Source organism: Ursus americanus, chromosome 9 (assembly GCF_024610735.1).
Source record: "Ursus americanus isolate L20-20 chromosome 9, mUrsAme1.1.p, whole genome shotgun sequence".
Taxonomy (NCBI): domain Eukaryota; kingdom Metazoa; phylum Chordata; class Mammalia; order Carnivora; family Ursidae; genus Ursus; species Ursus americanus.
Window position 1 is genome coordinate 26,651,979 of NC_142135.1, and position 144,179 is coordinate 26,796,157.

Below are 144,179 nucleotides of genomic sequence, written 5' to 3' on the forward strand. Positions count from 1 at the left end.
TATCATTTGAGCTGTAATTACAATTAAAAAAATCATTCTTATTTAAACTTTATAATTGGAACCACTGAAAGGCTGAAGAATGCTGCTCTGGTAAGGAAAAAGAATGATTTTCTTTCTAATTTCATGTCCTTATCTTTAAAATTACACATTCATATGTTTCACTCTTTGCTTCATTAATAACATGTATTTAATTCCATTTTACTTCTTGTCTAAATATTTGGTGTGTACTCTGACTTCTTTGCACTGCATCTGTAAATTCTTGTCGTCATTAGTGCTGGTGATAGAATTTGGAATCAAGTCCATGTATTTAGGCACTTAATGGGTAAACAAAAATGTCTCTTCACTTGAAAACAGACCCTTTTCATAACCTAATGAATGCTTGTGAATTTTATGGATGTAATTGTGTCTGTTTAGTTTGACAGATGATTTATTGAAATGAGACACGTAAAAAAAAAGAAATTAACAATGTCATGCATCAGTGAAATATGATGACCTTGATTAAATGTGACAGGCATCTTAAGGAATATATGCATGGATCATAGGTCATTTCTAATGTTTTCCAAACTGCTGCGAATTTGTATGGTGCTCCATTAATTTTAACAGAAGTGATGTGGTTACAAACGTGAAATGGGAGATCTCCAAATGTGTTACACAAGTCAAGGATTGTCTAAGCTGCCACTCTATTGAATATATAGTATGCTGTTTGTGCATATTAAAATATAATAAGCAAACCTGCCCTCTTAACCAAAAATAAACTGAAGAAAAATGCCATTATTTTTACTCTGCTGATTATTATACTGTTTTCCCTTTTACACATGCATTTGTTTTTGAGATTATTATATATTTTAAAAATATATAGAGCATGAGAGACACCTACTGGTTTTGTAAACTATTGACTATTTTAAGCAGCTATTAAAATTCTGTCCAGTTGGCAGCTTTTTGAAATGCTTCAATTCATGTTTTCATTTGCCATGCATTTAAAAAAGTATTTTTAATAGACTATTTTTAGAGCAATTTTAGGTTCACAACAAAATTGAGCGGAAAATTCCTATTCCCCATATACCCGCCACACCCCTCTCCCAGTTTTCTATATACATCCCCCCACCCCAGAGCGGTACATTTGCTACAAGTGACTAACTTACATGGACACATCATTATCACACGAAGTCCATAGTTTATATATGGTTCACTCCTGATGTTGTTCATTCCATTGGGTTGACAAATTTATAATGGCATGTGTCCAGCATTAGACATACAGAAAAATTTAACTGCCGTAACAATCTTTGTGCTCTGTCCATTCCTCCCTCTGGCAACCACTGATTTTTTTACTGTCTTTACAGTTTTACCTTTTCTAGAATATCATGTAGTTGGAATCATATAGTATGTAGCCTTTTGAGATTGGCTTGATAGGTTATTTTTTAGATATAAGATGGAATGTAATACTCTACTTGGTAAATATTTACCTCACATAGTTGAGGTATAGCTTCCTCTCCTCGCCCCCTACAACCACCATGTGTTTGCAGTGTTTTAGTTATTGTTACCGTGTTCACCTCCAGGCTGACAAAAGTCTTGATGTAAGTCTTAGGTTTAAAATTTTCTACTAGATTATACCCAAATTGTCACCAGTATGAGGAGATACAACTGGATGTTTCAGAGATTAGTAATTTAAGAAACAAGATGCAAACAAGTAAAAATAAGTACTTATACCTGTAGATTAAATTTTTAAATTGTGATTATTTGAGTAATAACTTTAATTTCAGTCTACCTCAGCAGGAAGAGTAAATTAAAATCATTTGGTTTAAATTATGTTCCCTGCTCTTGGCCAATGTTATCTTTTCTCTGTACTCTTTTGCCCTTTGCTTCTCCTGTATTCGAATAAAGGTGTTCATTTCCTTTTTCAAGATTAATCTGTGTTTTCCATATTATTCATTGTCACCTACATAGTTAATAGGATTTTGCTTTATATTTACTTCAATACACTAGTAGTAACTGTCTGAAGTATTATATTGAGAAGAACTCTGTATCGGTATAATAATAATAGCTGCTTAACAAACTTCCAAATATATAATATCTCTAAAACAAGTAGAAGAGTCTTTCTAATTAACCTACAGCTCCAAACATGAGTTTTACCTCTTATTATTTATTCATAATCCATTCTAATTCATTCTAATGGATGCATCATATTAACATGCTTTCAAAGAAACTCAAGCCACCAAATGGGAAAGAACATGGACAATAGCATTTAGGAAATTTTTATGGGCCATTTCTGCAAGGGGTCATATCATTTCTTCTCATAATCCATCATTGCTAGACCTCAAACCAACAGAATTCCAAAGGAGACCTGGAAAAGTAGTACTAAGGAAAAATAGAAAAGAAGTTTGGTTACCACTCAGCTGTCACTGACAGATTAAATCTGAGCTGTGCTGGAAACTGTTGTGATGCATTAGTAGAGGACCATATGGCCTGGATTGCCTGGACAATCTGGGGTCATGTCTGTCATATTACAATAATTAAGAGTTCCAGTTGCTTTCTGAAAAGTTTCCCACATGTATAATAAAACTGTAGTGATTTTTATGTATTACATACATGCTTTATGGGAAATGTCTGTCCAAAGCCTTTCCTGAGGCTTTAAATATTCAACCCTACTCTTTTAACCCACATATTTTAGACGTGTGTCTCCTCCATTCTTTCCTTCTTTACTACCACATTTCAGTAGACTTTTGTCTTGTCCTAAGTTCAGTATTTATTTACCACCATCAGGCTATCATCCAGACTTTCTTTGTTTTATTGCCAGATATTTCATATTTGTAGATGGTAAACATTACTTCTTACTTCTTTGTAATTACTTTGTCTTTAACTTCTTTGCTAATGGAATCTCTGGCTATCAAGTGAAATACTGCTTTAAATGAACATCATGATTTCCAGTCAATCTACATAGTATTTGGCATTATTGATTTTTCCCTCTACTTTGAAATCTCCTTCTTCTTCCTATAATTGTAAACTGTTTTGACTCTGTACCTACTTTTCTATTTCCGTCTTTCTTTGCTTTTTAAATTCTGCTTTCTAATACTATTCCTTTGAATAGGTGTTTTTTAGCCATATCTCTTCTTTAGTTAGAAAGGTGTGGTTCTTCTGAGGAGCTATTGTAGAAGCAATTTAATCAGTTCTTTGGTGTTCTGCTGTTATATAGAATTTCTGCAATCTGACAACCCCTTGTGCGCAGGTCTTTGGCTTTTCTCCTTAAAAACACTGAAAGCAATGAGTAGTCGCCAGTTGATTATACAATCAGAGGCCAACATGAAGCAAATCAATAGACTTCTGAGGAAAAATAAAAATAAAAAAGCAACATGGAGAATAAGAAAAATCTCAATAAATAGGATGCTAAGATTTTAAAATGAGTATAATTAATACAACCAGGGAAATAAGGTGATATCTTATTCTAGAAACAAGAAGAATCACCTTTTTAAAAAAGAACTGACTAGGAATTTGAGTGTTGGTTGCCTAATCACCACCGATTCTTGCTGTTTTATCTACTTATGGAGAAACACATTTATTCAGCTATTTCTCCAGGTGACTAGGGAAAGACAAACCTTTTTTCTAGGAAGAGCCTTTCACTCATCTATGCTAATTATTTCATTCTATGTTTTAGCAAGGTGACTTAATTATTTGCATTCTGATTTAGTGGGGGACTTTATAATTCATGCTCCAGGGTTATATGGGTCACTTTTTTTTTGTTGTTCACTTCTATTTTGTTTTGCCAATTTGTTTTCCTCTCTTATTTTTTTCTGAATTTGAAATGGAAGTTTTTAACCTCAAAGTGGACTGGCTGCCATTTTAAAGCCATGAGGAAAACAGGCTTAAAATCATGCAGACACCAAAGGGAATAAAACAAACAAACAAACCAAAGACAGACAAAAAAGCAAAATAATGTGACAAAGAAATGGGACCTAGGGGACATAATTGAGCCAATTTCTATTACTCTAAGCTGAAAGTATCTTAGCTGATACAGAAATGAAAACTGCATTTGTTATGATAGATCCTAGATATAATGGATACAAATGAAAAGTTATCTATTGAACCAGAAGGTGGAGCATAGGAGTCCTCCCAGAACATAGCACAAATATATAAAGATTTGGGAAAGGCTTACGTAGTTAATGTTAAATTGTAAAAATATTAATTTTTGTATGATATTTTCTTATGTTGATGAGAACTAGAGAAGAGGAAGTTTTAGCACTCATGCTGCCATATTGTATATAATAGCCTTGGTCTTATTATATTAAACTATATGTTGTAAGAAGACATGTTTTGGAAACACGTTAACATAAACATATAAGTGGTCCAAAGTCCATAAAAACACAATTGGGGAAGATAAGTAAACAAACTTTAATTTCCTTGAAGCGTATTTGTCTTTTCATTTTATGCCTCATATTGAGTTGGCTATATTTATTCTCTTCTCTGAGAAAAATAGAGTTCTTTGAGTTTTGAATATAATTATCATAGATTTGAGTAAATGCCCAATTTCATCTTTGTTGGGAATTACAGGACATATTTCATTCCTAACAGTATATACCTGAATACTTGTATTTTTCTATTTAGCTTTAAAAAAAACCAGGTGTTTTTCAGTTTGATCTTTTTTTTTTCAGTTTGATCTTTATAAAAAATAAGAATAAGATATTTATAAAAAATAAAAATTCCACTATATTCCAATTTAGATATATTTATTAGGATTTTTAATTTTTTCTTCAGAAATTTTTTAGATTTGTTTCATGGATATTTTTGCTGTCTTTATTTGAAGATCAATTTCTCTTTTATTTCTCTTTCCTTCTCTCCTTATATATGTATAAAGGTTAATATACATAATGTATATATACTTAATATTTGTAATATGCTTAATACATTCATATATATAATTAATGTAATTTTAGTTATTGAATCTGAATAGAGTTGAATTTTGTAACTTCATAATTGTTTAATATTTTTCTTTATTATATAAGCCAATAATATTATTCTATCCCAAGATCAATAAATATGTTGGTAACCTCATTTTAAAAGTATTTTAAAAATAAGTGCTCTTAATTATGCTTTAGTTACTTGGAAATAAATATTTCCTACAAGTTTTTATGTTTTACTTTTCATTAAGCACAAAACTTGTTAGTTTTTGTGTTCATGTTTAAATTGAGCTATATAAAAGTTTATCTTGGGGGACTTTAATTAGTAGATGGTGCTGTATTCACTTGTGCAGTGCAATTTGTACTAGTTTAGATGTCAGTTGCGGTTTTGCAATGTATAAAAATTATTACAATTACTACTCATGAGCACACCCACACACACCCTTGCACCGCCACCACACACAGACACAAATACTCACACACTAGCATATTCTCACAGGCTCGTAGATATGTTAATGGAATTATTGAATAATTGAATAAATTAATAAAGAAATAATTTGGTGATTAGTAACCAAAATCAATTTATGTATTATACTTACTGATGTCTGAATATATAGCATTTACTTGATCAATATTGTTTTGCACAATTCAAACTTTTGTTTGATTTCCTAAAAGTAATTTATGTATGAAAAGCTCCAAATGATGCTTTTCTTATAAAATTTATTCCATTAGCCTATCATATTTTCTGCTTAACATTATTTCCATAAATATTTATTTGAGAGACCAAGAGCAAAATCCTATTTCTCTCTTACTCAGTCATATGGCTGATATTTAATTAAAAACAAAAACTGATTATAAACTAATGATTCAGAACATCCCCCTAGGGGATCAGAGAGGAAAAGCTGACATAATATGACAGATGCTTTCTTTCAACCACTAGTTACAGGAAACACATTCTAAATATGAAAGTCAGTTTATTTTCAGAAAATATATTACTGGTGTAGTAAAAACAAAATTAAACAAATAATCTTTGAAAGAGGGAGACATCAGGGTTATGAATAGTAAATCACTGATATTTGACCTGGAAAAAAAAAAATAAAGGAATAGTATGCTTCATCAGTTGTTCATTTTCTTTGACAGTGAATTACAACAGGAGAAAAATCAGACTTCTATGCAATGGATGCTGATGCATTTTTAGAAGCCAAAAGGTAAATAGCAGCCTTGGTTAGCAGAGATTCTTACTGCTTCCAGTCTACACAACATATTTCAATTAAGTATGGATACTTGTGACTTAGTAAGGTAACTGAAAAGAAAAATAGTGCCATTTAGATTTCATATCAAAATTCTTCTGTATGTAGTATTATTCACACTGAATGTGTATGTATGTCAGAAATGCAAAAATGAGAGTAAACTTAGAAAATAAGGACTTTATTACTTGCAAATATTAGAATGTTGGACTTTAGGAGGCATTACATCTTTGTAATAGTTGCATAGTAAAGATATTTGCATAGTGGACAGAAAAGTACTAGCATCTATTCTAAAATTTGGCATGCAAAATATCAAGTTACTAATTAAGGAGAAACTGATGGAGATCAATGGAAATTAAAGTATATGATATGTCAGAATGAGCCTTGAATGAATCTGTGCTTTACTGTTCAATTAGATAAAAATTAATTTCTAGAAGATGTAATTTGTAGAAAGAGAATGTATCCAACACCACTGTTTTCTTTTGTTTGTTTGTTTGTTAGTTTTTTTTGTTTTGTTTTGTTTTTTGTTTTTTTTGTTTTTTGTTTTTTACCTTCCAGCAAGAGATGGCCAAGTGCCAGGATTTGCTTGGACTGATAGGAGTTCTGTTATACATTTTCTGGGATGTATTTTAATTTTCCTGCTATAGTCATACCCTTTTCTCCTATCCTTTCTCCCTGTGGAATGCAGATTGTAGTAGAGATATAGAATTCATATTGAGGTCACAAATAATAAAATTGAGAAAAGGAAAAGAGAATCATGCAGATACAGGCCCTCATGTAGTTGATGCACAGAACTGACAGTCTTAATAAGGCTTGTCATCATCTTCCAGAGTTTCATTCTTTACTATTAGCTGCATTCCTTTGTCTTGAGATTAAGTCATACAGGCCAACCAATACAAGGCTCCTTTTTTCTTTTTTTTAATTAATGATTTTTTATTATATTATGTTAGTCACCATACAGTACATTCCCGGTTTCCGATGTAAATCTCGATGATTCATTAGTTGCGTATAACACCCAGTGCACCATGCAATACGTGCCCTCCTTACTACCTACCCATCACCGGTCTATCCCATTCCCCCACCCCCCCCCCCCTGAGGCCCTCAGTTTGTTTCTCAGAGTCCATAGTCTCTCATGTTTCATTCCCCCTTCTGAATACCCCCCTTTCTTTATCCCTTTCTTCCCCTACCGATCATCCTAGTTCTTATGTTCCATAGATGAGAGAAATCATATGATAGTTGTCTTTCTCTGCTTGACTTATTTCACTTAGCATTATCTCCCCCAGTGCCGTCCATGTTGCAGCAAATGTTGAGAATTCATTCTTTCTGATAGCTGAGTAATATTCCATTGTATATATGGACCACAACTTCTTAATCCAGTCATCTGTTGAAGGGCATCTCGGTTCCTTCCACGATTTAGCTATTGTGGACATGCTGCTATGAACATTGGGGTGTATATGGCCCTTCTCTTCACTACGTCTGTATCTTTGGGGTAAACACCCAGTAGTGCAATGGCTGGATCATAGGGTAGCTCAATTTTTAACTTTTTAAGGGACCTCCACACTGTTTTCCAGAGTGGCTGTACCAACTTGCATTCCCACCAACAATGGAGGAGGGATCCCCTTTCTCCACATCCTCTCCAACAATTGTTGTTTCTTGCCTTGTTGATTTTTGCCATTCTAACTGGCTTAAGGTGGTATCTCAGTGTGGTTTTGATTTAATTTCCCTGATGGCTAATGATTTTGAACATTTTTTCATGTGTCTGTTAGCCATTTGTATGTCATGATTGGAAAAGTGTCTGTTCATATCTTCTGGCCATTTTTTGATTTGTTTATTTGTTTCTCATGTATTGAGTTTGAGAAGTTCTTTGTAGATCTTGGATACCAGTCCTTTCTCTGTAGTGTCATTTGCAAATATATTCTCCCATCCCGTGGGCTTCCTCTTAGTTTTTTTGACTGTTTCCTTGGCTGTGCAGAAGCTTTTTATCTTGATGAAGTCCCATAAGTTCATTTTATCTTTTGTTTCTCTTGCCTTTGGAGATGTGTCATGAAAAAACGTTGCTTTGGCCGATGTCATAGAGGTTGCTGCCTATGTTCTCCTCTAGAATATTGATGGATTCCTGTCTCACATCGAGGTCTTTCATCCATTTGGAGTTTATTTTTGTGTATGGTGTGAGAGAGTGGTCAAGTTTCATTCTTTTGCATGTAGCTGTCCAATTTTCCCAGCACCATTTATTGAAGAGACTGTCTTTTTCCCACCGGATGTTTTTTCCTGCTTTATCAAATATTAGTTGCCCAAAGAGCCGAGGGTCCATTTCTGGGTTCTCTATTCTGTTCCATTGGTCTATGTGTCTGTTTTTGTGCTGTCTTTGTGATCACAGCTTTGTAGTACAGCTCGAAATCCGGCATTGTGATGCCCCCAGCTTTGTTTTTCCTTTTCAACAGTTCCTTGGAGATTCAGGGCTTTTTCTGTTTCCATACAAATTTAAGGACTATTTGTTCCAGTTCTTTGAAAAGTGTCCTCGGTATTTTGATCAGGATAGCGTTGAAAGAGTAGATTGCTCTGGGTAGCATGGACATTTTAACTATGTTAATTCTTCCGATCCATGAGCATGGAATATTTTTCCATCTTTTTATGTCTTCCTCAATGTCTTTCAAGAGTGATTTATAGTTTCTAGAATATAGGTCCTTTACGTCTCTGGTTAAGTTAATTCCAAGGTAACGTATGGTTTTTGGTGCTGTTGTAAATGGGATGGATTCCATAATTTCTCTTTCTTCAGTCTCGTTATTCATGTATAGAAATGCAACTGATTTCTGAGTATTGATTTTATATCCCGCCACATTACTGAATTGCTCTATAACTTCTAATAGTTTGGGAGTGGATTCTTTTGGGTTTTCCATATAGAGTATCATGTCATCTGCGAAGAGAGACATTTTGACTTCTTCTCTGCTGACTTGGATATCTTTGATCCCTTTTTGTTGTCTGATTGCTGTTGCAAGGACTTCTAGTACTATGTTGAATAATAGTGGCGAGAGTGGGCATCCTTGTCGAGTTCCTGATCTTAAGGGAAAGGCTTCCAGCTTTTCCCCATTGAGAATAATATTTGCTGTAGGCTCTTCATAGATGGCTTTTATGAGATTGAGAAATGTACCCTCTATTCCTACACTCTGAAGGGTTTTAATCAGGAAAGGATGCTGTATTTTGTCAAATGCTTTTTCGGCATCAATTGAGAGGATCACATGGTTCCTGAGTCTTTTCTTGTTGATCTGATGTATCACGCTGATCGATTTGCGAATGTTGAACCACGCTTGCATCCCAGGTATGAATCCCACTTGGTCATGATGGATAATCCTTTTAATGTACTGTTGGATTCTATTAGCCAGGATCTTGTTGAGGATTTTGGCATCCATATTCATTAGGGAAATCGGTCTGTAATTCTCCTTTTTGATGGGGTCTTTGCCTGGTTTGGGGATCAAGGGGATATTGGCCTCAGAGAATGAGTTTGGTAGCTTTCCTTCTGTTTCTATTTTTTGAAATAATTTTAGGAGAATAGGTATTATTTCTTCTTTGAATGTTTGGTAGAATTCCCCAGGAAAACCGTCCAGGCCTGGATTTTTGTTATTTGGAAGGTTGTTTATCACTGACTCAATCTCTTCATAATTAATTGGCCTGTTTAAGAAATCAATTTCTTCCTGTTTCAGTCTTGGTAGTTTATAGGTTTCCAGGAAGGATTCCATCTCTTCCAGATTGCTTAGTTTTTTGGCATATAGCTGTTGATAATAGTTTCTAATAATCCTTCCAATTTCATTGGTGTTGGTCATGACCTCTCCTTTTTCATTCATAATTTTAATAATTTGGGTCCTTTCTCTTTTCTCTTGGATAAGTCTTGCCAGTGGTCTGTCAATTTTATTGATTCTCTCAAAGAACCAGCTTCTAGTCCTGTTGATCTGCTCTACTGTGCTTCTGGTTTCTAATTCATTGATTTCTGCTCTCATCTTGGTCAACTGCTTCCTCGTGAGTGGATTAGGCCTGTCCCTCTGTTGCTGTTCCAGCTTCTTGAGGTGAGAATATAAAAACTGCATTTTAGATTTTTCTATTCTTTTGAGTAAGGCTTGGATGGCTTTGTATTTCCCCCATAGGACTGCCTTTGCAGTATCCCATAGGTTTTGGACCGTTATGTTTTCATTCTTGTTGGTCTCCATAAATTGTTTAAGTTGATTTTTGATTTCCTGGTTTATCGAGTCATTCCTGAGCAGGATGGTTCTTAGTCTCCAAGTGTTTGAGTTCCTTCCAAATTTTTCCTTGTGGTTGAGTTCCAATTTCAGAGCGCTGGGGTCTGAGAATATGCAGGGGATAATTTCAATCTTTTGGTATTGGTTGAGACCTGTTTTGTGTCCCAGAACATGGTCTATGCTTGAGAATGTTCCATGGGCATTAGAATAGAATGAGTATTCTTTGGTTCTGGGGTGTAGCGTTCTATGTATATCTATGAGGTCCAACTCGTTGAGTATGGCATTCAAAGCCTTTGATTCTTTGCTTAGTCTTTGCGGGGGTGTTTTGTCTATTTCTGATAGTGGAGTGTTGAGGTCCCCTACTATTAATGTATTTTTATCTATATGTCTCTTTATTCTGGTTAAGAGTTGGCTTGTGTATTTTGCGGCTCCCCTGTTGGGGGCATATATATTTATAATTGTCATATCCACTTGTTGAATACTTCCCTTAAGAATAATATAGTGCCCTTCTGTGTCTCTAATATAGTCTCTAATTTAAAATCCAATCTATCTGATATGAGAATTGCTACCCCAGCTTTCTTTTGAGGTCCATTTGCGTGAAAGATGGTACTCCATCCCCTTATTCTCAGTCTGAATGCATCTTTGGGTTCGAAATGAGCCTCTTGTAGACAGCAAATGGATGGGTCATTTCTTTTTATCCAATCTGCAACCCTGTGGCGTTTTATGGGAGCGTTTAAACCATTTACATTGACACTAAGAACTGAGAGATAGAATTTTAATGATGCCATGTTGCCAGTAAAGTCTTTGTTTGTATTGGTTGTGACTTTCTGTTCTGTATCACTCTTGGGGCCTTTTTACCTTTATAGAACCCCCCTTAATATCTCCTGTAGGGCTGGTTTTGTGGTTACGAAATTGGTTAATGACTGGCGATTCTGGAATGTCTTTATTTCTCCATCAATTCTGAATGACAGCCTTGCTGGATAAAAATCCTTGGCTGCATGTTTTTCTCTGAAAGAGCTTTAAAAATGCCCCCCAACCCTTTCTCTCATTCCAGGTCTGTGTAGACAGGTCTGACGTAATTCTGATGCCTTTGCCTTGGTACGTGAGAAATTTCTTTGCCCTGGCCACTTTCAATACTGTCCCTTGGATCTAATATTTGCGAAATGCACTATGACGTGACGTGGCGTAGGTTTGTCGTGGTTGAGCTTGGGAGGGGTCCTCTCTGCCTCTTGGACACGAATGGTTGTTTCCCTTGCTAGATTAGGGAAGTTTTCAGCTACAATTTGTTCAAATATTGCTTTTAGTCCTCCGTTTTTCTCCACCCCCTCGGGGATGCCGATGATTCTGACATTGGAACGTTTCATTGAGTCAGTAATCTCCCGTAACCTACATTCGTGGGCGTGGATTTTTTTAAGACCAGCTTCTATTTTCGTTTTTTTCTCTATTAACCCGTCCTCCAATTCACTAATACGTTCCTCTGCTTCGGTGACCCTGGCCGTCAGAGCCTCTAGTTTTGCCTGCATTTGGCTCATAGAATTTTTAATTTCTGTCAGATTCGCTCTCATTTCTGTCCTTAGGGATTCTATATTCTCAGTAACCTTTTTGTTAATAGTTTTTTCAATTCTACTCATCATTTTGACCATCGTTACTCTGAATTCCATTTCTGATAATTTGGTTACATCCACATCCATTATTTCTGTGGCAGAGGCCACAGACTCACTGTCTTTTCTTTGCTGGGGGGGAGGGGGGCTTCTCCTTCTTGTCATTCTGATGAGGAGAGGTTGCGGGGTTGTCCAGAGCCCAAATTATTGACTGGGTCCCAGGCCGTGCCCCTTGTTTTATAGGGTACTTAGGGATGTGGGCTTCTTCTTTAAATATTTTATTTATTTATTTATGTGGCAGCCAACCAGCGAGAGAGGGAACAGAAGCAGGGGAGTGGGAGAGGAAGAAGCAGGCTCCCAGTGGAGGAGCCCGATGAGGGGCTCCTTTCCGGCACGCCGGGATCACGCCCAAGCCGAAGACAGGCACTCAATGACTGTGACACCCAGGTGCCCTGGTTGTGGGCTTCTTGATTTTTCAGCCTGCCTTCTGTGTTCTGGGGGAGGGGCCTGCCGCGCCGATACTCAGGCAACCCTGTTTGGGAAGAAGAGTCTCAGTGTCCCCTGCGAGGGGGGATGGGGATGGGCACGCTGTGAGCCGGTATTTCCAGGCTTTTGTTCTCTGGCGGCTTTCCCTGGCGGTCTGCTGTGCCTCCTCTGAGAGTCAGAGCAGCAGGGGCCGAATCTCAGCCTCTGTCTCAGAACAGAGGGATTGCGGCCCGTTCTCTACTAATGTTCTGGCCACTTTAACTCTGTTACTGTTGGTGCTGCTCAACCCTGCAGCGTCCCGGGATGTGCGCCCCACACCCGGCGTCCCAGCCCTCACTTCCAGGGCGGGCGCGTCTCTGTCCTTTGTGTTTCTAACGACGCCAGCCGCCCCGCGCGCGCTCCGGAAGCTCCCGGTCTCAGTCTGGATCCAGTGAGCGCACCGGGATTCCGGGGTTCCGCGAGATGCCTGGTGGTGCGCGCTCCCGGCTCACGGTCTCAGTCTGCTGTTTTGCGGGTGCTGTCAGCGAGCCTGCCCGCTCCCCCGTGCAGGTGGCTACCGCTTCCCGGCGCCCGAACGCAGCGGCTCCCTCCCCCTTCCGTTTATCTTCCGATATCTGTGCGTGGTTTCAGGGCTCCCCACTTCGTACCTCAATACTCAGCACTGGAGATGTTCATTTGTAGAGATCCAGATTCATCTTCCTGCACCTCAGGCTGGTTCTGTGGTTGTTTAGGCTGGTCTGGTACCTATCCAGCTCGACTCGGGGGACCGGCTGAAAAAGGTGTCTCCTACTCCTCCGCCATCTTAACTCCTCCCCCAAGGCTTATTTTTTCTTATGACTCAGTTCCACTAGTTGTAAGTGGATAGTATAAATGCAGAATTGTTCAGAGGGGAAACGATAGCATAAGGAGAGGTTGTAAGGAGTAATTGAAGGAGAAATTTACTAAGCAATATTAGGGGCAAAATGTCTGGGAAGCAGAAAGCCAGGCTTGGATACGATACAATAAAGAAGAAGCACCTTATACTGGAGTCTAACTGAATCCAAGTTTGTTTGCTGGACTTATAGTAGACCTAGTCACTGACATATTTAGTATGCGGCAAAGAAAGGGTTTGTTGAGAGGCAGCCAAACAAGGAAATGGGAGGAAAAGCCTCAAATCTACCTCCCTTAAGAGCAGAAGGGCATGAGAGTTAGGGTTTTTTAAAGGCAAACAAAAAAGGGTCTGGGTTTAGAGAAGACAAGCTACTGTCACTCAAAATCAGATAAAAGAAGTCACTAAGTAGGAGAAGGTTGAAGTTATTCTGTTATGCTTAAAGAGAAGGTCTGCGGTCATGACAGGTTCAGGCCAGTTTCTAGGTAAAGCCTTGAGTCCCTGTAAAACAACTAAATCAGCATTTTGTTGTCACGGTGCCAGACAAAAATGATATGTATAAAAACATGGTGGCAAGCCACATTCTGAGAACAAGCAGATTTGGGTAAAAAGTTATAGTTGTATTTTTTGGTCCCATTAATTCTTTGGTTGCCAGTTTCAGAAGTACATGCTGAATCCTCACACTTGCCACCACTCAGCACTAGCTTAACAGCACATAAAAGATGCACTGTGCAGGGTGTGTAGCTGGCTCAGTCAGTAGAGTATCGTGGGGTCAGTAGAGGGTACCTAGGTACCTAGCTGGCTCAGTCAGTAGAGTATCTCAGTCAGCTCTTAATCTTTGGGTTGTGAGTTCAAGCCCATGTTGGATACTTTTTTAAGCTTACTTAAAAAAAAATGCAGTGTGGGTGCAGATGACCCCCACACCTAGATGCCAGAAGTTTTGTCTCTACAAAGGAAAGGAAAAGCAAGTTTATTTTATCAGATTTAAAATGAAAAAAATCATTTATTTCCTGTGTTGAAGATGACATTGGGTTTGGAGATAGAGCGAATTTACTATTGTAGGTGTTAGTTTCCAACTAGATCATTCATACGTTTCTTTATACCTGCATTCAACACAAATGCATTTAGCAGGCGAGTATTTATTTGGTGGTGTGACTAATTAACAAACAACTGTGGTGCCGACAGAACAGTCTAGTTGGTCAGTGCAGAAGAGATATTTTCCAAAGATATCCAGAAACACATTAGACCAGAGCTTCTTAAACATAATTGCATACAAACCAACCAGAGGTTGGTTAAATTATAAGTCTGGAGTGGGGCCTGAGATTTTGCATTTCTAGGAAGCTCCCAGGTGGCACAGATGTTGCTGGGTTACAGAACATACTTTGTTTTTTAATTTTTTTTTTAAATCCAGTCTAGTTAACATATAATGAATGTTATATTAGTTTCAGGCGTACGATATAGTGATTGAACAGTTCTATGCATTACTCAGTGCTCATCATGTTGCAGACCATACTTTGAATAAAAAGGCTTTAGATAGCAGGAAAGAAAACAATTCCAGTAACTTGAAATTCATAATATCACTGATATTTTGACTTAATTTATAATTTTAGAAGGATAAGGTCTTGAGAAATTATATGTATTTTTATGTACATATTGGGAATTTCCTATATTTGATACTTAACTTACGATGTTCTATACTTTAACACTAAGGTCTACTTTCCTTTCAGAATTATATCTATAAAATTATCTTTTTCAATTCACTTTAGGCTGAGAAGATGGAATTAAAATTTTTTTCTTTATTCTGGTCCTTTTCTGTGGTCTGCTAATCTATAACTTATTTATCATTCTATCTGTAAAATAATATTATACTGCTTCCTATATAGTTTAAGTTTCTTGCAATACTATTTTCAATTCTTGTGCTATTTTTCATGTAGTTTACCTTTACATACACTAAGGGCATAAAATAAATTGCTGTTTTCTCCTTAGTTAACTTTTAAAGCTATTAAAAATATAGCTTTATGGAAAAAATAATTTTATTTTGCCTCCATTTAATTCATTCAAGCACACTCTATTGCTTTGTGTTAACCCGGGTGTTCTGACAACAAATGCTTTCATTTTGTTAATGTGAAAGTTTTTTTATTTCTCCATTTTCCATAGTCTTTCTAGTTTCCATTTAAGCATCCATGTCCTTAAGAGGAATGAAATTATGTATTTTCTTTGGGTGAAGAGAAACCTAGATGTCTTCAATATGTAGCAACTTCTGATTTTGATTTTATTTGTCTGAAGGTCGGGGTAATAGCAGATGAGAGCCTTAAAGTCTAGAATAAGTACAAAAGAAGAAAATTTGGATTTTTTTTTTGAGGTAGCAAACAAATAAATAAAGAAGTAAATGTAAGACTACTTCAAAAATGGGGGAAAAACAGGAATTATTTTTAAGTCTAAAAATTGTCCTGAGTCTGGAAGCAAATTTGGAAGTGAATTCTACAGAGAATTGTTTAATAGTAACACACAATAAAATCATGTTGTAGATCCCTTAGTAAACATATTTTGAGCACCTGCTCTTGAGACTATGTGAATATTTGTACATCCGTAGAAACACAGTATGAAATTTTGCCTTGCATTAGGGCAAGCTATGCAGTTACATAAGTTCAACAGTTAAAAAGGTGGGCCTTCTGCTACATATTGTTTTAGGATTTAGCAAGGCTTGATGCTATATATCGAAATCACATAGAACTTGGGCCATATAAATGGGACAAAAACGTAAAGAAGATGCTGGAGAGCCAGGAATTCTAGTAATAATTAATCAACATGTAGAGAAACAGCAACATGTAATTAACTATTTTAAATAATTAGAGAAAATTAAAGAATCAAATATTAAGTCATAGTTAGATTCAGGAAGGAACACATACACTTGGAATATAAATTGATATTTATAAAATGAATGTACATAATACTAACACTATTTAGGAGAACTAGAAGAAATGATAAATATAGAGAAGTTACCATTTAATGAGTTCACAATATGAGTATGACAATGTACTTAACATAAATTATCTCTAATTTTCAGAAGGCACTGTGTCGTAGGTATGGGGAAAATTAAAGCAGAATTGTGTACATCAGAAAATCATAATGCAAATGTATGGTTATGGTGAATTCTATTTTGCTTCTGTTTTCAATAGGAAGTTCTAAATATATTTAGCTTCTTCGATTTGCTACCATCAAAGGGATTTTAATATAATTCCATCAATTTCAGATAAAATTTAAGAATCTATTAGAGTATCTGATTTGGCATATAACAACAATAGTACTATTAAACATAGTACTAGAAATAATTCATATTTATTGACAGCTTACTGTTTTTCAAGTAGTGGTTAGTGGTCTACTCTGTTTAAATACCATTATTTCATTTAATTCTCAACAAAACTCTGAGACCTAATGTAACTCTGTACCATTATACAATCTTTATCTTAGAAAAGGAGAGGAAAATTTGTAGGAGAGAGCAGGACACCATGAGTAACACTGGCTTATTCCCTAGAGATTAATTATATAAATTTAAACAAGAGAAAGGGATAAAAAGAAGGCGTTTTCTGTTTTACATTGTGCTTTATGGTATGACAGTCTCTGCTAGGTTGCTATTTTGTAATATGCTTACTGGAATTGGAGGAGGCCCACTAATCAGAATAATATACAAAATATATGCCAAAATAGTATTAGTAAAAGCTATACTTGGACAGCATTACTGCCCATTACCTCAGAGATTAAAGAAGTAAAACTCACCTCATGGAGAATAGATTCTATGACCAGGTCATGCCCAGGAAAATAGAATAAGAGTGAATTATCTTACAAACCTAAGTTTGAAGCAAGTGTGAGTTTTTTTTTTGGGGGGGGGATTGGACACTTGAAATGTAAGATTTCTTTGAGGATTTTTAATGTAATTGTAACCATTTCATTGAAAAAGTGGACTTGATGAGTGTAAGCAGAAAACCAGTATTCTTTCACTTCTCCCATAGGTTGTTCTCTTAATGAATTCTTTCCTGCTTCTTGTATGAAATCTTGAGTAGCTACTCTTACCCCTTTATTTTTTATTCTTCAGGTAATAGAAAAACTTTTATATCCCAGTAAAGTATCAATATAGTGGAATCTCAGTGTTTTCCATTAAAGATTCCCCATTCTAATAGTATAGGGAAGCTTCATGTTTGAAAATCTTTAGTAACAAAGGATTAAAGGGAACCTACTTATCTTACTTTCTAGTCTATATTGTATAGTCCATTTTTTTCTGCATATACTGCTTTGAGCTTTACTAGATCCAAGGAAAATGGAGTAGAGATAAGAGATAAGATCTGGGGCACCTGGGTGGCTCAGTCAGCTAAGCATCGACTCTTGGGGAAAGAAAAAGAAAGATCTTACTTGGTTTACGTTTAACACAGCTAAAATCTGGATTTGATTACCTCTGATGTGGAGGATGTTCAGTTTTGGGGGTAATTTCTTTATGGGGTAATTTTGTATGCCATAAAGATTTCCTACCTGACTCCTACATCTTCATTTTCCTACAACAACTGATACCCTCTCAAGCTGCTTGATTTGACTTCCACCTAGCTTCTGGGCTTCTACTTTTTCATCTGTTTGTTGGAGTCTACATCAACCTCCTAATAGCTCAGAATTCCAGGCTAGCTCCATTCAGCAGGGCCTGCAGTATGGTTCACTGAAACATTTAAATCCTGCCCACGATAGTTAGAAGTGCAGTTTTTTTCTATTTAGCTCTCAGGGTTTGTTTGTTTGTTTTTCTACCAGCTAAAGCCATCTTCTTATTTCTAGATTATTTTTGGAAAGTAAGCAAAAAATTTGTCCCAATTCCTGTGACACTCACAGCCCTTAGGTGCAGAACAAGGAATTTAAGTTTATTGAGAAGCCTTCACTCATTTGTTTAGAGTGAGGACAAAATATTCTCTTCTACCCCTCTTTGTGGGCTTCCTTAAAGACAATGAGCTAGGATGGAGCTGAGAAGGATTCACTCTGCTTCACAGGCAAAGGCAGATCTTGCTGAGGTTGGATGTGTATCAATAGGTCTTGGCAGTTTTCATAGTTTGGTTTCTTCTGGGTAACTTGGAATTCCTAGACCCCAAGATGTACAGAGGAAGAAAGTGATTCTGAGATAGTGCATTTTATAATCAACTAATTTCTCTCTAATTGGGAAGGGAGAGTGAAAAATGCACCCAGACTGAAAAAAGGTATAGATTGACCATTCAAGAAGTTTGTGTAAGAGAGGGCTATAGTGAAGGAGGAGGTAGCACACTTGGTTGTGATGATCAGTAAATTATGTAGTACAAGAGATAGTGATGCACATTTGGACATGGAGAAGGAAACTAGAGGGTAAAAATAGTTATAACCAACACATCCTCTGCACTTCTCTTATGTTGAGCAAGGAAGCTGACTGTAATGGTCTATTACTGTTCTTTAAATAAAATAACAAGTTGTTACTTTGGCATTTTATCATGCTATTTGTTAAAGTATTTTATTTTTTGTAAGAAAATTGGCTTGATGGATAGAGACGAGCTTTTCTTATTTAGATGTTCACTTTTGTGACAACTTTAAAATACATTTTTACCATTTTGTGTTTCTCAAGTTCAATCTCTGTGGGAAGCAATCTATTATAAGGCAGATTTGTTCAACAGGTCCTGCAGAGTTTCACAAATTCCTCCCTCCAGGGTTGTTATTTTTGGTGATATGAAATATAAAGAAAACCATTAAATAAAAGGAAGAAATAGATATAAAACATACACAAGAAAAAACAATATATGTCTTTATTTTATATATTTATAAACTAGAGGTCAACCCCAAAGAAAACTCATCTGTTGATTACCAAAATTTAGACTTAGCTTGATCAAAATTAATACTTACCAGGCATATGATGTTTTTGCATTTTAGATAACATCTCTCCATTAAACAATTAAATGGTGGTATTTCTTTCAAAAGTATTTGTATCTTTTTTATTGTTTTTAATAAGAATGATCATACCAAGTCCATAGGAGAATACAATGTGAGTATACTAAGGTCATTCCTAGACCACACTCCTATTAAGATAAAATAATTCTAAATAAACCTCAATTTCCTCACAGCCATTAGTGAAAAAAAATCAACTTTATGGGTAAACATAATATAGCCTTACATATGAAGGCAAATAACCATCAAAAACTTTCATCATATATTAGGAACAGTCTGAACTTCAAGATCTTAGGTTAAATATTTAAAAGTATACCACAATTCAGTTTAATAAATTTTTTAAGGAAAGAAATTTGCTTTGGTTCGGAGAGTAGCAGTATAATTCAGGGGTTGTGTAGAGACTGAAGTCAAAATGCCTGGGTTCAAAGCCTAACCTTGTCATTTATCAGCAATGAGACTTCACATAAATAACTTTTCCTTTTTTCCCACAGTTCAGTTTTTTTTTTTGTTGTTGTTGTTGTTTTGTTTTGTTTTGTTTTTTTCATATCCAGCCTTAGTATAAATGGTACTACCTACCTTGTGGGATTTTTGTGAGAGTTCAATTCACTAATCTATTTGAGCTTCAAACAGCATATGCCAAACAGTAGGTAGTTATAAGTGATTATTATTAATATAATTAGCATCTTCTTTGAGGAAACAAGATTACATCTTGGGAAAGATACCATTATATCATGGAGAGATACTTTGTTTCTGGTGCTTAGCACCACCCATGAATCGTATTTTTTGCCCACGTGTAGTTTTCTCTTCTGTGCACCTCTATACTAATTAAACCCTCAGCACCTTTGTAATCCTTCTTCCTGCTTCACTGAGGACATTAGTCTTTTTATCCACATTTCTTTTAGTTTTAAAGGATGGGATATCTTATTGTTGAAGAAGTCATTCACCTACACCCTGGATAACATTTCCACGTACTGTTTCCTGAGCTCTGCTCCTCAGTCATTTGCCTTGTCTATTTGCTACGTACTTCCACTGCTTTTCCCACTCACTTTCTATCTTTAACCTATATATGTATTCAGGCATCATCATTCCTAACTATACCTCTTCAAACTTTCCCTAATCCCACATCACCTTTCAACCTTGTCCAGTCTTTTATCTCCTGCTTCTAGCCTGTGTTTCTAAAGATTGTTTCATATATTGCACTCTCTTCTGGCTCATTTACAATTTTTGTATTTATCTCTGGTCTTTCTCTTGAATACTTCCGTTAATAGCAGCCACAACTTCCTCATGGCTACGTGTAAATCAGCGTTATCAGCTTTTCTTATTGTACATCACTGCCAAATTGCAAAATGTGACACACTTATTCCTGCACCCCCACTCTCTGAATCCCATGACATACTCCTGGTTCTTACACCTTTGTGCATAATAATTTGTGCATATGATGTCTCTTTTATTGGCTGTTATTGCTTTTCATATCACTTAAAGGTTGGTCTTTCTTTGGATTCTGGCACAAACACTACTTTTTATCATTCTATCCTGCAGGATAAAAGTCTTCATTCCTTTGACTTTCCCTACCAATTCCATATGTTTTTGTAATCAACATAATATTTATATAAAATAAAATGCAGAAGTTTAATGTATATTGCTCAGTGAGATTTGACAATGTAACCCAAATCAAAATATAAAATACTTTATTTTATAAAGTTACCTCTGATGCCTTTAAAATATATTATGTATTGAAATATTGAATTTGGTTTAAGTACTTTAGTTGAATAAAAATAAAAACAAAATACATGAAAATATGTGGAATTAACTGTTTACAGGGATTTTTTAAAAAAATCTTTAAATAATTATAATAGAAAAGAAAAATGGTCTCAAATCAAAACTGTAATATCCCTCATATGAAAAACAAAAAGCAAATTAAACCCAAAGCAAGCAGAAGGAAGAAAATATAAAGAAATAAATAAAGAATAATAAAGAAAATAATAAAGAACATAAAGAAATAATAAAGAGTAAACCTTTAGCTGCAGTGGTAAGAGGAGGGAGAGAGGGAGAAATTATCAATATTAGGACTAAAGGCAGAACATCAATATGGATTCTATAGATATCAAGAGGACTATGAGAGAGTATTATATGACTTCATGCCAATAAATATGCTATCTTAGATAAAATGAATAAATTCCTTGAAAGACAAGCTACTGGAGGTTACTCAAGGAAAAAAAATAGGTAACTGAATAACTTTGTATGTAGTAAGGTATTGAAAATTTTAATTGAAAAAATCTTCACGTAAATACATGTGCACACAGATGCACACCCACAAACATGGACACACACAAACTGTTAAACTCAGTTGGCTTCACTGATGAAATCTCACATTAAAAAAAGAAATAATATAAATTCTACCCAAACTTTCCAGAAAGTAGAAGAGAAACATTACCCAATTCGTTGTATGCAGTATTACCCTTTTCCTTTCTAGTCTTCAGACTTTGTAATTTCTAATAATATATCTTCAAGTTCACTGATTATTTCGCTATTTCTAATCTGATGCTGAATCCTTCAACAGCATTTTTATTTCAGTTAGTAAATTTTTCAGCTCTAGGATTTCCTTTTAAAAAGTAGTGTTTAAATTTCTGTTGAGATTCTCTACTTTTTTTTTCACTGATAGTATATTATCCTTCAAGTCTTTGAAAGGATTTTCATTTACTATGTAAACTTAAGTTAGCTTCTTTAAAGTCATCATCTGTTTAATCCAACATCTAACCCACTGTGAATCAATTTCTACTGACAGATCTTTTCTGGAGTTTGGGTCGTACTCTTCTGTGTCATTGCATGTCTAGCAATATTTGGTGGAAAACTGGACATTATAAACAATATGTTGTAGCAACTCTATATTCTGTCATGTTCTGTCAATTATTATCTTTTATTTCTAGTCTGTGAATAACTTGTATGGCTTCAAACTGCAAACTGTATCTCCCCCGTGGTATGCAACTGCTGGTATCTCTGATTTAATATTACAGCTTCCTACTGCTACATTTTTTTTTTTTTTCTAAATCTGTCCCTTGGATGTTTCCCTTATGCTTGAAGTAATTGCTGCTCAGCTGAAGATCTAGACAGAGATGGGACTTACCCTCTCTGTGATTTCTTTGCTTCTGAGATTGTCCCCTTATTTTCAGATGCTCTCCTTCCTTCGGAATCTGCACTCCATACTCCAAAGCCATTTAGCGTCACATTTCTGCCACCTGAGCTGTGAACCTTTGAGGATACAGTCAATTAAGGGAATCAACAATCTGACAGACTGGTTCTAACTTTCAAGAATAAAACTCTCTTTGGTCTCTGTCTTTTTTTTTTTTTTTTTTAACGGAGGAGACAGGGATGCCCCTCATGCATGCATAATTTAACTTTCAATCAGATATTTTTAGAAGATTTTCTAATTTGGTTTTCACTATTTCTGGGATTCTCTCACAGACAGGAGTTCTGCATAACCAACCTCTCCTACCGCTTTCCAAACCCTCATTCTGACCCGTTATACCTTTAGTAGGTAAGGCTGTAGCTTTTCCTACTATTTTTGTTTTCCTTAGAGTTTAAATGGTGCCCTCAAGCCAGTATATCATGAATTCTCAATAAATACTTCATGTAGTTGTACTTGTTTTTAACAATTAAACAATTATCCAGCTTTTGTGTGCTGGGCACTGTCCAATGTCTAACTTTCCCCCTCCCCCAGGTTTTTATATTTGTGTTTGCAGGGAGATCACATTATCATTTATCTCTTTTGGCATTACCACAATTCTTTTACTACCAAGCCATGTTTTCATATCTTGTCAAGGCATATTGACATGAAGTAATTCACATATTTAAAGTTCACTTCTTAATGAGTTGTGTAATATACCCAGAAAAATTATCACCATAATCAAGCTAATTAACATAAAAATCACCTCAAATTTTCTCTGTGTTCTTTTTAAATATCCTAACTCCTCAGGTCCTGCTTTGTTCCCTATCCCAGACAACCACTGCTCTGATTTCAGTCACTAGAGGTTAGTTTGTATTTTCTGGAATTCTATAAAAACCTAATCATTCAGTATGTACTTTTACTTATCTAGCATATTACTCAGCATACTTATTTTGTGGTATGTCCATGTGGCAATATGTATCACTAGTTTACTCCTTTCTATTGCAGACTGGCTTTCCATTTTATGCATATACCATTATTTATCCATTTACCTGTTGATTGATTCTTGGTTTGTTTCCACTTTGGGGTTGGGTTATTACGGATAAATCTTCTATGAGTTATGCACACGTAGTTATGGGGTTTTTTAATATTTGTTTATTTTTGCTTAATGAACATATGCTTTTGTTTATCTTGCGTAAATACTTAGGAGTGGAATGGCTAGATCATGTGGTATGTTTACTACTTAAGAATCACCAAATTGTTTTTCAAAGTGATTGTGCCATTTTGAAATCTTTGGTGCAGTGTCTAAGAGTACCAGTTTCTCCACATCCTCGCCCTTACTCCTTTTATTTGTCTTGGTTAATTGGTGGTGATAGCTTCATAGCAGTAGATACATCAAATTTTATTAAAATGTACATATTAAGAGTAATTTCAATATTATAATAATTAGTAAAATATGATGACTGCTCTTTTTTTCTATTAACAATGTTCTTTCGCTTTTCATATATCATTATGCACTTATTAAATTTCTTCAATGTGTTCATTTTTTTCCCCAGCCTGAATTTCAGTATTTGTTATAGCCTACAGCAGGTTTTAAAATGTTAACCTTATTTGGTCTGTACTGTATTTGATTTTTTTTTTTACAATAAGATTGCATGTATATGGGGACAAAAGAGAACATTTCAGAATGGCACAAGCCTTTAATCTCTAATTTGAATCTCCTGTGCTGTGCCACACTGCTGATTAATGAATCCAGGTATAGTGAGATTTTGATTTTTTTTTTGGCTTTGTGGCATCTGAACAGAGCCTAGGGGTTGCTGAAACTCAGATAGTTTGCTTCCAGCCTCTACTAGCATTTTGTGCAGCTACTCAGCAGGTTGCCTGAATGACAAACAGCATATCCTGCAATCCCCACAGGCAGCCAGACAACAAAAATGATGAACAGCTTCTGATGCTCCCTACTTGGCTTTTAAATGCAAAGTGTAGCCACTTGAACATCTATCTTAGCAACCAGTTGGAGAGTGTGGCACTGTCCATAGTAGACAATGGGACTCTTATTCCGAGTGCCCAAGAAACATAGTACACTACCTGAGATGCAGAATTTGGAAGCAGTGGAGCTAGTCTAGACATCTGGCAGGTGAATTGCAAGTGTCAATTTAGATGCTGTCTCACTTATGTGGGCTATTTCTCTTCATTTGCAACTGATGTACTTTTTTTTTTTTTTTAAAGATTGTATTTATTTATTTGACAGAAAAAGAGGCAGCCAGAGAGGGAACACAAGCAGGGGGGAGTGGGAGAGGGAGAAACAGGCTTCCCGCTGAGCAGGGAGCCCAACATGGGGCTCAATACCAGGGCCCTGGGGTCATGACCTGAGCTGAAGGCAGACACTTAATGACTGAGCCACCCAGGTGCCCTGCAACTGATGTACTTTTAGGGGCATCCAAACTGCAGCATGAGATTCTAGCCAATGTAGGTGTATTCTAAAAATTAGAGCTTCACCATTGTTTTTAAATATTACATATTATAGCCCTTATAATTATTACAAGAAATACCAATATTACATTTGCTAGTAAAAGATAAGAATGGACTGTAAGAGTCTTTAAATATAAATTGCATCTCACACATTACAATAGCTGTAAAAATGGCTTTAAACCTTTTATAACCTATTATAAAACAAAAAAAAAATTCTCATCAGTGGTGATTCTCAAGGTATTCAAGAGACTATTAACAAAAAGTGTAAAAGAACAATTGTGTGAATCTAGTTCAAGCTTAATAAGTGATGTAAAATTACATTGACGGTGACAAACACGTTCATTAAAAATTTGAGAAAGTTTTATTTGGGCATTTATACAAATTTCATTTTAATAGCTATTCTAACACCTTACATTTATTGTAGCTATATAGTATGGGTAGAATTTAATTATGTTACTTATCAAGTTCCATATAGATTCCCCTCATTCTCTGTAATTTATTACAGTGTGCAGTACCTATCACATCATTTCATATAAATGCAATGTTGTAACATTGGGAGAGTACTACCTGAGCAAATGTAATAGCAAATAATATCTAGTGATTGCCCATTGCTTCCAATCACCTGTGTAAAGATGATAATCTTCTGAATGTTCTCCCAGCAGGTGTTGCTCACTAAAAAATTAGGACCCTGACCAAAAAGTTACGTTCATTGCTAGTAGTTTATAAGAATTACAAGGTTGTTATCTATCTAGAAAAATAGGGGGGTGATAGGAAGTTTTGAGTTACTTTCCTCTAGTCTGAAATTGTGGGAAGTTCAATCAAATTAATTTTTACCATTTTTCCCCTAAGCCTTGGAAACATATTACAGCCATATGCGAAGGTAGATTTCTAAAACAGCACAAAGGAAGGAATTTTCAGGCATTAATCTTTTTTCCTCACTAAAAAGTTATACATTCAACTTGCATAATAAAAAAGAGCACGGTTACATATATGTGGATGGGCTACTGTATTCCTAATCTTTTAGTTCCATATTCCTTCCCCATTCCTGTAAGGGGTTGATTCCATCCCTCCAGTTTCTCAAACCAAGATACTTGGTATCATAGTGACTCATCTCTTTCTTTTACACTTACTATACAACTTACCAGAAAATGCCAATGGCTCCACCTTTGGGATATATCCAAAATCATACTTGTCTACTCCACCACTAACATCCAGGTCTCATACATGGTTATCTTTCTCTTGGATTACCGCAATTTACTGAAATAATTTCCTACCAGATCTTCCTAGTTCTTTTCCTTGTTTCCTTACAGTCCATTCTTTAAAAATAAACAACCAAAAAACCTAAGATGATTATCTGTAAATTTAAGTCATATCATATCATATCATATATCATATCATATCGTATATCATTCCCTGCTCAAAATCCCAGTGTCTTCCATTTCACTTAGAAGAATAGCAAATGTCAACTCCTAATAATCATCTTTAAGACCCAGGAATGATATGCCTCTGTAGTCATTGTTCTTTAGAAAAACAGAATGAATAGGATATATAGAGAGAGATGTTTATTTTTTATTTATTTATTTTTTAAGATTTTATTAATTTATTTGACAGAGACAGTGAAAGAGGGAACACAAGCGGGGGGAGTGGGAGACGGAGAAGCAGGCTTCCTGCTGAGCAGGGAGCCCGATGCGGGGTTCGATCCCAGGACCCTGGGATCATGACCTGAGCTGAAGGCATATGCTTAATGACTGAGCCACCCAAGCACCCCTAGAGAGATGTTTATTATAAGGAATTGGCTCATGCAGTTTTGGAACCTCAGAAGTCCCATGATCTGCTGTTGCCTGGAGACCCAGGAAAGCTGGTGGTGTAATTTGGTTAGAATCTGAAAGCCTGAGAACCAGGCTAGCTGATGTAGGTTTCAGTCCAGAATGAATGCCTGAGAACCAAGAGCACTGAAGGCAAGAGAAGATTACTATCCCAACTCACACAATCAGGCAGGAATGGCAGAATTCTTCCTTCCTCTGTCTTTTGGTCTACTTAGGTCCTCAGTGGGTTGGATGATGCCCACATACCTGGGGAGGGCAAATCTCTTTCTTGAGTCCACCAATTCAAAAGCTAACCTCATCTGGAAACATCCTCACAGACACACCCAGAAATAATGCTTAGCCAAAAATCTGGAAACCCTATGATCCAGTCAAGTTGACAAGTAAAATTAACCATCACAATCCCCTTCCATTAACCCCAAAACGTCTTAATTAATATATCATTTTGTTTACAGTGTTTCAACTTCTGTTCTGTTGATATATCCGTGAAAATACAGATAATAACATTAGAGATTTTGCTTAATTACATTTCTTTGCCTAGAATATTCTTTTTGTAGATATCCACTTAGCTCACAACCTTATCTCTTTCAAATCTTTGTTCAAATGTCACCTTCTTACTGAGACATACTTAATAATCATAACAAGTTTCAAACATTTCAATTATTTGTCTGTCATACTAAATGATTTATTTAAAATATAATCTATTTTACAGATATATTTACTGTTTAATGTCTGTCTCTTCCACTAGGGAGTAAGTACCATGAAGAGAGGAATTTTGTTAGGTGTTTTTCTGAATCCGACGCACCTAAAAAAGCCTCTAGTAGAGAGTAGCTATATATAAGATTTTACTGAATGAATGAATAAACATATGCATGAATGATGCCTTTTAGAAAGAAAAGTGTCTTTCCAGCTCATTTAGTGATTTACCCAAATGGTCTGCAAATTAGACTTCATCTAAGAATCAGAAAAGAAATATGGAGGTAGAGTTTCTACAGTTGGTATCTGGAATAGTAGAATGTATTTTTTCCCATTAACTCAGTTTTTGCTGAAAAAAAAAACATGATTGGAAATAAAATTTTACATTTATTTTAGTCTTAAAAACAAAACATTAGAAGCATTTAGAGGAGACTGGATGATCTTGATCATGTATTCTAATTTATTTATTTATTTATTTTTAAGATTTTATTTATTTATTCAACAGAGATAGAGACAGCCAGCGAGAGAGGGAACACAAGCAGGGGGAGTGGGAGAGGAAGAAGCAGGCTCACAGCAGAGGAGCCCGATGTGGGGCTCGATCCCACAATGCCGGGATCACGCCCTGAGCTGAAGGCAGACGCTTAACCGCTGTGCCACCCAGGCGCCCCCATGTATTCTAATTTAACGCATGATTTGACTAACCCCCAGAACCCCTAGCAGAAGGGCATTAAACTATAGTAGAAAAAGCTTTCAACCATTAATTCAATTTAATTGATTTCCAATCAATGAAAGATACCTTGCTAAATATAATAGTCATTTTGAGGTTAATTATTCAAAATTATTAATTCCCTGTAAGTGAACAATATTTAGACAGAGGTAGACTTGTAAAGCTATAAATCTTATTTTACAAGAGACAGTTTTATAGATGAATTATTAGGATGAGCAATTAGATTTAATGGGACTACTTCAGTACTTCCTTCTATTCACATTCATCTGTGATACTATTACTACATTTCTCAGCAATATTAGTTCCCTGTGAAACGGGTGCTGTCAAAAGGCTCTTTAGGGGAACTGCGGATTCCTTCTGTAGCTGCTGTTTCTACAACTTTAGTCACTTTCTTGCTGTAATTCTTCAATCACAAGTAGTTGAGGACTCTTGTAAATTTGATGACTTTGTATTTTGCCTCCTTTACATAGGAGGCAAAATTAACAGCAACGTCTCAGTTCATTATTCTCCTCAAATTGTAATATAGTCACATCTCATTTGACAATGGAGCAAGTTACAACCTGAACAAATATGCATAGAGAGTTAAAACTTTTTCCTGATGGTATTAAGAATTGATGAAAGGAAGTGTCCTACATTTAATCATTTAAGATATACCTAATTAAAGGTATATATTATTTACTATCCAGCAATAAAGAGGTCTGGAGAGATTATGTAAATTAGTAATGTCTGTGCAACCAGATGATGGGGGGGAGTCAATATTTAATCTTCCTGACTCCAGTTCAAGGAATTCCTACACTCCAGATTGCATTATCTGCCATTCTTGGAAAATGAATGAGTGTGATCTAACCATGCTATCATCTCAACCTTGTCTATCCATATGAGCTTATGCTTTCATTTGTGCCCAATCGCAAGTCAGATTCATAGAAAGAAGTTAGAACTTCATTTTTAATAATTTCAAGGCTATTAATGAGTTCTAGGTTTTTAATAGATTTGAAAAACTTTATTCTTGAGATGAAGTTAAATATTTTAAGTTTAAGCAAATTAATTGAAGTGGCAGTGTTGGAACTTCTGAAATCTGCGACGAATTAAAAATCTAGGCAGAGGAGGGGTGCCTGGGTGGCTCAGTCAGTTGGGTGTGGGACTCTTGGTTTAAGCTAGGGTCTTGCTCTCAGGGTCCTTATATCCAGCTCTGCACTGGACTCTGTGTTTGGTGGCCCAGAATCTGCTTGTCCCTCTCATTCCTGCTGCTTGTGCTTTCTCTCGCTCTTTCTCTCTCAAATAAATAAATAAATAAATAAATAAATAAATAAATAAATAAATACATAAGTAAGTAAATAAATAAAATGTTAAAAATCTAGGCAGAGGAGAGAGTGTCCATAGGTAATCGCATTAGTATGTTATGAAAATAATTATTTTATAAGATGAACTGGAATTCTAGGCAATTAAACAAAAATTTGAAATAGACTCCAGAGAGGTACTGGCAAGGGGGGCTGCCACAGAATGTACCCATTCCAGCAAGCATTTCTGTCCAACAGAGCTAGAGTAGATCTGGCCAACAGAGCTGTCTAGCCCTGGAAGTCTCTTCATCCTTGTAGTTCTGAGACTCCCCTCCTCAACTCTAAGACACCCAGATGCCTGGCCCAGATTAACTCCTACTTTCCCCTGAGGTAATACAAGTAGGGACTGACTAGTGAAAGCCGCAGTGACATTAGGTAAACCAAGGAGACCAAAAATAACACACAAAATTCCTGAACTTTGTCATTAAAAACACAGTGAACAAAAGTAGGCTGGAACATGTATGCTAAATCAAAACAGAATGCCTACCTACTGTAATAAAATATTTAAATAGGGCCAACAGTCTCCTAACATGGTAGATGAATGCCCCGTATATAATTTTAAAAAAATCCTTCAGTATACCAAGAGCCAAAATAATCACAACCTGATTAGGAAAGGACAATTAACAGAAATAAAAATTAGAAGGAATCAGATGTTTGATTTATCTGACAAAAATTTTAAAGCAGTTTTTATATAAGTGCTTTGAAAATTTCCCTAAAATAAAAAAGTATTTGGAAAGATATAAAAATATGTAAAAATTGTAGAACTAAACATTAAATGACAGGAAAAAATAATTTGCTAGATGTTCTCAATAGTAGAGTATGGATGCCAGAGGAACCTGAGGGACATATCAATAGATTGATTCAACCTCAATAACAAAGAAATGTAGACTGGAAAAAACAAACAAGCAAACAAAAACAATGAACAGAGACTCAGGTACCTGTGGGAAAAGATCCATCATTTATATCATTGAAGACACAGAAGGATAGGAGAAAGATGGGCCTAATGGAGTATTCAATGAATTAATAGTTAAGTATTGCACAAATTTGGTGAAAGACACAAACCTACAGATCCAAAAGCTGAACATATTTTAAACAGTAAATACCCAAAGAATTCCAAGACACATACTAATTCTATTTTTTAAAATAAAGAACAAATAAAAAATCAATTCAGTGAGAGAGAAGTGATGTATTGCCTAAATGGAAATAGTGATTCTAATGACAACTGTTTTCTCATTGGAAGCCATAGAGGTCATAAGAAATTTTCTGTACAAAATTTTCAAGTGTTGAAAGAATAGAGCTGTCAGTTGTGAATTCTGTAAGCATCAAAACTATCCTTCAGGAATACAAAATAAATAAAAGTATTCTCAGACAAAAGAAAACCAAGTAAATTTGTCACTAGCAGACCTTCTTTTATAGATTGGCTAAAGGAAGTTATTGAAATAGAAAGGAAATGATGAAAGAATTTGAAGCATCCAGAAGGAAAAAAGAACAGAAACAGCAGAAATACATATACATACAATTAGTAGCCTTTTCCTCATAGGTTTTGTATATCTTATTTAATGATTTGAATGAAGTTACTGTACACTAGACAGTACTCATGACAATGATATTTAAAAGTGAGGACAGCAGAGGAACCTAAATGAAGCTTCTAAACTTTACCCATACCAGTAGACTGTAATAAATCAAATATAAATCAAATATAAATAAATAAATAATAAATAATAAATAAATAAATATATATATATATATATATATATATATATATATATATATATATATATATATATATGCTGAAGGCAACCAGTAAGGACAATATGAAAAGGAATATTTTAAAACACCCAAAGTGTTTAGTAACTCAGGAAGGCAAGAAAAAAAAGAACAGAAGAAATAGAGAAAAGTGAAAACAGTAAACTAACACATTTAAGAGCCAGCCTATCAAAAATTGCCCTAAATATAAAAGGTCCAAGTATCTAATCAAAGAGAGATTGGCAGAGTAGAGGAAAAAATGTGACCAAATTGCATGCTATGTACAGAAACTTACTTCAAATTCAATAACAAAGATAGATTTAAAGCAAAAGGATGGGAAAAGATATTCCGTACAAATATTAAGCAAACAAATCCAAGAGTAGGTATATTACGATCCAAAGAAGTAAACCTCAAAATTACAGACAAAAAGGGACAATGTACACTGATAAAATTATTAATTCACCATGAAGATGTAAAGATACTAATTGTATATTCACCAAGCAACAGAGACTCAAAATTTGTGAAGCAAAATCTGATGAGCTAGAAAGAGAAATATAGAAACACACAACTATAGTTGGAGACTTTAACAAATCCTTTTCTCATTTTTTTCCTAGCTCTATCAAAATTTATTAGGATTTTCATATTGGCATGGCTTTAATTTGTAAAGGGTATATTGATAACCCTCATTACAATCACAGAAAATTTCCGTGTATAGCTTAAGTATGAATTACTTTTTAAAAATAAGATTAATTGGAGAATAGCTTGTCCATTAAGTATTGTGTCCCAGAATGCACAAATCAAGATTTAGTATTACCACTTATATTCATAATTCATTGGTTTTAATTAGATAATAATTGAAAATCACTGATAGACCTTCCTGGACTTTATAAATACAAAACGATGATTGTGATAATGATAAATTTTAAGTGGTTGAGCAATACAAACCAATCAGTATAATAAAAAAGTATCTCATTTTTTATAAAGGTGAGGTTTAAGAAGCATTTATTTTTATTAACAAAAATTTAATTATACTCTTTATAATAAAAATAATTATCCTCCAACATTTGAAATCTAGAGTAGCAAATTAAACAAAAGAATACAATATTTGGCCACATACTCCAAGTGAGACAAATTCGGGGTCTTTATAAATAAGCTGTTTAAAAAAAGTAGAAAATGTGCCACTGTTATTCAGCACATAAGCATAATTTCCTCCTGAAAACTTTTAAAACAGAAAACTAGATAACATACTTTGCATGTGGATATAAAATTGTGAATTAAAATTCTTTCTTCCTAATAGGAACTTTTAAACAATTTTATTCATGTATAATTCATATACCATAACATTTACCCATTTAAAGTGTAAGTATATGTATATATATATTCACAGAGTTGTGCACCCATCACTACATTCCAATTCTAGAACATTTTATCACCCCAGGAAGAAACCCCTTACTGATTAGCAGCCAGTTTTTATTACCACCACGCATGTTCCCATCCTCTCAAAATGCTCCCAGATTTAGGTGATTATTAATCTCCTTTCTTTCTATATGTAGATTGTCTGCTCTGGACATTTTATATAAATTGAATCATACAGTATGTGGTCTTTTGTGACGCTTTTTTCATTTAGCATAATGTTTTCAAAGTTCATCCATGCTGTACCATGTATTAGTACTCTGTTCTATTTATTGCCAAATAATATCCCACTTGTGAATATATGACATTTTGTTTATCCATTTATCATGGATAGATATTTGGGTGGTTCCATTTTTCCCTATTATGGATAACACATATGGATAAATATGAATATGTAAAAGTTTTTATGTGAATATGTTTTCCTTTCTCCTGAACATATTTCTAGGAATAGACTTTATGTTTTCTATTTTGAGAAACCATCAAATTATTTTCCAAAACATTTGCACCATTTTATAATTTCGTTAGCAGTGTATGAAGGTTCACATTTCTTTTACATTCTCTCCAAAACTTTTTGTCTGTCTTTTTTGATTGGGGACATCCTGATGGGTATGAGGTGACCTCTCGTTGTGAATTTGATTTGCATTTCCCTAATGACTTTTTATATTGCTCAAATGTACTTGTCTTACTTGGTGCAGCAGCATAAGGCTATCAGCTAACTACATTACTCACAGCAGTTTCTCTCTTAAATGGACATCTGAGTAACATACATCCATGGCTTCCATAGTTCACCTATTGTATATAACAAATTCACTCCTTCGTTTTTATTTGTCAAGCAGTTCTTTCATGGCCTCTATGTGAAACTTAGAAGGAGATTAATTGTATAAACTATAACCCCCACCACTGCAGTTTGTCTCAGGGCCACAGCTGCTTCCTTTCCTTCCACTACCCATTCTAAGTTTTCTTCTCCCTCATTTTTGTCTCTATTGTTTTGTTAATTTGGGACTATGACCCAAATGTTTGTTATGATGGTGTTTGACACCTTGGTGATGGAAATCTCATGTGGAAAGGGACAGTGGCTCATGCTCATTGACATTCACAATTTGGCAGGTGCTATCGAAGTAGGATCTTACCAGTATTTTTTTCTGTGCTCCCATTGTGAAAAAAAAGAAAAAAAAGAAAAAAGAAAAAGAAATCCCATCTTTTCCCGTTTATTTGGATAAAATATCCCTATCAGCATAATCATTTTGTTTCTCCCTTGCTGGTCTCTGGAAGCCAGACATTCAAAATGCCCAGATCACAGCTGTAGTGGTAGTTCACTTGAACCTTACTGTCTTCTGAAAAGAGTGCCCCCTGCCTTGGGAGCAGATCCTCTGACTCTGTAGAGCATTAGAGTCGAAGGATTGAAAGCAGGGTTTCCCAGTGGGTCACTGGAGCTAATGGCAAATGGGGACACTATTGCTTCCACACCCTTGTTCCTGGACTATGTGTTCCCCCTCTTTTGATCTTCAATTACCACCTACATATTGATGCCATGTTATTGTACCCTATCTGCAATTAAGAAACCCACTTAATCTTGTCTGTGCCTTTTAGATGCCATGATGTTACAACGACATTCAGTTTATGTGGTAATGTTTTTGAATACAGCAATCTGCCCAGTGTTCCACTTGAATTTGGCTGATCGAGGTTATAACCTGCTCATCCCTTTAGTGAAACGGAGGGTTTGGGAAACAGACTACATGCTCAGAGTATGTAAATACAGCATGGCCTGGGGTTTAGTAAAGTAGAGAAGAAAGATGTGAAAACTGGAAAATGCTGCCAAAAACTGCTAAAGGATGTAAAGTAAAGCCATACAAATAAATAGGAATTGCATCAGTGAGATTCTTACCTATTTTAACTTCTAAATGGTCATTATCAAGTCTCATTTAGATTAGGATAAAATCTTCTCAACTTTAATATTTATTTGCCTTTTGTTTTGTCTTTTCACTTTCCACAGTCAGCTTTTTATATAGCAAATATGATTATTATGTTACTCCACTGTTAAAACCATACATTGCCTTCTGCTGCCTCCAGTCTACCTGTCAATTATATTTGCTATGCCAGGCATTCACTGTGTCAGCTGCATATGATGCAGTGTTTCACAATCTTTCTTGGTTACCTTGCCAGTGTTTCCTCCTCCAATTTCAAACTCTTTTTCCCAGCCATTCCGAAACAACTATAGATCTTTAACTCACAATCATCTACGCAGAAGTTTCATGGGGATCAGAGTCAGAAGGACTAATTCTGTTTCTTCCACCCCTAATTTCCAAGTAGTTTTTCTTGACCCTCATTTTCCTCCTCTCAGCAATGGAAATGTTTTGCCCTTGTAGGCAATGCCCTGTACCAATATCAGTTGTTTTATTTTTTAAGGTAACTTACAATATGTGCTCAAGCAAAGAACTATAATTTAAATAATGCTATTTTAAAAGGAGACTTTGAATTGTTGTCTACATTGCAAATATCTAATTCTTCATATATTGATCTAATTTGTTTCATGTGTGCATATATATTTACATGTATTCTGAGAATGTATTAACCACTACGCATCAGATATAGTCAAGTATTTTGATTTTTAAAATTCTTTTGAGGCATGCTGGCAAATCGTGGAGTCTATAAAGATGATCAGGCATTTTATTATTTTCAAATATATTGCAGGAATAAGTGAAGCAGCAACTGGATAAGTGCAAAATGTAGATTACTATGAAAGCATGACTTTCTGAATGATTGCTGTAAGAAAAGAACAGTTATGGAAGTGACTAACAATTTCTTATATAGGATCAGTTATTTAAAATGTAAGTTGGAAGAGAATTAAATTACAAGCATATTAACATACCTTAATTATTACCTATTTCACTAATTAATGCTCTTAGATTCACATATACATGACAGTATATAATAATGAATTAATCCTTAGTTCAATAGTTGAAAATTTTCTGTTCTATAGCTATAGTTCAGTCAAAAGAGGAAAGAGGCTATTTTCAATAAATGGGAACTTGCAGAATCTTTTCAGTCATACTAAGTAAATAAGTGTCTACCCTGTTCCTATTTTCCAAGCAGCATAGCAGGGAAAGATACCCTTTTATTAGAATCAAACGCTCTTGTTAGGAGCTCTGTATACTACGAGCAAATAATAAGTGAGTCCCTGTGGACTTAATTGCCAAGGGCAAATGGACGTCTTATACCCCTGAAATTCTGACAAGCTCTAAACATTTTATTATTGCAGAAGAGAGGCATTGGTAATATTACTCTCTAAATATATAATTTTTAATAAAATCAGGATTTTGGAAAATAAAGTAAGCATCTTAATTATTATACATAACTAAAAGTCTTTATATAGTGATGAAATAAAACAAGAAATATTCCAAATAATTCACAAAGTTTAGAAGCAATGTAAATTATATGAAGTCCTTGTTAGTAATATGGGTTAGGTTAATTTACATCTTTTTTTAGCATTACATCTTGAATATCAGATTGGGTAAGTGTAAAATATCAAAAAAGAGGTGACTGGTAATTTGATTATGTTTTGAAATACTACTTTACTTAAATTTTGGTTAACAGTATTGCAACTGGATGATGCCCTTGTTACATCATCAATTTTAATGGATATAGGATTTATATTATATAATAAACATACTAAGGCATTTTTGAAAAGATGCCCATCTCAAACTGCATTTGAATGCCTTCTCAGGGCATTAATCATAACAACAAATTGATGGCATTACTGTCACTCTCTTGGCAACAAATCATCAAAGAAAGGCTGAGATATAGAGAAAAAAGCTTTTATTCAAACACACAACTTCAATAATCATCAATTTTAATGGATATAGGATTTATATTATATAATAAACACACTAAGGCATTTTTGAAAAGATGCCCATCTCAAACTGCATTTGAATGCCTTCTCAGGGCATTAATCATAACAACAAATTGATGGCATTACTGTCACTCTCTTGGCAACAAATCATCAAAGAAAGGCTGAGATATAGAGAAAAAAGCTTTTATTCAAACACACAACTTCAATAATACAAGAGGGGTATACCCAATTACCAATAAGCAAATCGGTTTTTGTAGACATCAAGCTTCTCCAGTGTGAAAATTCCAATCAAAGTTATCAAATGTACATATGCACACATAGTACCATTCTCAAGTCAATTCCATAGCATTTGGAGACAGATGATCTCAAACATCACTGCTACATGAAAGCAGGAACTAAATTCCTGTCCCTCATAAGTTTGAATGTCTTTGATTTTTAGTTACACAATCTTCCATGCAAGTTCCTGAGATGCCAGAACTCAGTGAGCAATAACATTTAACCTTCAAAGTAAAATTACCATCTAATTACATTCATATTAAGAATACCGTGTGTGTATGTGTGTGTGTGTGTGTGTGTGTGTGTGTAAGAGCAGATAAACAGAATTAAGATTGGAAAGAATACAAAGTGCTCAAAATAATAAGACTAAAAAATAAGAATTTGTGAAGTTAAGTAAAAAGAGTGGTATTATCTGCATCTGCATGCAGATCTCAATGTAGATTTAGATATGCAGATTTATAGAGATCTAGAGATGTAGAATGGTCTCTTATTATTTAGCATTATGTATTTCCCTCTCTCTTTTTTTTTAAAAGAGGGCTTGCACTGAAGAAGCCATCTACCATTAATAACACTTCCTAAAGAAATGCTTAAGATTAGTGTACAGATTTTAGTCTTAGAACTCTATGTCATTTTTGATAATACAAACATTCTAATTTGAAAATCAATTTTAGCGTTCTTAACGTTTTTTTAGTGTGAATGTAATAAAGGGTTGGACTTTTTTTTTTTTCCTTATGTATGTGGTAGCATCCCTTAGGCTTTATCCGTTTTTCTTTTCCCTCTGCCCTACATCTGAGAAAGCTAATGCAAAAGACTGGGTACCAACTCCTTCGCTACCCATGGGAATGTCACACCATTTAAGCTCTTAGTTGCACAGAAACTTTCACATTGGTCCCATTCCCACACTCCATAAAAACCCAAAGCCAGTCTCCCTTTCTTACTCTCTCTCCTACAAACCATTTTCTTTTAGCAGTTTGGGAAGTCTGAACTGCTCTCCCTAAGTCTGAACTGCTCATCATGTCACTAGTAAACCTTTTCAAATTCTCTTGGGGTGTGTGTGTGTATGTGTGTGTGTGTGTGTGTGTGTGTGTGTGTGTGTGTATGATTATCAGTCTTGACATTTAAACCAAATTTTCAGGTGGGAGTCCATCCTAATTCTGAAGAGTGGATATAATAGTAAGAATATGTTCCTAATATTTTCTTAAACAGAGGAGTTATTAAAATTTATATTAATATCAGAATTTGAACTGAATATTAATTCTTGGATATAATTAAAATACTGCAATGATGTAAAAGAAAATATAATCTAAAAATGGAAAACATAACTGTACTATGTCCCTACCATATATTTAAACTTAAAGAAAACTTTGTCTAAAGAATTATAATTGAAAAATAAAAACACATTTTCATATAGTAAGACTTATTACATTAAGCAAAAAATCCTGAAATGAGTATTCAATTTTAAATGTCATTCATTTGTCAAAATGGTAAAATAAACATGTTAAGGAGCCATGCTTTGTAAAGTAATGAATTGATTTCTACAATATGACATGACACAATTTATAATATGTCAAAGGGAATTACCTGCATCACAATTCATGAGTCAAGTTTGTTTCTTTAAGTACTTTTAATGTCTTAGAGAGTGGCTGCAGTAAAATCTTACAATCTGTAATTAATGATGAGAATGTCAGTGTTGAGTCCTACCTGCAATAACTGCTTTTTGTCAGGTAATGTATTTTTTTAACATGAATACATTAACAAATACTGCAATTTTATATCACCTGAGTATTTTAAAGCAAAATTTACAATATAAAAATCAATGTAATTTTTAATAGAAAAGGAAAAAAAATTGGGTTTTTCTAGTGTTACTGAGTTAACATCATTTTTCTTAACATCTCCATGTTCATATCTAATTCTTTTCCACAAATGATTCTCTTTTTTTTTACATTATGCAACATAATGATATGTTATACTCTCTTGGTGACTTCAGTCTCTTTCATGGCTATAAATACCTGCTCTTGACACCCAAAGTCTTTTTCCTGATCTTTAGATTCATATCCAGTTACCTATTTCAATATTTCTTAAGTGTCAAAGCTTTAAAATTCATCATGTCCAAAACTGCATTTCTAATGCAACCTCCTATTGCTCAGTAAATGCAACTCTTTTCTTAAGGTCTTTAAGCCTAAATAGTCAGAATTGTGCTTGTGTAATTGTTTACCTACATGCCACATCTTATCTGCAGTCTAACATTTCCAGTTCTATCTGCAAAATATATTCAGAATATGTTAATTTTTCAACACTTACACTTTGCACACTCTGGGTCAAACCATCGTCAATGCTTACATGTATTACTGAAGTAGATTCTGAGTTAATCTACCTTTTTATAGCCTTTACTTCTTCAATTTATACTCAATAAGCACCAAAGGTGATTGTGTTATAAATTAAACCAATCATATCACTCTTTTGTTCATATCCATTCATTGGTCCCCTATTTCACCCAAGAGAAAAACGGAGACCCTGAAAACATGGACCATGTGTTCTGCAGAATCTGGCCCTTGTTATTCTCTTGAACTTCTGCTGTTAAACTTCATGCTCTCTTTCAAATATGCCAATTAAATTTCCACCTCAGGACCTTTGGACTGCATTTTCTCTGCTTTAAATGTTCTTGCTCTAAATATTTGAAAAATCTCAATTCTTCGTCTCCTCAGTTTCTCACCTTCTAGTAATTTTTATGTAAGAACCTGTTTTCAGACGTTTCCAGTCAATGACTCACTAATGCATATTTATGGATACTTCTAACTCATAACCAGTTTTCCTCATATTCCTAGATGTACAAATAGACTACATACTACAGTCTCCTTGCCTTGAAAACTCTCTATGCAACATTTTGTAGGTCCTTTAGCCTTCCTGATCAATTCAGGTGTTCAAATTATCAAGGCCTTAAGACATAAAAAGACAAGGTTCCTAAATCATCATTTAGAGGAACATTACCACTGAAATGGAAAAGTGATTTGGAATATATATGAAAAAACATACTAAACTTTCATATAATTTAGGCTGCATACCTTAGGTTTATTTGTTAGAACAATAAATGTTAATATATCACTCTACATAAAATTGCAATCTCCAACAATCCCAAAGCTTTTCTCTAATTTTTTGTCTTGACATTCAGTCGTAACATATACTATTTTTTTATTTGTTTACATCCCCATTGTACCCTGGAGTATATCTGTATAAATATTTTATACATAACCTAGTTTTAATGAGTTTGCATAAGTCTATTTCCACAGGCTTCTACATATAAGTTTACAAACACATCTTTTTGTTTTGTTTTTATTTAAATTCCAGTTAACATACAGTGTAATATTAGTTTCAGCTGTACAATTTAGTAACTAAACAACATACAATGCCCAGTGCTCATCACAAGTGATCCCTTAATCCCCATCACCTATTTAACCCATCCCCACACCCACCTCCCCTCTGGTAACCCTCAGTTTCTTCTCTATAGTTAAGACTCTGTTCTCTGCCTCTCTCTCATTGTTCCCCCTATGTTCATCTTTTTTGTTTCTTATATTACATATATGTGTGAAATCATATGGTATTTGTCTTTCTTTGACTTATTTTGCTTAGCATAATACTGTCTAGCTCCATCTATGTTGTTACAAATGGCAAGATTTAATTCTTTTTTATGGCTGAGTAATATTCCATTGTGTGTGTATGTGTGTGTGTGTATCTGTGTATCTCACATCTTCTTTATCCATTTATTAGTTAATGAACATTTGGTTGTTTCCATAATTTTGCTGGTGGTGTTAATGCTGCTATAAACATCAGGGTGTGTGTATCCCTTGTACCCCTTTGAATTATTATTTTTGTATTCTTTGGGTAAATACCTAGTAGTGCAATTGCTGGATCATAGGGTAGTTCTCTTTTTAACTTTTTGAGGAACCGCCAAAATAAAGAACAATAGACATTTTTCCAAAGAAGACATCCAAAGAGCAAGCAGACATATCAAAAGATGCTCAACATCACTCATCATCAGGGAAATGCAGATCAAAACTGCAATAAAATATCACCTCACACCTGTCAGAATGGCTAAAATCAACAACACAAGAAACAATAGCTGTTGGCGATTATGTGGAGAAAGGGGAACCTGCTTGCACTGTTGTTGGTGGGAATGCAAACTGGTGCAGTCACTCTGGAAAACACCATGGCATATATATTATTAGTGCTTCTGATTTGGTCATCACTTATAGAATCCACTCCAGAAATCTACTAGAGTTTGAGTCCAACTGTGAGGCTCTCTTCTTTGTTTTGGGGGGTACCAAATATTTCTAAAAATTCTTTCTTACGGAAGAGTTTTGTCTACTTTAGGCATTTCAAGCAATGAAATTCAAGTCTCCCTGCTTTTCTAAACCTAATCACTTGGATTTCTCATCTATAATGAAAGCCACTAAATTAATATCAAACTTTGCCATTTGTTTGAATGGATGATGAAAATTATTTCCTCTTTTTCTCTCTACTTGTTTGAATGAGATACCAGAAATGACTAGAAAATTCTGTGAAGAAACTTTTACTCTTCTTGATGCTGGCTAATTTACTATAACTCAGTGATAAAAAAAGGAAATTCTATAGAAATAATCTCTCTCTCCCTACCCAAGTAGAACACTAGCTTTGTGAAGACAGAGGATTTTGTCTGTTTTGTTAGTACCGTATCATAGCACCTAGACTTATATGTAGCAAATGGTAGATAGTCATTACATATTTATAAATTGGAAGAATGAATATTTTTCTACTTAATAGTTGGTGAATGCAACATAGTCATTGGGGTCTAGAGTTGTATTGACTGTTATCTAAACCTAAAAATTATGTACTGGGTATATGAAATAAGCAAATACCAAGCCACTCAGTCAATTTTCTCATTAAAAAAAATGGGATAATAATAAAACTAATCTCATAGTGGTTTTTTTTTTTTTTTTTGAGAATTCAATGAGGAAATTCAGGGAAAAAAAAAAGGTTCTATGTATAGATAGGACAGTTTAAGTGTATAAGATATCGTTAGTTCTTAACACTACATGTTGGAATGCTTTTATTTTGCATCAAAGGTGTTCTATCGTATGTGTCAGTTTAGCTCTGAATAAACAGGCTTAATTATTTTGCTTATGGTTATTTTCATAAGCTCACAATTAAAGGAGTCTCAGCCTTAGACATCAATTTAATATTTGAAATACACATTTTTTAAAGTTACTATTGCATTTGTTCTTTGTACCACCTGCTTAGAATCTACATTGTAAAAGAATGAACATTGGGGGCGCCGGGGTGGCTCAGTTCTTAAGCGTCTGCCTTTGGCTCAGGGCGTGATCCCAGTGTTCTGGGATCTGGGATCAAGCCCCACGTCAGGCTCCTCCGCTGGGGCTGGGAGCCTGCTTCTTCCTCTCCCACTTCCCCTGCTTGTGTTCCCTCTTTCACTGGCTGTCTCTCTCTCTGTCAAATAAATAAATAAAATCTAAAAAAAAAAAAAAAAAATGAACATTGATTTTTTTTTTTTTTTTTTTTTTAACCACGTGGTTCACTGTTAAGCCGCCTCAATAATTGTGGAAAATATTGCTACCTAAAGTCCCGGTTTCCTGACAGTATTTTTGTTTTTTGTTTGTTTTTAATTCTAAAGGGAAGATTTGCTAGGTAGTTTTCATTTTTGATAATTGACTCTGACATAATACAGTGTAACCTAGGTAGAGAAAACAAAAAGCAGAAATATGAAATATCCAAAGAATATATGATGGAAAAGGAATCACTGGAGAAAAATGGATAGGAAGTATATATTATATATTTGTGCACACTAATTTAAAATCAGTCCAATTTAGATATATATTAATTTCAAGATAGAAGTTAAAATGCATTAGCAGATTGTTCTAGAGATGTAACAGTTATTCTTGGAATATGCTCACTAGGTTTGAGTTTTCTTAGAACTTTTAATCCTTCTGGGAACCTCATGTCTGAAACAAATGAAGTGCTACCTAGAGAACATTTCTACAGAGTTTCAGGGTTTAATTATATTATTTTTTCAAAATGAAAGGGATTTGTCATCCTGGTATTATCTTTACCATTAATAAAGAAAAAACAACACAAAAACCAAACATTTCTAGTGGTCTAAATTCAATAGATTCCTAGTATTTATAGATCTCATTTTGCTTCAGAACAACTAAAAGAACATTTTGCTTTCAGCAAGCACCATGCTTAATCCATTCTTCATCTTCCATGACTTTACCTAATCAAAGAAACCAACAAAACAAAACAAAAGCCCTCAATCTATCAAAAATATCAAAGAGCAAGACTTATACAAAAAAAAGACAGCATGTTAGAAATGCCTCAATACCAAAAAAAAAAAGAAATTCCTCAATAGCAATATATATCCATATATATACACACACTAGCCACTTAATAATTTAATTTATGATGTTTTAATGCTTAGAGCAAAACATTTGGCATCAAATCTATTTTGAATAATGCTAATAATATCTGGTCGCTTTTGGGAATTCCATTCATTTTTAATCATATATCATATATCATTAATATGAGTGGTTAGTATCCATTTGCTGCTATTATTGAAAAGAAAAAATTCATTTATATAGTATTTGCTTTATTATATAAGACTGAACATTTTCAAACAGACTGATGAACTCCAAATAATGTCATAAACTGGTATAACATGAAATATATGTTATTATATTATTATTAATAAACTGCCTCCAAACTCATTTTTAACAAACAAGCATATACACACAATCATGACCTAAACATTTTTTTTTTCCAAATCTTGGTGTTTTCTTTTCCTGAACTTCCCTATACATTGCTCTCCATCTTTTTTACATACAACTGTTCAAGTAATAATAATCCTGAAGATACATTTTGGTAGTTCTCTTTTTATAAATGCTATGTATTTCTTTTTTTTAAGAATTTGTTTTTAAGTAATTTCCACACTCAACATGGGGCTCAAATTTACAACCCCAGAATCAAGAGTTGCATGCTCTACTGACTGAGCCTGTCAGGCACCCCAATAATTGGCTATGTAATTCATGACTCTTCAGTGCAATTGAATACTTCCTACTCTATGGTCTTATAATGCTTGCTGCATTTTCCACCACTGTATTGGTTTCCTAGAGCTACTATAACAAATTATCACAAGCTTGGTGGCTTAAAAAATAAGAGAAATTTATTTTCCCACAATTCTGGACTTTCACAATCTCTCCAAAGGCTCTAGAGAACCCTTCCTTACCCCTTCCGATTTCTGGTGGTTCCATGTATTGTGTAACTCCAGTCTCTACCTCTATTCCCAGATGGCCTTCTCCTCTTTTCTCTGTGTGCCTCCCATCTGTGCATCTGGTGTAAGGAAACTTGCTGGATTTAGGGCCTACATGGATAATCCATGAGGATCTCATTTCGTGATTATTAACCTAATTACATCTGCAAAGACTTTTTCTAAATAGGATCACATACATTCACAGGTTCTGGGATGATGTGAACATATCTCTTGGGGCCACAATTCAACCCACTACAACCACTATTCTTATATTATTTCATCTGAACATTTTCTTTCTCCCTCTCTTCTCCTTCTATTCCTCCCTTTCTCCTTCCCTTCCTCCCTCCCTCACTCCTTTGTTTCCTCTGTCCCTCCCTTCCTTTCTTCCTTCCTTCCTGGTACTAAAGTGAGGTGAATGAGGCAATTGCATAACAAAATTTAAGGGAACACACACACACACACACACACACACACACACAATAACAGTAATCAAGATAATGATGTTTTAGTGAAATATTTGAAAAGAACAAAAGTAATGTGTAAAACCCATGATGAAAAAAATATCAATAATTTTAATAAAGACAGGATCAGTATTATTAAATTTTGCTTTCAAGCACTCTAAAACAGTGCAGTTTTAGATATCTGTTATAGGTGTCCCTAGTTCATCCCCCGCCATCTGTGTCCATAAGGAATATTAAATTCCTCACCACAGTCTTAATTTATTGCTAAAGAAAATATGTTTTCCATCATAACACGGCATATTATACAAAGACTATATTAAGAAGGTATTGTATATAATGAATGATAAAATGAAGTGTAATAAATGAGTGAATGAGTTATCTTAAGGAAATTGTTGTCATAAGAAGTTAACTTTTATGCAATGAAGAAATTTCTTTGTAGTGTTGTTTTGTTGTTTTTATGTTTACTTTCGTTATTTCAGTCATGTTTAAAGGCAAGCCAAATTCATCTTTAGATGCAAAAAACTTCAGAATTTTTGCCCCAAAATTCTACAAAATGAAAATAAAAGCTGCCTATAAATGGAGAAAGAATTCTATGAGTCGAAAATAAGCTCTACTTGGGAGAAATCCATCAGAAATTGTATTTAATTCTTGATTTGATTTTTCTGTTCATATTTTCATAAAATACATGTCTAAATTAAAAATACAATTACCATAATTTTTGAGCACTCAAGATATATCAGGTCTTCATTAGCCTTCAATTTGAATCAATGAGAGCAGCGTCTCTCTGGAAGTGTTGTTCCTTGTATTTATACGGTCAAGCACAGAAATGTGGTGTTTACCATCTAGAGGCTTCACAAGTAATGTGTGCTGAATGGTGAGTTATATCTGGAAAGTTCAGATAAGTGCTTTTTGCGAACCTAATAATTATTTTAATATATCTAATGGGTTTCCTTCCCCATATACCTAAAAGAGTGACTCTTCTAAAACCATTTAAAATCAGTCAGGTTGAGATTGTAGATATAAAAGCAGAAGTTCACCATGTTCAGAGGCTTAATCTCAATATATTTCATTTTGTTTTCATTCCATTAATTATTAAATTACCCAATATTTATTATACTGGTGTACAGATGTACCACATAACGTGCTGTTTGATAGGACTGTGATAGAGAACATGACACATGGTGACTCTGCTCTTGTTGGGAGCACACTCCAGTAAGGGAAAGAGAAAACACGCATTTAAAGAAATAAATGCTTTAAATAAGTAAAAATTGCCATCAATGCCAAGAAATAAATAAATAAGGGGTTTTGATGAAGAAAACCAAAGGGCAAGGCCCTGAGAGTGTTTAGAAAGGGAAGGGTTCTATTTATGCTTTACATGCAGAAACATGGACAGTGACTAAAGAACCAGGCATAAGAAGATATGAAGGGCAGATCTTCCTGTATGATAACTATAAGGGTTCTGAGAGGAGAAGAGTTTAGCAGTTTCTAGGATAACAGTATAATGGCGGTATAGTGACCTAGGTAAACTGTAGGAACACACAGATCACATATATAGGCTAGGACCAGATGAGACTGGACTGCATAGGACATATTAAATGTTTCTTTTCTTAAGATTTTATTGATTTATTTGAGAGAGAGAGTGAGAGAGAGAGTGCAAAAGCGGGAGGAAGGGGCAGAGGGAGAGGGAGAAGCAGACTCCCTGTTGAGCAGAGAGCCTGACGTGGGGCTTGATCCCAGAACCCTGAGATCATGACCTGAGCCAAAGGCAAATGCTTAACTGACTGAGCCACCCAGGTACCCCGTAAACAGAATAATTAAGAAGAGGATACGATTGTAAAACTTAGTAAAGGTGTTTCAATAGGGTCAGCCTGAGCTCTATATTTTTACAAACCACATCTCTATAAATAAATGCTATGGTTATGAGAAAAATTATGGGGAATATTGTAGGTTTGAGAGATTAATCTTCTGTTTCCAAGGGGAAACTGACATGTAAAGGAAGCAAAATGAAAATGGCCACTTTTCCATTTTGTAGAAACATAAATGAGAGTAAAAACCCTGACAATGAAATATATCAATTACTTGGCTTAAAAATATGTAGCATATTTAAAAAGACTTGTTACCAAACAAGTAAAAATCAAACATCTGAATTTATTATATTGAAGAAAATGTCTTCTCTCATTTTTTGAAATAACATGTAGTTTATTACATCTTTCTATAAAATAGTGAAGGTACAGTCATGCAAATATCTCATAAGTATCAAGTCAGTGATAATGTTACATAAATCAGTGAAGGATGAAAATTTCCCATGGTGATATAATTTAAGATATTTTGTTTTCTGGGGAGCCTGGGTGGCTTTGCCATTAAGCGTCTGCCTTCAGCTCAGGTCATGACCCCAGGGCATGTGGGATCAAGCCCCACATCAGGCTCCCTGCTGTGCAGGAAGCCTGCTTCTCCCTCTCCCACTCCTCCTGCTTGAGCTCCTTTCTTGCTGTCTCTCTCTCTGTGTCAAATAAATAAATAAAATATTTAAAACAAAAAAAAAAAAGATACTTTATTTTCCTAAAACACAGGAACTGTTCCTTCCAGAAAGGCTATGTGAATAAAATGGAAGAGTAGTCAGTCAAGTAGCAGTGTATGTGGCTCAAATAGTGTGTCAGTGATTTTAAATATATCCTAGTATATATCCTTAATATAGTTAATTTTGAATAGGTACAGTGATTTCCTAGTTGTTAAATGCCCAAATACTCAAACTTTAATCTTCTCACCGCAAACATACGATAAATATTTGCTGAGGACGCTGACAGATATTGCTGCAGATGCAATATATATAGGCAACTAATATAATTACCATCTCTCCCTAGAAAGAACTTACATTTAATGGATTAGATAAGGAAACAGTCAATTATGACGGAATGTGACAAATTCTAATACAGCAGTAAAGCAGAAATGTTAGGATTAGAGTCTAACCTGGTTTAGACGAGATAGCATTTTTCTGAAGGATGTGACATACAATGTGATTTCCAAAGGAATGGTACCAAAAGCCAGGATAACATGATATATCAGCAGAACTCATTTATCTGTATGCGTGTATATGTGTATGTGCTCACACACTGTCAATAAATTTCCAGACATTAAGCAATTAAGCAAGTAAACAAAACCCTACAATATAATTGAGAAAAAGAAAACAGAAACTCAATTCTGAGAGACCAGCCCATCTAAAGCAAACCCCTTCTTAGGTTTTGGCTTCTTATAGTACCATAGTTTCTTTCATACTACCAATATTTCATATTAAATTGCAGATTCATTTGTGTACTTTTTTTCTGACTTCCTCCAGTGCCCCAAGCAAAATACAGTCTCTATGAGGAATGGTTCACACACGAAAAAAGTAATAATTACTTTAAAAATTCAAAATAATATTTATTATGTATTTATAAATTATTTATAAATAGTTATAAAGTATAATATAAATGGATGAAACATGAATTATGAGAAAGAAAAAAGGAAGCATATATAGAAAGGATGATCAGAAGAGACATTTATAAAGAAGTGACATTCAAGTGAAGACAAAATCAGATTCACAGTGGTGCTTGGAGAAACTTTTCCAGGTGTTTTTCATTGGAGGAAAACATTAAGATAAATGCACTGTTAATATTCTGTGTGTTAGTTCTTTCTAGAATCATACTGTTCTAAACAACTATGATTGTCAAGTGCAGTGAGTCATCTAGCTAACCTCAAATAAAGGAGTAGAGGAACAAATAAGAACATAAAAGAAACTCTCCCAGGATTTCAAATCAAGATTTATCCATTCCCTAGAGGACAAGGACCTAGTCAATTTTAGTTGCTGAGGTCAGTTTCTCCTTTCTCAGAGTATGCATGCTTTTTCTTTTCCTGCTGTGTCTTGGGATCCTCAAAGTCTCTCTCATTTCTCTTCCTTTCTTCACTGACTTCTTGTTCTCTTGGAGGAATTTTGCTTGCACGTAGCTTAACATGAACCCTGGCTCCAAGTAAATACAACATATATTCAAGTGGCCACTACCATGGGATTATACCAATAGACAGTCTTCAGAGAAGATGCAATAGGTGGCTTGTTCATGGACTAGCTGCCTTATTTAGGTTTGATTAACCCTATTAAAACAAGTGGTGGCCTAAGGAATATGTGCATACAGAATACAAGGCTGCACCTTCTTTTGTCTTTGCATGAGGCCAGTTAATTCAAAGTAGTAAATGGCATTTCATTAAATGCCAAATAACTTTAAAATTTCCAAATTTAGAAAAATTCTATAAATTTAGAATTATTTATTGAGCTCTTGCTATGTAACACATATTGTCCTAAGTTTTGGAGATGCATCAAGTGAAATAAATCCCCTGTTCTAGTAAGAGAAGAAAGGAAATTAGTAAAAAGTAAAATAAAATAAAGTCAATTTTATAGTATGCTAGAGAAGAGTAAAGAGAATAAAAGCAAAGAGATTGCTAGGGGCGTTGGCTTTGCAATTTTAAATTAACTGACTTTCCTTAGAAAGTGGCATTTGCTAAAGACTTGGAATGATCCCATTCAGGGGAAAATGTTCAGGCAAAGAGAGGTCAGTGAAAAACCCCTGGGGCAGGAACATGCCTGCTTTTTTGAGAAGCAAAGTGGAGGCAGCTAGCTTGACCATAGTGATCAAGAGAGAAATGGAAAGATGAGGTCAGAAGGGTTGTTGATATGCATGAGAAATTGTATCCACGTTTCAGATAATAATAAAATGAAGATCCCTACAAAGCCTTTAAGTCTCACTTTTGCTCTTGATCTTATTTCTTCCAACAGCCTTCACATTTAGTTTCTCTCAATAATTCTCACTCACTTTGATGCTGTAATTGCTTTTTTTACCTCCTGCATCTCTGTAGTATGTGTGTGTTTGAATGTAGCCATTGACCAAAACAAGGAAATTAAATAAATATTCCTTTGACCAACTTGCTTCCTTTAATATCAGACGCCATTGCCCGGCCATTCCAGGAACCATTTATTTTTAAATACATAGAATTGATGAGCTCAAGTTTGGGCCAAGTTGATATCAAAGGCTTTTCCTTTAAGAAAGGGTTAATATTTCATTGTCATTCTATCTTTAATTCAGGTCAATTATGGGCTTCAGAATCAATTTCTTAATTATTTACCATTATTACCACTGTTTAAATTATTCATGATTGTATTCAATAGTCCTAATTCTTCTCTAGTATTCCTACCATTATATTTCAGTGCCTATTGAACATATCCATAAAGGTGTCCTAGATGCTTTAGTGATCTAACACATCCAAAATCTAAATCCTGTTCTTTTCCTTGAAGTGCAATTTAAGCTATGCCCTTCTATCTATCCATGAATGTCTTAGTCAGGAACCCAGCCACTCAGCAAGCCCATGTATTTGGACCTAGACAGCTTGAAAACATCTTTGTATCTTGTCTTACTTCACTCTCTATATCTTGAACACCACAGTCTTCTCTATTTTTTCACATTTCTTTCTCTTCTCATGCTTCCTACTTCCATTATGCAATTCCAAGTGTTTATCATTTCTTATCTGAACTTGAATAGTAAATTTAAAAACAAGTTTCTCTCTGCTCCGTAATCTTCCATCTGTGCAATGAGTTGCAAATATTACTTCCAAAGTAATATTCCTCATTGAAGACAAAGTTCTGATTATGTTTCTTCTCTACTCAAACATCTTAAAGTGTTCCCATTGATCACAGAAGAAGAATCAATATAATTGCTTCCAATCTGACCTCATCTGACTCAATTTCATCTCAGCAGCTCTTTTCCCTGGAAAATATCTAACGCCCCTCTTGAGGCTAAGCTTTGGAGCCACCTTTAACACCTATCTGCTTTTCATTCTTCTTTCTACTCTTTCCTTCCGGAATCACATTCTCTACCTACTCTGCAAAATGCATTCTATCTTGTATTCTTATTTGTGATTAGTTTGTGCTTTTACTAAATTTTAATTTTCTTTAGGAAAGTTACTATATCTTGTCCATTTTTACACTTTTATCACATATTTCATAGATTAGTCATTTAACAAAATGTTTTTATGTTACATTTCTGAATCATTTCTATTTTCTTTTATTAAATGGCTTGTTTTCTTTCACTTTATTTTAGTATTTCAGAGGAAAAAACTTTATCCAGATTATATAAAAAAAAAAAAAGTCAAAGATAAAATGCCTACCTGGTATGGAAATAACACTGAAGTCTTTAAACAGATGCCAGTATGCTAACATAGATCATTGCGTAATGCATATGAGTACAGGTGAAGATAAAGAAGTAATATAATGAAGACTGTAGTGTTATAATTAGAAACAAGGTTTGAATGTCTATATATTTGCCTGATTTCAAGATTCAGATACCATCTAAAGAAAGAAATCAACATAATATGCCACTTATTAAAAAAAAAGAGGGAAAAGATTAAAGGTAAATATGTAAGCATTTATCAGAAATAGCTGTGACATTTTAACTTTGATCAGTTTTAAACAGTCTGTGGTGCTTGGAAATTGCCAAATTGGTAGCATCCAATTATAGGTGACACTACTAGCTCAATTTTTAGAGAAAAATGGCAAAGACAAATGAAATAGTGTATCAGTTTTTGCTTATTCTCTTTCTGGACTAACTTGAGACTCCAGAGACACCCTGAAAGAATGATGATGATTACTGTTTTTGAAAATAATATGAATTAGCTTCAATTATAAACATACTTAAATTGGTTTTTCCTATTAGTAGGAGTCATGTCTTTTGTTTTTTCAAGGTTTATGTATTTGAGAGAGAGAGAGCAGGGGGAGGGGCAGAGGGTGAGAGAGAGAGAATCTCAAGCAGACTCCCCGCTGAGCACAGAGCCCAGTGTGGGCTCGATCTCATGACCCTGAGATCATGACATGAGCAGAAATTAAGAATTGGATGCTTAACAGACTGAGCCACCCAGGTATCGCAGGAGTCATACATATCTTTTGATTATGCTAAATCTTTTAGGGCTAATACAGTAAATTTTGTTCTCCCAATTTTTTTTTTTCATTTTCTTGTCTTCATATGCACACTTAACTTCCAGTTACACTTGGAATATTTTTACATAGATTCATATATTCTTTCCTCTTCGATGTAGGATTCTGCCAATTTTTCATGTCATTCACTAAAGCTTGCAATGACAACATTGACATAATGCATGATAACTTTATGGCTGCAGTAAGATGTTAGTAGATTTTAGGCAAGTGTTTAGAAAGCCATCAGTGAGAGATGATGATTGTTCATAAAGAAAAGGACATACCTACTTGCTACCATATGTGCAGTGAATGGAGCAACTAGAATTCATTCTGGTGAATCTGATAAGAAATATGTGCTTATCAGTATGTATGTGAAGTATAAAGACAGAGTAGGTGTCAGAGCAGTAGATTCAAAATATGAAGGCACATCAGAATAACCTGGGAAATATTTTTAAAAAACAATGATTGCTGAGTTTCATCTTATTAGGAATCACTGGAAGTGAGGCTGTGAAATGTGCATAAAAACAACAAAAAACAATAAAGATTTCCATATTCTAAAGTCAAAAGCCAACTGACTCCTATTTTAGAATTATGATTCTAAGAGTATTCAGACCCAGTAGGAACAATAGAACTATAGAAGAAAGGTTTATTCTTGGGGCGCCTGGGTGGCTCAGTCAATTAAGCAGCTGCCTTCTTCTCAGGTCATGACCCCAGAGCCCTGGGATCGAGCCCCGCGCCCAACTCTTCTTTCAGTCATCAGCGAGTCTGCTTCTCCCTCTCCGTGATCTCTCTTGCTTTCTCTCTCTCAAAGAAATAAATAAAATCTTTAAAAAAATAAAAGAAAAAGAAAGTTTACTCTTTAATAAGCTCACATGAAAATTTAAGAAGAAAATGCAGTCCTAATATTACTACTGATATTTCAGTTTCAGGGTGCTTACTTATATTATGCCAAGTATTTTGCGTACGTACTTCATTCTCTCACACAAGAATTGTCATGATTAGGAAGTCAAAACTGATGGAGTTTAAATACTCAGTCCATGGCATGTTTTTGACATGAGCAAAATTCTTGCTAACTTTCAGAATAATGCTTGACTTCCAAAGATATATTTTTGATTCTTAATGGCTGGATAAGTCTCAAAGATCCTAGAACAGAGAGGAGGCTATCTCATCCTATCCTCCATATCATGAGGAGCTTCTAAGTAACATGAAGAGAGAATCTCATGAGAAAATCTTTTTATCCCCTCCCATTGGTACTTTGTGTGTTTGTATTTCATACATGAGCACTTGAAGAAGACAGCAGCTGCCATAAAGCCTGAGTCACTTTCTTAATTCTGTCTGGCCTTTCTCTTGCTCCTAGTTAGGCATGATTGGAGGTGGTGTTTGTGACTAGGATGATATTTGTCAGTCAATTTAATTTTTCTTTTGGTACTAGAAATATATCACATCTGTGATTGCCACTAATTAGAGTATCCAGAGCCTGAAAAGACTTCTAATTACCATGATAAATTTAAATTAAAAGAGAGTGGATTAACTATGTTATTAAAATAAAGAAATTTAGAAGTATCTTTTTCTGGATACTTTTTTTTTTCATTATAAAAAACAACAGAAGGAAAGCTCACACACACATACTATTTTTTTCACAAAGTAATAAGGAATGTATATCTATTTATCCTTCTATTTTATATCCTTTGTGGAGTTTAAACAAACATATATATACACATTATATATGCACATATTTCTGTACATACTATATGAACATCATATTATTAGTTTAACCTACATAACATTAATGGTTTTTGTACTGCAAAAATGAGCAATTTCATATAGTTCAACAAAATGTGTATATAAAGATACTCTTCGAGCTTTTTAAAAGTATGAGGCTTGTTTCAAACATTGTAATTTTCTTTTAAATTCCTTAATGGAATAATACAGTGAGACTAATTTAAAGTAAACACTAGTTATTCTTTCTTATTAACTTGTACAAAGTAGATAGCATTTGGAACCCAATTTAGAAATAAAAGGCAAAGATAACTATTTTAAAGACTTATGTATCTCTTTTACCCTAGACCTATTTTTTTTTTTTTCTATAGTACAAAACTAGGAAACTTAAAAGAAAAGTTGTTCTTTTTTCAGGAGATGGAAATCAAGGTGCATAGACACCATACAAAGTAAAAAGAATATTTGCTTTCTGCATGAACATTTATTAGAATAATGCAATCATCTTATTAAAAAGTTGTCTTAAGTCAAAATTTTGCCCTAAAAAATTTTCAGAACAACACTGGCTGAATTTTCATTTTGAAAATGCATACTATATGAGTGGTATAGGGATTTGTACTTTAACTGAAATATACAAATTTATTTAATCAACAGTTCAGATGGACCATAATGAAGTATCTAAATACAATAAGAAAATAGTCAAATTCTATCACTTGATACTTCATAACTGTGAAGGACAAACCCTAAAATGACACCTAAATGATCCTGCTTTCTGGTGCTCATGCCTTTGTAAAATCCCTTGTCCTTGAGTGTAGGCATGAACCGTAACTTGTTTCTAAACAATAGAATATGGAAAACATTATGGAAGATTGCTCCCATGATTATGTCATTTTTCAAGAAGATTCCATTTCACTAGCAGATTCAAGCTAAAAACTTTCTCCTCTGCTGGTTCTGAAGAAGTAAGCTGCCATGGTGTGAAAGGACCTCTAGAGGGGACCACAATGTGAGGAACTGCAGGAAGCATTTAGTTGCTCAGAGCAAGCCCTGGACAATAGCCAGGAGGGAGTAGCAACCTCGTTCTACAACTATAATTCTGCTAATAGCCTGAATACACATAGAGAAGGAGCCATCTCTGGTCAAGTCTCCATGAGAGAACTCAGTTCTGGCCAACACATTCCTTGTCACTTTGCACAGGACCCACCTAAGCTGTACCCAGACTACTGATCCATAGAAATTGTAAGATAATAAATGTTACTTGATTTAAGATGCTAAGATTGTGGTAATGTGCTACATAACAATAAAAACCTAATAAACATACTTACATAAGAAAACAAAAATAACATCAGTGTTAGACTTAGAAATCATTTTATATAAGATTTCAGGGAAAGAATTTTGGCAAAATATATTCCTACATAATATTTAAAAAATAAATTTGTCTTTTCACTTACTGATCATTGTTAAGTGTTTTGAGTATATCCTATAGATAACTTTTCTAAGTTACTAAATAAAATACATATATACTTTTAATATAATTCATTTAATTTCAGAATTCTTGCATTCTTCTGGTTACTTTCTGTTGAGTAAAATTTTGTCATGTTAATATAATATTATAAAATGTTAGATGGCCACTCAACTATAAAGAATTTTATACTTCGACCTACCTTCCATATAATTCATTAATTTTAATAATTTCTGGTGGAGGGACATTTAGTTCACACATGATTAGAGGTGCTACACAGTGATATCCACTGCTTTTGGCATCTTTCACTCAAGTGATTCTACTGCTCACCTGCCTCTGTTCTTACAATATCTAGTCTGTGAAGTTATGGCTTGTCAAATGTTAGACTACTCCCTCAATTTATGTAAGTTTATTTTGGTATCTTATTATTATTATTATTGTTATTATTATTATTTACTCCTTAAAGTATGACACCCATAATTAACCTCAGTCCCTCAGATAAATCTCCATATATCTAATTCTCATTGGTGACCTGGGTGTAACATGGTTACATGAATTAGAAACCCATGCCAGGGTTTTGAATTACATCTACAAACATCCCTGAGTTAAGAAATCCTCCAAGTTCAAGGCACTCTGGAGTCTGCTTTGCCCAAATGACACAAAATTCATCTAGCATGTATCATAAAATCAAATAACAGCCTAACAAATACATGTTTAGTGCTAACTCTGACAAAACAGTTTTATTGTCATCATTATTATCATCATAAAAATCAGCAGTATAAAAAAAGAAAATAGGGGCGCCTGGGTGGCACAGCGGTTAAGCGTCTGCCTTCGGCTCAGGGCGTGATCCCGGCGTTGTGGGATCGAGCCCCACATCAGGCTCCTCCGCTATGAGCCTGCTTCTTCCTCTCCCACTCCCCCTGCTTGTGTTCCCTCTCTCGCTGGCTGTCTCTATCTCTGTCAAATAAATAAATAAAATCTTTAAAAAAAAAAAAAAGAAAATAGATAAGTCTAAAGAGAACAAATCTTAAAACTCCACCATTCATATCACCACTGTATCTCTTTACTTGAATCAACCATTCTAAATTATACTTATTTATAATAAAAAATATACAGCATTTCATTGTTTAAATTTTTGACTAATTATAAATTTTAATTTAAAATATAGGGATATATAGTATATGCATTTTGAAACGTTAGTAAAAGTACATGTCTGTTAATAATTTGTATAATTTTCTGTATATTTTGCAAATGTATTACATATATATGCTCATATATGTGACTTTTATTATAGTTGTTTTTAATAATGTCCAAAATAATAAAATTCAGTTTACCATAGACTTGTAAACATATTTATCATATGATTCTCACAATAATTTTGTGAGGTAGGCAAGAGAGATGATTTTATCTTTATGATACAGCAAAGAAACAAGGACTCCAAAAAACCAACAAGTATCTTCCCACAGAATTTAGGTATCATTAAAAATGCTGAAACTGGGGTTCAGTTAGAGTGTCCCAAGGCAATGTATAATGCTGTTTCTAAATTCTATGGAAACTGAAACTTAGTAAAATTAAAAATAACCTTAAAATGACTAGAAATGAGGGAACATCTTAAACTGATTTGTCAGGAGCATGGGAATTTTGCCTCCTGTCACTGTATTCTTGCAGTTATAATCCCAGGAATCCTGACATTTCTGGAAAATGATTTTGAGATTACCCTGGTGTATCTAGTGACCATTTTAAATAAAAAAGATTTTTAATCATCATTCATTCCTTCAACGGATATTTCTTGGCTGCCTATCAGGTGTAAGACATAATATTTTTATTTGACCTAGGGAATGTATCTTTATATTTTCTCATAGGTTATTTTGTAGTTTTGAATCCCAAAATCTGGCAAAACTTGTCTTATCCTGTTTTAAAACCTACCTTTTCTTTCATATTTATTTATTTTTCCAAATACATCTGACCCTGTTCAGTTCAGCACAATGACTTGCAGGATGGCTCCTTTCTGGTTAATTTGGACTGATTTAACGACATTGATAAACTGATAGCATGTTTTTTATGCTGATTAGCAGGCATTCTGGTAGAATAAATATTTTCAATCTGTGTTATGAATGACTGACATATTATGATTTTAATATATCCCCAAATTCTAACTAGTCTTTAGAATCAGAGCTAGTTACCTGTGCCTGGTTGCAGGGTACTAATCCAACATGAACTGTGTGTGCCCTGATCTTGGGTCTTTCAGTCTTTGGCCTGACTCTAGCTTCTGTAAACCCAGAATTTCATTTAAATGACAGACAATGTAATTCATTTAATATCAGCAAAAATTTATTCCTTGACCGCTTTGCTTCTTGAATGTTTTAACTTTAGCAAAATGGGATTGTGGTTTGGAAAAAAAAAATATTACGTAAGAAATTCCCATTGGATAAACAGCTTTCTGAAAGTGAGAGAATTATTTTGGGAAGTTCCGTTATGTCCTCTAGTCTAACCTTACTATTTTTACTGTACTGCGAAAATAGCTTTCTCTAGTAGATAGAACAAGTTCATGCAAGTCCCACAGAATGTGCAATAAGCCCCTATCCATGAATTATTTATGAAGAAATCCAGCCCTCCATGCTTTTTACTCTAAGACTTTCATTCTCTTTCAGCCCTAGCTTGCTTAAGATATTTTTTATTCCTGTCTTTGAAAAATGTTGCTAAAATCAAATGAAACACAAGAAAACAGTTAAATTATTTATATTTTTGTATGATCATCAATCTTTGGAACTTTCATGACAAGTAAATCTGTAGCATAAGGTATTAAACCAAGCATATATGAGATGTAAGTCACCTTTGAAAAGCTAATGAGAAAAGAGAAATATTTTGATCTAGATATTTGTATTATAAATTTCTCTGACATGATCGAAATCAACTTTTGTCTTTTTTCTACTTCATCAGGAATGATGTAAGGAAATAACCTCCAAATAACAGATAAGATGGAATATATTTCAAAAGTCCTATAAATATGAGTTGTGTCATCTCATTAATATTGAACTTAAAGACAGAGGCTGTTTACTATGTCCAATTTAAGCTTAATCTTTAGCTCATTATTCCTATAGAATTTCCAATATCCAAAGATATTAGGAGATGTCTATTTTTTAATTTAGCTATTTACTATTTTGAAGCATATAAAAACATCAGCTAAAATAATTTAATAGTGTATAAAGCAGACTCTGAATCTAAAGATTTCTCTGTGCAAAGAAAATTTGAAGCATGGTTTTTTATTCTAGTAGTGGGTCCTAAAGGTGTTTCCTATTATTTTAAGAAAATAAATTTTCAAATTTATTATAAACACAATTTCTAAAATTAGCCTCACTTAAGAATTATATTTCACTTTCCCACTAGATTCCATTCATTTCTCATCAAAATCCAAAAAGAGATTTTCAGTGGCAAGTTCAAAATTCTAAATAAAAGTATAATAGACATCAACCAAAAGGAACTTTGAAAATTTCCCTGCCCTGAACTCTTAGAACAAAATGATTTAAAATTTCCTGTAGATAATTTTTTGGATTGCAAAAAAGAGATTTTATGTATTCAGGTTTCCATATGTATTACTCATGTTTTTTTTTGTTTTAACTAGGAAAATGAATGATGATAGATGTCATCAGTATTTGAAAGAACAGCTTTTTTGGGATGAAAGACATTCACATCCCCAAATTGTAAGGAAAGGATAGTTTATTGTAAGGTTATTATTTATTTTTATTATTTATTTTACTATTTATTTTAAGGTTTTATTTGTTTATATATGTTATTTATTTCTATATTTTATTTTTATGTAAGGTTATTATTTAATTTATACTATAAGAATGTCATAATATCATGTATGAGCCATAATAAAATCAAGAATTTCTCAGAAGTTCAGGATGAACTATAGCGCTAAATTCCTATAGTAGGGCGTAGCTTGGGATCAAGAGATGTTTTAGGATCCAGGAAGCAATAGTCGACAGGCTATCCTCCTTCCTCATAAAGAGTTGATTGTTCCTACTTCATGACAAAACACAATATTCTCTGAATCTTCCTGTCTCCACTGACCCAGTAAAAAATCAGCTACGTTTATGTCTGGTACCCACAAATATACCCACATTCTAATTAAATATGCATTCACACTTTACAAGGATATAGCTTTATGTAACCTCACAAAGTCAACACACCTGTGGAATCAGCACCCAGACCAAGAAATGGGCTGTTTCTCCTCTGTATATATTTTGGATTATGCTTACTCAAACTGGGTGTCTTTGCCTACATTCTAACACATTTGGTACTTACTACTTTATGAGCTCTGCCTATTTCAAAATTTCCTTTGAGTTTCTATTCCTGGCACTAACTACTTGACCATATCTGTAGGTCATTAGTGAATTTCTGGTAGAGAAAACTTGATGGTCACAGTGATTCATCAGCAACCTTCTTATGCAGGGTTATTATAAATTATTTTTTTCATTAGAAATTCCAGCCATTGCCAAGATCCATGCTAGATGCTAGAATTACACTTAATTTACTCACAAAGCATGCAGTGTAGTTTCAGATATTCCTTAAAATATAATAACATAAATGTTCAATTACTTACTATTCTTAGAAGTGCTATAAAGGAGCACAAAGTTGCAAGTGAATTTAAACTGGAGTATTTAATATACTCTGGGAAGCCAAGAAAATACTATAAAAGGAAAATAACACTGAAGCAGAGACCTGAAGGGTCAATAGATTTCAGCTACATACATCTCTGCATGTGTCTGTGTTTATATGTCTGTGGGTCTTTGGGCATGTTTGGGGGTTGTGAGAGTGGGGATATGATCAGAGATTATTCAATTATGCACCCCCCCAAAAAAGAAATCTGTTGTAGCCAAAACATATAAAGTAAGAGATTACGTAGTGGTAAAATATGAGGGCTACAAATGAGGAAAGGGTAGATGAAGCAGGTGTAAAACCTGCTTTAAGGACTTGGGACTATGTGATCTGAGAGTGCATTAGATTCTGCAATCACAGAATCTAATCAGGATAGTGAAATGTTCCTTTGTCACTTTTTTGAAATACTCGATCAGAATTTCAATCTCTATTATATTTGGAAATAATTATATACGTGTGTATCTATTTGACCATTACGTGTAATCTTTTATAGATTTTAAATTGCATGAAGGACATTTGCACTTTGCTTAGTGTTGGATATTCCAGAATTTGGGAAAGAGAAAATATTCAGTGAGTTCCTGGAAAAAAGTGAAAATGATAATGATATTCTTCTGACTAGATGCTAGTGAAGTAATTAACAAGTAGGTTTTTTACCCAGAATCACTAACTAGCATGGGTAGACATCTGGTTAGAGGCCAGGCTTGGAATCATGTTTACAATTTTTTTGCAGAATGAGACTGAGAAATTGCCAATTCTTTATGAAAGTAAGGGGTGATTTTAATAGATTTTGAATAATAGATCACCTCCAACACACACACACACACACACACACACACACACACACACACACACGCATATATATTTCAAGGAAGGAGAAATGGTATAATTTAGAATAAACCCAAATTATTTACAACAATTAACAAGGCCTTACGTAAAGGATTGCAGAATCTAGTGCCCCATGAGCTGAGTTTGGCATGAGGATACTTTTGGTTTGGGGTTGTTTTTTTGGTTTTGGTTTTGGTTTTGGCTTTTGGGGGATGGGTAGTGTTTGAATCTTTCAGCTAGCTCCATATTTGTTGTTGTTTTTCATTGACTTTAAATGCCTAATTTAGGCAGAGTATGAATTCTTCAGTTTACAAGAAAAATATTCCTATCGTCTTCTGGAAATTTTATGCATTTAGTTCCCTACCTAGTATGAGGAGGTATTTAAATAAACTCCTACTATAAGACCTAAGTCCTGTCATAAAATTCTTCCAATTAATTTTACAACATTCTTCCTCTCACTCTTACTCTAATTAAGCTACGCTTGACTCCTTTCTCTTCCTTGTCATCTTCAAGTGTTTTCCTACCCGCAGAGTCTTCAGACCTGTTTTACCTCTGCATGGAGACAGTTTTCCTTGGCTCTTCTCAAGGATGATTCATTTTTTTAAAGATTTTATTTATGTATTTGACAGAGAGAGAGTGTGTGCAACAAGCAGGGGGAGCAGCAGACAGAGGGAGAGGGAGAAACAGGCTTCTCACCAAGCAGAGAGCCCAACTCTGGGCTCAATCCCAAACCCTGGGATCATGACCTGAGCCGAAGGCAGACGCTTAACTGAGCCACGCAGGTGCTCCTAGGATAATTCATTTTCATTCTTTAAGTCTCTGAGGAAATATAGCTCTCTGCCACAACTAGTCAAATGTATCGATCTGTTTATTTCCTGTGGAGTACTTTTCCCAATGTATGCTTATCAAGTTTAATAATTTGTTCACTTGTGTATTATATTCTTTCTCTTATGAGAATGCAGTCTGGTTATAGTCAGAGCTTTACTTTGCTTACTTCACAGATTAGATCATTTCTGGTCATAGTGGGTACTCAAATAATTCAATTATTTAATAAATAAAAGAATGTCAGATTTGAACTGTAGCACAGGAAAAGAAGAAAAATTAAGTCAACTATGTTTTGTGAATGATTACATATGGCTAGTAAAAGAGAGACATGTCTATTATTTTTTCTGCCAACATACCTCAAACCTCATTTGCCATGGCATAGACTGTATTTCCTAGAGAGATGTTTATTTCTGCACGAATCAACTGGATCCAGAATAAAGATCACATAGAAAAGAAGTCATAGGTATCCTCTCTACATGTCAGAGAAGATTGCAATACAAGAGACCGGTAGTGTGGCAGGTACTGAGATTGTTGTGTCCAATGTAAACAAAATACCTTTACCAGTGAGGGGTTGTGACTCACAGGATAAACTATGATGGACACCTTAAACCACAGAGCATTCTTTGAGGAATGACTATACTGCCTCACTGGCCATAATTAGCCTGTTAGTCTAGGGCTAAACTATTATACGATCATGATTATCACTCTTTGTGTTTTGCTTAAGGTTAATTAATGAGATAAAAAAGTAACCTAGTATGAATTGAGCTGTGTTGTATGTACATCATTGTAAGAAGTCCTGTGAAGTATAAAAGCATCATGAATTAGAGCCCTTATCCTTAAAGGAACTTGTCTATCTTTATTGATATAATCTATATAAAATGAAACCCTAGTAGTATACATATATATAGGCATCTACATTTCAGAAAATGAATTTTGTGGAAGTTTAGAAGGCACTGTGATATCTAGCTGTGAAAATTAAAACATGGATAATTTTTTAAAGTTGGCATTTAAATGAGCTAAGACATGTAAAGTACTTTGAATAGTTCTGGGACATGCATGCTTTGTCCCAGTTAGCTCCTATGATATTTACCGTTAGCAGTGGACCATGCTGAGTACTTTGTATAGGTTAGCTCATTTGATTTCCCTTCCCCCTATTAAAAAACTAACTGTATTATTATCATCATTTTCAGAGATGATTAAATGGTATTCTGGATATTTAGAAAAGTAGAAGCAGCATTGGACATCAATGGGCTTTGACTCAAGTTACCCAAACTCATTACCACAAAACATTTCTGACAGGACAGTATATAACAAATCAGTTCATTCTTCTTCTTCTTCTTCTTCTTCTTTTTTTTTTTTTTTAAGATTTTATTTATTTATTTATTTGACAGAGAGAAAGAAAGCCAGCGTAAGAGGGAACACAAGCAGGGGGAGTAGGAGAAGAAGCAGCAGGCTTCCCAGTGGAGCAGGGATCCTGATGCGGGGCTCAATCCCAGGACCCTGGGATCACGCCCTGAGCCGAAGGCAGACGCTTAACGACTGAGCCACCCAGGCGCCTCTCAAATCAGTTCATTCTTAAATTGAGTTTTAAATTAAGGAGAACAAAGAAGTTCAAGCTTTCCAAGAAAATAGACTGATAAAAAAATCAAGCAAAATAAACATTGTAAAGTCTGTATAGGAGACATTGAATAGTTTGTTTTTATTAGAGTATGTGGTTTATGTTGAATAAAAATAGAGAATAAAACTAGGAAATGAAGCTGTGGCCAACTTGTGAAAGTCTTGGAGTCAAAGCAAGGAATTATAATGAATGCCTTTGTATATTTTGTATATAGAACTCTTTAAACATGATTTTTGTTTTAAACTTCATTTTTGTTGTCAATCCTATTTGAAAAAGGGGTATTTAGGTATTTTATTATTTGGTGATTTTATCAATATTGCTAAGTTAGAATTTGTGAAGTGTCTGCAAAACTACCTTACTTGCAAGCTAACAAGTCAGCCTGTTATAGTTTCACATACATATGCCAACAGAAAAATATAAGAACCCTGGGTCAGAAAAACAATTTTTATGCAGAGTAAAGGAGCAGCCAATCACTACCTTGTGTTGGTTTTCAACACTCAGAGCACACAGAGCATCATCCGGAGGGCCATATATTTAACTGCACATGTAGTGGGTTGCACCACAAGGAAAGAATGCCAAAATAAGGAGACTCTGTGCTCTCATGGGGCTGCTGACATATCTGTATGCCCCACACTTTAGAGAGAAAGATTATTTGTTACCCTGAAATGTCAACAGGTTTTCTCCAGGGGATAGGTGCAAGGTATCTCTGGGTTTATGGCCCAAGAGTGTAAGCAAATGTGCCTATGAAGGTATTTGTAGTCAAACTATTAAGTTACTATACAAAAAGTAGAAAGAAGTAACCTTGAACAACTTTGTCAAAGGAAATATTTCTCCTTAGTCATTTCCTAAATCCTAAAATTTTTAATAGAGTCATTATGTGTATGTGTTGCTCAATCTTCAAAGTCCTTGAATGAGGGTACGCATGGAGCTTATAGTGTGAATTAAATCATACTTCTGTATCTATATTATAGGTTACTATAATTCTAAAAATATAAACATTTTATTATTTTATGACAGTGTAGTACAATGAGATCTTAAGGAAAGCATATACTCTACCTCTGAGCTACTGGTCTTTTTATCTTGGGTTCCCATAATTAGACTGAGGATTCTTTTTCTTTTTTTTTTTTCTCTTCTTTTTTACATATATATATATACATATATATGTATATATATATATGTATATATATATATTTGAAAGAATATATATTTGAGAGAATATATGTATATGTTTGAAAGAAAATTTTCTTTTCACTTGGAATCTATTATAAAATTATATTTATATATATAATTATATATAATATATATAATATATAATATATATAATATATAATATATACTATTATAATGTACTATTATATAATTTTAAAATTAACTTTCATTTCCAAGAATGAAAGCCTATGTCACTTTGACTAACCATCTGGCAGATAACAATGAGGACTTTTGATTCAATATTAAAAAAAAATATTGAAAGCATCATTAACAGATATTTGAAAAAGAGCAAGGACAAGATAAATGATAGAAATAAACATTTACTTTGAAATGAATTAAAACCATGATTTGAGGGAATTTTCTCTTAGAGAAACTTGTCAATTCTAAGAGTGGTGACTTATAATCATGGAATATCTTTTGAGTCTTTTGAAGTGAGAGAGATGAAACTTGGAGTTCAAAATCCACCAAGTATGTTGAAGCTAGTGCCTTCCCCTACATACTTTCAAATGACTATAGCCTTGTAAAATGTAACAATAGCCCAGCTCTAAAGGAACTAAAATCTTTTCAATGATCTCAATCCTCATAATAACTTAAGATGATCTGCTAATAGTCCTTAGTCTCCAGAAAACATAAATACATTCCACATGAAGCTATTATCCAAGACCTGTGAGAGTCTCCATACTTTCATCATATAATATTCATACCTCAACTAAAAATAACTGTTTTTTCTAAGATATGAGAAAACCAAAGAAACAACTAAAATTGAAATAGAGTGTCCTGATAACTGAAGTATGAGAAATTAATATTACTCTAACAGTGCTTAATATGTTCCAACCAATAAAACAGATGATTTTTCAGTAAACTTGAAACTATAAAAAAGAACAGGACTTTTTGGTTTATAGTTTCACATATAAGGAACTTGGAAGTCACCATTCCATTCTAACAAGTAAAAAGCTAAACAGATTAAAAAATAAACAGTTCTTCTCAGATCCATATGAGAGGGGAGGACACAGGCCAGACTGCTGCCCCCAAGATTGGAGAGACAGAGGGGAATATAGGAAGTCACAGTTATCTGCACAGAATTTCATTAGCAGAAATCACCATGGGAACCAGTGCCTTGAACGGTAGCGCTCGGTTTGGACAATATTGAGAGTTATAGCTCCAGGGGTGCCCAGTTGAATGGGGGAATCCCCACAATATTGTGAGCTTTACCTTCAGTGGTTCTACTAGGATCCCACAATAAACATTGGGGAAAAAGCCCTTAGGGCTTCCAGCCAGGGGAGGAAAAAAGAAACCGTTTTGAAATATAGCAAAACATTCAGTTCTTAATAAGACCTACCCTCAGGGGAAACCAGTTACTAGAGCCAAACAGCTGGGGTATTATCAGAATCTAACTGATCTGGGGAAGGGATTTACCCAACTGCAGCCCACTCTAGGCACCCATAGATTAAAAGTAAATAAATAGAGAAAAATATACCCTGCTAACATTAATCAAAAGAAGAAAGAAGGAGTAGCTATACGAATTTCAGAAAGAGCGGACTTCAAAGTAAGCAAATTCATCAGGGATAAAATAAGCACACTAATGGGATCAATTTTCCAAGAAATAATATTTTTTCTCAATGGGTAAGTGCCCATCAACAGAGCATCAAACTACATGAGGCACTGATAGAACTGCAAGGAAAAATAGATGAATTCACTATCATAGTTGGAGACTTTAGCACTCCTTTCTCAGAAAAGGGACAGATTCAACAAGCAGAAAATCAGTCTTCTGTGGTTTGAGGCTTGGGTTGGGAAGTAGAGCTTTTCCATTTGGTGAGGTAAATGTTGAGTCTTGCTTTCTCAGAAGTTCTCATTTCTTGGCCCTAACATTCATCATGTTCTTAAAAGCTCTGAGTTCCAAGTGGCCTGTTCTTGTCTGGTGTGTGTGGTTTCTGACTATGTGTCTGCGGTCTCTGGCAGCTAGGGACACCTTGTCCACACTGTGACCAGGTCTATAGAGTGCTCAGTCTTATTTATGGTACATTTGTAACTCAATATGGGTTTTCAATTTGTACAGACTAGTTAGAATATTCCATTAAAATTGTGAAACATGAAAAAATGTTTTGATTTGCATTTCTCTGATGACATATATTGTAGAGCATCTTCTCCTATGCTTCTTTGCCATCTGCATATCTTCTTTGGTGAGGTGATCTCTATAAGGGGGAAGCTATGTACATGTGGGAGCAGGAGGTAAATGGGAAATCTCTGTGCCTCCCTCTCAATTATGTTGCAAACTAAAATTGCTCTTAAAAAATGAAGTTTTTTAAAAGAACATTCCAAACCAAATAAAACAAGTGAAAAAATAAAAATCAAATGGATGACTTTTTAAAAAGATTTTATATATTCATTTGAGAGAGAGAGAGTGAGCATAAATGGGGGGCAGGGAGACTCCCCACTGATCAGAGAGCCTGACAGGGGGCTCAGTCCCAAGACCTGGAGCTCACAACCTGAGCTGAAGGCAGAGGCTTAACTATATGAGCCACCCAGGAGCCCTTCAAATGGATGATTTTTAAAGTAGATTTACCACAACTAAAGAAAAGCTTGAGAAGTAAAAGAATAAAATGGAGTATAGAGGGACAAGATGCAAAATGTTAAAAAAAAAAAGAAAAAAGGACATAAATAGCTGTAATGTGTATTAGTTTGCTAGGGCTGCTACAATAAAACTCCTCAGACTGGGTTTCTTTCTTTTTTTTTTTTTTTAATGTTTTTTTATTATATTATGTTAGTGACCGTACAGTACATCCCTGGTTTCTGATGTAAAGTTCGATGATTCATTAGTTGCGTATAACACCCAGTGCACCATGCAATACATGCCCTCCTTACTACCCATCTGTTCCATTCCCCCACCCCTCCTCCCCTCTGAAGCCCTCAGTTTGTTTCTCAGAGTCCATAGTCTCTCATGCCTCATTCCCCCTTCTGATTACCCCCCCTTTCTTTATCCCTTTCTTCCCCTACCGATCTTCCTAGTTCTTATGTTCCATAGATGAGAGAAACCATATGATAATTATCTTTCTCTGCTTGACTTATTTCACTTAGCATGATCTCCTCCAGTGCCGTCCATGTTGCAGCAAATGTTGAAAACTCGTTCTTTCTGATAGCTGAGTAATAGTCCATTGTATATATGGACCACAACTTCTTTTTTTTTTTTTTTTAAGATTTTATTTATTTATTTGACAGAGATAGAAACAGCCAGCGAGAGAGGGAACACAAGCAGGGGGAGTGGGAGAGGAAGAAGCAGGCCCATAGCAGAGGAGCCTGATGTGGGGCTCGATCCCACAACCTGGGATCACGCCCTGAGCCGAAGGCAGATGCTTAACCGCTGTGCCACCCAGGCGCCCCTGGACCACAACTTCTTAATCCAGTCATCTGTTGAAGGTCATCTCGGTTCCTTCCACGATTTAGCTTTTGTGGACAATGCTGCTATGAACATTGGGGTGCATATGGCCCTTCTCTTCACTACGTCTGTATCTTTGGGGTAAATACTCAGTAGTGCAATGGCTGGGTCATAGGGTAGCTCAATTTTTAACTTTTTAAGGGACCTCCACACTGTTTTCCAGAGTGGCTGTACCAACTTGCATTCCCACCAACAATGGAGGAGGGATCCCCTTTCTCCACATCCTCTCCAGCAATTGTTGTTTCTTGCCTTGTCAATTTTTGCCATTCTAACTGGTGTAAGGTGGTATCTCAGTGTGGTTTTGATTTGAATTTCCCTGATGGCTAATGATTTTGAACATTTTTTCATGTGTCTGTTAGCCATTTGTATGTCATGTTTGGAAAAGTGTCTGTTCATATCTTCTGCCCATTTTTTGATTTGTTTGTTTCTCGTGTATTGAGTTTGAGAAGTTCTTTGTAGATCTTGGATACCAGTCTTTTATCTGTAGTGTCATTTGCAAATATCTTCTCCCATTCCATGGGCTGCCTCTTAGTTTTTTTGACTGTTTCCTTGGCTGTGCAGAAGCTTTTTATCTTGATGAAGTCCCACAAGTTCATTTTATCTTTTGTTTCTCTTGCCTTTGGAGATGTGTCATGAAAAACGTTGCTTTGGCCGATGTCGTAGAGGGTGCTGTCTATGTTCTCCTCTAGGATTTTGATGGATTCCGGTCTCACATCGAGGTCTTTCATCCATTTGGAGTTTATCTTTGTGTATGGTGTGAGAGAGTGGTCACGTTTCATTCTTTTGCATGTAGCTGTCCAATTTTCCCAGCACCATTTATTGAAGAGACTGTCTTTTTTCCACCGGATGTTTTTTCCTTCTTTGTCAAAGATTAGTTGCCCAAAGAGCCGAGGGTCCATTTCTGGGTTCTCTATTCTGTTCCATTGGTCTATGTGTCTGTTTTTGTGCCAGTACCGTGCTGTCTTTGTGATCACAGCTTTGTGGTACAGCTCAAAATCCGGCATTGTGATGCCCCCAGCTTTGTTTTTCCTTTTCAGCAGTTCCTTGGCGATTCGGGGCTTTTTCTGGTTCCATACAAATTTAAGGACTGTTTGTTCCAGTTCTTTGAAAAATGTCATCGGTATTTTGATCGGGATAGCATTGAAAGTGTAGATTGTTCTGGGTAGCATGGACATTTTAACTATGTTAATTCTTCTGATCCATGAGCATGGGATATTTTTCCATCTTTTTGTGTCTTCCTCAATGTCTTTCAAGAGTGATTTATAGTATCTAGAGTATAGATCCTTTACATCTCTGGTTAAGTTAATTCCAAGGTAACGTATGGTTTTTGGTGCTATTGTAAATGGGATGGATGCCCTAATTTCTCTTTCTTCAGTCTCATTATTCGTGTATAGAAATGCAACTGATTTCTGAGTATTGATTTTGTATATATAGAACACTACACCCCAGAACCAAAGAATACTCATTCTATTCTAATGCCCGTGGAACATTCTCAAGAATAGACCATGTTCTGGGACACAAAACAGGTCTCAACTGATACCAAAAAACTGAAATTATTCCCTGCATATTCTCGGACCACAACACTTTGAAATTCGTACTCAACCACAAGGAAAAATTTGGAAGAAACTCAAACACTTGGAGACTAAAAACCATCCTGCTCAGGAATGATTTGATAAACCAGGAAATCAAAAATCAATTTAAACAGTTTATGGAGACCAACGAGAATGAAAACACAATGGTCCAAAACCTATGGGATACTGCAAAGGCAGTCCTAAGGGGGAAATACATAGCCACCCAAGCCTCACTCAAAAGAATAGAAAAATCTAAAATGCAGTTTTTATATTCTCACCTCAAGAAGCTGGAACAGCAACAGAGGGACAGGCCTAATCCACGCACGAGGAAGCAGTTGACCAAGATTAGAGCAGAAATCAATGAATTAGAAACCAGGAGTACAGTAGAGCAGATCAACAGAACTCGAAGCTGGTTCTTTGAGAGAATCAATAAAATTGACAGACCACTGGCAAGACTTATCCAAAAGAAAAGAGAAAGGACTGAGATTAATAAAATTATGAATGAAAAAGGAGAGGTCACAACCAACACCAATGAAATTGGAAGGATTATTAGAAGCTTTTATCAACAGCTTTATGCCAATAAATTAAGCAATCTGGAAGAGATGGAGGCTTTCCTGGAAACCTATAAATTACCAAGACTGAAACAGGAAGAAATTGATTTTTTTAAACAGGCCAATTAATTATGAAGAGATTGAGTCAGTGATAAACAACCTTCCAAAAAACAAAACTGCTGGCCTGGGGAATTCTACCAAACATTGAAAGAAGAAATAATACCTATTCTCCTAAAGCTATTTCAAAAAATAGAAACAGAAGAAAAGCTACCAAACTCATTCTATGAGGCCAATATTACCTTGATCCCCAAACCAGGCAAAGACCCCATCAAAAAGGAGAATTACAGACCGATTTCCCTAATGAATATGGACGCCAAAATCCTCAACAAGATCCTGGCTAATAGAATCCAACAGTACATTAAAAGGATTATCCATCATGACCAAGTGGGATTCATCCCTGGGATGCAAGGGTGGTTCAACATTCGCAAATCGATCAGGGTCTTAGATTTTATTCAGACTGGGTTTCTTAAACAACAGAAATGCATTTCTCACAGTTCTGGAGCCTGGAATTTGAGATCAAGACAGCAGCAGGTTTGGTTTTTCCTGAGGCCTCTCTTTGGCTGGCAGATGGCCACCTTCTCCCTGTGTCCTCATATAGCCTCTCGTCTGGTGTCTCTTCCTCTTCTTATAAGGCCAGCAGTCATATTGGATAGGGGCACACTTATGACCTGATTTAACTATATTTACTTCTTTAAAGGCCCTATCCCAATAGAGTCATATTACAGATTAAGGCTTCAACATAGGAATTGGGGGGGGTGCACAATCATTTCATAACAATATGAAAAGGTCAAGCATATATATAAGTAGAATTTGAGGAAATAAAAGAAACAAAATGGCAGAAAAAATGTTGAAAGATATGGTAGCTAACAACTTTTCCAAACTGAAAACAAGGAATTAAGTAGCAGTTCCAAGAAACATTAAAATACCCAAGCAACGTAAGTCAGGGAAATTCCTCCTAGGTATATCAAATTGAAATGTCTGAAAATGAAATCAAACGGAACATTTAAAAATCATCCAGAGGACAAAAACACATATATTATCTTCACATGACTAGAAATGATAGTGATAGCATTCTTTTCTATAGAAAAAATAGACACCAGGAGAAAGAGAATGGTAATATAAATATGCTAAAGCAAAATAAGAGCTCTAGGCCTAGTAAAAATATCTTTCAAGAATTAAGTATAATGTATATATCTTTCAAGAATTAAGTATAATGTATATATAATATATATATAATGTGACAAACAGAATTTGAGGGGCTGTATTATACAGAGACTTACCCAGACAGAAATTTATCAGACATTTATCAAGAGTAAATACTAGAGGGATGCCTGGGTGGCTCAGTCAGTTAAGCATCTGCCTTCTGCCCAGGTTGTGATCCCAAGGTCCTGGGATTGAGTCCCGCATCCGGCTCCTTGCTCAGCGGGGAGGCTGCTTCTCCCTCTCCCTCTGCCTGTTGCTCCCCCTGCTTGTGCTCTCTCTGTCAAACAAACAAATAAATAATCTTTTAAAAAAAGAGTAAATATGTGGATACAAAATGAGGATTGACTGGATTAAAAAATACGATGTCCGAACGGTTTTGAAGAAACAGTAAAAATGCATGTAGCATGTGAGATCTTACCAGTTACATGGATTTAAAATATTCTAATGTTGTTGTATTATCTGGACAATTATAAAAGTAACAATTTGTATTAGACTTTTAAAATCAAGGCTGCATATTTAAATTTATAGTTATCATTTAAAGAATAATAAATGAATATATTCAAATCCTAATAGGAGGAATACAGATCAATAAAATAATCAGTTAATAGTGAAAAATAGTCAACTAAAAAAAAAAAAAAACCAAACACTAAAGTGTGGGATAATTTAAATTCAAAGAAAAATAATAGAAGAAATATTTAAACCAATATATCAGATCTTACATTCAATGAAAATGAATTAAATATATTAAAGAATGACATTTGCAGTCTGTAAAAAAATTTCTATCTAAATCCTCCTTAAAGAAAATATAAATTTAAATATAATGACAGTTATTTTGAAAGTAAAAGGAAGGGAAAATAAATGCCATGCATATAGATACAAAAGTAGGGTTTTGGAGATTCAAGGATACCTGCCACAGAATTAGCAGGAATCTAAGATATTGTGGTAGGTTTACATCCAAGGTAAAAAAAAAAAAAAAAAAAAAAAAAAATGCATTTTTTTGTAACAGAATTTGCAAAAGCTGCTAAGAGGACAAATAGATGTCAAATTAACCACTCTGTTTAACAGTAACAAGGTTATTAGCAAGCTGAAGGATAGGTGCTTTGGTGGATTATTATATGTCTACATAAGTGTCTACTGGCAAATTAGAGCATTATACTCACTGTCTTAATGTTAGTGTCACCAAACTGATTTCCCACTGGACCCTAAGAAAGACCTTGGTGAAAGTAAAAATCAACACATAAAAACAGACCCAAATGAAAAGCAAGAATGGATTTGAAGAAGAAACAGAAAGTCAACTAGTCATTATTGGGAGAGAGGATAGCAAAATCCGGAAATTCAAAGGAGACATATTTTGAGAGGAGAAAGTCTTAATTGTCATGGTTATCATTAAAGAATGTGACAAATCCCTTCATAGCCACTGTGGTACAGTGAACTGGGATTGCTTACAATTTGACACACCATTCTATATTTGAGTTGTCTCATAGAACCACATGTTAAAATATGGGACTAATTTGGGCTTACATATACTGCATTATATTTTAAAATGCCAACACATTCATCTAAATACTCTTTGTCTTAGAAAAAATAAAGTATTTTTAAAAATTATAAGAAAATATGTAAGCATTAATAATGATATATATGCAATATGTACACATATATATGTACATATGCATATGTAAATATATCTATGTAATGTGTGTATGTGTACATATTAAATAACATATATATAAGCATGTTTTCATATATAGGCATAAGAGTGGATGTGTCTTTGTATATATATATTATACATATATAATTATATATATATATACAGACATATAATTCTGAAAGAAAGAAAACTTGTAAAAGGATGAAAATAATATATTTTCACCTACAATAATATTTTGAAGATAAACTCATCATGCCAAGACAAATATTATAAATATATTGATCAGATAATCATTATCTATTTCTTTCCAGTTTTTTAGAATCAGTAGAAATGCATACCATTTAGTTTATTGTTAGAAAATCTGATAATTTCTAATCTATAGTGCATAAAATTTTATACAAAAAGCTCTTGATTTCACATTGCTTACTCATTTCTGTTTGTTCATTTGTTTTACATCACAGGTTTTTTCATCCTCTTTTTGTTGCTTTTGGCTCTGAGTTATTGCTTGGTAGAGCTTACCACCTACCCAGGCGCCCTGTGAAGAAAGCCTGTATCTTACAGCTCTTCTATTTTAGCTAAAATTTTTCTCTTTAAATCTCTTCCAATTGCATCTTTAATGCATTCAGCAAAATGCGATTGATTATTTTGACAGTTTATTTTGTTGTACTTGTAGAAAGTTACCTATTTCTGAGAATTCCAACTTCCAGTTGTATTTCTATTTAATGATTTGATGTATAGCATCTCTCTTTGACCCATGGCTAAAACATACTTTTACACTAATTCTCGTTGAGCTTTTCATATATCAAGGGTGGCCTTAAGAGATTTTCTTACCTATGTGTCTCTAATCACAGAAGCTAAGGGAAGGGCTTCCATTAAAATAATTTATTTCAGGCAATAATCTCAATGAAAATGATTAGTGAAACTGGGGGACGTGGAATGGCTGAAGCAAAAGCAAATGCTAGGTTGTACCGTTAATCTGGTGAACATGAGGGGCAATTGAAGCTAATGCTCTTTAGGACTACCTGAAGACCATGCTACATGTAATTCAGAATTATCTGCCTGATGCACAGAAGGGAATATTTGCTACTGACTTTCATCTCCCATTGATCAATAGTTGCTCTCAGGGTTTTAATACGCTTGCATTTCCAGATTTGATAAAAGTGGATCCTTGAAATCATATACATGTGATTCATGCAGTGGCAGTGGCAAATATATTACTTACAGAAAGCTAGATATAATGTGCAGTTGAAGCAAGGGTCAGTCAGACTACCCTCACTGCCAAGAGGCTGGGCCAAAATGGGGGCTCTAAAATGTGAGATGGGTTATTAATTATCTGCTCTTTTTTCCACTCAGATATACTCTTTTCCCTACATTAAATTCAGCGTATTAAAAAGTCTTCAAGGTGGATATTTGGTGGCAATCTATAGAAATATGCTTAATACAGGACATTTAACAGTTAAAACTACATTTTACTGTGGTATTTACCCTGCTATCTATCCATATTGACATTGATATTTAGTGTACCATTCATTCTAGATATCCTCAACTTTATTAGCACTAGGTTTCTTTCCTGATGGGGTTCTCTAAAACTTTATTTCAAAAAAAGACAAACCATTGAATTGCTTTACCTTTATCACACTGTCCTCACAGTAACTGCCCATTCATGGTTATTACTGGACATGAATCATTAAGAGATATCCCTTTGTATCCTCTTGTTTCCGGAATACTCTTTCCGTCACCATAGTGTAGCAGCAGGATGGTAATAAAAGTCAATTAACTCCACCAATATAGCAACATCTTTCTTTACTTGTTAGTTCACAATCATGAGAAGCTCCAAAAGGTATCATAGCTTCAGATTAAGTGGAAAAATTACTGGTAACCATCAAGAAGGACTCCTAAACCCCAGAAAGCAGGTTTTTTTCGATTCATCATAGCCCAATATTGTGGGAATGAGAGCACAAATTCCTGTGTTTCATTGGAAATAATACAGAGTGTGCCAATTCTATGCTTACCTCTTGGTTCCTGGACCTATAGCTTCTACATTTTGGGGACTCTGAACCAAATATTAGTCCCCATTTCAGTACATATAACATAAGTTTGAAAAGAGTAACTAAACTCTCATATTATCATCATTATGCTAGCACCATACCAAAAGACCATACCAATATTTTATCACACTGGTAGCTTATTGACGTAGGATATCTCTCTCTCTCTCTCTCTCTCTCTCAGATCTCTCTCTGTCTACCTACTTATCTATTGATATTCATATTCTACATATATCTTGTTATATCTATAATAATATATATACATACATGTATAATGTGATATATAATTCTAGATGGCATATATCATTTATGTTATATGTATTATACATTATGTAGTAAATATATATATGTAGTAAAATGTGTGTGTGTGTGTGTGTGTGTGTGTGTGTGTGTGTGTGTGTGTGTGTTTGGAGCTACATTTGCTGCTTTATTTATGGTTCTCTGCAGAACTGAGAAACTGAGTTATCAGGTACATCTAACAAACCAGAATATGCTCTTTTGTGAGTTAGTGGTTACCCATTTTATCACTTCCATTTGTGATTAAAATTTATATTGGTTCTTAGTTTTGAAAGGCTATTATGTAAAATCCCATATCAGTAAATCAGACCTTAGTTAGGATTGCTGTAGTTGTGGTGGTAGTGGTACTCTGGACAGAGGGGGCAAAATAATTTCTGGAATAGAAAATAACTTCCAGAAAGATGAATCTCTGACCTTTCCAGGATGGCTGTGTTCCAAAATAATTTTGTGGTACTGAGGGTTGGCTTTATTAAAGAACAGCACCACATTGAGTGTTTAACTGCTGGCAGTTTGGCAATCAAAAGTGGCAAGAGCTAGACCAGCATTAGTGAAAAGGACAACATGCAGTGAATTCGGTGTAGCTGCTATTCCTACCTCTATGTCCTCTCTGTTTGTGTAATTTTGATTTAATTGTTGGATTAACCAAGGATAGAGACTAGCTAACATCTACAGGCCAAGTCTTTCTGTCTACCTGGTAATTGAGTGGTTCTTCTGAATTTATTATTCTCTGTTGCCATTGAAGTTAGATGTGCATGCTTTCTACCAATTAAATAGATCCATCTGTATACCTCTTTTACAAACATCCTTGTTCCTCATCAATTAATCTTTGTCTTTTCAGCTTCCAACAAACATGCCATGTCATTTGACACTAACTTCAAGTCTGTGTATGTCTATACTTCAAGCAACTTCTCTCTGCATGCAAAGTAAGTGACTAAGAGTGTTACTTAAAGACTTGGGGAAGGTTTTCCTTTCACCACTCTCCTAGGTTACCCTTAAATGTAGTTGTGGTGTGAATGTAGTCTGTTTTTGTGAGTACAAACATATGGAACCAATCTATCTATGAGCCAACTCAAGATTTTTGTTTTCCTTTTCTGGTTGCTTATATGGAATTTTAAATGAGTAAATAGATGTAGGCTGAGAAATGTTGGGGTCCCTGAGATTAGTGATTTGGGGACTCTGGTATACACATTAATGCAATTTATTTGTGCCTATAAAAAATCTCAGGACAAAGCAGATATAATATCTTCATTATAAAAGAGATTGCTGCTAAGCCTACTTGACCTTATGTGTGGGTAGTTCACATTTTGTATTCCACTGCCATCAAAAGTTTGAGGACTTTGTTTCTTGTGCTTTTAATGTCATATCTAAGAATCCACTGCTAAATCACAAAAGCACAGCAACAAATTTGGAGGACTTAATACTCAAATTTTAATCAATATAATACATTGCATCAATAGAATGAATGATAAAAGCCACATGTTCATCTCAATCAATACAGAAAAAGTATTTACAAAAGCAGCACTGTCATGATAAACACACCGAATAAACTGGAATAGAAGGTAATTTCCTCAGTCTGATAAAAAGAAGTTAAGAAAAATCCCTCAACTAGCATCATGTGCAATGTTGAAAAACTGAAAGTCTTCCCTCTAAGTTCAAGAACCTTTCAGTTTTTCAACATTGAGCATGGTGCTAGTTGAGGGATTTTCTTAACTGTAGAGAACAAACTGAGGGTTGCTGGAGGGGAGGTGGGTGGGGGGACAGGGTAATTGGGTGATGGGCATTAAGGAGGGCACTTGATGTAATGAGCACTGGTGTTATATGCAACTGATGAATCACTAAATTCCACCCTGAAATTAATAATACATTCTATGTTAACTAACTTGAATTTAAATAAACAAAACAAAACAAAATAAAAAAAAACAAGACAAAAGGGGAACCTACCAGGCTCAGTCAGAAAAGGATACAACTCTTGATCTTGGGGTCATGAGATTTAGCTCCACATTGGGCATAGAGATTACTTAAAAAAAAAAAAAAAAAAAAAAAGAAGAACAAGACAAAAGCCAAAGTAGCTATATTAATTATAGAAAAAGAAGACTTCAGAATTAGGAAGTTTACTAGGGATAAAGAGAATTGCATAATGATAAGTTTTAATTTTTCAACAAGGTGAGAAAACCCTAAACATTTATGCATCTTACAAGAGAGTATCAGTATACATGGGATAGAAACCGATCGAATAATGAGACAAAATAGTTAAATGCACTATTATCCAATACTATAATATATATTATATTATATTATTATTATAGCATTTGAGAGTTTACTACTTTATATCACTCTAATTAAGTAATAACATAATATTATCCTTAATTCATTAAAATAATCATTTGAGTTACATATTATTGATATCCTCACTTTACAGGTAATTAAAGAAAGCCAATGAGAACTTAAGTTGTAGGTCCCTGTCAGGTAGCTAGTAAGCCAGGCAAGACATGTTAGCCTCAGTCTGCTATGGAAGAAATTATCTAGAAAAATAATACAATTAAAAGACTGCTGGCCTGAATCAGTGGCTCTCTAGTTATAGTGAGGGCTTGTTCAATAACTTTACAAGAAATCAGAGTAACTTGAGGAGTAGGTGTTATACATATGTTAAATCCAAACACATCCCTTACGTTTTTGAACATGGACAAGTTTTGGGACATGGCATGAGTTCTGTTATGCAATTCATGAAAAAGTGTTCATTTGAGCATGTGTGCATGTGGGGATTCATTCAGTTGACTGTTAAAGGCTCCAGTAGCATGCATAAATATGCAGTAGGTAATGGGAATACAGAGCTAAGGTGGAAGGTCAGCACTGGAAATAATGTTTTGAATTTTCCCCCACCTGTTACTAAATTTATGGAAGAAATTAACTTTTTCAGAAGAGAAAAATAAAATAAAAGTAGAGGGCTATGGTCAGCATCTTGTAGGAAAACAACATTTAAGAAGGGAAGGAAAGTATGTGTAAATAATGTGGTGAAAGAAGAGGGGATGGCCTGTAAGGTTTAGAATTGGAAGCCATGGAAAGACAGACTTTGAGGATGAATTAAAACGGGACCTACAGTAAAAGCTGCAGAGGCAGAGAATGCAAGAACAGGAAATGACTGTCAGCTGGGCTTTTAGCACTCCCAGTTGTCCAGAGTTAAGGAGAGAATGCAAGGTGAGTCCTGTGAGAAAGTTTAAACAATATAAGCTACTATTTTGAGAAAACAGACTGTGAAAGGAAAGAAAATTCAGCGGCTGAAAGGAGGAGCAGATTAGAGCAACTTCAGCCTATTTACTTTGTAATGGAAGGTTGGTGATTGTTATATAACTCATTCTAGTTCCCCTGTCTTAATTTATGTAAACATTATCGAAATGGGGAGAGAAAACTTCATATTCAGCACAATACTGGCAATATGAAAAGACTACAAATTAGCCACAGCTGAATGTTAAAGAAATATTTAATTCAGCTGACCTTTGAGAAAAAAACAAAGGAATCATAACTCCCTTTTTATCCCTGCCAAATGGAATGCTGGAGCTTTTATGATACTTATAAGAGTCTCTTCTACCAGAAACAATGACACTGTTTAAGTGACTGAAGCTATTGAATGAATTCCTAAGGCTTTCTTATGTAGGCACATCAAGGGGAAGCATGTAAAATTACATTATAGTAATACAGAATTGTAATCTTCGTAGAACCAAAGGAAAAGAAAATGTTTATATTACAAATTGGTTCCACCTCTTTGAGCCTTAAGAACTGGTTTAAAGTGCCTTATTTACAAACATTTCAAATTTGTATTCTTAATCTTTTATGAATTCAGTGACTAGAAAAGTCATTAAAGTCATTATATTTAGATTCTGATGTTTGTTGTCACATTACAGTTTGTACTTTCTAAACATACCAGCATTACTTATTTCTGCTTGCTTATTGATATCACAGTTTTAAATAATATTTACTTCTGAAGGTATTGTTAAATATATCTGTGCATTGCTAGACACAGAACATACTAAAGTGTCCAGGAAGAGTAGAATATTGTTTTTTCTATTAAGAAAAACTCCAAATATTTCTGGTATTTATCTAAAAGAATTAAAGCAGGATCTCAAAGAGTTTACCATCCCATGTTCATTGCAGCACTGTTCACAATAGCCAAGATGTAGAAATAACCTAAATGTCCATCAGCGGATGACTGGATTAAACGTGTGTGTGTGTGTGTGTGTGTGTGTGTGTGTGTGTATGAATAATATTCAGCCTTAAAAGAAGGAAATTTCACCATATGTGAAATTATGTCCTTGAGGCCATTATGCTAGGTGAGATAAGCTAGTCCCAGAAGGACAAACAGTATGATTCCATTTATATGACATATGTAAAACAGTCACATTTATAGAAACAGAGAGTAGGATAGTGGTTGCTAGGAGCTGGGGTGAGGGAAAAATGATAGTCGCTAATCAGCAGGTATAAAATTTTAATCATGCAAGATGAGTAAGTTCTAGAGATGCTGTACAACACTGTGTTTACAGATAACAATAGTATATTGGACACTTCCAAATCTGTTAAGACAGTAATCTTTTGATAAGGGTTCACACTACAATACAAATTTTAAAAAATAGGAAGTTCCCAGGGGTATGAGGAAAATATTTCAAAACAAAATTTCAATTTCCAATATCTCCTTATGATAGGCAAATTATTTTCAGCCTTGCCCAGAAAATCATTTTGTCTCCAACAAAATCATTAACTCATCCTCTCTGTTTTACCATACCTTACATACAATGTTACTTTAAAAAAGTAAGATTATTACTTTATTGTCCTATACATCACAGAGGCATTTGTTTTAATATATCATCTCAATTAAATTACCCTGAGAAGATCCCAGGTATGGCACTTCTATTATCCTCATTTCTTCTCATCTTCTTTCAGTACTTTCATAATTTTATGCATATAATTAATGCCCCGATAATCTTGGTGATAAAATAAAAGAAAGAAAAATCCTAATGCCATATTTGTTGTTTATGGTACCACCTTGTTTTCAGGTGTTCTGGTTCTTAAAACCTTGATCATTAAGGTATATTATTATTAGACAGTTAATAAATATATTCTATCTAATTGTCTTACTTCCTATAACATCAAATATTTTTTTCACTATTGATATTAACAGTGAGATATGGATATTAATGTGTATTTATTTTAATATGATAAAATTTATTATATGTTAAAAGATGAAACTTTAGGAGAATAAGAACTATAAAATCAGCATTCTCTTCCAGAAAATTAAAAAATAATTATCAAACAAAATATAATCACCATGGCATATATTTTTTTTATTATTGTTAAATCCCATTAATGGTATCTCTTCATTTACAAATTTGCTTTGATTTAATTTTATTTGACAGATATCAATTTATCTGTTTATTTGACAAACATTTATTATGTGTAAGATAAAGTACTAGTTACTGTGGAAGACAAAATCAATTCAAGGAAAGATGTTTTCTTCTGTCTAGTAAAAAATATAATATTTTTACATAAGTAAGTTTTAAAGAATACGTAATTTACTAAAGAGATGTTCAGAATACAGTCAATGAAGAGTCAGAGGAATATAAAACTTTATCTGCCCAAAGGAGCTCTCGACAGTGTAACCAGTGAACTCCACATTGCTAAGTCCCCAGTCAATATCTGTTTCTCTTCTTCATGAACTAAACAGCATCTGGCATCTTCAAGGACTTCTGTTGCTGTATGCTCTCTTCATTCTTTTCCTAATATGCTGACCCCTCCTTCTCAATCTCCTTTGCTGTTTCTTCTTCATCTTCACAAACTCTGCATTATAGTTTCCTAAGCCTCTGTCATAGAATGTCTTTTGTGCGCTATCTCATGTCCTTAAGACTATGCATGTCTGGAGCATCCCAAAGTTATAACTCCAGGCAGGACCTCTTGCCTGAACTCTAGTTCTGTATATTCAACTATCTTTAATTATTTCCCCTTGTATATCTAAAGGCATCTCAGGTGTAGCATGTATGGAACTGCTCTCATGATTTTATCCTGCTCCCCACACTGGTTCCTCTCTCAGTATATGAAATCCGATTAGTAAACGTTAACTCCCTTCCTCTAGTTGCTCAGAACCATAACCTCAGAAACATCTTTGACCTTTCTAGCTCATTGTTCCCTAACCATATTCAATTCTGTTGGCATGCATTCAAAATATGTTAAAAAAAATTATACTGTCCTTTCACCATGTTTATTGTTCTACCTTAATCTAAGCCACCATCAATTCTCAGTGAAATTACTGCAATGGCCTTTTTTTATGAAAATAATACAAAATATTTTAGCCAGTGAATGAGATAAGAAAATAAGTGTATAAAGATGAAAGAAAAACAATAAATAAAATGGTTTTCATTTAAGCTGACAGGTCCATGTTGTATTCAATCTTAAGGAATTTGCTAAACCTCTTTTCTTCCCAAAACAAAACAAAAATCTAGAGCTAATAAGCAAGATTAGTAGGTTACAGCATATCCTGTTAGGGTGCACAAGCAATCGTATTTTTGTATTCTTGCAAGAAACAATCCATCACTTAAGAAAGCAATTCAATTTGCAAAAACATCAATAATTATAATACACTTGAAAATAAATTGAAAAAATGAAGACTTATAACATTGCAAATTACAACACATTGCTGAGAGATATTAAAGAAGATGCAAAAACTTCGGGAATATACCATGTGCATGGATTGGAGGTCTCAATAATTTTAAGGTAGCAATTCTTTCTAAATATATGTAGAGATTTAATGAAATTACTATCAAAATCCTAGCAGCCTTTTTTTGTAGAAACTGACAAGCTGATTTTAAAATTCAAAGAACCTAGAATAATCAAAAATAGTCTTGAAAAGAACTTATAATATCTGGCTTCAAAAATTGCAATAAAGATAAGTAAGACATTATGGTATTAGGATAGATATATAAAACAAAGGGAAGATTAATAGTCTAGAAGTATTTTTGATATAAGCCCATGAAAAGATGCTCAATATCATTAGTCATTAGGAAAATGCAAAATAAAAGCACAATCAGATATACCTGTGTATTCACTAGAATGGCTAACATTAAAAATAATGACAAAACAGGTATTAGAGAGGATGACTAGAAATTGGAGCTCTCATACATTGCTCCTGGAAAGGTAAAATAATACAGACATTACAGCAAACATGTGATAAATCTTATCTCCATGATAAGAAAAAAATTAAAAATCACTTATTTATGGGGGGGGGGAGTAGGAGAGCAGTGCACCGTTACTCTCATTCCTGAGGATATACTAACTTCTCAGTTGTCTATCATACTGTAATCTGTATGGACCTTTAACATGTTGATATTCCACAGAGCATCAGATGATTTTACTGTATCAATAATAGCATGCTAATCAGAACTGGTTAACCAGAAGTGACAATTTTGCTGCATGTCCTAGTAAGACCCATGTTTACAAGGAGATTATTATAAACTCTGCAAAAGAGGTCTTCCCTAGTTGTAAAAATTTTAGGAGTTCAATGATCTAAGTCATACTGAAATATTTCTTCTAAGATGGAAAAGAAAACAAACAAGGTATTTCACTCTACATGCCCTTACTACTAAGACAGACACCCAGTGGTGTCTTTTCCTGATAAGGCACCTCTTTGCACATCCTCTTCACCTTTAGTTTAGCTCTAATTATTAATGCTGTTTCTTCCCTCAATCACTATCTATTTCTTATGAAAAATGATCATTTAAATAAAGTTTAAAAAATCACTTTTTTCCCCATACAAGAACACAGAAATCTTGAGGAAAAATAAACAGTGTAAACTGTAACCTCTTGGGGTGCCTGGGTGGCTCAGTTGGTTAAGCCTCTGACTTTGGCTCAGGTCATGATCCCAGGGTCCTAGGATAGAGCCCCATCTCAGCCGGGAGCCTGCTTCTCCCCTCCCTCCTGCTTATGCACGTGCTCTCTCTCTCTCTCTCTCAAATAAATAAAATCCTAAACAAATAAAAATTAAAAAATAAATTGTATTGTAAATTTTGAATTCCCAAATTTCACAATCTCAGAAGTCTACATTTGAAACAATAATAGGAACTCAATGAATACCTAGCCTAATAGCTAACTTCTTACTACATATAGCTATTATAACATTGGATAGTGTTGTATATAATGTGGCTATTACACCAGCTAACTCTTTATTATTATGTGCTCATTTACTTGGTTTCTACACTCCATCCAATGAATATCATGAGTGGAACCATTAGAGCCATGTCACTTTATTAAGTACGTACGTCATTCAGTTTAAAAATGCATAACTTTCAAAAAATAATACTCTTATTATTCCTCTTTTTATATTTTAAGACATTTTAAGACATTACAAAAAGAGTAATTTTTAAGAGGTTCTCACATGAACTTTCCACATTATTCTATTCCCCTCTTGTGGCTCTTACAAAGTCTGAGCGTCTCAAATATCTATGTTCCTCTGACTTTATGCATTTTGGAAATATATGTCCCTAGAATACATGAGTCCATGCCCACTTTTCCAGCAGGGTCGACTTTTACTGAGAGTTTGGGGAAAATACATTATTTTAATATTTAAAATCCACATATATTATTTAAGGTAATTACATCAATGTTAAAATGTGCAACTTCAAATATATTTTGCACTTACCAATATTACTTTGAGCTACAGCCCCAGACCCCAGAGGAATAAGTTCACTCTCCTCATTATACATCTAAAATCAAAGTTTCTTTCTTTCTTTTTTTTTTTAAGATTTTATTTATTTATTTGAAAGAGACTGTGTGTGCGCGCCTAAGAGAGCAAGAGCAGGGGTAGGGCAGAGGGAGAAGCAGGCTTCCCCCTGAGCAGGGAGCCTGGCATGGGGCTTCCCCCCAGGGTCCTGGGATCATGGCCTCAGCCAAAGGCAGACGCTTAACCTACTGAGTTACCCAGGTACCCCTAAAATCAAAGTTTCTGAAGCAAATTTTAGGTAAGCCTCTTGTAGGTATAAAAATCCAGTACTTCGTATGTTATTTCTCCTTTTTTTGGAAGAAAAAAAAAAGAGTATTATGATGTGACTCCATAGCTTATGATCTGTTTATTACCTAGACCTATATACAACATCCAATTGCTTAAAAAGTTAATTTCCATAAAGTTAATAATGCCTGTGAAGGCAACTTTTGAGGTGCCTCTTTGTATTTACCCCATGTGTCATCACCTCCCCTTGCGTGTAGGGATTAGTGTCAATCTTCTGAAGACAGAATAGAGCAAAAGTAAGGTAATATACATACATTTGTTTGTGTGTGTATGTGTGTGTGTGTATAGTGGGGTTCGAGGAAAAAAAGTGTTAAGGGGTTGGAGGGTCATGGTCATAGTAATAAAAGCTGCAAAGGTTTGTACAAAAAGCTGGAATACACAAGCTTTTATTTTCAATTTTTTTTCTTTTTGAAATATTGTTGCATATGCATTACTACATCTCTTAGGTAATTTTCAGGCATTTCCTGTTCCTTGTTCTATAAATCTTCTCTTGCCAAGGGGATCAGTTGGGATTAGAGGTTTATCCAATGGCTAAAATACAAAGCAAAAAGGCCAAGAGTAGAGTAATCTTACCTTTCAGGCAAGTACACTTGAGCAGCAGCAACTGCAGCAGCAGCAGGTGTCTCTCCTTTGTAAGCTTTCCTCCACCTGAATATGGTTCTAGTATTTAAAGGAACAGTGTTTATGTTTCAACAAAACATAGCCCTAATGAAAACTAACTACCTATCTTGTGCTCTTACAAAGAAATATTGATCCATTTTCCTGTTGTAGGAGTAGTGGCTATTTTAAACATATTGGGAGATCTGTGGATTTCCAGCTTGATGCTCTCCAAGGCATTTAAATGGTGGTTTTTGCTATAAAAGAGAATACAGTACTGTTTTTTAAACAGAACATCTATTATAAGCTCAAATAATTTGTCACTGTGACAATATTATCAGTTTTCCTTTTTAATATAAAAGCTGTTAAATACAATTATTTTAATTGTTAAAAAATATATTGATAAGCATAAGGACACTTTTGCAATCAATTAAATGTTTGAAAAAAGAATGTTCTTACACAGTAATTGAACAGCAGACAGATTTTCTATGTGAGCTTTTATAGGCACATATTAATTTTATTATGAGCTTGCCACAAATGGACTTTGTGGTACTCACTCAATTCACAAACTCTAATTATATAACCTAATAATAAAGACTAAGTAAACCCTCTATTAAATGTATGTTAATATGCTTAAAACTGCATACTATCATTTAATAATGTCAAAGGTTTAACAAAATACTATATTAAAATTCACAGCATTAAACACTTTTTCAGTTATTAAAAGCCTATTTTGTTTGATTCTGATGTGAGAAAGTCAAAATAGTGACAATCTTAGGTAAAATGTATATTAAGCTAAATCTTTACTGATTAGCTTTTCAATGTAATTCCCTGTAATCTAGGCTTTCTTAGAAACCAAGACTTCATATGAATTATGCCACAAAATTTCCCTGGATATACTGTTTCTAGACTGTGTTCAGGATTTTATTTCCATCATCCCCACTGACAAATTTCATGTTCATTCTTAATCTGTTTAGATGCCCATGATTTCCAGGGCCCACATATAAATGCTGACTAAAAATATAGAAGGATGCATTATTTTAATTCAAAGTGATATACCTCTGCTATGGAAGAATATTTATGTCCCCTGAAAATTAATGTATTTTTATTAATAAATCAAAATATTAAATACTTCATCTTCTCTCTAAAAAATAGTATCAAAATGTATTAAGCATCTTACATCTTACAATAGTTTCACATACATTATCTCCTTTAATTCTCAGAGCAACTCTTTGAGGTAGGCAGAGACACTAGCATCCTGTTTTTATAAATGAGGAAAATGTGGGCAGAGAGCTTTATTGTCTTGCTAAGGTTCGTACACCAGTGAGTTAAAAATCTAGCATTCACATATGGGTTTTCTGATTCTTTGCCTGGTGTGCTTTTTCACTGGAGCATGGACTCATTCAAATGAAATAACAGTATGTTGTTAATGTTTAAGATTAAATTATGCATAAGAACTAAAAATTAGCATAGAGGATGAGGTTGACAGTTTAAAAGTAAGTAAAATGTTTCTGATTTCTAATAAACGAAAGATGGCATACTACAAAAGAGACATTAGTGATTGATATAATACTTAATATTTATATGTATTTATCCTGTGTATGTACTTTATATATTTTCAATACTGAGAACAAATTTTAAACCTAATAGAGTATTTTCATGTTTTATCATGCTGTTGAAGATACTTTCAGTTTGCTATCCAAAACCTTTCTCATTTCCTTTGTCTAGCTTCCTTTAATACAAACTGTAAAGTGAAAAGCTCACTTTCTCAGTTTTTCTTGCTTCCCATGAATCAATCCATGAGAAGTGACTGGAAGCTGGCTAGGAGTAGTTTAGAGAACTTTAAATGTCCTTATGAAAAGAGACAACAGTAACTGAAGTAGCCCTTCCCAGTTTTTCCATGTTCCTCTCTTGAAGGTGAATGGAGTTTCTGGAGTTGTAATAGCCATCTTGCAACTGTGTGAGAAATACCAAAAGAATCATGTACATCAGCTTTGATGTTGTTAAACCGTGAAATCAACACAAGCAGTACTACCTACTATCAGACTATTTATTACATTAGAAAAATAAAATCCCATATTTGTAATATAATTACTGGGTTTTCCATGTCAATTATACCTCAATGAAACTGGGGAAAAAAAGTTGGATTTTTTCATTACTTACCAGGGAATGTATTCTTAATTGTTACAACTGTTCTTAAACTTTTCACTTGAAAAGTAATAAATATAACTTACACTCTCTGAAAGGAAAAAAATATCACGTGTGAGCTTTCATATCATTATCAAATGCAAAGATAAATATCACCGAAATTAATATTTTGGTAAATGCTCTGAGTTTTCAATTTGAATGGGGCCATAGATGTCATCTAATTTCCCCTTGTCCTTTTAACTTTGTTACCTGAAGGATCAAATCACTGGCAGATTGACATGAGCAAACATACTTTGCATAGTAACTGGGAGAAATTCATGATATCTCATTATCGCCCTTTGGCAAGCAGATGAATGTGCAAACTGTAAGCTTCTCTATCACAATCGTAATGAAGGAAGTAGAGCAATTATTTAGTGGTTAGAATATATCTTCATTATTATGACTACACCTTATTAAAATATACGTAGGAACTTACTTTTAGGGGAAAACGATGTAGGAAAACAATATTTTTCCTGAATTTTTTTCTACTTTCCAAAAGAACTCCTTCCCTGGACAATAGCCGATACTTTATAACTTGGGTTCAACTACCCACCTTATACCTGGAGATTCAAACAGGTAGATTTGTAGTTCTAAATCATATACCTAAGCACTTGGTACATGTCTTCCAACTCAACTTCTCTCAAAGCCCTATTTTATTATCATGTTTCACAAAATTATTTCTGTCCTGCTCACTACCACATCATAAGGCGCTTTTACCTTTACACCATTTAATCCAGCTCTAATCATTTTCATTATATTTCATTGTATTTTCAAAATGTCTCTTAATACCCCAATTTCCTACTCATTTCCACTGATTTTTTAGTCCATTATTTACCTAGACAACTAAAATAGTAGTACAAGAAGAAATTTCCCTACTAGCAATCTTTCCATGTTATATACTGCCGCCTCTTTTCCTGATCATACCTCTTTCTTTTCTTGTTTTGGTTGAAACATTTCAGTAACTTCTTTTTGGCAAGCAAACCCCTTACAGCCAACAAAACCATTTACAGTATGGCTGTATCTATATTGAGCTTCACATCTTATTCTTGCCCTAACCAAAACTACACTTTGCACAGGAAAAACTACATGTGCTTTGGTGAAAACACAGTTATCTTTCCTGCCTTTCTTGAGTTGTTATATTTGAGTATTCTTCTACTTGGTTCCACCTGTTATGTCCCATTCATCATGTATGACATAGGCCAAAGTGTGACACTACTGATAGAACTTCTTGATTTGATAAGATAGAAACTGCTGCATAAGATTCTGCCATAATGTCATCAGAAGAAATGCCTGAGTGAGCTTACTGCAAAGGACAGAAGGAAAGAGTTATTGTGTTATACCTGAATGCATTTTATTGTGAAGTTTCACTGTAGTGATTTCCTCTGCCCTTATAAAAATCTGAGCATATTTGTAACATGCTATTCCATATATTAATATTTTAATTATTATGTTTATCACTTCTGAGAGCATCTTTGAAGAAAGGGACAGTCTCATATACTTTAAATACTTTACACAGTGTCTGACAAAATGTAGATCCACAGTCATTGTATTAAAATGACCGAAAAAGGTCCATAAGACTAAAATTGAGATAAAATGATCGATACTGTGGTTGCTTATCTCACTAAGCAATTCTTGTTGTTTTAACTTAACTATGATTAAGCCTGTTGAGTATAAAAACACAGTATAAAAAGCATTTTAAGAGATTATTCGTGATATTTTATCTATTATGGTTCTTTTCTCTCAACACTGACTTATTTTGATAACATTATTTTTTGAACAGAAGACAATAAAAATATATAATGGAGTACTACCTGGCACTAAACTTAATGATGTGGAGGATGTGGCAATAAACAAATTACATTTCCAGACATCAATTAGGCTTCTACAGATATACCCTTAATAGAGCTTTATTGAAAATATATATTTCCCCCAAAGAATTTTTCTGCAAGGTTTAGTATGTGTCATTTTAAAAAGATGAAGACGCAAGTTTGAGAAGAGATGGACCTGACAAGAAAGATATGGGAAGAAATGATGTATTCCTCCTGATGCCTGGAAAATGAGAATTTGAACATTCCTTAGCCTTAGAAATGGAAGCCACATGTGAGTACCACACAACCCTGGATCACTGGTTTTAAATAATTTGGGTCAACTCTTGTCTTCTAGCATCTAGTAGTAGGCAGAAAAATTCTGGATACGTTATGAGTTTGGTTCCTTTGAAGGTACTTTATGTTTTGTTTGAGGGTTGTTTTGTTTTGTTTTGTTTTGCTTTGTTGAATGACTTTTATTTGGTTGTTTGGTTTTGGTTCTTTGGCTACATGCTTGGTATGTTTTTGTTTTGTTTTGTTTTTGTTTTTGCTTATTGTAGTTATTCTACACCCTATCCTGTGGTCATTGGACACTTTTCATGAACTTGACATATATTTTCCTGGTAATTTGACTCTTGGTGAACTTAATATATATAGTACTGGACTCTTTATCCTCTATAACATCATTTTCCAAACTGTCTCTTGTTGTGAGGACCAGTATTTATATGGGGATTTAATAGATTTCATGTAAAAAATACTCTGTGACCAAATACATCTTAGGAAACGGGTTATAAACATAAATGAATTTACTGTGGAATATTTGTAAATGTGTAAGAGGCCTATGTAGTTCTTGAATTTTTTTAGAAGGTATACTATGAAGAATTTTCAACCTTATTTAGCTATTACTTTTTAAAACTTTTCCTCATGAACTCTTTCAGCTTTCATATATAATTAATTTTCATGTGATTTTTTGTTGTTTAGTTGTGGTTTTTTTCCAGCTTTCATTATTAGGAGCTTTTTCACTTGGCTCCTGGGTCACTTGGACAGACGTCCATCATTGTGTTTTCATTTGAGCACTTCTTGTTTTCTGATATTACGAAAGGTTCCAGGCTCATTCTATGTGTATCCTGCCTCTGTCCTAAGATCAACCTTTTCTCCAAGGTGTCCTGGTTGCTTTTAGGGGAATGTGGTACTTAGAACCAAGATCTGAACACTAGGGGTACCTTTTGCTTCTTGAGTGTTCTTGTTTCTAGGCCCTCTTAACTGACAGCAAATATATGTTTGTATACAAATATATGTTTGTAAATATCTATAAATTTAAATGGAGGGAAATTGTATCCTTATTAAGCTAAACATAAGTTCATACTGATATTTCAATCTCAGATCCATTACCATGTGAATCACTCTAGCCTCTTCCCTTACCTCATCTATAACCTCACATTCCAAATATGAGAAACCTTGCTCCCATCATCCACTATCCATTTACTTAATTATTCACTCTAAAAATACATGTATGGGTCCAGAACTGACAATTCATATCCCCCTAAGAAACATTTATTAGTGAGAGTATGGCACTTAGGATATTTTCCTTTGCCTTTATTCTTTCATATGCCACTCATCTTCAAAGTTAGTTAGGTTATTACCTCCTCCCACACAGACACACACTTGAGTGAAGTTGTCTCCTACATTTGTCATGCAGTAATATAATTTTGCATCATTTTGCATTCCATCCTGGGATCTCCCAAAGTCCTAAAAAATTATTTATTTTAATTTGTATGTATCAGTTTTCACTATTTCTGTTGTAATTCACTATGGTGTTATAAATTTCTTAGTAATAACAAATGTATAATGTTATTATCAATTACTGCAGCATCATACAGAGTACTTTCATGACCCCATAACATTTCTTGTGCTGTATTTATCTAATCTCCCTCTTCTTAGAACTCTGACAATCATTGATCTCTTTCTGTTTCTATAGTTTTATTTTTCCAGAGTTTCATACAATTTGCTTATGTAACTTTTTCAGAGAGACTTCTTTAACCTACCTATATGCATTTAGGACTCACCCATATCTTTGTTTGAGTTGGCAGTGCATACCTTTCTCTCCTTGTATAGTACCCCTTTGTATGGATATAACAATGTTTATATATGTATTCACTTATTGAAGGATATCTTGCTTGCTTCCAGCTTGGAGTGATTATGAATAAAACAACCATAAATATTTATGTGCAGATTTGTGTAAACGTATAGTTCCAAAAGTTGGCTAAATTCCTAAGACACAGTTGTTGGATCTTTTGGTAAGATTATTTTCAGCTATGGAAAAAAACAAACTATCTTCCCAAGTGGTTGTACCATGAATGAGAGTTCCTATTGCTCTTCATCCTCACCAGCAATTGGTATTGTCTATTTGTTAGATTTTTGTTGTTGTAACAATTATGTAGTGGTATCTCATTTTTATTTTAACCTGTGTTTCTGTAGTGACAAATGGTGTTGAGCATACTTTTATATGTTTGCTTGCCACATGTAAATGTTTTCTGATGAGATGTCTGGCCACATGTTAATGCATTTTCAAATTGGTTTGTTGTCTTATAGTTGAATTTTAAGAGCTTTTTATATTTTGGATACATGTCTTTTATCAAATAAGTGTTTTGCAAATATTTTCTCTCCGTTTATAACTTGTTTTATCATTCTCTTAACTGTTTCTCACAGAGGAGAACTATTACATTTTAATGAAATCTAACTTATCAATTGTTTTCTTTCATGAATCTTTGGTGTTATATCCTAAAATTTATCACGACACCCAAAGTACATAGGTATTCTCCTATGTTTTATTCTAGACATTTTGTAGTTTTTCATTTCTGTGTCTGTGGTCCATTGTGAGTTAATTTTGATGCATATAGTAAAGTCTGTGTAGTACCATATTTTTGCATATGGGTGTCCAATTATTTTAGCACCATTTTTTTAAAAGAGTGTTCTTTCTTCATTGCTAGTTAATAGTTCAGTGCGATAGTTCTCTCATTGATGGATTGAATGAACGTAAGGCGTACAATATTCATTTAACTGGGCTTGTTAATGCTATTTTAATAAGATAATCATAATAAATGTCTCAGTGGGAAAACACTTAGAAAAAAGTCAATCATGAGTGTCTCAAGTGGTTTCATAGATTTCATATTTAGTGGAGTTTTAAAAATTACGTAGAATTCAGCAACAGTTGGCACTCAAATTAAGGAGTAGATATTAAATTTTCAACATTTCTTGGTTTGTGTTCCTTTGCTCTAAAATTTTCCTTTTGTCTCTTGCCTTTGTGATGGTTAATTTATTAGTTAGAAACTTAATGGAATATTTTTTAACTGAGGGAATTTATAGTCTCCTTTTGTAGTTGAGTACAATTAGATAGAGGTAAGGTTCTTAGTAGCAAAATTTGGAAACTAGCTGAAATCAATGAAATCAAACATTGGAGATCATATCTAAGAGATCATATCTAACACCAAAGGCACACAACATGTTTGATCCAGATCATAGCTTTTAAGAACTAATGTAAATTTCAAAAAACAAACAAGCAAACAAACAGACTGTGTATTCTTGTCAGCAATTGTTTAGAAGTCCTGTTCCTGAATTGGGATAAGATGTCATAATTCTTGCAACTTTAATGTGGAAAAATTAACTGAAAAATAGTTTTACTATTAAAAAACATATCATTGTTTATACATTTTCTGTCAATATATTGTAGTACCTCTGGTTTCCAAGTTTTCTTATTTGAACTACTGTGAGCAATTTACATAGTCTTCTGCATGGAGTCAGTGCTTTTGGAATGGCTGTGCGAGTGTCAGTCTGACCTTTGTTGTCAAACATTATTAAACACCCACATTTTATTACTTCTTACAAATTATAGATGGAGGGACAAAATATGACTTACATCATTAAACAGTTTATTACCTAAGAGTGGATTAAGACCTAAACATAAAAAAGCAAGAGTATTATGAAACTGATAGGCCAGAAGGGTGAATTCTAATTTGATTAGATGCAAAAGTCTATTTCCTTGTTTTAAAATAACCAATTTTTTTACGAGTATAAAAAAATGAACACTAAGAAAAGTAATAAGCACTAAATTTATATGCTTTCAAGATGTTGAACAGAGAAATAAGAACATAAAATAATTGAAAATCTCATCACAATGGCAAAACACAATTTGTATACCAATGAAGTATAAATGTCCACATACATATATACAAATACACATTTGCAAACATACATACTTATATTTATTGGAAATATACACATAATGTCAATTGTGTTTACATATATGCTCATACAATCATGTAAGTGCATATTGTTAATATATATATATATATATATATATATATATATATATATATATGCAAACATATGTAACACACATAAATGCATGTATGTACTTTTACCTAAATGGAATTGTAAACACACACATGCCCACACAATCATGTATATTGTTTTTCTACTAACATTGCATAAAAATTTATTTTACTGGGACTGTTCTTCCTAAAAGATTTTCTCTCTCTATGGCAGACTGCACACCCTGAAATCCTCCTGTCATTTAAATTAAGTGCATGAGTACCAAATATAACTAGATAAATAGTCAAAATCTCTATATTCTAAAATGAAGAGATGAACTTGAGAGTAAGTATGGTAGCTCCTTTGCCGTGAGAGAAAAACATAAGCTTTGAAAAGCATCTGGTTCTCCTATTATCATTACCAGTACAAGCAGACTGAGGGTGTTGGATTTAAAGAGGATGGCAAGGTGTGCAATATATGACACTGGGTAAGGAGGCCTTGGACCCATGCAGTGTGAAAAAATATCCTTCCATAAATGTCTGAAACAGTAAGGCCTATGTGCTCAAAGAAGATGTATACTATAAATTAAATCCTGTCCTGGATAGACAAAGGTCAAGGAAATTTCCTATGACATCATTGTTTAATGGAAGAAAACAGTCTCTGCTGATAATTTGAGGCGACTGGCTAGTTTTGAATTGTTGTGGATGTGAACGGGCACTGTGCATGATCCAACTAGGCATACTGTATTAATATCGATTTAAAGTAGACCCCAGATTTCTGATATGAGCAAATAGAAAATTTATTGGGAAGGATTAAAAAAAATCAGACCTTTAACTGAGACCTCCAAGAATATTTAAAAGTCAAATTTAAACAAAAATGAGCTCAAAGATAGTAAAATTTCTCTGTAAACTGAATATTGGCACTGGAACATGACTTCCCAACAATCATGGTGCCCAGGGTGAAAGTTCTAACCAATCAGAATATACTTTGATTCCTCTTTCTTCAAGGCTTCTCCATAGTCCTTCAGTATCAGTCAATTCTACCTCAAGAGACAATTTGTTAATGATATTCCTTTGAGGGTCTTTATTTATTGCCCCAAGCAGTCTCTTTGTCTGCATTTGGTAGTCTTTTAGTGCTTCACCACCATCTCTTATCTGTACAATTTTTGCAGCATTCCTCCGTTCTCTAGTTATGGGGATGGCACTCTCACTCTCTCACAGATTGTTTATTATCATGGTATTTGATTAAGAGGTACACTCAGTCTACAAAACATTAAATTCAAGTGCAAACTAAATTAATGAGAATTTATTTTCTCACATACTGAAGGTTTAAAAGTATGTCAACTTGAAACATGACAGGATTAGCAATTTAGCAGTTTAACACAACTACTAAGGACCCAGATTCTTTTCTTTCTTCCAGTCTGCTAACTCCACTGATAAATTTTGTTCTTGAAGGCTTCCTTTTCTTTAGGTCACATGCTTGCCTTTAAATCCATCATCCATATGAAACATGGTTCCACTAAAAGCAGATGACTCATGATCTACATGTAAGCTGCAAATATAGTCATCTGCATTGTTAGGTCAAATGAAATTTAAACATCCTCTTATTAAATTTAAAATAGTGAAGTATATGAATATATTAAAATTTACTGAGTATTCTCATGTTATCATTATTATTTTCATCAGTTTCTGCTATTATATAAGTCATATTGTGATGAGAATCTTTGTACTCAAACTTTTAACTGAAACTCTGACTATTTCCTTAGATCCCTTCCAGAAGGCTAATTTCTATTTCAAATTGAATGTAAATGTTTGGTTCTTGATATCATGTGAAATTATTTTTCCAGTGACATATAAATAATTTATTTTTCTACCAGGAATGTAAAATACTCTGTCTTACAGCTCTTGAGTCAGAAATGAATATTTTTGGTTACTTTAAATTATTGACAAATTCAACATATAGGTTTTAAGCTGAAATTTCATTACTGTTTAATTTATACATTGATATTAAAGAGCTTGGGGAGACATATATATATGAGATATATATATATATAAGCTAATAGTATGCATATTCATTCTATGAATATCATATACTTTCTCTGTTTTTCTTTCGTTGGCTTTTTCTTTTATCAATATTGTCTACATATGCACTTCAAAAATGAAATCTATTATATGTATTATAAACATTTTAGAGGTTTTGTTTTATGGCAGTTTTGTTTATGGCATTCAGTTTTTTATAGTTTAAGATTATTTGTATACAAACTGACTTTTTATTTTCCAATTACATGATAATGTGTTCCATGGTGATTCAGTGTGGACCATATTCTACCGCTTACTATCTGTGTGACTTAAGCAAGTCTCTTAATTTCTCTCAGTCACAGTTACCTAATTTATAAAATGGAGTGATAAATTATTTGGACACGACCATGCTTTACTTAAAATCACTCAGTAATACTATTAACCCATTTACTTAGCATTATCTTGCTAGATGGTAAAATATTGAGATATCAATTTATGTATGTTAAGTGTTCTGTTAGATTGCTATATTAATTTTACTAATATTGGTTTTTTTTTTAATTTTTTAAAGATTTAATTTATTTGAGTGAGAGAGAGAGCATGAACAGGGGGAGGGGCAGAGGGAGAGGGAGAAACAGACTGCCCACTGAGCAGGGAGTCTGACGTGGGGCTCAACCACAGGATCCCGGGATCACGACCCGAGCTGAAGGCAGATGCTTAACCGACTGACCCACCCAGGCTCCCCCTAATATTGGTATTTTAATATTTAGTTTGAAAATCTAAACAATGAATATTCATTGGAATATAAAATTAGCAGTTATTAGAATATCTTGGTGAGCACCGTTCTGGATTATTCTGTATGTTAATCTTAAATTATGTCAGTTATTGATGTGTTGTTATGTACCTTGTTCTTTTTCAAATCATGCTGTATTTTCTAGATAGAATAATAACCCCTCAGGTTGAGTTAGATTCCCCATGCTAAAAAGCCTAAGTTTAAGTTTAATATTTTTTTTAGCTTTACCTACTTTGGTGGGATAGAAAATAAGTATAACTGTTCAACTCAGCCTCTTCTCTTCCTATATTTTGAAATGAGGTTTAAAAATCAGCACCTGCTACAAAGTCTTTGTTCTTATTTGAAATGTTGAGACTGGCTACTTTCATTATTGCTAAGATTTCAAATTCCCTCTTGTATGCATGCTTAGCAAACCTCTTGTATAATTAGAAAATTGTGAAAGGTGTCAGGCCTTTCTTCTCTACTCCTTTTTTTATTTGTTTGTTTTCATCCAGAATAGGATGGGGAAAGAATATGTAGCCACCTCACCTTCTATCTCTTGTGCCCTTAACTATTTCCCCAACCAAAAGCAAGTTCTGTGTACTGGATGTTAGGGTGATTTTTCATAGTTTACTAAATAGTAAACTATAGTTTATTGTTTAGATTTTCTACCACTCCTTTACTACCTTGCTTAATTTGAATATCAACCCTCCTTCACATTATTGTTTCTTCTATGACAGGGCTTCTCTTTTTATTTTACTTGTGATGATTCCACCTCATCTTCACAAGGATAGAGGTTGTGTTCAATAACTATTTGTGAAATAGATAAATTAGTTTATTAAATAAAATGAATACTTTTGCTTAATTTTTACTAATGTGAATTTATTTGGCTGAAACTAAGGTTATGATTTTTCAAAATTAGAATCAAATCTGCATATAAATAGAATTAGTCTCTGGTAGTAATAGAGTGACTTAATCCTTGCATATTAATTAGTACATGCCTTTGACTTTTTTACTCATCAGCGGAAGCTTACATATTACCTAAATCAAATTATATCATGGATTAGAAATCTACTTGCCATAAGAATCCCATAAATTACAAGAAGTATTGGCATTCAGAAAATAGTTGTTTATGAACTACGTTAGGCAACCTGACACATGAAAGAATAATATTTTTCCCCAAAATAACGTTAACATGAAGCTTATTATTTTATAATGCATAATCCCATTGCAAGCATGCCAATTAAATCCATCTCAAAACTATTTAAAATTTTTACTTTCTACACATTCCCAAAACAGTTAATATCAATTTTAATTTTCTGTTAGGTGATTTTTATGAGTCTTTGAGATCATTTTGGAGACATTAACCTAGGCCAATATTTAATACAACTCTATAAATAGTATAATTTAAGGGCACCTGGGTGGCTCAGTCAGTTAAGCATCCGACTCTTGATTTTGGCTCAAGTCATGACCCCAGGGTCCTGGGCTTGAGCTCCATGTCAGGCTCTGCAATCAGTGGGGAGCCTACTTGAAATTCTCTCTCTTCCTCTGCCTCTCCTCCCGCTCACTTGCTCTCGCCCTCTCTCTCTCTCTCATAAATAAATCTTTAAAAAATAAATAAATAGTATAATTTAAATCATTTTATATTTATCAAATGCATAGCAATGGGGGCCTATTTCTTTTATTCACAAAAGGAAAAAAGTTGATAAGAGACTATGAAAATATTTCCTGTGAATCATAATTAGTTAATGTATTAATCAGTAGTTGTGAATCATCAATTAGGAGCAAGTAGTATATACTGAGATAAAAAGAAAGTGTATGGTCATTATCTTAAGAAACTTATGTTCTAGAGAAGATAAAAAATAATCATAATAAGGATATTTGCTGAGTATCCTGAACTAAAGAAGGGTAGTCAGGAAAGATGCCTTAATAATTAATTACTTGACAAGAGAATTAAAAAGAATTGTAGTTTTCCTGAAGGCCAAGAAAGACAAAATAATTTCAGGAAGGTACATGAGTACTGGTATATACAAAGTCAGTACAGCATATGCTGAGATATATAATAATTAAGATATTTTTTCCCAGTACCTTGTGAGTTTTTGCTTGAGTTTTTTTGTTGTTGTTAGAGATGGGAGGGCTGTTGTGCCATGTGGAGAATTCTTAGGAATTGAATCAAAAAAGAAAGACACAAGTGTTTTTATGTGATAAAAAGAAATTGAAAATTTATCCTATACGTTCATAGTCACTGAAAATATCTTTGTCAGATGTCCATTTCTTTGTGCCATAAAGATCACTCTTGTGGAAGTGTTGAGGATGAATGAGAGAGGGATTAGCATAGAGGAACCAATTTCCTGGTGGTCTGTCATATAAGTCTGAGAGCTGTATATGATTCCTAGCAAGAGATGATGAAAGTTTGCAATGTCAATGTAAGTGGGAGTGGAGAGGAAGAGACTTAAGGAAGATGATTAGAAGATAGAATAAAGATAGTGATTGATTGGATGCTTATAGTGGGTGAAGATTTCAGGAAAATTGTCAATTATCTGGCTCTTAGGTTTTTAAGGATACCCCCAAATGTCTGATGAGCCGAGCTATGTTCACGTGAAATGGGGGAGAAGGGTAGAAACAACATTTTATTTTGCCCTCTGAAACCACAGTGGGAACTATTTTAGAAAATTACGTAAGACAGATAAGTAAAAATAGTGAATATTTGTGAATACCTTTTTCCGCATATAAGTGTTTCCAAACTTTAGGACCTTCTAAAAAACTAGGATGTAGGTATTATTATTTTTATTTATTATTCTCATTTTATAATTAGAAAGGAAATGTATCATGTAGCTATTAATTTTTGACAAACTATTTCCAAACTCAGAGTAATACCAAAACAGTAGTGCAACAATATTTTATAATTATAATTCATGTATCAGAAGGGTGACATTTAGCTGATCTTGGTGGAGTTCAGCTCATCTAGTTGCCTGGGACAATGGGGAACTGAGCTGTGCCCATGTCTGTCATCTTTCTCTTGAGACAACAGGTTAGATGGGGACATGACTTCTCTAGAAGATGGCAAAGCATAATCCTCAATATATAATCACTTTTCAAAGCTCTACATGTCATGTTTGCCCTTCTCACATGTACATTGGCAGAAACAGATCACATGGCCAAATTGAGGTGTAGAAAATTATACCTCACTTACCAAAAGAGTATAAATGTAAGGGGGAGTGAATACCTGGACCTATTAGTGTAACAAATCTACCACAGGTAGGACACTCCATTTGTTAAGTTTCTAAAGTCTGTAAATAGAATTCCTGGGTGCATATCCTGGCCCTACCATGAACTCTGTGACTTAGACAAATTACTAACATATCTAGGGCTAGATCCCGTTTCACTTTATTTTATTTTTAAAAAATATTTTATTTATTTATTTATTTATTTGACAGAGAGAGAGCAAGCACAAGTAGGCAGAGCAGCAAGCAGAGGAGTGGGAGTAGCAGGCTCCTTGCTGAGCAGGAGCCCGATGCAGGGCTCGATCCCAGAACCTTGGGATCGTGACCTGAGCTGAAGGTAGATGCTTAACCAACTGAGCCACCAAGGCACCCTGGATCTCATTTCATTTTAATAAATGAAAATATCAGAACTATTTACCTCGCATTGTTAATGGATGCATATTTATGTGCTCTGTTTTTGCCACAAAATACATATTCAAAATTTTAACTACAATTAGTAATATTATTCCATAAGGGTGGAAATTGAGATTCACAGGGATTGACATATTTAATAATAAAAATTAACATTGGTATATGTATTGAAATTAGTGCTTGAATGCAGAAGTGCAAATTGACTTTTTAAAAAAGTTTTAATTAATTAATTTATTTATTTAAAACATGAGTTGGGGGAGGAACAGAAGGAGAGAGAGAAAGAATCTCAAGCAGACTCTGCACTGAGCACAAGCCTGACTCAGGGCTTGATCCCACAACCCTAAGATCATGACCTGAGCTGAAATCAGGAATCAGCCTTTAAGTCACTGAGCCACCCAGGTGCCTGCAAATTATGACTTTTAATCTCATTTGTTTTATACACCATCTTTCTATCACTATATGAAAACCATTAAGCATGATCACCATAAACAATATAAATATACTTCACAAGGTAATATATCCTTAAACTGATTTTATTTAGGCTGTATTATAAAAGGTTCAGGTCAGGGAAAAATGATATCTAATTTGAGTCTTTAATTTGCATTAAAATATAAAGTGTTTACTTTTTCTTGTTTATAAAAAATAATGTGAAGTAAGTGACACATTGGCTTTACTAAGTACAATTAATGTCCAAAACTAAACATATGCATTACCTACAGATTATTTGGATTATTGAGCAAAAGCTATAGTTACATTTTAAAATGCAAGCTCTCTAATCCTGAATGTAAAACTAGGCCACTTGTGAAGGTGGCCATGTAGCAACAAGTTTATCCTAATGACATTCTGCTACTTTAATATAAGGAATACTGGGGAAAAGCATGGAATCAACACCTTTAAGATACCCATGTATGTACTAGAAACTAACCCTTATCTGCAATTCTTGCTAGATACTTAAGATTCTTCTAAGGAATCCATATAGACAACCAGCACCTTCTTACAGAAAAACATTTTTGTAGAAACATGCCAATTTCAATTTTCTATTATGTCTGACACTATCCCATATGTTCAGAGCTCACACTTCTGAAAGAAATTTGACAAACTATTTGCTATACATAGATTTGTTCTGAGTTTTGAATAAAAATTCCTTGTCTATGGAAACTTCTAAAGAACAATTTTTCCACATGTGGCAGGTGGGTGACTTAGTAGACAAATTATCAGGATTCTGGCCTACGTTGCTTGAGCTATTTTTCCTTCAGGGATACACAAACTGTCCCTTCTTCATGGGCCTATGTGCTCCAACATTTTCTCCTAAAGTGAAAGAACAAGAAATCTATTTTATTTTTACTCCTCGTGAAACTATCCTCCTCCTCATCACACCAGAACAGTGTCACTGTTTTTGCTTCTCTATCTGAAGGTGAGTGGATTTAAACAGCAATAGCTGTGTGCCTTGAGGTTTGCTAAATTTCTTCATAATACTCAAATGATTTCAGACTAAAGTTGATTGTAGGGTACTTGGTAAATAGTACTGAGTTTTATCTGCTAATGTAGTTTTATGTACATTTCTAATATTCCCTGATGTTTCTGGTGCTATACTTATCTATGAAACAAATGATATGATGTAGGCTTTAAAGTTTTGTGCAAATATGCCAAAAACAAACATACATTTCTTTATTTTATAATTAACTAATGCATTCCATGAGGTGCAACATTGAAATAAGAGGCAATTTTTAGGCACATATTTTCTTAACCAACTTCATTTAGCTTTTCATGTGGAAATACTTTTTTGAATGATGGATCCAGAAGATCAGCCGCTGAACGTTACCTGTTGTTTGTGTATATGAAATAAAAAGACAGAGACAGACCTAGAGAGGGAGAAATAGAACAAGAGGGAGATCATGAAAATGTAAACACCATTTATGTAGCACTTAATATGTGTTAGGCACTGTTCTAAGCATGCATTTTCATTCCATTAAGACTTCTACTAATCCTTAACATAGGTACCATTATCATTGCCATTTGCCAAATGAGGAAACTAGTCACATGGAAATTAAGTGACTTGACCAAGTTGACACAGGTAGTTAATATCCAAACATTTTGTCTCTAGAGTTTGGCTCTTAACTACACTTAAGAGTTATGTTCAATGTTCCAAGATAGGGTAAAGGAGAAATAAAGAACATAGCAACCCACAAACTTAGCACAATTGGTAGCTCAGATATTTAAGAGGTAAATCACACTAATAAGCCTTTATCTTCTCTTCTAATATAATTATTAGCCTCTCCAGTCCCTGACAATAGGTTTATTTATTTATTACAAATAAGTTCATCAAATTCACCACTCAGCATGGCAACTTGGAAACATTATGAGACATACAGTAAATAACAGACTTAATGTCAACAACCTGACTGTTGTTAGGTGTGTGATTTGGGGGAAAAATTTTTTTGGAATTTAATCATGTATACATGATTTAATCATGTATATGTGTATATAGACATGTATGGTTGAGTTAAGGAACATAAATGCACTTGGTCTTTATAAAAGGAACAGTTCAATTAAAATGAAATTTAAATATAAAATGCATGCTCCATCCCAATGAAAAACAATTTAACTTGACATAAATGAGAGTGTTAGTGCATACCAATGACTGTAGTGTAAACAGCATATTCATCTGTACGTACTATATAGCTTCAGACACTCCTAAATCCTAAATTGATTTTATCACAAGGACACTATATCGCCATCTCCCTGCATCCCCTTGTTACTCCTCAACTGAAGAGGAAAACACCAAATTATTTTCCTCAATCATAAGTTTCTCCCATAAGGAGAATCCAGTGAATAATCTGAAGTTAGGAAGCTTGGGGTTTGAGTACCAACAATCCATGTGACTATGAGCAAGGCACAGTATGACTTTGAACTTCAGTTTCTTCATATGCAAAATGAGGAAATTGCAAGAATTTGTATCTGGAATAACTTAATCTTCAAGAGTTCCTAAAAATAACAATGATTTAAAGAACAGTATTTAGATTTACTAATGAATGTATAAGACATTATGGTTATTGAAATTACTTTAAGGGAAAAATGTTTCAGTATTTATAGAAATAATTTATGATTTTTCATTTCATAAAATTCCTTTTTCATTATAATTCCTTTTTTGAATAACCTAAAATTATGAAAGAGACTATCTTTGAACAGGGCAAAAAATTTAAGGCATTAGTCAATAGATGCTACTCTATGTTTCTCCAATTCCATTTAAGAAAATGGATTAGATAGGAACTGACAAATGTAGAACTATAAAAGAACAGCAAGAAGGACTTACTAAGAATGCCTTTGTGAATAGGAAAATACAAAATAAGTTGAAATAGTGAAGGAAGAGAAAAAATGGATGAGTAAAAAATAAGCATAGTGAAAATAAGTTGGATATATTTGGAAGTGTGAATAGGTTCAGGGAGTTTGTAGTCATTTTCTAGGAGTCTTTCAATGAAAGAGCATGGCATTTTCAAAGAGGAAATTTTCCAGGAACTTTACATTTGGTATTGGTGTGCCATTGAGTGCACTAACCAAGCACAAACATTATTTCAAGATTCAATCACAAAGAACCTGTTATAATTTCATTTTTATTTGAGCCTAGCTCAACATTTGTTTCTAGGCATTCTTACTTTAATTTTATTTGTTAGAAACTTATGGTGACCTTGGATTTCCTTTACTGGTAATGTTTAAATCCTTTCTAAAATTCCATTAGGCCGATGTGAAGATATGAGCCTACATTATCAGAATAAGCTTAAAAAATATTCTTTACTTGTTGCTTTACAGAATGTTATTGAGGGTATATGATTAAAATTTATAATATAAGGGTGCCTGGGTGCCTCAGTTGGTTACACATCTGCCTTCATCTCAGGTCATAATATCGAGGTCCTGGGATCAAGCCCAGCTTTGGGCTCCCTACTGGGAACCTGCTTCTTCTTCTCCTTCTCCCCCTCCTCCCTGCTCATGCTCGCTGTCTCTCTTTCTCTCCCACTCTCTCTGTCAAATAAATAAATAAAATCTTTAGAAACAAAATTTATAATACAGATATATCAGTTTTGAAAAACAAGGTTAAACAAGCTTTTAGATTATTAGTATTTTTACCAAGAATTCCTCTTACTGTGTGTGATGTTTTAGCACCATTTTGTGTACTTTCTTTTCACCTTACGGGACTTCTAATTATTTGTTATCTCTCAATCCATTTATGAATTCTTCAGGAATTCTTTTCTTCCACAAGTGTAGATTTCTGCATTTCAAACTCTTTGCTTATAATTGCTAGCTACATTTTTCTACTTGTAAAATCCTCCATTTAGTTTCAAATCAAATACTACCCTAAATCCTTACACTTGGAAATGGTGCTGCTACCAGTTTCTAATTGCTGTGGGTTATTTCTGTTTATAGATCATCATAATTGAAAACAGGCATCCTCCATTTTTTCATATGTGGTGATTCCAGATAGACCACTACCCTGATATTTTCACAAATCAACTCCAAATATTTAGAGCTGTGTGGGAAGAAAGTTTTTGTTTAAAGTTTAGAAAAGTGGAAGAAGTTTATAAGGAAAGGGGTTTACTTAACAGGATTTTGTATTGCAATGCCAAAACTAACTTAACTTTGAAATACTAGTTATCCCCAGATCTGAGTCCTCAGATCTTTGACCACCTCCAGTTTCTGAGGCTGAGTGTTAAGCAACTTGCTCACAGTCTTTCATATCCAATATTTAATGCTTCATGCTAGCCTAACTCCTAGAATTTCTATTAATTTCATATGCAAAAATACATGTTTCTGTTTCCAGATCCAAAGCTGCTTCTAAAGCACTTGAAATAAAGATTCCCTCCCTTAGAGAAACTCTGCTGCCAAGTGTTTAGAATGTTTTTTTCCCTTCTGTTTTTGTCTTATATTGCACTCTTATTTATGTAAAGGAAAACAACCAAGCACTAAGCATCTACAATACTCCCCTGTAAATACAATATGCTCAACTGATACTCAGAACTTTGTTAAGTCATACTTTTTACAAAAGGACCTAACTTTTACATCTATCTACTTTTTACTTACATAAATCCTTGGTCAGTTGCATGAATCAATTCAAATTGATTTAGAGAAATTGAATTAATATATGCTGAAACTGAAAGGTACAGGAATATGAGTGCTAGTTTGAGATTGATATCTAAAACTTAACACATATTTTTATCATTAATCTGTTATAGTATGGCAATTGTTATACCTTCGAATTCATTTTATTAAGTGATCCTAATACATATTAAGTAACTAAGAGTAATGTTTGGAAATACAGTGACTTGAACAAGTCTATGTTCTTTTTCCCTCTAACTCTGGTAGACAATTCAGTAACAAATTAACCATCACACAGTTTTGGAGCTTGAAGATCCTTGTTATATTTAAGAAATTGAGTTCTCAGTGAGATGTGCATATATGTGAATGGGTGTTTAGTAGGTGTAGGTGTTTAATGTATGTGTTTAGTAATTTGGGCATTGGGAAAACTACTAAGACTTGGAAAGACTTGGATGAAGTCCAGCCAATTCCCTGATTTTCTGAGCAGACGACAATGACATATTGGTAAATCCCTAGCTACATGTTATTATAGGAGAGTTAAGATGTTCACATCAATTGCTTTAGCACTGGAAGAGAATACTTTTTTTTTTTTTTAACATTCCTTGTTACAAACTATACTTGAAAAGAAAGAGATATAAACAGATAGGCTTCCCTAAAAGATAGAAGTCCTTTTTGTTCACGTAGTCAACATCAGGCCACTAAAGAAAATACTCATACATTATCTTTCACTATCTACCTAATGTGAAGGCCAAAACTGATGTTGAGAGATCCCATACACATGACTGGACTATCATGATTGATACATCAAACGAAGGAGGAAGATCAATCTGAATGCACGAGTAGGCTCCTATAAAGGAGAACTTAATGGAAGCAACAGTAGAAAAGTTTATGAAAGAAAAAAGATTGCAGAAAAATATCAGGGCACATAAAATAGGACATCACTGAACAAATTTGGATTTAAATAAATCTTCTCTTCTGAAAGAGGTGAAAACTAAGTTAATATTTTGGAATACCAAATGGAGAAAATATGACACACTACAGGAAAAATTAGAAATTATATTTCCAATCTGGAAATTAGAGGTAAAGTTTGGAAACTGTGTTTTCAATCTGGAAAACATAAAGTTAACAGTCATGAAGATAATTTCCAGGAAAGCCAATATTCAATAGAAATTATAACATAAATATTAACAGATAGAGGAGAAATAACAACAACAGGAATGAATAAGAAACCTTACTAAACCAAAGAGAGAATTGTTTTTCATTTTGAAACAATTTACACAAATTGTAAGTTGTAATATTGAAAGATAACAAATAATGTGCTGATGAAATTTCTAAAATTTAGATATGAAGAGAAATTTTGAAGAGATTCTAGACAGAATGAAAGGGAACATGAAGCAACATGATATTTTTTTTTTTAAAGATTTTATTTATTTATTTGACAGAGATAGAGATAGCCAGAGAGAGAGGGAACACAAGCAGGGGGAGTGGGAGAGGAAGAAGCAGGCTCATAGCAGAGGAGCCTGATGTGGGGCTCGATCCCGGAACGCCGGGATCACGCCCTGAGCCGAAGGCAGGCGCTTAACCGCTGTGCCACCCAGGCGCCCCCAACATGATATTTTTCATTTATACCACCTGAATCCAGAAAAAAATTATCAAGATTTCTGTTTCAAAATTTAAATGCTTAAGTAAAATAATGCCTTTTTGGAGATAAATATATGTGGTATGAACACAAACTTAAAATGATGTCCATCTGTAGATAAATGTATGGAAAGATATGCACCAAGATATTAATCTTACTTCTTCAGAGAATGTGATCTTAAAAGTGTACAAAAGATTATTAAAAGTAGAGGAATGTTAGAGTTTTTGACCATGTTAGAGTAATTTCTACTGGACTCACCCTAATTCTGTAAATAACTAAAACCTAAGTAAAATATATGAACTTATTACTTTCAGAGCCTCAAAAATGTACAGTTTAGGACTAGGACTTCTAAGTTACGGTAAGAAGACAAAATAAGCCCTGCAGTCATCTTGGATATTCACTTGCTGCTATTTCCTAACCATGGTGTAAGGAAGAAGCCAGACTGCACAATGGCTTCACTGGGTTTTGGAAACATAAATTTACATTCTAGAAGAATTATGTTGCTGGAATTTGTGAACCATGGATTTGGTGAAGATGGAGTTTTACTGAGGGAAAAAAAAACACAATATCTCGGAAATTTATCTTTATTTCTGCTTCTGAGTATTAAGCTGCATGCGCATGAGGTGAAAACCACAAGTAAGGAACAACTACTGGACAGTAGTAAGATGAGCAATTCTCAGAACTCCCAGAAGGCTAAGAGATATTCATGTTACTATCTGGTAATGTAGGGAGATCATATAGAATGCACAGATTTTCAATGGGGACTCAAGAGTTATAATACCTTAATAATAGCAAGGCTGGACTAGAACACGTCAATAGGCTACTCAAGACATGAATTAAAACACTTTAAAAGACTTAAAAAATATCCAGGGGCGCCTGGGTGGCTCAGTCGTTAAGCGTCTGCCTTCGGCTCAGGGCGTGATCCCCGCGTTCTGGGATCGAGCCCCACATCAGGCTCCTCTGCTGGGAAACCGCTTCTTCCTCTTTCACTCCCCCTGCTTGTGTTCCCTCTCTCACTGGCTGTCTCTATCTCTGTCAAATAAATAAATAAAATCTTTAAAAAAAAATATCCAGTCAACTCATAGATAAGTCAACTGCCAGTCACAAAAACAGCACACCACACACTAAATGAAGAAAAAAATCTGAACTTTGAAAGCCATGATATTGACAATATCCAACATGCAATCTAGCTCACTCTACATGCAAACTTACTATACAGCAATTATTATGAGTATGCTCAATGATTAAAATAAAACATGAAGATAATGGGAAGAAAATGAAAAATATAAAAGTAGACTTAATTGAATGGACCCACTAGGGATGAAAAATACAATAACTAAAATGAAAATTGTATAGAATGAAATTAAAAACAGTTTAGGCACTGTGGAAGAAAAAAATCACTGTACTTGAAGATTCAGCAGTAGAAAAATCTAAACAAATGCAAGCTCAACATATTGGAAGAAGACATTGCAAGAACTTTGGTAAGATACACACATTCCAGGAGAAGGGAGTTGAACTCCATGAAAATTCAAGGACTTCTAACATCAGTAGTCTAGAGCATGCAGGGGCATTTTTGTCCAAAAGAAAAATTATGGTATTTTGCAATTCCCATGAAGGAAGAAATAATACTTAATAAACTTGGAATAAAAACATTGGAAGAATGGACACAAGCCGCTTTAGGAAAGAGGCGTATTAATGGATCTGTTGAAATACAAAGATCTTTGTATTCCATGTTATTATCTAACAGGCAACATCTACCACTGAAGGACACTAAGCAGTTAAATAAATAATGATTCGGCCAGTTAATGTCAGCCAGACTCTGCCATCAGAACCACCAGTTCTGGCAAGGTGAACTTGTGGACAGAGTACCTATGGTATTATGGATGCAGACTATCCACTGAACCCACAGTGTAGGCCTGCACTGCCTATCTACTGTCTCTGACAAATGTACACCCTGCTAGCAACAAGAAGAATACTGAACTCCAAATATGGCACCATTTCTTTTAGAAAAAAAGAATGGCTATCTGATGGTAAGTTGACTACATTTAATTTTTTTCCAACCTCCGATGGGGAAATAATTCATTTTGACTGAAATTTCACATTTTTCAGGTATAGATTTTTATTGCCTGTTCACGTGGCTTTAGGCAGTATCACTTAGGCGCATTACAAGAGCTCATAAATCGTTTGAATCGTTAACATAGTATGCTGCGTAATGTTACATCAAACCAAAGAACACACTTTGTAGCAAAAGAAGTGCAGCAGTAGGCATATGCCCATGGGATCCATTGGCTCTGTCATATAACAAACGTTCCCAAAGCTTTGACCTGATAAAATGAAGAAATAGCTCCTTGATATCATACCTTCATAACCATTTTGAAAATGAAAGAGGGAAGAGGCACTACACCCCATGATAAATATATATTTAGATATATTCTAAATCAAAGATCAATATAGAGTGCTGTATTACCTGGAGAATGGATGCCAAGGGGAAGAATTAGGAATAACCCCACTCAATGTTAATTCTGATTATCGGCTTTGGAATACATACTTATAGTCTCTGAAACAGTAGTCTCAATAGTTTTGTTTGTTTGCTTTTACATTGGAAAACAACCCACCATGGGATACAAGCCAACATAGAATCACAACACAGTTAAGCTTCAGCTGTGTCCTGATCATTCTAAGTTCCTTTTGCCAGAAACCCATCAAGCAAAAATAGAATAGAATAGAATAGAATAGAATAGAATAGAATAGAATAGAATAGAATAGAATAGAATAGGATAGGATAGGATAGGATAGAATTCAGTTTTAACTGTAAATGACCAACTGCAGCTACCATAGCCTGATAGGTTCATGTTAACCCGTTCAGACTCCTCAGCAGATCTGGGTCACCCCACCACCAAGACACCCCTTTGAGGCAGGGGGGATTCCAGAATGGGTGATCGAGAATGGAAGTGGTGAGTGTCAGTTCTGGTTTTCAAACCAACTACAAGCAGGAATGGCTGGGGCACCTGGGTGGCGCAGTCGTTAAGCATCTGCCTTCAGCTCAGGGCGTGATCCCAGCATGCTGGGATCGAGCCCCACATCAGGCTCCTCCGCTAGGAGCCTGCTTCTTCCTCTCCCACTCCCCCTGCTTGTGTTCCCTCTCTCGCTGGCTGTCTCTCTCTGTCAAATTAATAAATAAAATCTTTGAAAAAAAGTAAAAAAAATAAAAGCAGGAATGGCGGTTGTTCATATTATCTTTTTTCTCCCTGAATATTTTCCTAGCAAAACGGTGCTACCCATGAATCACAGCTCTAACTAGGGATTCCCCTAGCCCAAAGGGAGTTGCCTTGCTGAAGTTTGCATCCTTCCCTGGGGATGCAGCTCCCTTTTCTTAGTTGGAGATGTTGGAAGGGCCATTCCAACTTCAGAACTCCCTGTGGGATTGACTTGAGGTGTCAGCTCAATTCTGTTACCCTTACTCCTTTAAAAGTGTTATTATCTAGCGCATGTTGTATTTAAATGCCTGAATGCAAATATCTGTCTTAAAGTCAGTTGTCCTGGAAATTTAACCAATTACAAATTATTTCGAGGGACTTGAATTAATTAATTAAAAATTAATTATTTTTTTATTTATTAATTTAAAATTATGTATAATTGTGGTGCCTAGCTAACTGAGTTGGTAGAGCATGAGACTCTTGATCTAGGGGTAGTGAGTTTGAAACCCATGTTGGATGTAGAGATTACATACATACATACATACACAGATAATATATATCCATAAAACAAAAAATAGAAGGAAATCCACTTAAAAAGCCACTACAGATTCACTTACACAGGAATTAAGACTTTTTATGAAACCTTTTCATTATGCAGGCATAGTATTAGAAGCTGGAAATACCAAGTTATGTAGCTATGGTGGTATTCCCTATGCATGAGAAGTACTTTTATTTTACTTTTATTTATCTGACTTCCTATAACTGTAAACTGCAATTAGATAACCTCTGTATTATTAACCTCTATATTATTCCATATATTTAAAAATGTTGTAAATGATTTTTCTTTTGTGTATTAAACCATAATATTTCTTTAACATTGTAGCTCTCTCTTCATAAACATGGTTTTCCCCACTAGAATACAATTTGTCAATCTGGAGAACTGAAGGAGTATTATGCATGTGGGGTGATTGTAAAAAGTCTGCTATGCAGACAAATATTGAGATTACCTTCTTTTTCTTCGAGGATTCAATACTTAGAGACAGATTTTACTCTTCAGAAACTTGGCTATCATGGTTAGTTTATTACCCATCCTTGTCTAATTAAAATTGTAATAGCCAACATATAAAATGTCCATAAAGATTCCGATTTGTTCTAAAATAAATGTTCGAAGGTTTTATTGTTTTTATTCCTAACAGTTCATTTTTTTCTGTTGATTATTTTTCTTAGTGAATGATTTGTCATCACAGAAAATTGTTCTATTCATGCTAATGTAGCAATTTTCTTTACCTGTTTAGTGTTCAATGTTTCTAATTTTGTTAAATTATCTTGTTATAAAACTGTACTTTGCCTTGTAATTACTTAGTTATATTCAGTAAGAGGGAAAATTGAGAGATCTATAAAAATAAGCAGGAACAAATTATAAAGGATAATTAGAAACTAGAGAACAGTGAGCCCAGAAGTGCTACTTACATTCTAGATACCACTTTTTTTTTTAAACATTTCTGATCTATTTGTCCATGAAGAACAAAATTATGGAGGAAATACTTTCAGAGGGAAACAGATTGGCTACTTTTGCCATTGTGGAAGGTTAAAAATAAACAATGGTTTTAATTGTGACATTTTAGCAATTTATATATGTTACTTTTTTTCACTTAAGAAATTAAAATGGTCTAGGGGCGCCTGGGTGGTTCATTCAGTTGAGCATCGACTCTTGATTTCAGCTCAAGTCTTGATCTCAGGGTTGTGAGATTGAGCCCGGAGTCAGGTTCTGCACTAGGTGTGGTGCCTACTTGAGATTCTCTCTTTCCCTCTCCTTCTGCCCCTCCTCCTGCCTCCCCCTCCTCTCTTTCCCTCTCTAAAAAAAAGGAGGAGGATGAGGAGCAGGAGGAGGAGGAGGAGAAGGAGAGGGAGGGGGGAAGTGGAGGAAGGAGGGGGAGGAGAAGAAAAAGTCAAAATGGTTTAGTAAATTATATGTATGTCTGGGGAAAGTGGCACTAGATCAACTTCAAATATTTTAATTCTGAATCTAATTGAACTAGTATGAGTCATTATTCTCAGTCCAAAGTTTTCTTGAAATTACTTTTAAAAAATATACTGATTATAGTGTACTGATTTATATAGACAGTGTCTTTATTTCTGAGCTATTTAATTATCACTTTAATTTATTTTAATTATTTATTTTATTCCAGACTAGATTCATGGTTAACTTCAATCATTTTGCCTTATCTTAGAGGAGAAAATCTAAGTTTCATAGAATTTTGGCAGAAATATGAAAATGAACTTTTTTTTTCTTGTGAAAGAAACTTTCTTTATGACTAACACATGAATAACTCTAATCAAATATATACCAGATAGTAGCATTGAATATGTGGCCGTTGGGAACATTTCTTTTAGTCTGTTGTCCCAGCACAATAATTAAGAGATCTTTCTTAATTCTTAGAAGTGTCCCATTTGGGTTAATAAATTATGTTGTCATTCTATGTTTGGATAATCAAGTTTGTGCTTCTATACAGTCCCTCTTAACTCTTTTCTCCTATCTAGTTTCACAAAAATACATCCTTATGTACTGCTTTTGGAACTCTCTGGACCCAGGGACCAGTTTCTGACACATATTAAGTGTTCAGTTTGATCTATTGAATTAAAGCTAAATATACTGAGAAACCACCATGCTACCACAGTGCTACTATATACTGAGTGAACCTTGTGAAATAGACTTTAATCTCATTTTATAAATTAAGACAATTGACAATAATCACCTTAGTCTAAGTCTTATAAATAGTACAGAATTATGATTATATAATTATTTTATACATTCATTTATTTGTGAAATATGAGTATCAACTATATATGTGCTGAAATTACAAAGATGGGTAACATATAATCCAGGTATTCAGAAATTTTATCATCCTAATAAATAGTGGTAATAAATTGAATTCAAGCTTCTGCTACTTTTTTAAGCTTTATTGAGGTATGATTAATACACCTAAAATTCACATATTTAATGTACACTTTTTGATAATTTAGGACATGTGCATGCCATATGAAACGATCACCATAACCGAGTTACTAAACATACCCATCATATCCAAAAATTTCCTTGTATTCTTTTGTGTGTGTATATATGTATGTGTGTGTGTGTGTGTGTGTGTGTGTGTGTGAAGAACACAACATGAGAACTATCCTTTAATGTATTTTAAAGTCTACAATACAGTGTTGTTAACCATATGTACTATGTTGTACAGCAGTGCAGCAAATCTCTAGAACTTATTCATCTTGCATAACTGAAACTTTATACCCACTGAGCAACATTTCCCATTTCCCCTTCCCCTGAGTCCCTGATGACCACCATTCCATTCTCTTTTTATGGCTTTGACTATTTTAAAATCCTCATTTAAGTAGAATCATGCAATCCTTGTCCTTCTGTGATTGACTAATTTCACAAAGAAGAATGTCCTCTAGATGCATCTGTGTCGTCATGGATAATGGATCTTTCTTTTTCTTTCTTTCTTTCTTTCTTTCTTTCTTTCTTTCTTTCTTTCTTTCTTTCTTTTTTTGGGGAAAAATTTATTTATTTATTTTAGAGAGAGTGTATGAGCAGGGGTTGGGGCAGAGGGAGAGAAAAGAGGGGAAGCAGACTCCCCGCTCAGCGGGGAGCTGGACGTGGGGCTTAATTCAGGATCTGAGATCATGACCTGAGCCAAAACCAAGAGTTGGGTGCTTAATCAGCTGAGCCACCCAGGTGCCCAATAGTGGATTTCTTCATTTTTTTTAAACCAAATAATGTTTTGTTGTGTATAAATGTCATGTTTTTCTACCCATTCATCTGTTGATGAACACTGTGTTGTTTTTTTTTTTTTTCCAAATCTTTGATATTAGAACTAATGTTGCAGTGAACATGAGAGTATAGTATCTCTTCGAGATCCTGATTTGAATTCCTTTGGATAAATACCCAGAAGTGTGATTGCTGGATCATAAGATCGTTCTATTTTTAATTTTTTAAGGAAACTACCTAATGTTTTTCATATTGGCAGCACCATTCTACATTCCCACCAACAGCATATGATGGTTCCAGTTTCTCCGCATACTCACCAACATTTGTTATCTTTTGGATTTTTTTTATAATAGTCATCCCAACAAGTGTTAGGTGATATCTCATTGTGGTTTTGATCATTTTTGTATGATTAATGATATTGATCACCCTTTCATATAACTGGTGGCCACTTGTCTATCTTCTTTGGAAGAATATCTATTTCAAATCCTTTGCCTATTTTTTGATTATTTTTTTTGTTTGTTTTTGCTACTGAGTTGTAGGAGATCATATATTTTAGGTATTAACCCTTATCAGACAAATAGCAATCAAGACAGAAAATCAATATGAAAACAGAGAATTTGAACAATACTCTATACCAAAAGGACCAGAGAAACATTTATAGAATATCCCATCCAATAGAAGCAGAATACACATTTTTCTCAAAACTACACAGGATCTTCTTGAGAATAGATCATGTAAACCCACAAAACAAGTCTTAAATTTAAGACAATAAAAATCATATCAAGTACCTTTTCCTGCTACAATGGTATGGAATTAGGAATCAGTGACAGGCGGAAAATTGGAAAAGTTGAACGCTAATTTTTTATCTAGCACTCTTATCACCATAAATATAACACTTCTCTTACTCCTATCAACATGAGTACAATACACAGTGTATTTTCATTAGCCGTGGTGTACCTACATAGGTTTGTGAGGTAAAATATCAAAAATCTCTCTCCTCTGATGATCTTCTTTCTTCTAATTTCTTCACATTAAAGTGTATGTCCCTGAAGTATTTTCAGAGGCATAGTCATTAAAACTATATCTAAAATTTATTCAAAACAATCATATTCATAAGCTATCTCATACATACACATATATACATATATACACCTTCTTTTCCCTTTACATGAAGAGTCATATTAATCATAAAGAGTGATACACAAAAAGTGATCATAATTGCCACAAAAAGGACAACATATAAGACTTTAAATATGTAATGTGTTGAATTTTATTTATTTTCTGGTTCTTTACAAAGGTATGTCACTGATAATAAAAGACATATGTAATTATTATTTTTTTTAATATTTTATTTATTTATTTGTCAGAGAGAGGGAGAGATAGTGAGAGCACAAGCAGGGGGAGGAGCTGGCAGAGAGAGAAGTAGGCTCCCTGCTGATCTAGGAGCCCGATGAGGGACTTGATCCCAGAACCCCTAGATCATGACCTGAGCCAAAGGCAGATATTTAACTGACTGAGCCACACAGGCATCCCTATAATTATTTTTAAATAAAATTCAATTACCCTCTACAAGAGGAATCTACGAAAGTTGTCTATTCAAAAGAGATACTTCTTTCCCAAATTTACTCTTATATTACATTTGCACTTTTATTAAAATAGTGAATTATATTTAATGAATATATTGTATCATATCTTCCAGACAAAATTATGAAAATTGCTTTAACCAAGACTAGAAACTTAAAATATTGAGAGTCATAACTTTTAAGATGCAGTTTCTTGCCTTACATTTCATTTGATGGCAAAGGCAATTAACAGCTCCATGTAAGACTAATCACATAAGTAAAATTGGTACAGATTAGCATTTCAAAGGGAAAATATGCATAATTCATAATTAAATGATAAATTGTAATACATTCATAAAGTATCCTGGAGAAAATTCCATGAGAAGAATATGTATTCTGCTGCTATTGGATAGAATGGTCTGTATATGTCTGTTAGGTTTAGTTGGTCTAAAGTATTGTTCAAATTCAGTGTTTCCTTTTTTATTTACTGTCTGGATGATCTATCCATTTTTGAAAGTGAGGTACTGAAATCCCTTACTATTACTGTATTGTTGTCTATTACTCCCTTCGTATCTGTTAGTATTTGCTTAACATATTTCGATGCTCTGATGTTGAGTGCTATATACTTAATGATTGTTATATCCTCTTGATTAATTGATCCCTTTTCATAGTGTAATGACCTTTGTTTCTTGCTACTGTTTTTTAACTAACATCTAATTTGTATAATATAAAATAACTATTTCTGCTCTCTTTGTTACCATTTGCATGAAATATCCTTTCATATCCCTTCACTTTGAGTGAGCCCATATCTATCCTTGAAGCTAAAGTGTATCTCTTGCAGGCAGAATATAGTTGGGTCTTATTTTTTGTCATTGCTGTTCTTTTGTTTTTGTTTTAATCCATTCAGTCACTCCATACCTTTTGATTGGAGAATCCAGGCCCATAAATAGCTATGGGGACCTCGACTGTTGGTGTGCACTTCCATGGCTGTAAGATCTTGCCACAAGTCTGCATGTGGCACTGCAGGGCAGTGACAGGTGCCAGGCCAGCAGTGTGCAAATACATGGCTGGAGGGGTTGTCCTCTAGGATGCACACAGCAGTAAGGGCTAACTTTGGGAATGCATCATGGCATTTTACACTAATGCAGCCACAGAGGCATGGCCTGCCTGCTGGTGCATGTCCAGGGCTCCAGCAGGGATTAGAAAGGGAGTGGGGAGGGACTTGGTGGCTGGAGTGAATGCAGATACCTGTGGAGCAAAAACCAGTGAAATCCACAGGGCTTCAGTTGCAGCTGTCCTGGTCATTGATTTCTTCAGTGGTGAAAACTTCTGGTGGTTGTCTGCAGAGCAGACTGGGGAATGATGGCTGTTCCTGCTGTTTCACTGAATATAATTTTAGGGATGGCAATAAACATGGAGAATGACGTCCCATATAACAATGCTGTTTTCATCAGCCTTTAGTACATATCATAGCTTGATAAAATTTTAATGATCTTGGAAAACATAAGGAATATGTATGGCTCATTAAGAATTAATTACAGAGTGGTAAGTACAGATCCTAGTATATTTTTCATCTCTTATCTGATCAATGAGATCTGATCATCTCTGTATCTGATTTTATCTGATACAACATAAAAAGGTTGTATATCATTACTCTAACACCAAGCCCTAGTATTCTGATGTAGAAGAACTTGAAACTATAGCATTAACTGAAGAAGAGAACAAAACAGAATTTAATTCCAAACAAATAATAAATAAAATATATTCATTTATATGTACATATGCACATAAAACATTGAAACAATTCTAATATATAATTATCAAAATTTCAAGAGAGTGGGAAGAGTAGCTAAAGGATTATTTTATACTTTATAGAATTATAAATTATTTTCATCTTAAAAATAGTATATTTATGTGTTGCTTCTTTTTTCTCTAAGGAGCAAAATTATATAGTAAATTTTTCAAATTCTGAAATAGCCAGATTACTGGTGTTGTATATCATTTTATTTATGACATTTTGGAATTTCTCTTGCCTTTCACTGACCTGTAATTTGTTTCCGTTTCTGATACTGTCAAAGAAAAATTGCACCAGACAAGTTAACAGGCGAGGAAGACTTTCTTCAAGACTACCGCCATAGGGAAAAAATTAAACTCACCTCCACTGAAATGAGAGATTAAAGAGAGTTTAAGCACTGGTGTGAGCTAATACAAAAGCATGGGGGAAGAGGGGGAGCTTTAAGGTGGAGATTGGTCAGTGTGATTAGGCCAAGTGTGTCTGCTAATTGGTGCATATCAAAGTTAGGCTCCTACCCTCCCACACAGACTAAGAGTTAGGGTCTCTATATTTCTTGATGATTACATTTCAAAGAGATGGCTCCCAGGTCTTTGAGAAAGTCATTCCTGGGTTGTAAAACTGGTAAGATGCTAAAGGGAAGGTTTACATCCCAAAGGGACAGAGAAAGTTCTAAGTTTTCCAAAGTAAGTTTTTGTTTTTGTTTTTTTTTCCTAAGGAAAAGGGGCTCAGGGGCTTATAATCAAGAAGAAACCTGTCGAAAGTTTAGACAAGCTTAGGGGAATGTGAAGGCCTTCTTGGTCAATACTATGTATGTAACTATTCCAAAGGGCTTTTGACTTGAAAATAAGCAGACTTTGCACTGGAGACCTTAACAAATCCTTTTCTCTCACTTTTTCTTTTTCACCTCTCAGTCTCAGCCTTCTCCTCCCCCCTTTTCTTCCTCTTCCTCCTCCACCTCCTCCTCTTATTCTCTTCCCCCTCTCCCTTTTCCTCCTCCACCTCCTCCTTTTTCCCTCCTCCTCTTCCTCCCTCCCTCGTTCTCATTCTTCTTCTTTTCTGTCTGTAACTGAGAAAAAGATCACAAAGATAATCCACTACCATTTATAAGAAATTAAATTTAAAATACGTTAAAACAAGAATAAAAAGATAATGTTGTTAAAGGTTTTCCAAGTTAATAAGCTTTTCCACCAAGTTATTTCATCAGCAATTTTCAAGCTTTAGTTACTCTACAGAATTGCAGAGTAAACTATTGCAAACTTTTCCAAGTGTTTTTCTCCTATTGCCTATGCAAGGAATCAATTATTTATATTTAGAAAAAGAAAAGAAAAGGAGAATATTGATATAGTTTTTCATAGTAGTTATATTTATGTAACTTTGAGTTGATATTCTATACAGATAATTTGTAAGTACGAATGTCTGACTTACGTACTCTTTCTCAGAAGTAGGTCATGGACTATGCTTTTCTTTTTTGTAACTCCGTGAATTAAGTCAGTGCCTCAACACAATGGGTCCTCCATAAGAACTAGACAAATTCACAAATAAACGAATGATATCATGGGTGTTTGGTCTGATGTTAATTGTAGGAAGATTAGCATTAACCCTCATAGTATGCATTGAAAGCCCTGTTATTTTTATGAAAAATTAAGTTCTTTAATTTAGCAATGTATAAAGGATTAAAAATCCTCTTCAGTGTTAGTTTTGAAAGTTCATTTATGCTAATAAGGACTTGACCTTTAATAGTGTAGGAGTCAATTTTATGGGGGAAAATAAGTATTCATTAGGTTAGTATATTCTTTTATTTCTAAATTACTGCCTTTTTTCTCTAGTATTATTTTGGAATATCATTCAAATTCCTCTTCAAATTAATAGGTGGCCACTTGCAATAGAAAATCCTTTGACCACGTCAGGAAGAGCTCTCAGCTTCCTTTTGGTAGCATTTTTGAAAAGATTTCTTCTTATTATTGTCATTAACTTTAATACAAAAGTCACCCACTCTTTCTCAACAGACTTCGATAAACATATGGTTCTTTTTTTTATATATAATCATATTTTTTTATTGTATTGTGTTAGTCACCATACAGTACATCCCTGGTTTTTGATGTAAATTTCGATGATTCATTAATTGCGTATAACACCCAGTGCACCATGCAATATGTGCCCTCCTTACTACCCATCACCAGCCTCTCCCATTCCCCTACCCCCTCCCCTCTGAAGCCCTCAGTTTGTTTCTCCTGCCCACCATCCTAATACTACTTCTGGTTTATGAGCAGTGAGGTGGACGAGGGGGAAGGGGATGTCTTCTGGGGGCATTAAGAGGAATCAGAAGATGAGGGTTCAGGGTTCCCAGGTCTTAGCTGGAACTTGGCCTGGATAACCTCAGATTGGATAAGACTGTGTTTGTCCCTTCTCTGGTGATGGGAACTGGCAAAGCTGAACAAACTTGAATCTGAGGCAGTTGTCATTATTGGGGAGCCCTGCCTTAGGTTCAGTGGAATAGCCAAGCGATTGTCAATAGGGTTGGGGGGTAGAGGCAACCTACTTGATACGGACCCAGTAAGCCAGTGTTCTCAAGGAGGAGATTCTCTTTATCAGATGAAATCTCAAGCAGAACACCAACATGTAAAATAGAATACAGCTACTCTGATCTGATTGAAATGGGGGGTTCAGAGATCACAGCCTAACATCTTTTCTGAGACATCTCCACAGAACCATGGTGCTCTGTAAAGCACCTCTAACTCCAGAATATCTGAAATGAAGAGTAAAAAAAGGGCCCAGAGAGGTTAGGTAAATTTCCCAAGGCCATATGGTAAACTCAAGTTCCCTGCATCCCAGGCCAACAGACCTTTCCCTCGCTGCCTCCCTCTTTCACAACCAACCAACCAAACAAACAAACAAAAAAACTGGTTATATGGTCATAAGTATACCGCATACATGTTTATTTCATATGTAACATCTGGTAAGTTATCAAATGTAGCAGTCCCTGAGATTTCTATCCTAAGCCTATACCACTATTTATTATATTTTATTTTTTTTCTGTGTAAAAAGCATCTTTATTTTTTTTCTTTTTGTTTCTTTAAATTCAGTTAACCAACATATAGTACATCATTAGTTTCAGACGTAGAGGTTAGTAATTCATCAGTTGCATATACCTCTATTGTATTTTAGATGCCCTTAACTCTGGTTTTCCAGGTTCACAGCTGGAGAGGAATTTTGTTTTAGGATGAGTCGTACCTTGAGTCTCACCCATATATGATTTAGACGCTATTTAGATGAGACTTTGGATTTTAGACTTTAGAGTTGATGCTGGAATGGGGTTTAGGGAAAGTAATTAATGAATTTACATATGAAAAGAACATGAATTTGGGGGACCATGGGTAAAATGTTATAGACCAAATATTTTCTTTTCCCCTAAATTCATGTGTTAAACACTGCCTCTCCATCCCTACTGATGTGATGGTATTAGGAAATGGGGCCTTTAAGAGATAATTAGTGTTAAATGAGGTAATGAGGGTAGATACTCATGAAGGAGGTTAGTACCCTTGGAAAAGTTACCAGAGAAAGAGAGCTTGCTTCCCCTCTCTGCCATATAAAGACACAATAACTTGGCAGTCTGCAACCCAGGGGAGAATTCTCACCAGATTCAGACCAGTTGGTGTCCTGATCTTAGACCCCCAGCTTCCATAACAAGAAAAATAAATTTCTGTTGTTTAAAGCCACCCAGCCTATGGCGACTTGCTACGGCAGTCCAAACTGCCTAAGGCACTAATGTTATCATATTCCATTCTCACAATTAACATTATCTATATTTAAAAGATAGGAAGATTTACTTCAGAGATGTCATCTTACCATATCCAGGTTGCAAAGCTATTATATTTTGGAGTTAAGATTTGAACCTAAAGCAGTTTGTTCCAAGGCCAAACTATGCCTTGCATACTCACCTATATTCCTTGTTTTTTTTAAGTTATTGTGGAAGAAAAAAGAGTGCACATGCTTAGATTTCCGCTCAGGTTTTCATCATTAAAATATAAGGACTGTACATGCTTGGTTACTGAAGTCCATGTGTTTTCAGAATACTTGAGGAAGAGAGAAATTACATGAAATAAATGTCTGAATTCTGTCCTCAAGAAGTTTATAATACAGTTAGAAAAATACAAAACAAATATATAAGGCTCATAGATTTCTTCTTTGTGAAAAGAACACTTAACATAAGATCTACCATCTCAGTAAATTTTTAAAATATATAATACAGTATTCTTAACTATAAGCACTCTGCTGTTCAGTATATTTGTAGGATTTATTCACCTTACATAACTGAAACTTTGTAGCCTTTGGCTACTACCTCCTTGTTTCCCTTTCTCCCAGACCCTGGCAACCACCATTCTACCTTTCTTTATGAGTTTGATTATTTTACATTCCTCATAGAAGTGCTATCATGTAGTATTTGCCCTTCTGTGTCTGGCTTATTTCACTGAACATAATGTCCTCTAGATTCATCCATGTTGCTACAAATGCCAGGATTTTTTTTTTTTCTTTAAAGACTGAATACTGTTCCCTTGTATATACATATCACATTTTCTTTATCCATTCATTTGTTGATGGACATTTCGGTTACTTCTGTGCCTTGGCTACTGTGAATAATCTGTAGTGAACATAAGTGTGGATATCTCTTTAAAACCCTAATTTCAGTCTCTTTGGATATATACCCAGGATTAAGATTTCTGGATCATGTGGTAGCTCTATTTTTAGTTTCTTGAGGAATTTGCACACTGTTTCCGTAGTGGCTGCACAAATTCTTATTCCTATCGACATGTTCAAGGTTTCCCTTTCTCTATAACCTGGGGGCTTCATATTGGTTTTCAGTATGATAACCATCCTAACAGGTGTGAGGTGATATCTCATTGTGGTTTTTATTTGCATTTTCCTGATATTTAGCGATGTTTATATATCTTTTCATATGCCTGTTGGCCATTTGTATGTCTTGTTTGGAGATACATCCATTCAAGTCCTTTGCCCATTTTTAAATTGGGATACTGTTTTTAATTTTTAAATATTATATTATTATTATTATTATTATTATTATTATATTACTACTATTGAGTTGAGTTTCTTACATATTTTAGGTATTAACCCCCTATCAGATATATATTTTGCAAATACTTTCTCCCATTCCATAAGTTCCCTTTCATTTTCTTGTGTTATTTCACTGTGCAGAAGCTTTTTACTTTGATATGAGTCCCACTTGTTTGTCTTTGCTTTTGTTGTTTGTGCTTTTGGTGTCGTATCCAAAAAATATTCTTAAGACTAATGTCAAGGAGCTTTCTCCCTATGTTTTCTTGTAGGAGTTTTATGGTTTCAGGTCTGACATTTAAGTCCTGAATTCATCTTGAGTTAATTTTGTGAATGGTTTTAAGATGGGGGTCCAATTTAAAGGGGGAAAAAAGATGGAGGTCCAATTTCATTCTTGTGCTTATTTTAGATTACTCATATGAGTGCTATCGTGTAGTATTTCATTCATTAAGGGATGATAAAAATAGTAGAAAAGTGTAAGAGGAAACAATCTCAAAAAATCTCAGCAAAATATATTTTTAATTAGAATAAAGAAAGTATCAAATTTACAGGGAGAAATCAAGTAGGTAATACTATAACCAAATGACAAATTAACATAACTAACAGTGGTTCATCTTGATGGCAGGTACCACCTGATAGGATGCATTGAAAATAAAAATTAACTGTTGTGTCATTGCAGCCAACTTTGTGTAACCTGGATTTAATCACAAGAAAATATCACACAAACCCAAATTCAGTAAAATAACTGGATAATACTTTTCAAAAATGTAAAAGTCATAAAAGACAAAGACAGACTAAGAATTTTTTTCAGAATAAAGGAAACCAAACGATATGACAACTAAATTTGATGCTACACCAGAGGGGTACATTAGTAGGGCAATTGTTAAAAAGTGAATACATCCTATAGATTTGATAATAATATTGTGTCAGTGTTAATTTTTTAGTTCCATTTTTGTAAGGTTGTTTTGTAATTAAACTTTGAAAAGCATCCTGGAATTCTTCAAACTGACATTGCAACGTTTTCAGTTCAACTGAAAATTGTTTCAAAGGTGCATCAACTCTAATCATCACGGAAATGCAATTTAAAACCACAATGAGATGTCACCTTACAGCTGTCAAAATGGCTAAAATAAAAAAAAAATACAATAAATAACAAGTGTTGACTAGATTATGAAAGAAAGGAACCCTCATGCACTGTTGGTGGGAATGCAAAACTGGTACAGCCATTGTGGAAAACAGTGTAGAGGTTACTCACTCAAAAAGTTAAAAATAGAACTCATGATCCAGCAATTCCACTACTGGGTATTTACCCAAAGGAAATGAAAATACTAATTCAAAAAGATATATGCACTTCTATTTATTGCAGCATTATTTACAATAGCCAAAATATGGAAACAACCTAAGTGTCCATCGGTAAGATGAATGGATACCCCAGAGTCCATAGTCTCTCATGGTGTCTCCCTCTCTGATTTCTTCCCCTTCACTTTTCCCTCCCTTCCCCTATGGTCCCAGCACTGGGTGTTATACGCAACTAATGCATCATTGAACACTACATGAAAAACTAATGATGTACTATATGTTGACTAACTGAACATAATAATAAATAAAGTAAATAATAAATAAGGGGGAAATTTTAAAAAAATAGATGAATAGGTAAAGAAGATGTGGTATATATATACAATGGAGTATTACTCAGCCATAAAAATGAATGAAATCTTGACATTTGCAACAACATGGTTGGACCTAGAGTATATTATGCTAATTGAAGTAAGTCGGTCAGAGAAACAGAAATACTATGTGCTACATTCATATGTGGAATTTAAGAAACAAAACAAATGAACAAACAATGAAGAAAGGAGACCAACAAAAGTAGATGCTTAAATACAGACAACAAACTGATAGAGGGGAGGTGGATGGAGGGAGATGGGTGAAATAGATAGAGGGGATTAAGAGTACACTCATATAGATGAGCATTGAGAAATTTATAGAATCATTGAATCATTATATTGTATACCTGCAACTTGTATAACTTTATGTTAATTAAATTTCATTAAAGAAGAAAATATAAACATTAAAAAGTGTTAAGAAAAAAAAATTAAGCCTAAAATAACAATACAGGCTGAGTTGTATCTTTTTTCTGTACAGAAGAGTAAATATATGGAGATCGTTTTGAAAAGTTTTCAAAAATGGGAGAGGATTTATGAGGGACCTTGAATAGAGAAAATATGAGAGTTGTTTCTTTTTATATAAGGAATTATGTAAGTGGAAGCAGGACTATATACAGAATATTTGTTTTGGTGAGAACTTAGTGAGGATACAAATGTCACATTCAAAGAGTAAATATATTTTATGATGATAAATAAAGATGGCAGCAAACAAGCCACCACCTTAAAAATTTTTAAATTTAATTAGATAAATTGCTTCTAATACTTGCTGTGGTCGAAAGTGAATGTATACGCTTTGTTATAAAACATGTTCTCATAAATGATTAATATTTTGCATATTCAAAAAAATAACTGAAATCCACAAGGGAGAGATGGCAAACAACATTGAAAACAAATAGGAAAAAATGAACCTACTGCAAATGAATAATACAACTGCACTGAAGAAAGGGGGTGGAGGAGAATAATCTAAGTAACTTTTGATCTCATTTTAATTTTGATTATCTTATGAAAAATAAAACACTAATTTCTATGACAGAGTTAGCAATATATTATCAGGAATAACATTCACCTTATAAGCATGTACAGTGAAGATAACTGTAATCCTGAATAGTGGTTTGAAGAACAGAATCTGTGTTCCTTGTTTTCCTTACAGTACATGACACTAACAAGTTTTTTGATGGATGTGAGTCTGGTTTTCTCTTTTCTAAAATGTGATGAAGTAATAATAACATTGGATTTGGGAATATAACCAACTCAATATACATTCTTGTATGTCATTGTAAACTTAGACTTTTATTGTTGTTTTGAGTCTTTGTGACTTTCTTTGAATATGAAGATGGTTATTATTAATCAGAGGGAGATTTTTATTTTTTAGACTCAAACAGAGTAAGTGTGGGACTATTTTTTAATGTACAGAGCTTTAGGGGTGCCTTGGTGGCTCAGTAGGTTGAGCTACTGACTCTTCGTGTTGGCTCAAGTCATGATTTCAGGGTTGTGGGATCGAGCCCCCGAGTCAGGTTCCATGCGCAGTGGGAGTCTGCTTGGGATTCTCTCTCCCTGTCCCTCTCTCTCTGCCCTTCCCCCACCTAACCTCTGCTCACATGCTTGTGCGCTCTCTCTCTCTCAAATAAATAAATAAATAAATAAATAAATAAATAAATAAATAAGTTTTTAAAAAATGGAAGGAGCTTTATGCAAATAAACTTTAGGGCAGTGTTTGTTTTTGAAGAGTAAGCTTCATGATGACAGGAATTATATTTTTTCTTAACTCCAGGATTTGTCATAGTGCCTAGAGCATGATATGCATTCAGGTAATCACTGATTTCTTTGATATATATTAAAACATGGATTTATGTATTTCCAACTGTAGAAATCATGTGGTGCACACCCTTTGTGGCTTTAGTGAGTGCATTGCATGTTAAAAATTATTGTTAATACTTTACAGTGTTTTGTTATTCAGAAAAATTTTTTAAAGATTTTATTTATTTGTCAGAGAGAGAGAGCAAGAGAGCACACAAGCATGGGGAAAGGCAGGCAGAGGGAGAAGCAGGCGCCCCACTGAGCAGGGAGCCAGATGCGGGACTCCATCCCAGGACCCTGGGATCATGACCTGATCCGAAGGCAGATGCTTAACTAACTGAGCCACCCAGGCACCCCATTCAGAAAATTCTTAATGATTTTGCTCATAGCAGCAAGCTTCTGTGTACTTAAATCAGTAAATATTGGCACATCATAACACTAAAGTGAAATGACATTACTTAATGTGCTCTGTTATACACTATTGGATATAGAGCTGTGGTACTGTTATCCTACTTTTAATCATCAAAGTCACTCACATCTTGAAACTGAGACTATGTGGGTAGGAATTTATGAACAGAAGTTAAGTGAATATTCTTGTAACTTAAAGTGCATAAGTATCCAATTATTAAGCTTACATATAAATGTCTCTTTTTAGGGGCAATTCTCAAGGAAAATAGCATTTGTAACACATCTAACCTACAAATCACCTTAGTTTTAGAAGAAAATAATAATGTTTATTTGGAAAATTTATTGTTCCTTATAAAATAATTGCATATACTGTGGATATTTATAATGCTTTAGAGACAAAATATAGCTTTTTTTTCAGTGTTGTTTTTTATTTGAGTGTGATTTGATATAGGATAGTTTTTTTTTCTGGGCTGGCTCATACTGAGTAAAACTGTATATGAATTATTCAACAATATATTTTTCAACATTCTTCTTATTCCACAATGTGAGGAACAAATTTTACCTCCTGCAACAAATAATAACTAGGTTTCATGTGCTTTCCTAGAATAGTTTAGATACAGTTCTAACAAGTAAGTTTCCAACTTCCCTTTGAATAATCAAATATTGTAGATAGAAATCATGTTTCTGGAATGGAAACAATAACAGTATTTAATATAATTGAAATTATTTGCCAGTTTAGTGTTCTTCATTTTCCCCAACTTAGTAACATCTGTGAAAAAGTGAAATGGTAGCTGTCAGGTATCAGTGATGCATGGATTCATCAAGTTACTAAATATGTGTTAAAACGAACATGGCATTATTTGATCTGTTAGTTGCCTTCTTGTGTTCTTTGTAATTAGTGGTAAGTAAATTGCTATTAAAGAATTGGGCCCAAGAGCATTAACAATATATGCAAAATTATATATGCAAGCTTAGAATTTTCTGGATATTTGGATAAAATTCTGATTAGTTATTTTAAATGATCTAATTATAGTGTCTTCAGATATACAAAGTGAGCAAAATAACTGTCCTTGGATTTCAAATAAAATTATTGGCTAGCATCAAAGCCTTTACACTATTCCAGAAAATCTTCACATTTCTGCTGTTCTTGGGTTGAGTTCATTAGTAATATACATTTATAAGATTTGTCAATTGCAAATATATCTGATTCCCAACACTGTACATCATTTTTGTATGAAATAAAAGTAATGTGAACCTTATGCATAATTCATTTAGAAAATATGCATCGTATTCTTACAGGAAATGACCAACTTTGCTTTCACTTTTTAAGTAAAATATAGACATGCACATTATTAAACTAACCAAATGATGATTCTGAAAACAGAAAAGAATAAGTAAGAATAAGATGAAAAAAAGAGAAAAGTATATTGAGGCACTTGGGTAGCTCAGTTGATTAAGAATCTGACTCCTGATTTCAGCTCAGATCATGATCTCAAGGTCATGAGATGGAGCCCCATGTCAGGTGCTACACTCAGTGTGGAATCTGGTTGTCCCACTCCCTCCGCTCCTCACCCTGTTTGTGTGCCCTCTCTCCCTCTATTTCTAAGATAAATAAATACAATCTTTAAAAAAAAGAGAAAAGTATAGTCTAGTTTTACTTGTAAAATGGGTAAAATGAGCTGCAAGGGAAATTAGAAAATGCTGCATTCAGCTGAGGAGCCATGATCCCTCTAGAGAGAGAAAGAGGAGGGTGGACACCAGAGGAGAGGTAATAATCACTGTTACGGTGGCCTCTGCCATTGCCCATTTGAATGTACCCATTGTACTGTTCTTCCTGCAAAAAGAATATGCATTTCCTTTCCAAGGAAGAAAATCAGAGGTACTATCAGTTATGGCATCTGGCTGACAGTGAAGGAACTCTGGATTGATGCAAAGTCCTTTCTATTATGTTTTGTCAGGGTTCTATACAGCCTGGTGTCATATTAACTGAAAGAAAAGTTGTTCTCCTTTCTCCATTCCTCACTACAGACCTATTACATAATGTGGAATTGAAAGAAGAAAATTATGTTTCATCTATTCAGGGCATAAACAATGAAACTCCTATCAGTCAGTTGCCGCCATCTACCACAGGGAAAGGTTTACAAAGTCTCCTTGCACTGGTAATGGGATAAATTCCTTATTTAACCTATTTGACAGCCCTCTATTCAGCTCTATTTGAGTAATTTCTTTCTCATTGTTTTTCATGGCCCCAGCATTAATTATACATTCTTTTGTCTCATTTGCTATTGTCATTCACAGCCCAAACTATAGAACTTATGTTCATAGGCAGCTTCATGATGGCACAAGTTTGGTGATATGAAGATTGCACTGGGGATTGAATTTACGTAGGCCAAACTTGTGATTTCTTTGAAACAAAATTCTCTCTAAAAATCTGCAAGATTCAGGAACTATCAATAAATTCTATGTGAAAGTAATATATGTAATGTTTTCTTTCCAGTAATTGTTCATAAAGTCATCAAATAATGCGGTAGCTTTAAAGCACATCTATATGTCTTTTGGAGAAACAGGGAAAAGTTAGTTATGTTTTCATAAGGCTTTAAGAATGCTATCTAAAATACTTAGTTTTCATGAAGGAAATAAATATTCCTTTCCCTTGTGTACATATGTAGAAAATCTCAGAGTGCTGACAATAAATATATGTCAGATGACTGGGATTGAAAAAGTCAACAGAATAGGAAAGTAATAGGAAGTAAGCTAATTAGTGATACAAGAATTAGATGGCTTAGTATTAGAATAATGATATATATAACCTTTTTATGTTATAAGAGAATAAAATCCTGTTGAGAAAAAAGGTGAAAAATTCATGAGGATTTCCACAATGCATAGAAAATTCTACTAATTCTTAGTAGAATTATTCTGTAATTCTATAATCATTCTATAAGTTTTTAATAAACCAGACGTATTTCTTATATTGTCCAAGTCATCAAATTTTTATTGAGCTATGCTAGGTACTAAAAGTTGATAAAGATAGCATTGTTGTTATATGTGATGGTATTTTCAATTTTTATTGCCATTCCTAAAATTGTATTTAAAGGAAAATGTGTTTATGTTTCTATGGACAGAAATTGTGAAATAGTACATAAGCACACTAATTTGAGCAACCTTGAATTCGGCTCTATAAAAAGTGAAGCAGTAAAGAGTAGAGAATAAATTTTTATTCACTCTATTGAAATAGATCCCTCATAAGTATGTTGCAGTTAAGCGTCAGCAGTAAGAAAAATAACCTGAAATGTAGCATTCAAGGAGATACAGGTAAGCTCTCTTCTGAAAAATCTCTATTTTCAGGATCAGTTAAAAATAGTAGAAATGGTTATGGATTTTACTAATGCTAGCACAAACCACTAATGAGAGGCCAGTCAGTAGAATTGTTTGGAAAGAAGAGAACTATAAATCACAAATTAATCTTTATCAGGAATTATAAGAAAAGGAAATGAGGGAAAGAGGAACATTACCTTTCAGTACAATGGCACATAAATTAGATGCATTCACTAACACAAAAGAGAAAATTATTTGTAATGGTCGTATACTCTTTCTTTATATTTAATGTTTGAGTTCCGTGTTCCATGACCTCTGATGGGATTTTTCTTACAAATATTTCAGACAACATTGTTGAGTTACTTTATATAGTATTCCTAAATTTCTTTGATAAGTTTTAAAACATAGGTGGATTTTTAAATACTTTAAGAAAACAAGATAATATGTAAATTACAAGCATGAGACATAAATCTGATGTGGGCTTTTTAATTTTAACTTTCTTTTAGTTTTTCAATAATGGACAAAATTTGACTCGTAAGAAGTTTAAAATAGTTGCAAGTAACATTGACAATCTAGTAACATTTCAGCTATAACAGTAGCAACAATATGTTCAACACCAACCAGAAATGTTCTTCCTTGGAAATTTAATTTTCCAACCATATTTTAAGGGTGTAGAAAAAAGCTTATGTGGTATAGATCCCCCAAACTATATTTAATGATTTCATACTTAAGCATTCTCTAATGGGAGACTGGAGAGGAATGAAGGCTGTCCTTTGTTACCACAACATAGATGGTTGTCACAGTGCAATGGTGGCATCTATTGGCATGTGGTATATATGACATGAAATTGCTTGGATTTTTTCCCAAATCTTGCTTTCCAAGAGCATGCCATGTCTAGATGCTGAGAAGATGTGTTTCAGTCAGCACTTTTAATCTGTGATGAACAAACATAAAGCCAGCACTAAAAACAATCAAGAAGATTTTTATTTTTACTATCGGTCGTAAAGAAGGATGAGAAGAAAAACCAAAGTCAATATTTAGCTCATGACAGTTCCATGTTTGTCACTGTGCTCCAAGCTTATTCAGATATGGCATACTAAAGCATAACAAATGAAGGTCAGAAAGTCTATTATAGATGATGATGATGGAGAGATAGATAGATAGATAGATAGATAGATAGATAGATAGATAGATGATAGATCAGGTAGATATAACAAGCATTGAGCTACGCAATGGAAAGTAAAAAGGAGATTATGGCCCTAGGAACTTTATAACCTCATAATAAAGGCATATTAAATAGAGGATCATAGAAATATGTAGTTACTCAGCATGAGAATAAGTTAAGAAAAATAATTGTATGAAGAAAAATAATTCAGAAAGTTAGTGTCAGGGTAGTGTAGATGTACTAGAGATTACACTATTCTATAAGCAATGTTCTAAATCAAAGTAACTTTCCTCTAGGCCTTTTATTTTGTGACAGAAATGGTTAATTTATTCATAATTTTTTCCACTTAGAAATTTAACTCAACAAATTACTGAACTTTTCAGTTGGCACACTGAATTACAGCAGAGATGCCTTACTGTGGTTACTTTGGTGTACTGAAAGCTACATGGAATGGCTGTATTAAGGTTACTGTGTCTCTGTGTGTTCACCACCCCAAGGCTGAGTCAACTCAGGACGATATCCCGTTCTAAGAACTCTTGCCCTAAATGGAATCTGTTTCTTTCAAAGTGCCTTTATTAACTCTTCATTTCTTTTTTCCAGAATCCAATCAGACAATAATCTGTTTCTTTCAAAGTGCCTTTATTAACTCTTCATTTCTTTTTTCCAGAATCCAATCAGACATTCTCTTACTCCATGAACACAGGGAGCACTGCTGTATGCACTGCCAAAACATGTCTCTTGAGGTATGTAGAAACAGAAATGTGTTACGGCTATGGTTGGTTGTGGGCATGTGTATTAATCTTTTTTTTTTTTTTTAATTCGGCATATTTTCATGTTTTGACATGAAAAAAGCAAAAACAAAAATAAAACACCTTTCACTTTAGGGAAAGACTGCCTCCCTGGCTACCCAATTAGCCAGTTCTTAGAGATAGCAAGGAACTCACAAAGCATGTCTTTTATAGTCAGACTAAACAAGACAGAGCCATACTTCTTTCTGGCCTGTGTACCCCAGGAGCAATATTCCTCTGTTTAACCATCCCAGGGCCACGTACTAATCAACTAGGGACCTAGAGCATATGGCCTGCTGAAATTATTCAAACAAGCCAATCCTAAATTGTTTACCCTGCCCTGTCTCACCTTTCCTGTTTAAACCCCAATAAAGGCTCTGGCTTAAACCTATTGCTCCACTCTCTTTCTGCTTCCTAACCAAAACCTGGTGTTCCTCCTGAGACCCTACAAGGTGAGCTGTGCCTCTGGTTTCTAGGTGAACTGTCATTAACACTGAAATTTTCGTTCAGTGCATTAAGCTCTCCATATCATCACTCTGTCACCTTACAAATTAAGACCCAAATTAAGCAAGTTTCAGTTGTCTCAGGACAGCTTTTTAGAAGGGGTTTGCTGTGAAGTGGAGGTAGAGAGAATTAAGACATTTGTGTTTATTTTTAGATACTTGTACAAATCAGTTCAGACTTAATCATGGTCTGTGTCTCTATGCAAGAGTGTCTATGGTATAATATAGTATGTGGACTGGGAGCAGTTCAGCTTGGTCATATCATGGATGTATATCCTAATAGCAGCTACTACTAAGTGAGCAGTCGGTATGCAATAAGCACTCTTCTAAATGCCTCACATACATAATCACGTTTTCAGCATATGCCCATGTTCATGAACACACACAGACACACACACAGACACACACACACACACACACAAGAATAGAAATATCGTTATCTTATTTTTGTAGAAAGAAACCAAGCCATTAGACAAGTAAATGATTTGTCAAAGACTACAAAGATATGTAGTTGAAAAACAAAAGTCCAAACAGTACATTTTTGTTACCAAAATGGGTACCCTTTCTGTTATATAAAACTCTTTCTGCTTTGGGATTTGGAGGAGAAAAACCCAGAGACCAGATTGAAGCATATTATATATAACCCAGCATGGCTTGAGAAGAGTCTGTAAAGAGGATGAGGGAGATTTTTTGAAGCTTATGTATGCCTGGAAAGTGCTTTAAAAGTGACAGTTATACCTATGAAAGATTTGCACATATGAAAGAGATATTGACAGTGAAATGGCCAGAATGCAGACTATTCCAATAGACCATAAAATAAAGTCATAAAGATCATACTCATTGTATAATCACAGGCATAGAGAAGGGGGAATGAATTCTAGAAAATGAGTCATCTGCCCTGAGACATGCAGGTATAGGGAGAGAGAAAAAAGTCTAATATTCAGTTTCAAATTATGAAACTGGGAGACTTAGCAAATATGTTATCAAGAGCAAAAACAGAGTTGGTTTGGGTAAAAAGAAAATAGCGGGATTGTCTTAAACATAGTTTCATAACAAAGACAACTATTAAAAAAACAAAAGCAAGCACAAACATCGTTTCATAACATAGACAACTATTAAAACAACAACAACAACAACAAAAGCATGAGAATGGAACTTAGAAGAGGGATCCTAATGGTAAATGCAGCTTTCGATGTCATCTGCATAGAATTGATATCCATTAATTAATTCAGAAATATTTCATCCCCTACTCTCCTCTGAGCACTGAGTTAGGTGTTGCAAGTATAAGATTGAAATAGATAGAGACCTAATCTGCTCTCAGCAATTTTGCTGCAAAATAAAAAATAAAAATACATACACAGGTAATTAAAATACATTGTGGTAATTGCTAAGAAGTCAAGGTAGATATTGTATTACCATATGTGGGAGACCCTAATCTAGATTTGGAGATGGATGCCAAGGAAAGCTTTCAGAGTATATAAAATTTTCATGAGAGATATAAGAGAATGTGCAAAATATAGAAGTTTGTAAAACATCTGAAAATAATGGCAGGAGAATCAAAGAAGGAACAATTTCCTAGATAGAAGGCAACCCAATATATAGACTTTTTTTTTTTTTTTTTGGTAAACACTGTGAAATAGTGATTTAAGAAGATGTTTGACAATTTCCATGTAAAGCTTTTAGATATAAAACTAGAAGACTGCATGTGCCTTATAACTGAGTACCTCCTCTGAGTACCTCCTCTCAGACAGAGTGAAGGCAGCTCTCTGAACATAAATTAAAGAATACATGTCTGTTTAGGAAGCAGAGACAGGAAACAAGGGCCGACACGTTCAAAAAAAAGAAAAGTAAAGCACAATAGTGAGAGAAAAATATAAAGGTTTTGGCATGAAGGCAGAGAAATCTCTTATACTGATCAAAATCTAACAGACCAAGATAAAGCCAGTCCCTAGACCCTGTACATTGAACCAGTGTAAACAGAGAGAAGGGTTCGTGAACAGCAAACATCAAACATCAGAAGGAATTTCAAATGTGTGTCATTCTGTTTTTGTGTTTTGTTTTGTTTTGTTTTGTTTCTGATGGCTCTCCAATTGCATAATTTTCCATTAGATTGGACAGAGACTTCTGGTCGCTTTTCAATGGACAGGAGTCACGTAAATAAGTGATCTGTTGTACAAATAATGCCACCTTCTCCCTTTCCTCTTACTTATGTCCATAGTTTCTCAGACTGAAACAAATGCTGATTTATAATGTCTACAGTCTGCTCACAGTCAAAGGACCTATGTTTAGAACCAGAAAGAAACGATTTGTCAATCCATGAGAGACCTCATGGTATCTTTCAAGTATCATACAATGTTTATCATTCTATGACTAGCTTATTTCATTTAGCATAATGTCCTCCAGGTTCATTGATGTTGCAAATGGCAGGATTTCCTCCTTTTTTAAGGGTGAGTAATATTGTGTTGTATGTATATTGTATTCATCTGTTGATGGATACTTTGGTTGTTTCCATATCTTGGCTATTGTGAATAGTGCTGCAATGGACATGGGAATGCAAGTATCTCTTTGAGATTCTGATTTCAATATTTTTGGATATATATCCAAAGATATGTTGGGATTGCTGGATCATTTGGCAATTCTATTTTCTTTTTATTTTAGAGAGGGAGGGGGTGGGGAGGGGCAGAGGGAGAGAGAGAATATTAAGCAGGCTCTACACCCAGCACAGAGCCTGACACCAGGCTCCATCTCACAACCCTGAGGTCATGCCCTGAGCCAAAATCAAGAGTTGGATACTAACCAACTGAGCTATCCAAGCACTCCTACAGAGATCCTGTTAAATGAAAAGTATATCATGCCAGTATTCTCCAAAATTGGCAATGCCTTCTCATCTCATTCAGAATAAAAGTGGAAGTTCTTATAATAGCAGATACATTTCTGCAAAATCATAACTGCTGCCCCTTCCTCATCTTCCTAATCTGACTCAAGCATGGTCCCACTTCAGAAATTATAAAATTTATATATAAATTATAATTACATATAATTATATATAAATAAACACATATCATAATATATATACAATTTCATGTAACATTTATAATTCAGTAAGTATTTATGGAGTACTTTCTGTGTGTTCAGCACTCTCCTGGCACTGGAGATATATCATTGACCAGAACCAAAAACCCTTTTCCATATAGTGCTTACTTTTTATAGGAAAGACAAAAAAAGCTAAGTGATATATTTGAGGTGACTAGTACATAAGGAAGGAAGACAATAAAGTGGTGAAAGCTAATGGAAGGGTGTGTGTGTGTGTGTGTACATCTGTGTGTGTGGCCCCACAGGGAAGATGACATGTATGTAAGTAATAGCCTAAAGAATGATGACACTTGGGTGAGGAGTACACCTGTCATAAAGGACAGTGAATAAAAGGCTCTGAAGTGGGACCATGCATGATCCAGCAATCCCAACATATATTTGGACATAAGTAAGAGGAAAGGGAGAAGGTGGCATTATTTGTACAACAGATCACTTATTTACGTGACTCCTGTCCATTGAAAAGGGACCAGAAGTCTCTGTCCAATCTAATGGAAAATTATGCAATTGGAGAGCCATCAGAAACAAAACAAAACAAAACACAAAAACAAAATGACACACATTTGAAATTCCTTCTGATGTTATATATTTATATATTTAATAATTACATATAATATATGTAATGCAGTTATAATGTATAAATTAATTCCATATGGGTCAAACAACAATTTAAAGTATTATAAGAATATATAGGAGAATATCCTTATGGTTTCTATAATTTCTAAATACTGTAAAAAATCAATGAATTGTCTATTGTAATGATTGCCTGGCTTTTATTAGCTTGGTTTTTTTCTATCTGATTTGAGATAGAATTTTTTTTAAAGATCTGGATTATATCTTTTGTCAGAGAGAAAAAAGAAAAGAAAGAAAGAAAGAAGAGCAAGAGCAGCTAAAAATGCACCAAATTCAGGACAGACTTAAATCCAAAGAAAGATGACGGGAATATAATCAATAAGGAATATGAGGGATTCATGAAGGTTTTAATTGCATTTTGATATATTTTTTAAAAAATGGTTTTTTTCCTCATATTTTGAACTATTCACTCCTTATTTGGAATTAATTACTTAAATAAAACTCAATGTCAATGTTCAAGGCACCACAAATAATTCTCCTAGTTTTCATGCTATAATTTTAAAATTAGGCATTCATCCAGAAGTCTAGCATGTACATTTCTTTCACTGAGACTATTCACATCACTTTTTTTGTTGTTGTTCATAAAACTGACAATAGCAATTTTTCACAAGTATAATAAGGCATGGACAATAAATCCCTACTAGATATTAAACACCAACTTATGAAACTTTCTCTATTTCTCCATTATAAACTTTGAAAACGAAAATAAATAATTGGGTCCTTCTTATGTTATGTAGATTTCAGAACTAAAAAGAACATCCCAATGAAAAAGGCAATAATCTTTAAAGAAGATAGATAAACGGGGTGCCTGGGTGGCGTAGTCATTAAGCATCCGCCTTCGGCTCAGGGCGTGATCCCAGCATTCTGGGATCGAGCCCCACATCAGGCTCCTCTGCTAGGAGCCTGCTTCTTCCTCTCCCACTCCCCCTGCTTGTGATCCCTCTCTTGCTGGCTGTCTCTCTGTCAAATAAAATAAAACCTTAAAAAAAAAAAGAAGATAGATAAATGACCAATATGCATATGAAAAGATATTCCATATTATTAGTAAACATGGAATTGTACATGAAAACTATCACTTCACACCCATTTGAAATACTAAAATTAAAAAGTCTGACACTGATTGCTAATTATAGTAAAAATATGGAGAAACTGGAAGTCTTAATATGTTGCTGTGTGTCGTATAAGATTATTCAGCCATTTGGGGACACAGACCATGACATTTTTATTAAGTTAAATATACACCTATCTTATGACCATGCAGTTTCAGAATAAGGAAATTGCACATGCTAAATATAAGAGGAGAACAGGAGTAGAATTACTGTGTCATCAAATAAGCATCTTTTAATTTTGTAAGAAACTGTCAAGGAATTTTACAATGTGACTATACCATTTTACATACCCATCAAAAATGAATGAGTACAGTGAAAGACAATAGTAAGGAAACATCTTTTATATTGGAATTTTAAGAAGACGTCTCTGAGGAGGTAAAATTCAAACACAGACATGAAAGATGAAAAAGAACCAATCATATGAGGAGACACAAACATTTGTACATTTCATGTTAAAGCCCCAAGATAGAAAAGGACTTTGTATGTTTGAAGAAGTGAAAATAACTCAGTGTAAATGAATGAACACTGATGACAAAAACTAAGGTTGGAAAACCGCACATTCAATTATATGTGCAATGAAGGTATGTTGAAATGAATCAACCAGGGCAACATAAAAATAATATGAGTCCAAAAGATCTTCTTCCATGTTGTGTATATAATAAATTATAGGGACAGAAGCCTAAAGTAAACAAACCATTTAGAAAATAAATATGGAAAAGCAGACAAGAAATGGTTGAATGGGGAAAATGTACTTGAGAAAGAATTAGAGGAATTCTATATGTTTTTCTTATCATATCAATAGTCTTGGACCATTCGAATTTACTTCTCCAATTTATTTTACTTATATTCTTTGACTTTTGATTTTTTAAATATACATTTTGTACATTTAACTTTTTCTACAAAAATCCCAGTTGGATTTTATTCTGGCAAGCACATATATGTTTCTTTAATAGTGTTTACTTTTTATCTGGAGGTTCTTTCTTGATTTGTGTATGTGTTGCCTTCTTGAATATTTCTCACTTTATTAATTAGATTTTTAATTCTGAATCTCCTTCTTCCATTCAGTTACCTTTTCATGCTACTGTTTTCTTCTCATTACTTGTGATTCTGGCTTGATCAACATTATTTATAGTGTAACTACTGGTAATGTTGAGTATGCAGGTAAACATTTCAATATTCAGGGTTTCACCCTGTTGCCATATAAGAAAATTCTGACTGCATCACCCCTACCTAATTCAGCATTTTCTTTTTTTATTGAATCACCAGATTCAATAAATACAGAAAATGTCTGTACCTGACATGCCCTACCACGGTGCTTTGTTTAATTGGGGAGACTATGGATCACTAAAATTGCTTCATGCTGGAAGTTCTACCCATTTATAGTTAACTCTATAGCTCAGGATGGAAGAAATCAATACTTGTCTCCTACTTCCCTCAGCTATATCTTATTACTTGAAGTGATTGTCTGTAAACCAATTTATTAGATTAAATAAACTAATTGAGTAATACAAGTCTTCGCGTACAGCTTCTCTACTGTAAGCAGGTAAGTGAAAATGAGGCTTCAGAGATATTTTCTCTGAGGAAGAAGTAATCAGAGTGGCTAAATTGTTTCTGCTACTTGCTATTTTCTTCGCTTATCTTTTTTCAAAGATAAGATCATATGTTAAAAATTATTTTTTAAAAACATGTCATCTGTTAGGAAGAAATTGTTCTGTAAGGTTTCACACTCTGATTAGTTTTCCCAATGAGCAGTGTCATTGTAACTGTGTCTACTTGTTAACATACTCAGGCTCATTTGTGAACATTTTGATGGGCTCAGGAGCAGGGTGAGCCATTTACCATTGTTTAGTTGACAGGCAAAAATATATGTCCCAAAGTCAAAATTTTTCATAAGCAAGATAATGACTATCATTTGTTTATTTTACTTTTATACTACTTTATGCACAATGATGAAAATATTTTAATCTAACCAGTTTGTTAAGAGTAGTTTTGCTTTCTTACACTTGGTTCTGGTGAGACTTGCAGAAGTGAAAATGAATAAAGCAATTTTAAACTTATCTAAAGAGTTTCTCTTAAGATAAAATCATCATCTTAAAAAAAAAAAAGAACACCTTTATTTCATAGTGAATCTGTGGTTTCTCAAGCATAGAATAATTTGTTTTAGACTTACATATAGATGCAGACAAAACCACAATAGAAATACTGGGTTTTTTAATCTTCAATTAATCCTAAAGTCTGAACAGAACCAGCTAAGGGAAATCCTCATGTATTACAGCTTAGGTAATCTATAAGGAAAGAAAATAGCTTGGATTTGAGGTGAAAAGAATGTTGAGTAAGTTGTAATGATATATTGGCTGTTTTTTTCCCCACTCATTTCCTTCCAAGCATTTGAGTAGTAGGCACCATCTTCTCATCCTCAAAGACTGATGAAAAAAAGATAGCAAGATGAAAATACTTCATGCCCACAAATTCCGTAAAATTGGCTTAAGTCAATGCCAAATTAGATAGTATGAAACAGTTTCCTGTTGAAGCTGTGCTGTCATTTACTATCCTAAAGTCAGGATTATTGCAGTGTATTAAGATTAGACTAAAGAAATATTAAGCAATTTTGTCACAAACAAAATTGTTCTTAATAACAGTTTGCCTTTAGTGTGTTATGCCGAGTAGCCAAACCTTCCCGTGGTTCTTACAATCTTTTCAAACATTTTGGATTCTTGAAACAACACAGTTTATCTATTCAACAGAAATATATTGGCCATCTATTCAGCATCAGGCAGTGTTCTAAGTACCGGAGACACAGCAAGGAATAAAAGCAGACAAAGCCCCTGTTCTTATGGATTGTAAATCCCTGCAGAATGAACAGCAGACAAACCTAAACAAACTCACACACTCATACACACTCATATACACAAAGTGACAGCTAGAGAGAGTTAGGGACCATATTTTGTAGTGTACTATAGTATAGGCTATATGAAACGGACTCAGTATCAACTGAATGGAGGTTGGAAATGGATTTAAAGATTCAGAATGCAATATGTTCTCACTTCCCATTTTTTAACTTTAAAAGATATAAAACTGGCATTGAAGCACATAGACAAACAACAGTCACACTGAGGTATGAGAACAGGTCTGGTAGAGATTCCAACTCCTCCTGAAATGGATTTACTTTATTTGCAACATGTCAAAAAATAATAAATTCCAGGAAGACAATGTTGACAGGGTAAAAAAGAGAATACAAACTTTGGATGGTCCATCAAACAATTCTTAGAGTAGTTTAGGCATCAGTAATTATTGGATGAGCACGTACTTACTTTTACTGAAAAAAAGTAATACTCTAACATTTTTCTAACATAGTATTATTGTCACCACTTCTCATGATAACCAGTTTGTATCAAATCTGTATTGTTGAAGTGGAATGAATATTATTTTGCTCATATTCAGTCTATAAGTAATACATGTACATCTTGTCACTGAGGAATTATCAAACATCATTAACCAAGATGTTGGTTAATGTATACATAGAAAAAGTATACATAAATGAAATTTCCATTCAGTTTCACTTATGCTCTTGACCCAAAGGTATGTTTTTTGAACTGTTGATTTTATTAAAAGTGTCTATTAATTTCCAAGGATGACATAATATGTATGTGGTTATAAGAACATGTATAAAAAGAATGGAAGATATACATTGGTTAAAATGATGTGCTTTATCTGATGTGATAGGGTGGAGGTGGAGTGAGCTGCTTGAAACATATACAGATATAAAATAATCACTCTAAAACCGTCACCATATTTTTAAAATCTCACTGTCTGTAAAAGTACTTTTGTGTGTTCATTGAAAATATGTCTGTTATATTCATGTTATTAGAGATGTAAATATATAGTATTAAACAAACAATGACTGGCAGATTAACGTTAATAGTATGATATCCTTTATGTAAAAATAAACAAAATTCTGTATTCATTTATGTCAGCTAGTATATGCATGAATGAGCAAAGAGAAATATGAAAAAGTATACTTTTCTTTTTAAAGAATTTACTTATATATTTGACAGAGATAGAGACAGCCAGTGAGAGAGGGAGCACAAGCAGGGGGAGTGGGAGAGGAAGAAGCAGGCTCATAGTGGAGGAGCCTGATGTGGGGCTTGATCCCATAACGCCGGGATCACGCCCTGAGCCGAAGGCAGAAGGCCAACCGCTGTGCCACCCAGGCGCCCCATGAAAAAGTATACTTGCAAGACTATTGATCTAGTAAATGAGAAGGAAGGTGGGGGTGGGGATTTGAATTGTTTTTTCTTTGAAACGTTTTTCTGCCTCATATACCTGCTTACAAATAACTGTCATAGGTTGTTCTTAAATTTTGAAAAGAAGTAAATTAAGCATATGTTTTAAAAACAATACAGCTCATACATATATTATACTTCTGGTTACAGAAAAAACGTGAGTGCCCTTCTTAATAGGAAATGTCCTGAGTATGGAACGTATCAACGTGGAACATGTAATATTTTAGTCTACTTTTTTGAAATAATATCACATTTTTTACTCAAAAATATTTTATTGAAATAAAATCCATGATTAAGACTTTCATATACCTTGACTTCTCAAAAATTTTTTATAAATGACCTTTTTGACCAATTTAGTAAATAAGGTAACTGGCAATCTTATACTCTTGATCATTGTTTTTCTCATATTCACATTTTTAAAGATTTTATTTATTTTAGAGACAGTGCAAGTTGCGGGGCAGGGAGCAGAGGGGGAGGGAGAAGGAGGGAGAGAGAATCTCAAGCAGACTCTGTGCTTGCGCCGAGGGGAGAGCCCTACACACTACTACTAACCTCCTACCTGCCACCAGCTTCTTCACTAAACCTAACACATCATTTATTACCTATTTCTTCCACATTTGTTTGTTAAATAAGTACCGAGTAACAGTCTAGCATTGCAATCTTGGGGGCATAATTAAGAGACAGGCATATTATCACCAGGTGTACAACCCCCCCCCCCATAACACTATCTAAATATTTTGTAAAGTAAAAAAAAAATACTTGAGTAGTTTTAAAATTATAGTCTTAAATGTCAACCGTTACTCCCCTTGTACCCAGAAAGTTGTAATCAGGTATTTGTGTTCCACTTTGCAAATTGCCACATCTACTTTCACATTGTGGCTGGAATTTTCAAGGAAAAAAGTCATTACGTTGTCAGTAATGTAAAATTTCCCTTAGTTCTTGGTTTCCCTTTATTTTTTTGATTTTTGGTATGAAAAGTGTCAAAAGCCATTCTCATACTTGTTTGTTTCTTTATAAGCAATTGTTTTTATATCATTCTGAAGAGTAGTATATGCCATATTTGCCTGTATTCTCATAGCGTGTCTTAATTTTTCAAAAAGAAAAAAGAAAAAATTCCGCATCTCCAATTATGCACCGTTGTTCTTATACTACACAGCTGCATTTAGACTTATTACATTTCAGTTCCTGAGATGGGGCTTACATCTGGCAATTCTTTAAAGACTAAAATATTACAGATGTAAATTTTTATATCATCATTCCACAAATTCCATGCTTTCCTTGGGAGCTAAAGAGAAGTACCTGGCTTTTATAGTCCACAAATTTTTTTAATCAGTGTTCTCCAGTTCAATATGCCTATGGCCGTATCTTTCTTGTTGTTTATGAGTAATTCTAAAGTTCATGAATTGAACATACTACTTGGAATAGCCTTGGTAGACTTAACAAGGTATTCTTAACATTATCTCAGACATATTGAGGATAAAACCTCTGAGCTTATAAATTGCAGCCACACACACAGAAGCTGCATTTTGTTGATGAAGTGATATATAAATGGTCTGACTTCAGTTTGGTAACTTGGCTTATTGTTGGAGTATCTGCAAACATGTAAAACCAGTTTCCTCTTTGGAAATATCTATTGGAGGTTACAAAGGAATAACATCTCCTTGTAGCCAATTCACTATAAGAACACAAATTACATTGATTGTCTCTTCTCTCTACTGCCCATGCTGTTATTTCCCAGAACCTTCTTAGACACCTCTCTCTCTGCCTGACTGGCTACAGGGCAAGCTGGCAATACACATGTCCTCTGCTAATTACTCCCCATCACTTGGTTTCAGGGTCTCCTGGGCTTTCAGTGCCATTTTTCTTTATCCCAGAACTATGCCAAACTCATAGTGACAGCAATCAGAATATAGCAAGACATTATGGATAATTTCCACTAGTTTTCTGTTTAAACTCAACCTCTAACAAATTTATATCCCAGAACTAAAGCTTTCAAATCTAGGTTTTCAGAGTTCCTCAAAAAGAAATGGAGAAGCATAAATCTTCTGTCATTTACTTCTGTGGGCAATCCTTCAAGAGGTCTATTCTGGGCTACGTAATCCAGACTACCCACAAATTTGTCACATCTACTACTAGCTCTCCTTTTGCATTTAGTCCAGAGATTTGTGAGGCTTGGAAAATCAGAAATGCTATTCAGCAGACTAAGAGAGACAAGTCCAGGATTTTCAGGGTTTGAAGAATACTTGATATGGTAGAGATGTCGCTTGATGACCCATAAGCATGCTCAATGCCTAAGCTATAGAATACACTTGAATTGTCCCTGTAGTGTGGTACACTCGACTGTGATATATTCAGCCCATCTCTTTGCTGTTATTCACACATTTCCCATCTGGTGGTAACAAGCACAACAGTTGGGGCCCTAATATTTCTGTTGGTCCATAGCATAAGTTTGCTCAGCACCAGCAAAAGCATTGGGAGTATCACCCCTCAGGACCTGGCCTGTCAACAGCGAGCTTTTCCGTGGACCACCCCTAGGAGACAGCACTGGGTCTGTTCCAGGCTCTTTTTTGCTTGCTTGCTTGGCGCTCCTAGGGTTGGCAAGGAGTTAGTCTATCCCATGGTAATCTAGGACCTTCTCATTTTCTTTAATCACATGAAACATAGATTTTTAAAAAATCATACTGTATTTTGGGGACACCTGGGTGGCTCAGTCATTAAGCAGCTGACTCTCGATTTCGGCTCAGGCCACAATCTGAAGGTCCTGGGATCGAGCCTCATGTTACGTTGGGCTCCCCACTCAGCAGGGAGTCTGCTTCTTTCTCTCTCTCTCCCCCTCTCCCTCTCTTTCTGCCCCTACCCATTTGCACTCTCTCTTTCAAATAAATAAATAAATAAATATTTTAAAAATTATATTGTATTTTGAGGTATAAATTATAATTGAACTATACAACTTAAATGTTATTTTTAATGAGTTTACAGATGATAGAACTTATTGTGTGTGGCCTATGTGACAACATGCTTTTGCTGAGGTATTCACTGGAAATATTGATCTGACATTGAGAAAAGAGGTTACCACTTTTTTCCTATCTCACACCTCAATTCTGTGTGTTCCTTGTCTCCCACATTCCATATATCCTCAAAAAACCTTATCAGAATTTACTTATGCTGTCACTACCATTAGGAGTGTCTCATACAGTGATACCGGACCTTCCATTCCAAGAGTCCACCCCAAGAATGTCCTAGATCTTTGCTACTCACAGTGTGGCCATGAATCAGCATTGTTAGTCAATATCTGGCTGTATCCCAGACCAACTAAAACAGAATCTGTATTTTAATGAGATAGCAATATGATTCACATGCACATTACATTTAACAAGCACCTCTCTAGAATATTCAAAAATGAGTACAAATGAGCCCCACAGCTCACAAATTCACAGGTGTCAGGGCTTCAGTCAGACTTTGTGTAGCCTTGGAGTATATATGTGTGCATGGCGAGTAGGGTGTTGCTCACTCTTATCTCTCTTATCCTTCCCATTTCTAAGAAGTTATCTTTTCAGTCAAATGAGCAAGCCAGACCTGTACCAGGTCTGTACCAGGTTGAATCTGTCCTAGGTACAAAGATTGATAAATGGCCTCTTGGATACACTTAATTTTTTTCCACTTTAATTTACTTTAAACCAGCACAATAAAAGGACATGTTTTAGATACATAAGAAGATGATATGAGTGAATAAGTAAAGCTAGAGTTCCATACCTCCCTAATTTATACATAAAATACAGCTGGAATGGAGTGAGGAACCCTGTGTGAAAGGAGCTAGAATACCTTGTCCCATTGTTTTCATCTTGTTAGTATAGAGTAGGTACCCTTCAACATGACATCTCTAAGGAATGCAGGTCAATACCATCACTTAACACAAGCTATTTCAGTCATAAAAAAATTCAGTTTTCACCCCTTATAATTACATATTTGCCATTGGAATTTTGCAGCAGGTCCTGTCCCATAAATCCATAAATTTCAGGTTTGTTTATCATAAGCCATTACATACAGACAAGGTACATCCTGCTAAAAGCATTAAATCAGTAAAGACTCTATATTTTTGTCATAATTGTTATCAGGAGATTTGATGGGAGTAGATCTTTTATGTTTTCTTCTTTCTCTCTCCTCTACATCCTTGGGATAGAAATGATGGGTTATAGACCACTTATTAATTCTTTCCTTCTCAGGCTACTACTTCAATGCATCTGTAGGCATGTGGCAGGCCTGGGTATGGCCTACCATCTACTAATACCGAATAACCATGCTTGT